A 144,179-nucleotide genomic window follows, 5' to 3' on the forward strand; every position below is an offset into this window, starting at 1 on the left:
TTTTATTAAACAATTCAAGAATTTGTTGAACAGGAAGACAATGGTTTACTCAACAAGGCTGAAGCACAAGTGGAGACAAAATACAAGATAGTGGATAAGAAAGTCAAACATGTGGCAGTCCCACTGCCTCCTGAAAGTGAAGGGCTCATTGATAGGGCAGCAAATCAGCCAAGTCTTCGTGATCCTTCCAACATTGGTCACAAGTTCACATCTGAAAGTATAAAAGAGCTCAAAATAGGTGAAAATTCTTTTCTTTCGCTGGCTGAAAAACACTCTTTTATGCAAATGCTAATGAAACATGGAAAAGCTTTTGCATTTCAACCAATTGAAATAGGCTGTGTGGATCCTATGGTCATTTTTACGGTCCCACATGTGCCTTGGAACCTCAAGCCCATTCCCGTTCCAAGGGCGCATCTGCCCAAATTATTAGAACTTATAAATGAGAAGATTAGAATGAAGATTTTAGAACCTTCTTCAACACCTTACTCAAACTGATGATTTACTATGCCTAAGAAAAATGGGTCTTTACGATTCATTCAAGATCTACAGCCTGTCAATCGTGTCACAATCCGAAATGTTGGTTCGGGTCCAATTGTTTATGAGTTTGCTGAAGCTTTTGTAGGTAGAGCAATTTATCCTATGGACAACCTATATTCAGGATATGACCAATTTCAGCTTTCATTAGAAAGCCGAGACATTACCACAATAAAGACACCTCTTGGATTGGTCCACGTGTGCACTCTACCACAAGGTGCAACAAACTCCGTAGCCCATATGATGAATGCCATGCACAAACTCTTAAGGGACTTAATTCCACAACTTACTCTTCCATTTCTTGATGATGTACCTATCAAGGGATGTGAAGTCAATGAAAAGAATGAGGAGCTTGACAAAGATGGTTGCAGGACATTTGTAGTTAACCATATTCATGATTGTGATTGGATTTTGACAAGGCTAGAAGAGGTACATCTTACCCTTTCTGGAGCTAAGTCAATTTTTAGAGTAGAAGAGGTCCTAGTGGTCGGTCATCTATGTGGCCCCTATGGACACAAACATTCTCCAATCAAGATAGATGCCATCAGTAGAATGCAAGAAAAATGCACAAATGTTTCAGAGGTGAGAAGATTTCTTGGCGCATGTGTATTCTATCTTATATGGATACCGATGTGGCCGAAAATATTTATCAATTATTAAGAAAAGACCAAAGATTCTCTTGGAATAAAGAGCATACTTTCACTATGCGTAAATTAAAGAAGCTATTAATTTCAGCCCCCACTCTCAAAAGGGTTGACTATTCAAATGGTCAACCCATCATCCTTAATGTGGATACAAGTCCCATTGGGATAGGATGGGATGTTGGCCAAGAGGATCTTAAAGGTAACAGGTGTGCAATTCGTTTTGGAGCAAAAGTTCTCAATGAACGTCAAAGAAGTATGCATAAGTAAAAAGGGAACTGTGGGGATTTGTAACAGCATTAAAGAGTGATCTTGAATACTTTATAGGTGCTTCCGTAGTGGTAGAAATTGATTGTCTTCCACTCTTGGGCATGATTGCCAACTGCTCTACACCTGACATTGCTATGCTAAGATGGATTGCATATATTAAGTCTCTCAACCCTGAATTAAAGCATATTGCAGGAAAGGCGAATCCAGTTGCTCGCATGCTATCATGTGCAAGATATGACAATGAAGAAGAGCTGATGGAAGAAGATGGAGCTGAAGAATCTATACTTGCTGAATTTCATTCCATGGCTGCTGAAAATACCTTTTTAGTTACTGCATATACTGGTCCAAAGCTGAAAATAACAGGATGGTCAACTAGAAGCCAGCATACTCATTGCATTGCTCAAGTTTTAGTTCATTTCCTTGAAGAAGATTATGAAGAAGATTGGCTAAAGATCGGCCAATATTTGAGCACAATGAATAAGAAGGAGACCTGGATTGATGAGAAGTTCAAGCATATCAAGAGGAAAGATTATGGCTTTTTTCTTAAAGAAGGACATCTATGGGAGCACGCAAAGAAGAGGAAAGGAGCACCTGTTCGAGTTTTAGGTAACAAAAGATTGCAACAACAAGTAATGAAGGAATTTCATGAAAGCCTGTGGGCTGGCCATAGAGGCATATGGGGAACCTTTAGTAAAGTCAAAGAAAAATATTGGTAGCAAAACATGTATTGGGACATAGCACATTTTGTTGAAACCTGTTATGTGTGCTAAATGTATTCTATGGTCAAGCATCGAGATGGGTTACAACCAACTTATCCTTTGTCTATACATTATAGATGGGTTATTGATCTTGTAACCATGCCTACAGGAATATGGAATATGCGGTATTTAGTGCTTACAAGAGAGGATCTAACCAATCAAGTTGAAGACAAAGCCTTAACAACCAAATCCACTTAAGTCGTTTGTCATTTTTTTCTTAAAGAAGTGTTTTGTAGATATGGTTGTGTGGGTAAAGTAACTACAGATAGAGGAGAGTTGAATGCTGATGAGGCACGCAACTTCTTTGCTCAATTGGGTATTAAGTTGGCTTTAACATCATCCTACAACCCTGAAGGCAATGCAAAAAGTGAGAGAGGTTATCAACCTATTCTCAAAGCTCTAGCAAAGTCTTGTAGAGGAAAGATCAAAGAATGGCCTAAAATGCTACCTTTTGCATTATGGGCTGACCGGACTACTCATAATTTAGTGACTGGCTATATGCCAGCTGAACTTATACATGGACAACCAATTATGCCAATTGAAGAATCTATTCTCACATGGAGTCTTCTACCTTGGGAAGAAGGCATCAGTAGAGAAGAGTTACTGACTTTGCTCATATGGTAGCTAGAAAGAAGGCCTGAAGATGTTCAAGTAGCTATTGAGAAGCTAAAGACAACAAGACTAAAGAAAAAAAGAAGATTTGATAAGCGACATCGACTTCGGCCAAGAGCAATTCAAGAAAATGACTGGGTGCTTGTCTATGACAGTAGCCTAGACAGTAAATACTGTACTTCTAGGAAGATGGTAAAGCATTGGTTTGGCCCATATTTTGTAAAGGTCGTTCATGACAATGCCACATATTCATTAGCTGAATTGGATGGAACAAGCATGAAGATACCCATAGCTGGAAAAAGAATCAAGCTCTTCAAACGAAGAGAAAGTTCAACATATGAGCTAGAAGACTTGAATATAATTCAAGAGCATGAAGATATAGAGGAAGAAGAAGAGGCAGAAGATGAAGACATTGACATGGCAGAAGTAGAAGATACTTCTTCTAACACTGCAAATCCATAAGACTTTGGCACATGCCAGAGGATGTGCACGTTAGAAGGGGGTGGATGCCGTGCCACTATGCACACACTGTGTAAAAAAATCTAGAGTGTGGCTTCCTTTTAGATTTAGAGAGCCAATGCCACTCTAGGCATTAGTATTAGTGTCCATGGTTTAAAATATTAGATTTTTTGGACAAGGTTTTAGTCAATTTTTTATATTCTAGATATTATCTCTTGTAAAAATCCATAAATCTATAGATAACTTCTAGATTAGGAGGACATGTAAAAGAAAGCATGTAGCTTTCAGCCAATTTGAGAGGATTTTAGGTAAAAAAAGAGATTAGCGAAATCGCACAATGCACGATCATTGTTTTCAGGCACTGAATAGCACTCCGAAAGTGGGAGATGAAGAAAGAGTGATCTGGCAGGATTCTGGCAAGGTGTCTTGGTAGTTAACCCCCCTTTCGGAGCCATTGGAAGTATCAGATTAGCGATCTGAGCAGCATAGAGGAAGGTATTATTTTGTACACATTTTTGTCTATTAGAGTTATATTTTCTCATAATGTTGAAAGAAATTGACAGGCTTCATCTCTGTTAGTATTCTATTTTTTCTAATTCTTTTTGGGAGTATTCTTCTACATCTTCAATCTCTTCGAACCCCTTCTCTTCTGTGTACTCCTCTCCTTGAATCTATCTACACCCTGTTGTCTCTTATCTTCAAGAACTTGGCTTGAAACCTTCAACCCTTCTCTTATCTCTACCATCTCCGAAGGCTAAGCTCTTGAACCCCCATACATTCTTCTCTTGCCACACCCCTGTGGTGACCTTCAACCCTACGCGCTGCAACACCGTGTGGTAGGCCCACAAGGCCGCCATCAATTTGTTATCCCAATCACTGCATGAAGCAGAGACGACCTTATTTAGGACGTTTATTAGGATTTTATTTATCGATTCAGCTTGACCATTTGCCTATGGATAATAGGGTGAGGATTTTTTATGGATGATTAGGAAGGAGGATAGGAGGTGAGCTATTACTTCGTTGATGAAGTGTGTATCCTGGTCAATGATAGTTCTATGGGGCAGCCAAATCATGAGATTCCTTGCTTCCATAGGAACTTAGCAGTGGTCCTAGCATCAATTTTTCTCGTAGCTCATGCTTCTACCCATCTGGCTAGATAGTCGATGGCCACAATGATGTATTTAGCCTGTGAATATTGTGTCGTTGTAGGACTAATGGGTCTGATGAAGTCAATCCCCCATTTCTCGAAAGGTTGTTGTGTGATAATTGGGGTCAGCTCCATGTGATCTTTACAGATTGGGACTTTAGTTCATTTGGCACTCATCACAATGCTTTACGAATAACATCACATCTCGGAGGAGGGTAGGCCACCACAGCTGGGAGTGTAGCACCTTGCGGGCTATCACATCTCCACTGAAATGTCCTCCTACGATTCCACCATGTGCCTCTGTTATTATGTCATGCATCTTATGCTCACACACGCATCTATGCATCAACCTGTCCTATCCCAACCTGTAAAGTTGGCCAGCTATTAACTGATAGGGTTGGATTTTAGGATAAGTCACCTAAGGCGGGCCTTTTCTATTGGTTGTTTCGGTAGTCCATGCTGAAGCACCTGAACTATGTCATCTACCCAATACGGCGTCAAGTTAACTTTAAACAAATCTTTTTTGATGGATAAGCAGAATAGGTGTGCGACTGGCAGCTCATCCACAATGCCTTGTCCAGCCACTTCTCCCGTGGGGATACAAGACATATGGTCAGCCATGTAATGCTGCTTCCCTTTACGCACCGCCACACGAAGAAGTCAAATTCCAAAAGAAGAAGCAACCATCTAGTAATGCATCCTGTAGCGCATGGTTTATTAACCAGATACATCAAGGCTTGATGGTCAACAAAGAAAGTGAAAGGCGTAGCCAAAAGATAATACCAGAATTTCTTCACGGAAAATAACATGGCCAAGCCCTCTCTCTTTGTTGCCGCGTAATTCATTTCAGTCTCAGTGAGTTGTTTGCTAGCAAAGTTCACTGGATAATCTACGTTATGTTCACCAAGTTGGCACAACACAGCTTCTACAATGAATTTTGAAGCATCAACGTGCACATGGAATGTGAGTGTCCAATCTGGGGCTTGTATTATCAGAGCAGTGGTTAGAGCCTTTTTTAGTTCCTCATACGCGCATTGGCACTCCGATTCGAATACAATCAACAGCTTATATAGATGTCTAGCAATCAATGCGTAGTTTAACATAAACCGTTGATAGTACTCAGTATGTCCTAAGAAGCACTGAACACCCTTGTAATTAGCTGGGGGTGGAAGATTGACAATGACCTTGATCTTTCAAAAATTTGTGGCAATGCCATTCCTTGACACCATGTGTCCTAGGATACATCCATGCTTCACCAAGAACTAGCATTTCAAGGGGTTCAATGAGAGACGGTATAGCTGACATCGTTCAAAGACCGCTCGGAGCCCCTGGTTAAGTGTTCTCACCAAGCAGAGTGAATGCACAAGTCGTCCATGAAGACTTCTAACTCCTTCCTTAGCATGTCCTTGAATATTGTACACATGAGTCATTGGAAAGTAGCTGGTGTGTTAGTCAATCCAAATGTAGGTAAAGATTCTCCATTCAGTGGTGAACACCATCTTATGCTTATCATCAGGATGCACTTGCAATTGATTGTATCTAGAGAACCCGTCTAGAAAACCGTAGGCTTCTTTGCCATCCACTCTCTCTAGCATATGCTTGGTGTACAACATTGGGTAATTATCTCCCATTTTAGATGTGTTTACCTTTTTGTAATTGACACATACTCTAATCTTTCCATTCTTCTTTAATACGATGACTATGGGGGAAACCCAGTCCATGTGTTCAATTTCGTAGATGAATCCTACTCTCATTAGCTTGCGATTTCTTCCTTGATTGCATGGGCATGCTTTGGATTCATGGGATATGGCCGCGGTTTGATCGGTGTTGCATCAGGTGTCATGGGTATGTTGTGAGTCACTACACTCAGGTCTACCCCTTTGAGCTCTTCTAGGGACCAAGCAAAGATGTCTACATACTCTCGTAAAGAGAGTAATGAGACTTGCCTCCTCTTGCTCAGCCAAGTCATGAACTATAAAGACAAGTCATGGGGTCTTCCCCTCCCTAGCTAAATTGACCTCCTTGACCTTGGCGGATCCCTTGATGGGCTCACTTGCTTGCCCTTGTCGTTTGGCTCCCTGCAAGATCACCATCCTATCTACCTTTTTGAACTTTGTGAATCGGTTTGGCAGGTCTTGCAGTTTTCATTGTTTGTGTGTCCGTGTTTCTTTGCTCAATGCATGTCATTCCTCCTTTAACCGTCAATGTCGTAGGTGGAAATATAGGTCCCCCTTAGTGCGTCGAGTCTTGGAAGGTTGAGGTATTTCCGTATCACTATCTAAGCTGACTTCTGACTCTGAATTGAACTCTCCATCTTTTCTAGAAGAGGGGCTCTCTCCTGGTGGTCGTAGCTCAAAAGGTGAGTCCATTTACAACAGTGGTGCGTCACTTGGTTGGACTAGGCCTGCTCGCTCGTAGCCGATTATGCCCGTGAGCTCCGATCACGTTCGATCACATTCCTTGTGTCTGAATCCTTTCCCTACTCTAAGTGTACTCTGCTTACGTGGTCTGGGGTCTACTTGTATTTGTTCGATCATATGCCCCCCTAGTATTGTACTCTAGGGTATCAACTTCCTTTTCGCTCTCATCACTAAAGGAACATCAGTCATCATATTCGTCATCAGAGCTGTTGTCTTTGTCCGGTTGCTTGTCATTCTCTTGATTCTGAGAATTCTCTTCTTGTTGGTCAAGAAGTAACGCCCAATTGTACTTTAAGTTCAAATTGTGCACCTTGGACCATCGCCATTCAGGCTCATCCAAGAGATCTTAGAGTGGCTTAAGGTTCGCTGGATTGCCAGCCAACTTATTGGTTAAGTATCCTAGGATCTCCTGGAGCTTGCATCTATTGCTTGGGACTCGGAATGCAACATGAGTGAGTCTTCCACATAGACTCCTGGTCATCATGCAGACCAATACTGAAGGTGTGTCGTTGAACTTATCAGTTGCCTTGATGGCTTGTTCGTACTCCTCAGTACCTAAGAATGGTAGATCGATGGTAGCAAGAACGTGCATCCAATCTCATTCATCCTTAGGGCACAAGATATACTTGGTAAGAGCTCCATAGGATCCCCTAGTTTGTCCATCGGCCTTCAGCATGGTGGAGATGGGGTTTAGGTCGATTGGCATGGTCTTCCAAGTGTCCATCTCCACTCTCACAACTTTTGTTCGATTACCTAAGAAGATAATACTGTTGTCCCAGTCTTCTATGACTCTCACGTTGCACATCCAGGGTCGGCCTAGTAGGATGTCGTAATCCACTCCCTTCATGACTATGAAGTCAACAGAGAACTGGATCCCTGCGATCTTTACTGGCCAAATTTTTAACACTCCGAGCAGCTTCACCTTCATTCCATTTTCCAATGTGACGTTAAACCTATTAGTCTTTATTGGTGGGATACCCCAAGCTTGGAGTACTGCATGGCTTAGTACACTCACTCCTCCCCCTATGTCCATGATCCCCTTTCTGGTGACATCTCCCAGTGCTAAGACTGCATGCTTTTCCGTGCCTTCCCAAAAGGCATTGAAGTGCAGGGAATTAGGCATGGAGTGCAAGGTCAAGCTTGGTATTTGAGTTTTTGCATCATGCTCATGCAAGTCTGCGGTAAGTGGGTCATTTGGTTCTTCAACCCATTGTTTTTGCTCTAGCCATAGCGTTGGGTGTTGCCTAAGCAAGTCACCCAAGCTTAGAGTTATAGGGGGTGGCCATCAGTGTATTGAGAAGGTTGTTAGTCACTTGCCTCTCTTCTAAGTCTGTAGTTCTTGGCTAATGGCCTTGACTAGTTTGCTTGCCCGGAGCTTTTAGGCTTAGTCTAGGCTACCCAATTTGGGATGCCATCGCCTCCCTTGATATTGGTTGTGGGTGGGAGATTAGCGTGCTTATGCTTGGGAGATCATTGATCTCATTCTCTGGTATGGGTTCAGTGTCCTTTAGGTGCTCCTAGGCCTCCCTTACCCATTCTTTCACCTTCTTGATGGCTTTGAGTTGGCGCTTCGGATTGGGGTACTCCCTGACCTTAGCACTTTCCTTTTCAGTTATCAATGGAGCAGCATATGTTTCTTCCTCAGCATCAACGACTCTCCTTCCAGCTGGCAGTGTTGTGGCACTTTCGATTTTGAGGGTGACTTTAGCGTCCGATTTTTTCTTCCTTCGTCTCTAACTCTTCTTTCCAACTGAGGATACGTCAAGGTTGCTAGGCCCTGGCAATGATATGCCAGCCTGCTTTGTATGCGCATGGGTCATGACATGCAACAGGATAGATGTGGCCTCCCCGTCGAGTGTTTTGACATCGAACAACCCCAATGGAACCTATGACTCATTTGCTGAACTAGAGGATGTTCTCTGCCTACTAGGGCAGTTGACAAAGAGATGAGTGATTCCACACTCAATGCATCTTAAATCAGGCTTATCCTATTCACTTGCTCTCTCTCGGGACAACACAAAGAAATATGTCCTGGGTGACCATAAGTCCGGCACACAATTGGCTCCTGGGCTTGCTGTCCTAGGCCTCTGCCTCTCCCTCTCCCCAATTCCATCATTGGTATTGGTCAATAGTCCATGAGGATAGCATTGCCTTCCTCATTGTATGACATGTATGGGTTTACATATGGCTCATCGTTGCTAGGCTCGTCCACATAGTGGACTGGCGTATCACTCAGTGGATGGGTCACGTAGGGTCTAGGCAGTCTAGGGATACCTGTAGGATTGATTTCCATCCTAAGGATGGTAGGTTTAGCGTCATTTGGTGCCGAGAGAGCCAACAGGGCTCCCCTTCCAAAGAAGTTCGGTGGCATGTTCACAAGGTGGGATTGATCGTAAAACTGCAGGTATGGGAGCCTCTGAGGTGATCCATAATGCATGGTGTCATGGCCATACCTACCACAATTAGCACAAGGTCGTGACCTAGGACCCTGACACTCCACTGGTAAGTGGCTTCTGCCATAATGCACACATTGGACGTGTGGGTGCATTGGTCATCTCATCATCTCCTATAGTTTGGCTATGTCCATCCTAATCTCTGCTAGCTCTTGTCCCAACTCAGTGTCGTTCCCTTTTTCCTGAGTGCTTGAGTCTAATCTCACTCGGTGTTGAGGCTCTCTCGGAACTCCTGGCACTGGACTCTTCCTTATTTGAGCCTTTGGAGGCTCTTTCCTTGAGCTAGTCGTCCACTCCAATAGCTTCTTCAAAGACTCTTGCCAATGCATCTTGCTGCAAGCTTGAGTTACCAGCCAAGGCTTTGTAGAGCTCCTCGCCCCATATTTCGTTGATGAATACCTTCAATACTACCCTTTCAGTTGGTCTCTCACCCAGGGGAATTCTCTTGAAGAGGCTCCTTATGTGGGTCACATAATCTTGAATGTCCTCTCTCTCTTTCTACTTGACATTCATAAGCCACACTAATAGGTTATCGAAGCATCCCGGTTTCAAAAATCTCTTAATGAAGAGATATTTCAGGCCATTGAAATCGGCACGCTCTGCAACATCTAGACTTGTGTACCAATTTCGACCCTTATCGCCTAAGCATAGTTTGAAGGCACTTGGGAGCATTGAGTAGGATCAGTAAGGATGTTGGCTTCACAAACCTGCTCAAACTGCTCCACAAAGCTATATGGGTTGTCGGTTGGTTGGTATTTATCTATTTATCCAACTGCGTTGCTACCATAGGGATTTTCGATTGGCTCCTACGGCCTTGGTTGACTCCCAACCCTGTCAGTAGTGATGTTGCCAATACTGCGACGTGTTCTGCAGCCGTGTTATCTAGCAGCCGCTTCGTCAAAATCTCTCTCGGCATGAGGTCTCCTTCCAGAGCTCTCTTGGTCTCTAACCACCGCTAGGGCTAGCACTCTTTGGATCTCTCCCATTTCTAAGCTCTGGCAAAGCTTGGTTGTATGTCCCTAGGCCTTGCAGAGCTCTGCGGGTCAATTTTCTTTGCTTCTCTAGGTCTACCATGATGTCCTCGACTGGTCTACCATGGTGTTCTAGCCAGGTTTGAGCGTCGTATTTGTACACTAATTGTTGGATAACCTCAGGAAATTCTCCTAGGTTAAGCTCCTCGCCACTTCTACAGGCTGAGCTGCCTTCTTCCATGTCTAGGATTTCCTATTCTGCCTAGTTGTCGATGAGACCGGGCAGATCCACTTTTGCAGTATTGTCTATCCTTATCGTTCAGGTTTTTGGCCGTGTTCTTCCCTTTGTCGTACCTTTGAGGATTCAACATCCCTTCTATGTCTTTGGGTCTTCTCTCTTACTGGTGGGTTCCTTCCACTTCTTAAGTCTAGGTGCATTCCTTGTTACTTGCAATCAGTCCCTCAACTTACCCTCACTCTGTGCGTGGGTGCATGTATGTGCTCTTTTTTGTGCACTTTACAAAATTAGGCTTTTAGCTTTCCTTAATTAAGCTCCGAATTATAGAAATCAGATTGAGTGCAAAAACAAAGTGCACATAGCTCCGGTGCTCTTGCCTACAGGTTGGCTTGATAGGGTCGTGCATTTAGTTCCTGCGCTATCTCATTCGCTCGATAGTTGGGGTCTTGCACTCAGCCCACAACACCAAACACCCTTTTAGACTATTCGACGATAATCTCTAGGTTTGTAACTACATGTGAGGTGTTCGGTGGGTTTTTCCAGTGTGGGTCACGCTTCTTGTTAGCCAGGGTTCATCAAATTCCCAGGTTTTCCTTCTCATGCTATGTCTGATTTTGAAAATCGGACATCTAATTTACCAGTGTCCTATTCTGGGAATCGGACAGCCAATTGTAACAATTGGACAGCTAGAGTTGGTCTGATTCTTGTGGTCTGATTTCCGCACATCCAATTCTAGGAATCCGATCCTAGGAATCAGATATCCGATGAGACAATGTCTTAGAGTGTCCGATTCTAAATGGTCCAATTGGGATATGTCTGATCGAACAAAGCTATTGGTCCAATTCTGTGGTCTGATTGTCACAGTCAGACTGGTCGAGTGTCTGATTGGACGGGTAGCTTGTTCGATTGGAGTTGGTCGGATTGGTCAATCGGACGGTCGGAGTCCGAGTGGTCTGATTGTCCGATTTTCAAAATCAGATGACAAGGCATCTGATCAGACGAGGTGGGCTTCTCTAAGTGGTCTGATTCGGGGAATCGAACACTGTGGTGGGTGTCCAATTCTGCCGACTAAATGCATGTCGATCACTTATTTGCCCAAAAAAGCAGACACTGTGGTGGGTGTCCAATTCCATTGGCCGAACGTGTGTCGATCACTTATTTGCCCAAAAATTGAAAGATAGATGTTGCTAGTAACTACCAAAACTTCCAAGAATCAAGGAGGAGTGTAGGCCAAGGGCATTCCATACCTGAATCTCAATGAAAGTCATGATATGCTCCGATCGATCTGATGTATACCTAGACCTGCAAGCTCTCTTTCTCTCTCTCTCTCTCTCTCTCTCTCTCACAAAGCTAGACTGTAATTGAGATTTTCCCTGGTTACCCAGGACCTTAAGCCCTCACTGGCCTGCATCATAACCTTCCCAATCACTCGACCTTTGACTCCAAGACATTTGAGCACTCTTTTGTTTTCATTTTTCCCTGTTATTGCCCTGTTCAAGATTGTTTTACAACAGTGAGCTTCAAGCTTCCCTCTCTGATTTCCTATGATTTCTCCTACCTATCCTACTCTAAATGCGACAAAAGTCAAAACCAAGGTACTGAATGGATTTCTCCTACTCAACAAATCATCAAAAAACCAAAAATACTTACTTGTAGCACAGATTAAAACCCAAAACCTTCTATCTATCTCAAGCTCTGGTTCGGGGATGAAACCCTTACTTCGATGCTCGATTTGAAGCGCGCAAGTGCTCAAGCTTGAATCCGTTGGCCCCGATAATGGAACCAAAATATACAGGCGAGCACAAGCTCAACCGCCAAGACCCACGGACCGCTTATTGTTCAAGTGTTTCAAGCGAGCACTAATGGCTACCTCTCATATAGCCGACGTGCTATCTCTCTCTACTAGCATAGTGAGCTTACCTTGATGCCCGATTGAGTTGCTTTCTCTCTCAAGCACTTCGATAGCTCCATGATTTGTGATGCGAGCTCAAGCATCCTCAAATATGCAACTCCAAGCTCCATCCTCCATAGCTACACGCAAGACAAGAGAAGAGAAGAGAAGAGGAGAGGAGAGAAGAAAAATAGAGGAGATGGTGGAGAGTTTCACCTCCTTGATCCCTCACTCTCACACACTCACTCCCTCACACTCTCACACTCCCTCCCTCAAGCACACACAAGCAAGCAAAGAGAAGAGAAGGAGAGAAGAAGAAGAGTCCACTTTGCCACACACCAACAAAGAATGAGCTCTCATTCATCTTTTGAACTTTATATACAAAGCCTTAAATCCCATTTGGGCAGTCATCCCCTTTTTACATGGCCGGCCCTTTTTTTCCATTGTTCTCCTATCTTCCTAGCTTCCTTCCTCTTACCCCTCTACATTTACAATTTGCACAGGTCAGAGGAGCCCAACGTTCTTAAAATAAATCATGGTTTTCCTTGCACTCTTTTAACAAAATATTGACTTGCACTTTTTCTTGAGCGCCTCTCCTTGATTTAGGACTCTTTCACACTTCTCGTGTTTCTCGATTTTTCTTGGCATGCCTTCATTCTTCATTCCGCTTTTGACTTGGCCCTCTCTTTTGCTCTAAGTTTTCTGAATTTTTCGCCTTCTTCATTTGAGGGTTAATAGAGGGTGAAACCCTTGATGGGTTGTTCATCCTAAGACTAGATGCTCTTGATTAGCAATGAAGAGGTTTTATTTAAAGTCACGGTAGTTAGGAAATCACATGTTGACCAATTTGGAAAGCTAGTAGAATCCTGACTTCATGTTGTTTTTAGGGACCCAAGTGAGACTATGCTCTACAAGAAGAGGGGTTCACGTGTTGCACTTCCCCTCATTTCTCACTCTCCTTGAACCAAGTGTAACACGGGTCCGCTTCGATTCAAGTAGAGTTTTGTAAAGTAGACGTCAGAGACTGACAGTAGGAGACCTTCAGGTGACCTTAGTTTATGTAGAAAGCTGGATTCAAGTTGATCCTTGTGGGAAAAACCAAAACCTTCCTTTGCAAGGTGGACTCAAGCAAGTCTAGGTAATAAGCTCCATGCAATTTTGAGGAGTCTTTAACTGCATCACTTAGAAATATTTCTTGATGGACCACCAAAAAGTGCATCATTGAAGGCTCTTTAGTTGAGGATGTTACACCCAGTATTAGAGTACAAAGAAAAATATGCATGCTTGAAAATTTTGTTAAAATTTGTTAATATGAACCTTTGGCAAAATAACCAAGCTTGGTATTAATTTTTAGTATTTGATACCAAGAAAGACAATGGGTTCAAGATGGAAATTCTACTATATTGATACCAATTGTCTTCCCTACACCTACACCAACTTAAAGAGGATACAATGGATGGAAGACTTAAAGGTTGTGAATTGTACCGAGGAAGATAATGGGTTTAGGATTAATAATTATGCTATATTGACAATGATTGTTTTCTCTACATCTACAGCAACTTAAAGAGAATACAGTGGATGGAAAAGTTGAAGGTTGTGAAGGCTTTTATATTTTGCAAGTTTAGAAGAAATCCCACCTTATTCACAAGCAGCCACAGCAGATCTATCTAGATTGTTATATTTACGATGAGGTGATGAAGCTAACAAAGTAGTTGTGCAGAGCCACTCTAGCCATCTCGACTATCATGTAGAAGGTCTCCTTGATATTCCCTTATATTATAGACTTATGGATGTCCATGGGGAATCGCCATTCTATTACACTATTGATATATCTGATTATCATCCCTGTATGAGAAATGTAATGCCTTAGGCTATGGAAACCTAAATAAAGAAAGGGTCTACTTTCCTACATGATATAGAAATAATTTCCATTACTTAATGTAATAAACCTAGCTAGCATTATCACAACTACAAATAATGAAAAGAATCTTTATATTTTTTTCAAAAATTGTGTACTCATTATACTAGTGAGTGTTTTTAAGCAATAATTTGTGGCAATCTTGTATCAAAAATGTTAAATGAGAGAAGAAATTTAGCATGTTGTACATCAATTTGATCATGTAAATTTTTGTCAATCCCAAGGTATTATGCTTGCTTGTAGCCATGTCGAACCACAAGAGAAGAATTTCCTTCTTAAGTAAGAGTTAGTCATCACCTAGGATAAGATGAATGAGACCGTACATGGGAGATATCTTCTATTGGCTTATCAAACCATGAAGATGAACGAATTCTTCACCTTGTGTGAGTTGAACCTAAGCTTGGAAGCTTGCTACTCAAAGTTTATGTCACTTCTAAAATTTGCACCACCCATGGATATCTCTCAATAGGTATCAAAGTTTTGCCACGGGTTTCTCCATTGGTGGATACCTACCTTGAAGTGATATGTTCATCTAACCTTCAAGATGCATTAATTCATGCAAGATCAATTATTTAAGAGCTTCAATCAAAGCTTAGAAATGGTAGATTGTGGAGACACGATTCTCCAAACAAAGGATTGCACAGCTTTGTCAAAAGAGCCCAAGGCCAATACCAAAGTAACCAAAGAAAGAAGGCTAAGACAAATGTAGTCGGGAATTTTGTGCCAATAGGTGGCAACAATGATGTCCAAAGATGCTACCATTGCAATGAACCCGAATACTTCAAGATACAATTCCTGAAGCCTAATCAAACTTTTTTCCAAGGGAAATTTCATGGTAAAAACTAATCTGCCATGGCTAGAGGCAAAGGGAAAGTTACTAGTGTTACACATAAGGAATTGGAGGAAGATGAGGACCCTACATTGGAGACAGAGATGAAAAGAAATAATGTCCATGTTGCCCTTAACAAAAAGGACCCAAATCGCCAATTCTTGGTGGTTCAAATAATTGTGACTTACCAAGATAAAGCTTTCAAAATTCAGATTGACTATAGAAGCACTCATTCTTTCATTTCACCAGAGTGTGTAAGAAAATTAGGATAGACACTGCACTTACATCCAAAATTCTAGTAGAATTAGCCGATGGAAAAGAAGTTATTTCAGCATAGCAATCTAATGAGGTGGAACTTCATGCAAGAGACTACCAATATGAAGTTTAAGACTATGAACTTGGGGGCCTATGAGTGCCTATTAGGAATGGATTGGACAATTCCCAATGACACCCACGTTTATTTTTGAAAGGGCTAGATTACATTCTCAAACCAAAAAGGAGAGCAAGTGACTACGTGAGGTGAGGCTGAAAATCCTAGAATATAATTGAAAAAAGCTTCCCATATTGTTAAAGAATTAAGGAAAGGCCTATTTATCTACTTAATTAAGCTTAATATGATTGAGAAGGGTAATGAAGACAAAGAAGAACCAACTTGGCTAAAGGAATATGCATATGTATTTCCAAAGAAACTAGTAGAACTCCCATCCTTAAAGGAAGGTTGATCATGAGATTAAGCTAGTACCAAGAGCCACTCCTGCAGCGGCTAAGAGACCATATTGAATGTTCATTCTAGAAGCTACCAAGTTGAAGGAGTAACTCAAACAACTTTTGGATGATTATGCCTTAATTGTTACACCTCTCACTAATTTTCTCAAGAAACAAGTTGGTATTGTGTGGACTCTCATTGAGCAGTCCAGCTTTGAGACATGCAAGCATAGGCATCTATGTTGAAGTTACTTGATTTAAGCCAAGAGTTCAAAGTTGTAGTATAGGTAAACCCTCTTGCATTGGGTTGCGTGCTTATATAGAAAGGTCATCCAATGGCTTACTCTCGAGAAAATTGAAGACTAATGAGAAAAATTATGCTACTCTTAAGCTAGAGCTACTAGTAGGGATCCATGCACTCAAGCAATGGAGACACTATTTGCAAGGGAACAAGTTTTCTCTAGTCATTGACCATAAAAGTCTTACGTGGACCTTTACGCAAGCAAATCTAAATATGAGGTAGTGTGGGTGGATTGAGGTCTTGCAAGAATATGATTTTGAAATTAAGTACAAGCCAGAAAAACAGAGTGCAATAGAGGATGTCCTAAGTACCAAAGCATTTCTCAATACTCTCATCTTAAAAGAACCCTCTAAAGCAAAATCTCTAGTTGCTATGGTATCAATGCCTAGCAATCATATTATAGAGATGGCTAGAGAAGAAGCTGTAAGAGACCCATGGTATCAGTAAATGCTAAGGGAGATCTAAGCCAAAGAATAAGACCCTAAGCTCAAATTCAAGTATTAGAACTTCTCTATTGACAAAGGACTTGTCTACTTTAAGATGAGGTTGTGCACTCCTTCAAATTGAAAACCCACCAACAAGTACTTTGAGAAGCTCAAACTCCCCATTCTCAGGACACCTTGGTTATGCAAAAAATCTCAATGCCATAAGGAAAAGCTATCATTGGGAGAAACTCAAAGGTGATGTACTTAAGTATGTTATTGAGTGCTTAAGTTACCAACGAGTAAAAGGTTAAGTGTTAAGACACTAGGCAAGCTCTAGTCACTTGACATCCCTCAAATAAAATGGAAACTTATCAATATGGATTTTGTAGATGGGTTATCCTCACTTCAAGGAGGATACAACTCAATCTTGGTGATTATGAATATATTGACAAAATTTACGCACCTTATGTTAGTCAAAACCAACGACGAAGATTCAAATTTTGCAAGACTCTTTGTTAAGGAGATCTTTAGGCTTAATGGATTGCCAAAAAGGATTGTTAGTGAATAGATTCTCTTTTTACTTCTCACTTTTGGAAGAGCTTGTTAGAGGCTATTGGAATGTAACTTTGTTTAGAATAGCTTAACATTCCCGAATTGATAGCAAAACAGAGCAAGTAAATCAAGTCATTGAAGACATATTTAGAGCGTATTGTTGTAGCAAACCTAAGCAATGGATACAACATCTACCCTTGGTTGAAAATGCTTGCAATGCATCCTATCATCAAAGCACTTAGATGACTCCATTTCAAAGCATTATATGGGCAAGATTGTCTTGCATTGCTCAACTTTTCTGATCCTATCCTAAAGGTAGAAGCTCCTAAGAAAATGTTAGAGGAAATGGATGAGTAAGTTAAAGCCATTAGATAAGATATCCAAGCTTCCAAAGATCGGTAGAAACCATATGTTGATTTAGGAAGACAAGAGGGGATCTTCAAGGAAGGGGACATGGTCTTTGTCCATGTCCACCCTAAGAAGATTTCATTGTCCTTGGGAAAATTCAAGAAGTTGAGCCCAAGATATTGTGGGCTATACAAGATTATCAAATGTCTCGAACTCAATGCATACAAGTTGCAACTCCTTGAAAACCTAAATCCCGGTCGTGTTCTTGATTATAAACAAGTTATAATGCCAAGCCAATGAGTCCTTGAGCTTAAGCTTGATAGGGCCCTTGACGTAAAAGAGAGAACCCTAAGAAGTATGACCATGAGAGAGTATCTCATCTTGTGGAAGGATAATTTCAAAGAGAATGCCACTTGGATTGATAAGGAAGCATTGTGTAAGCAACAGTACTTGAGTTTCTTTTGAGATGAGAACATCTAGATTCCTCTAAGGGGGAGAGAATGTGATATTTTGTGTTCCCTCTCCTCATCCTTTGTGAATGGGGGACTTGGGGGGGATTGATCTTAAGATTAAAACTTTAAAATGATTAAATCTTACTTTTCTATGGTTGTTGTCAACCCTACCACAACTCAAATCATCCCACCGTCATGCCATTGCTACCACTCCCATCAACCACTATCGATCAATACGTCAAATGGATACAACTTCACCATCACTCACATCGACACCCCCAAATCACTACAACACTCCAGCCTTGTGAAAAAGATATGCTGCCCTAGCTTCAAAAATAGCAAAGAGAGAGAGCATTGGATCGTAACAAGAGAGGGAGGGGTATGCTTCCCCCCAAAGGCTATCAAAGCCTCAGTACTCTACCTATTAGCATTGGAACTTTTGCTTATTGCCTTATGCTACAAAGAGAGAGAGAGAGAGAGGGGGGAGGCACAGAGATAGAATGAAGAAAATAAAAACATGAAGGGTGTCCAAGCTCCCATCAAAGGATCTCTCTCTCTCTCTCTCTCTCTCTCTCTCTCTCTCTCTCTCTCTCTCTCTCTCTCTCTCTCTCTCTCTCTCTCTCTCTCTCTCTCTCTCTCTCTCTCTCTCTCTCTCTCTCTCTCTCTCTCTCTCTCTCATATTCAAAACCCAAGTGTCTTTCCCACTCTTCCCACACTTGATGGAGAAGCTCCTAAAGTTTCATCACATCCACTATCTCAACTCTTTCATCAATGATTCTCTTTCAAGGCCATTGAAGCTAAGGAGCATTGCATGAGGGCACCCAAGAGAAGAAGCTCAGGAACTACAAGTGCAAGAGCAAGAAACATAGTAGCAAACATCAACAATATGCTAACTCCACCAATTTAACCAAATTTAAGTTCTTCTATTGTATACAATCCCTTATAATGGAAAGGAATGTTATATTAGATTAATCAAGGCTCAATTTAGATTAATCAAGAAAATCAATCAAGATGTTGTAACTCTAGTTAGACATTACCTTCAAGGTATAAATCTCCCATAGAAAATAGTTGGGATTGTGTTTATCTCATACACATATTGAATAACTATCCTCTTAGGATCTCATAAGGATTAGAAGGCCAATGATTAATGGGTTGATTAATGGGTAAACCTCTTTCTTGCATAAATCATATTATATGATATCGGACCACTAGAGTAACAAGATTAAATGTCATCCCCCTAAATGAGAGTCACACAAGGTTCTAAAGGAAGCCTTGGTGAAGCATCTTACTCAAGGGATAACTTTAGAAGAGTAAAAAGATTCTTGAGATCCCAAGAGGGAGTAAATCATGCACAATTATCTATTGTAGTTTTCTTATAGGAAAAAGGACTAACTATTGTAGTTTTTTTAAAGGAAAAAGAGAAAGAGGAGGCCTTAATCCCGTGACTTGACATCCTATCATTAGAGTTCCAAGAGATTGCTATCATCATGTCAAATCTAAGGAAACTCCTTCGAGCCTTACTCAATATGTAGGAAAAATTTGAAAGGTTAAGCTACACGAGTGCTTGAGACTCATCAACCAAGAGATTTAAGCTTTGGAAGCTAACAATTTATGTAGGAAACGGGATTCAAGTTGATCCTTGTGGGAATGGCTAGAATCTTCCCATGTGAAGTAGACTCAATCGAGTCTAGGTGGAAAAATTTGTGGTATTCTAAGGAGTACTAGACAATGTTGCTTAGAAATATCTCTTCATGGACTACCAAAAATCATGTCATTGAAGGCTTTTCAATCGAGCACATCACATAGTCAGTACAATGTGCTTAAGAGGGATTTTCAAAACCCTAGATCCAATCCTCGTACATTTTAGGGTTTGAGTGGATAGAAGAAAGAATAAATTTCTTCATGCAAATTTTTATATTGAGGATTTTGATTATTCTAAGGTTGTAGGTATGCTCAGAAATCCTATTCTGATTGTTTTGGGTACAAATGACCCATTCTAAGCTATGGAGTGAAAGTTACAACCTTTTTTATCGTACAATCTACCTAGATTCTATGGTGCACATAGGAGAAATTTGAGAATGCTATGGAGCCAAAGTTATGGCATTTTTTTCCATGTAGTCTACCCAGACCCTGCATAACTTACACTTCGCAACTCAGAGTGGGGTTGCATTTGCACTCAAAACAATTGAAATAGGCCCTCTGAGCATACTATAACCTTAGAATGATCAAAATCCCAAATTTTGGCTCACAAAACTATCTCTTTTTCAATGTACTTACTATCACCATAGTTTTAGAAGTTACTATGTCAGCTCAAACGGCTATCTTTTTTTCCAAAGTAATTGATATTAGAGGTGTCTACAAATATATCATTGCTACACTTGGACACTTGAGGAAATGCTAATCATAATGAGTTTTCACTTAAGATATATCCATGTTCAAGACCACTTCATAAAAGTAAGATAATCATCCATAATTTTCAAGCCTTTATGGACTCTTTGCCATTGTTAATTAGGTTTTTGGGTCAAGATCAAACCCTACAATGCATTGGAAGGTAATTTGGAAGCATGAGATTACCTCCTAGTGCACCATAGGGTCTAATCCATTTGTTGTTAGTGTTTTCTATTATCCTTGCATGAAATATCATTCTAGAGTCTATCTTTCCTTCTTTTTCCATCCTTGCCTCCTATTGAAGAAGATTTAGGGCTTGTCCAAATAAAATTTGACTATACTTCTAGTACCTATAAACATAAAGAAGATTTGCCAAATAGTTTATTATGTCATAATACCCTATCATGAGGAGTAAGTGTTTTCAATAAGTACATGCTAAATAATATTTGTTGTTAAATTATTTAAATTCTTTTGGTAGCCTAATATTGGTTGTCTATTGATTGCAATGCTTTATCTCTAATTTAGATAGATTCGGTTAATGATTTTCCTCTGAGTATTTTATAGAGATGTCAAAACGTTAGTGCATATTCTTTTTGGAATAGTACAATATCTCCACTATTCTGTTGATTTATGAAAGTAATGCTTATAAAGAAGAGGATGATTGCAAGTAGTTTATCTAGTATTTGGAATTTTCTTCTCGTTATTTTTAGCATTCATGTATCATCTATATGTTTTACATTAGGTTACTACAAGGAGACAATGTATAGTCTATAAGAGCCAAAGCAATGAATAATCTCATTGTAAAGTATGTGGGGATTATTGAAGATTTAGATTCTTCATTACTTGGCCTTGATAAGAGAAAGTGTACTTCAAATACAAGGAAGGCCCCAAGGATAAGAAAAAGATCTAGAGGAGAAGCCAAGGCAACTGCAAAGGGAAAAACAAAAAAGAACCAACCATCCCCAAGAAGGACCCTAGAAGAACATCGTGCAAGGAGGCACAAGATGGGATATCCCCTAAGAGGACCCTAAAAAGACCCCAACAAAGAATCTTTCATTGAATTGTTAGAAAGTCATGTCTTATTTTTATGCTATTTTTTGAGTATTTTGAATATCTAATTGGATATTCTGAGTTGGATAGTCTTTAAATCTTCATGGCTTGAAGGTATGAATGTGTTCGTCATTAGGTATATCCCAATCTTTAGGTAATTATAATTTAAAAAATCAATTATTTTTTACAAAAGAAGAATGAATGATGGCCAGGTTAAATAAGGTAACTAGATTTTACATGCATGATGCTTAATATACTTGTCAATGACTTTAATGTTTGCCACTCTCACATTTGTTCATAAGACTACATCTACACAAAGTTCTCATAATTAGCCCTAAATTTTACTTAAGGTAAAAACAATGAAAGTAACTAACACAATCATCACATTATAATATGAAGAAAATAACTATTGAATAAAAGAATATGAATATATTTTGTAAAATATAGAAGCTAAATGTTTACATGTATTTTTCATCCATAATTTGAAGCTCAGAATCCATTATTTCTTGTGAAAGTTAATATGGTCACTTTTCTGTTTGTTGACCTTGTGAGGATCTTTGTAAGAGGGGATCAATGTTGTCCAGTCATAGATATTGTAGATTGTTGGAAGACATACATCATCCTCTCTTGTCTCGGCTCTCATATTATGATGTGGGTAATATCCATAAAGGCTCTATAATTTCCTTAAAGAAACCATGGAAGAAGTTTGAGGTATTGAAAAGCAATAAGATACATTGAAGCTCAAAGTAAGTCCACAAGCTCAATGAAACAATAAAAGCTTAAATAAAAAGGCACACTAAATGTCAAACTTCCTTGAAAGGTAAATTTCATTACCTTATAGTGAGGTTGAAAGTGTTGCTACATAGAAGGCACTAAGTGAAGATCCTTTGTAGAATGCGCATGTTGAATATTTACATGCAGCTTTTAACATGTAGCTTGAACACAAGAATTCATCATTTCCAATGAAAGCTCAAATTTTTTATTTTTTGTTTGTTACTCTTCTTAGAACCTTTACAAGAGGGGAGCATTGTTATCCAATTGTGGAGCTTGTAAGTTGTTGGATACCACATATTTTGGTTTTTTTTTAATTTTGAGGCAATCTAAAAGAACCCCACTTTTCAAAAAGTCACATCAAGGTGTTGAAAGCAAGAAAAAGGAAGTGAAAAATGTAATTATCAAGGATAAGTCCCTTGGTTGGAATAATCTCATGAAGATAAGTTAGAGACCCTTTTTCACCTTGTTGCTAGAGGTAGATGAAGTTTGGCCAAACTAGTAGAGAGTTAAATATTACATTGGATCACACATGGTAGTGTACCATTGGCCTATTCACTAATCTCATCATTAGTAGATACTAATTAAAAGGCTCATTTTCCCTCAAAATTGGTCCTAATGACAAATGCTAAAAGTCTATTAAATTGGTAACTTGTTAATTCGGGTAGACTGTCCTAGCCTTAGTTTACATACATAAATTGAGTTACATCTATAATACTTGACAATATACAAATGCTCTCTACCACACCCAGCACTTGCAACCTCTTTGTATCTTGAAAAAGGCTTGTACAGCTCTCAAATCCTAGTAGATTTTCATGGGAATACCTTCACACTCTCGAACAAAGATCAAAACACACCAGAAACATGAATTTGATTGCATAAGCCTAGACAAATCAGCTTTAACACTTCCTTGGTTGCTTTAGGCTTGCAAAGATGGCTCGTCAATCAAAGATAGTATGAGAGAAATCTCCACAAGTATGCTCAAAAGCAAGGCTTCCTTGTTAATGCTTGTGCTTGTGTCTCAAAGCTCCTCACTTGTGATAAGGCTCTAATGCTATGAAACAATTGGAGAGAGACTTAGAGAGAGAGAGAGAGAGAGAGAGAGAGAGAGAGAGAGAGAGAGAGAGAGAGAGAGAGAGAGAGAGAGAGAGAGAGAGAGAGAGAGAGAGCTCTTGGAAGACACACATATAGCATATAGAAAGAATTCATACAAGATAGGAAGCTGAAAACCCTATTCATCGTGTTCCTTCTCTTCTCCTACTTCTTTGTCTACAATATTAATCTTCTAAAGATAAGGGGGAAATACAATCTACATAATAATATACAAGCAATTCATAATGTGAACATGCTAACTAGTGAGCTTACTAAATAGATATACCATAACTCAGTAGGTAGATTAATTGGTGTCTGCAAAATATCACTAGAAGCATATATTGATGTAAGTACCAACCATGTCAATGATGTGGAATGCGAAAACGGTCATCCAAGTATGTGAGTATCAACTTGTGTTGAGCTTGACATCTTAATAAGAGTAATGCACAAACACTATAGATGGTATTTGAAGTACAATGACTAATCACCACATTTGATCCAAATATATTGGACATTGTTTAATGCACACTAGGGGTGCTTCTATTGATTAGTACAATTACATCTAAGTTTTATCAAGACTACTTTCCTAGTAAGTCCAAAATATTATCTTTGATTTTCTTTTGAATGACTATATCACTAAGTGGCTCATGGTGAACCTAATATCTCAAAATCTAAATACATATAACCACATAAAAAGAGAAAAGAGATTAGAGAAAATATTAACAAATGAATAGAGAGAAAACACATTATGGGGACCAACTTGCCTCACAACAATGGTCACAATTTGCCATTCTCCATTATGAAAATATTGAGTCATACACATATGTATATATTCACATCTAATGCCTACATACAAAGAGGAAACAAATAACAATTAAAAATAAGGTTCATTATATAAGGAAATCTTCTAGAGGCTAACTCAAGAGCTAAAGAGCTTTCTATGTGCCAAACCTTAATGTTTTGACATCACCATTACCTTAAAAATGTTCAAAGTCTCCAAAACAACTCTCAAGTGTATAAATCTTGATTTTAGAAGAATGAGATATAACAAATCTATATTTTATGTCCATCTATAATTTTGCACATTATATGTTACTTTTTTGCTCAAAATAGTAATATGCATTCATTTTTGTCTTGTTGCTTTTCTTGCATGAACAACTTGTTTTTGTCTAATAATTTCAAAGGCCTAAATTTAATCCTAAAAAAATTTTTGTATTTCCCTAAGGCCATAACAAAAAGTTTACAATGATAAGTAATTTTTAGATAAGTACATAACTAAATCTAGGTATTAGTAACACTACCCAAAACAATAATAATCTCATTCACCAAATGTACTCCATTGATAAGTATGAAAATTGTTACACTTGTATAAGGTCATCAAATAATCTAAATGTAAAAGACATTAATTCCTTGCCACATATCGCTAGGCACAATGTGACGCAACATGCAATGAAACACCATTATATGATAGACAAAATAAATACATAAATAAAATCTTATTTTCATAGTAATAAAATACATTATCATAACATTCTTGGGGGATTAAAATAACATTATCCTTAGTTTGATAAAAAACAAACAACACAAGTGATTAGCCACATGTAATCGATGTTACATTCAACACCACTTGCAACATCATTACTATGTAACAAATAGACAAACAAAAATCCATCTAAAAATAAGCTAATGACATCTTATTTGCATAGAAAGGAAATACATTATCATAATAGCTTAAAGATTACAAGTATCTCCTAAAGAGTAAGGCTTTGCCACTACTTGAAAATGGAAACATTGGGAGCTTGTTTGGCATCACCATGATCAAGTTCCTATATCAGCAAGACTATAGGCCATGACCACCACAATTACATGATTAGAGGAAAAACCCACCATCTTTTCTTGCATTTGAACTGCTTAGACATAATGTGTATCATCTAGAGCATAAGGCCTAATCATCCCTTGCATACAAGATCATTAAAAGTACATTTGTCGTCATTTGTGAGTGGTTCCCATATCTTTATTATTGGAAGCCATGATGACCATAATGACATCAATAGAGGGCAAAAGTTATCATGTTGCCATCAATGTTTTGACATAAACATATTGTGCATTATCTTAAGGACTGGACCTAACCATTTATGAGTGATTTTTCCATGACCATGACTACTTCTATAGGTACTAAATGTTAACATTCATGTACTTTCCATGATTGTCGTCTCCTAGCTATCAGCTCCATCAAAGTTTGATGGAGATAGAGGAGCTCTAACATGGCCATGACTACTTCTATAGGTACTACATGTTAGCATTCTTGTATTTTCCATGCTTCATCTCCTAGGTGTTAGATCCATTAGAATCTAAAAGAGACAAAGAAGCTCTAAGTATTTCCAACCCTTGCATTATATTGCGTTTACTTTTTAATGAGTTCTAGCATGTTCAAACTACTTGTTTAGTGAACCAACAAGTGCATTTCAATTTTAGAGCCACCATTTAGGGTTCAAGTAGAAAAATGAAGTTTGGCTCTGTGCTATGTGGGAGGATCTCAATTCCATCTAGAAAAATGAAACTTGGGAGTTGATTCAACATCTAGGCAAGTAGAAAGTGATCGATGTAAAGTGTGTCTATAAGATCAGATACATTATTAGATGGCACCTTAAACGAGCAGAAAGCTAAGACTTTTGCCGACAATTTTTCCTTGAAGCTAGGATTGGACTACTTTGAGACTTTTGCTTCAATAGCCCACATGTATAGCATTCAAGATACCTTGGCTCCTACCACCCACAAGACCCATGTATCAAATGAATGTAAAGTCTCTCTTCTTGAATGGCATCTTACAGGAGGAGATTTATGTTGATTAGTCTCTAGGCTTCCATGTTCTTGGAAGGGAGGACCATGTCTATTGCTTGTGGAAGGCTCTTCATGGCTTGAAGCAAGTTCCTAGGGGTTGATATTCCGGTGTATTGATTTGTTCTTTTTTTAGAGTGGCTTTTGATTATCAAATCATGGCCCTAAACTTCTTTATGTGGCTAATTCTACTGTAATAGCTAGCTACTCACAAGAGATGGATCATACATAGAACATCTTGCATCAAGGCTTTGATATGGCTAATTTTGGCATCCCCTCCATTTCTTCCCTTGGATTGGAGATCTATTAGGTGGCATAGGGTATCTTTATCTCTCAACATAAGTATATATCCAATATTCTCTCAAATTTTGGTATGGATACATGTAAGCCCATTTCATGCTCCATGGACCTAGAGTCCAAGTTAACTTTTGTGCATGATCCTCTTCTAGATGCCACCCATTATTACAAATGCCTTTTTGGCTCTCTTTGATCTAGCTCAATCATACAAGGCTCGATATCTTGTATGTGGTGACACTCATCTCATTTCATGAAGACATCTTTATAAGCTCACTAGAGGGCCATTTTACATGCCTTATGGGGACAATATCTTATGGGACCATGTATAAAGAGGTAGCCTCTCTAGTAGGATGGAATGACTCAGAATGACTGGAGGTGTCAACAATCAATGATCCACTATAGATTTTGTTTTTTCTCCTATATCAAGAGCTATCTCATGGAGCAAAAAGAAGCAGCCTACAGTGGCCTTATCTTCTATATAGGGGTTGAGTATCATGCCCTCTGCTCTACTGCACAGGAGGTGGTATGGCTTTGCTAGATGTTGCCACAAATTTTCTTTCAACATATCTAAACAAGACCCATAGAGCTATGTGTGGATAACCAAAGTAACCTAGCTTTGGCAAACAAACCTGTGTTTCATGCCCATATGAGACACATATAGGTTAAGTAACATTGTGTTTGAGAGCAGATTGTGCTTTCAAGTTGGGTCTCTTCACGAAGCCTTTGTCTTAGGCTTCTATGCTTCACCACATGAGGATGTTGGGCCATCACATAGCCTTTGTCTAAGGCATCTATGCTTCATCACATGAGAATGTTGGCTCTACCCACATGTCATAGCTAATAAGATTAATATTCAAATAGAGCCCCTTAGTATGAAGAGCCTTTAAATCCTATAGGAAAGGATCCACTAAACCTATTCCTATAGAGCTAGTTTTCCAAGAACTTAACATGAGTGCATATGTTCCAAGCACTATGCCCAACAAAATCCTAGGACCTCTAGGACTCAACATATTTTGGGAAGTTCCTAAAAGGCATGTTTTCCTTCCAACTATTTCCTTAGGTGGCATAACTAGAAGGGGAATCATTGGTATGTGTGCTAGAGTGTGCATCAAGAACTCATTATTGGTCTAAGATTGGAATAGCCCTCCTATTGAGAATGTGCATTTCAACATGAAAATGGCTAACTAAACTTGTTGGAGGCGTTAATAAGGACTGGCCAATCAAGATCAAAGGCCAACAACATTTAGTTAACTTTGTGGTTTTGAAGAGTGTAAACTTGGAGACCAATGCGATGGATTTATATTTGTCAAAAAGCTACACCTATATATCCCATAGGGATGGGAACATGGAGTATTCCCAAACTTAACCTTGGCATTATCTTTGCCATGCTTAAAGGTGACATATTATGCTCCACATGCCTTAGGCTGATTAACAAAGTACATCCAATACATAGAGAATGAGAGATATTGGATGCATGTACTTGTAACCATCGATCTTCCCTTTTTAGAGTTAGATAAACACATGTAGGATGTCAAGAGAATGAGTTTCAAAGAGGATATATTAATGGCTAATCAACCTAAGATTTGCACCCTACCTTCTATCCCCATCTACATGATGCTTAGTTCATCATATAAACATAGACTACTAGGAATGCCATATGAGACACCAAATAATAAATTCGAGCTAATCGGAGTACTTGAGTTCCTAAGGGGGGAAGACTTAGGCACAACCTTCTCGCAAACTTAAAACCACAAGAAGAGCTCTAAAAATCTACATGGAGTTGGACTAAAGATGCATGAATTGAACTTCATGTAGAATTGCACACTTAGCCACTCAAGATCCAAAGAGGCTATAAAGACTATGAAATTATGACAACTCTTGAAAGATGAGTGTGAAGAAGAGGAGTTTGATGATGAATCCAAGGGGAAAGCCTCAAAGAATGAATTGGAAACAATAGATTAAGTTAGCAATGGACATAGCCGATCCTACTCTAAAAAATGTTGCTCAAATGTTAGTTCACATTGGAGTGGTTAAACTTAACATTGAATGTGGATGGTTGGGTTATCTAAATGCATTGGACTATCCAAAAGCTAGACTTGAACTCTCAAAACTAGCTAACCTATCCAATATCAAAGCATATAATGTGCATGCCATTTCTAAAAGAGGAAGAATCAAATGGAGCCTGCATAAAGTCAAAAATTAGCAAGGATAGCATTCTTGAAGTCTCTCAATTTGCTGAGATAAAGCGCACTAAAAGAGATGTACCTTATCACTTGAGACAAAGAAAGCCATGGTAATAAAGAAATACCAAATACTCTAAAATAGAACTCTAAAAGAAGGCCCAACCCCTTAAAATGTTAGCTATGGGTAAAGGATGGTTGTATCCTACAACATATTGTGGCCAATGCAAATGTTTCACCCCAAATATGTCACTAAGCATGAACGTGCTGAGGTGAAAATGTAAATGTGATTTCCTTGACTTTTGAATAAGTGCCCATAACAAAGGACACACTAGCTAGTGGGGTTTAGAAGTAGGTAATGACATGCTTGCCACTTGTCTATTGTAAGGGAGAGAAGGAGAACCCAAGAGGGGGAAAATGTTGAAGGAAGGGGTTGGCCTAATAGGAGAACACAATTAGGTATATGTTTCTTGTCTACCTTTAAGGGGTATTGGTTTCATAATGATACTTCACAATAGATTTAGGTTGAAGGGTACCATTCATTATTTGTTAGGATTACATTAACATCACTTGAAGAGCCATTATTATGTATATGAGTAGGCCCTTGCTACATATTCAAAAAGAGATCTCTAAGATGGCAACTACATTAGTCTACTAGATAGGGAGTTCAAGCACAAGGGACTTACTCCAAGAGAGCAACCAATGTATGCTCCATTGATGCTCATTAATACATAGTTGTACTACAATAAGAACTTGCATTTCTAGTGGGAAGCAAATTATACTTAAAGGAGTGATTTTTTGAGGAGAGAGGCCTCTCAAAATCCATATCTATGGTATGTTTTATTAAAGGGTGCTATTGTTTCTCAAGATGGATTGTTGTGCATTAAGGGAAGCTTTAGGGGAGAGGTTGCTTTACCAAGTTGCATGGAGAGATTCATGGAGGACAGGGCATGCCTATGTGAGATGTTGATGGATAATGAAGGATATTATTGAGAGCACAAAGGCTACTATATGCAAAGATGAGGGTTACATACAAGTCAAGGTCTAGTAGTGAAGAAGGAAAAGGCCAGCAGTTTGTTCAAGTAAGCCCATATGAAGTTGTTGGCAAATAATTTCCTCTCAAGTTGCTACTATGTGTTAAGGAGCTAAAATTTATAGAGAGATGGCCTATTTTGAGTTGGGAAAAACCCATCTCTATATGTTGTATATCAAGGTATCGTAAATTCATGTTTGATCAATTAATGGCTAGATTGTTGTCATAAATGTTTTTGGCTCTATTGTGTAAAATATGAGGCATGCCTTGCTATAGATGTAAATGTATTGGTGATAAATTAAAGAAGGCTACCATGTAAAGGTCGTAGGGATAACGTAAAGGTTATCATGTGTGAGTAGTGGATATGGGAAGCACATGAGAGGTGATGTATAATTTTAGAAGATTTGTATTAGGTGATTGTAGTTGTAATTTAGTTAAGAGGGTGTTGCACTGCTGCAGGATATGCTCTACAAAAGATTGAAGAACTTCTTTTGTGAATCTCTAACAAGGGGAATTTCTATGTTTGAAAAGCTTTGAGCGATTGGACATGTATTGTAGTTTTGTAGAAATCTTGGAGAAAGTAAGTGGTATCAGTATTAGGGATATCTATGCATGCATCAAGAGAATATAGTAGTTGCAAATGACTTTGTCCAAAGTAGATGCTTGCAAATATGCTATTGTTTTTGCTCCATTTTTTATGCATCAATGTAGAGGTGATATGTTGTACAAGAGTTGGAGATAAAAAATAAGCAAAATGAATGCATTAAGAGGCAACAAACTAGTCGAGTGTATTTGAATCAAAATTGGATGGGAAATTAAATGAATCATATCTTGGTTTGTTATACATAGATCTATGCAGTATAAAACAGTGCAAATCTTCTAACTTGAGTAGGAATCTTTGAGTTTTACTATTATGTGTCTCTATTTATATATAAACTTTATAGCTACAATAGAAGATATAATTGCATTGAGATGTACTTTTATTTCTAAGTATGTAGTGAAGCTCAATTGTACTTACTTCTTTTAACTTTATTTAGATTCAAACAATCTTGGCAAAGGTTTGAGTTCTATCAAGGTTATTGTTGAATGTGTTCACCTTGTTTGTTATGCTTAGTACTTCAAATACATAATAAAATGGTGCAAAAAATTGTATAGGAAAATATATTTAAAATAAAAACATCCTACTTGGTGATTCTATCTACCTTACATATCTTTAATATTACAAAAATTTATTGCCATGACTTTCAATGCATGTTGAACTTCAAGTAGCTTATTTTCTCTCTAGATCATTTTGTCTTTATCAATCGGCATCCATTGACACCTTTGGCCTTGCTTTGAATACTTTGGGTAGCCCCTTGATGCTTAGTTTTTGTAGTCCATTTGCAACCTTCCCTATGTGGGATTATTCAAGTTCCAGGAAAGGCTAGAGTACAACGTGAGCTATCATTTAGTTAAGGAAGAAGGCCATGGTTGATGCTAGTTGATGTCAAAGTCTACACATCCCCAAGCCATAACAGTAGCACTTTGGTTTATGAACTTTTGAAGGATCAAAATATGTTTTATGGGCATTTCAGACACTAAAGCAATGTTAGCAAATGCACACTTTTGTTATATATTCTAAACATTAATGATACCCTTAAAAGAAGGTTTCCTAAACATGCATGGGATGCAATCTTCTTTTGCAATATGGCTTCATTAAGTACTAAGAAGGTATTGTCTATCATATTATTTCCTTCCTTGGTTGTTCGACAAAAATTACCTCCATTGATTTGATTTGCTTGTTTTCCTCCTCTTGCACTCTTATCATTTTCTTGGCTTCATCTTCAATCCTCAAATTAGATGTTGTTACCTTATTTGCCAATTTTTTCTCTAGCTCAATCAAGTCCAAGTGCACTTGGACTAGTGAATCCCTCAAATCCATATTCTCTACTTCCTAGTTGCAAACTTGGTGGTGTAGATATTCCTCCCATGGGATTGGCTCTTAAGTTGATTTGGAAGTTGCTACCATAACTATAAAAGGTCTCACCTTGCGATCATGCAATAACTTAAGTCTAAACCTCCACCCTAGGTGTTATCCTTGCACTATAGGGGAAGCTTATGAAAGTTGGAAGAGAGTGCTTGTGTAGGACATGACAATGCACATAAATTAGGTTTTAGATATGAGAGAGATATATATATCAAATTCTAGTAGGTATGAGGACAAAGAATTCCAAGTACAAGGATTGTGAGAGGACTATGAAATGGATTGAGAGAGAAACTATGGACTAAGTGAGAAGACACATATACTAATTGAGTGTTGAAGCTAGAGACAAGAGATTAATGCAAATTGTTGATTGTGAGTATAAGAAAAAGCAAGTGGTTGTGATTGTACTAGTCCTTGTTGTGACACTTAGTTATGGTGTTTGACAGAGAAAGAGAGGGGGGGAGGGTGGGTGTGTGTGTGTGTGTGTTACAACAAGGCAATAGTTTCATGTGCTAAGATCAAAAGAGAATCAAATTCTTACAAGATATCACAAGTTTAACTCGGGATTAATGATTACTATACACTTAGTGTACAGCAATAGAGTAAAGAGTAAGTAACCATGAAGTATAATGATTAATTAGCAATGGTTGATGCTAATTAGCAATGGTTGATGAAGGTTGATGCAAAAACATGATACATAAAATGGCATGGAGATGTTGCACCTATTACCTACATCCATACAAAAGAAGGTTAGAATCTTGCTACTAATGCATATTGCAAGTGTCAGGGGCACAACCTAGTTGTCATCCTTTTTACCACATACATTTAAGTACCTTGTTCTTGATTGATTTCACGAAATCAACCTTTTATGTTGTTTGCATTCATAGAGGGATAGAGAGGGTTGCCTTCAAGTTTGTAGGATAGAAGGGTTTTTAGGATCACTCAAAAATTGTGGCATAAAATTATCATTGCAAGATGATTTCAAACCAGGTTGGGAGTACTTTTCCCAACACATTGTCGAGGCCATGGGATTGTCAATAACTAGGATTAAGTTCAAGCCTTAGCAATGTGCTGAATCGAGACCATTAACAAAAGATGCATTTCAACTTTTCAAAAAGAGAGGTAATTACAAGAGGATCATGGGTTGCATCCTTACCGTAATTACATTATGATGGGGGGGAACTCCGGTTCTATAACAAATGCAACATTTATGTAGAATCACCCGTAGAGGTTAAAAAGGGAGGGAGTGGTTTTGCCTTTAGTGCCACCACTTTTATAAAAAGTGGGCAACAGCATGGGAGTCGTCATCACATACGAACGAAGGCAGCCCAAAGACGGAGGTGGATCAATTTGCGCTTATTGAGGTAGCGGATTAGCAGGGGAGACACCATGAGCCATCCAGATACCAAGCTCAGTAGAACAGCGTGGATATCACCCGTTTAGACGCCGTGAGCTGCTCATCAGCAAACGCATCCAGTTATGTGACTCGGGCGGTAGAATTCTTTGTCCTCGTGGTCAGCAAGGAGGTGGAAGACGAGCTGCATTAACGTGAGCTGGAATCGTTTCAGGCTATCAAGAAAGATGGGAGCTTGAGATGGTAGCTATGCTGCCAGGTTGATCATAAAACAATACATATCCGTGCTCAGTGGTAAGCGGAGAAGAGCCCAGCTGAGTATGCGTGAACACGGAGAACGCCTGTTTGGTGGGATTATCAAATGTCCTTAGGTAATTGTAATAATAGAGCTGCAGGCAGCGACAAAAGAGGGGTAACCAGGCAAGCCCATTTACAAACAGACCCAGTATCCGATTTGCTATTAGGTAGTGGTGGGATTAATAACATAATTGGCGTATCACCAATAGCTAGCGAGTGGAAGCTACCATCATTGGAGGTATTGCATAACATAATATGTTCATTGCAACAACGATTTACTGGTCCGTAGCATCCAGATATACCTTATTTCGAGCTTTTCCTGAGAAGAGTGCAATACTGAGATAATGGTCCTAAGCATCTGTTTGTGGTATACAGACTTGTATGCAAGTTGGGATTTCACAAATAACGTTGCTTACGTAGAGCCTTAAGGTTGATCCTTTCGCGATTACAAAACACAATCACACGGTTGATGGGATGTGGATTGGCGGAACTTTAAAAACAACGCTACGATGTGTTCTAAAATCTTAGGGAATGGTTGGGAGTTGAGTCCATCAATATAGATTTGAAACCTCCCTCCTGCAGCACCTTAACATTTTCCAACTTGCTTATGCGCTGCTTCAAGGCTCCAGAAGCCCGAGGAGTTGGTACACCTCGCGCATGATGGTTATGGTCAAACCCTTGAGTTGCTGTCGTCTATCGCCTACCCTATTCTGCACACATGATAGTATGATTGAGCAACAAAGAGCAAGTTATTCTTTGGATATAATCCTACAACCCAATTTTGCTGCCACGTCGAATAAGTTGTAGGTGTACCATACTAAGGGGGGTTAATAGAAGTCTTCCCCATAGTTTTCGGAGAAAGTCTGGTTAACTGCAAGTTTGTGAATTTTTTCTCCCACCTCAATTTAAGGTCTACGATGATGAAGCCCTTGCAACAAGTAGGAAAAAGGTATGCTTAAAATTTACATATTCTCATACTGTTGTACACCTGCATGCCATTCCATTGCTATTTTACAGACGACGTCAGGGATGAACGCACACCATGCCATACCATACCATTTTACGTATCAAATCATTTCATCCAACTTACAGATCACTTTTCGGATCAACTACGCCATTCCTCACCATTTTGTCGAATGAATGTAGACCATTCCTACGCGGGAATGCACATCATTCCATACCAGTTTGCAGATCATCTTATGTGTATCGAAACCACAATCACAGACACGACAGAATGAACCTAGAGCCTAGCACAGTTCACCTCTCTGTGCAATGACATCTCATTAGCCAGTGTTCCGCATGCCAGCAGATATTCCGTTGATGGTGATGAGCAAGGCGTCCCTCAACTTGGGGTTGTTTACATCTTTTCGCAGTCGGCGCAAGATCTCAACTTGGAGCATGTTGATGGGGTTCAGGTAAGGCAGGCGGCTCTCAATCAGGCGTCTCAAGGTCTTGTTGTTCTCGGATAGCTTTTGATGCCCACTGACAAGAAGGACCAGCTTTTCGGTTATGTGGAAGGCCTCACGCAGCTCAGCACCCAGGCGTTGTCTCTCGGTAGAGACAAGGACTTCCTCATAATGCTTTGTTATGGGGAGGTCGGCCTTGGCGAGAACCATTTCGATGAGGTCGATGATGGACTGGAAAAGGGGCCACTCCCGGTACATGGCTTGCAGTTCCTGCAGGTGACCCTTTGCACATGCGGCCTCAAGACCTGCACCAACACCAAGCCAGGAAGGGAGAACGAACCTGGTCTGTGTCCACGCGAATATCCATGGAATCGCACGCAATGAGTTGATACCTCCTGTTGTCCGCCTGCGTGTGGGCCGGCTACCTATGTTCAGGTTGCCCAGCTCGGCTTCCGGTGTGGCCTCATGGTAATACTGCAGAAACTGCTCGTTCTCATACACAAAGCTCCTGTATTGCCTGCAGCTGATCTCCGATATCTCTTCCATCACATTGCGCCAACTTGCACACCGTGGCGGGTCTGGAGGATGCAGTGTTGCCAAGAGCACAGCTGTTGTGTAGATCTCAAGCTGCCTTACTGCTGTCTGTGGAAGACCAAATTTGGCTTGAACCATCTCACCTTGCTCAGTCGAGCGCAGGGTTCCCTTGCACATTTGCAAATATAATGGATGAGATCCTGTGAATTTGATAAACTATTTTTGTGAACACTGACAGTTTCTCTTCAATCTTTCATCCTACCATAAACACCGGGTGCAGCTACGCCCTCTTCATTTATGATAATGAGCTTAATTAGGACAGAGGGAACACATTGTGATCATTCTTTTTCCATCAGAAATGTTGTCATTGCTAACAAATAGCACAAACTCTTACCATTACTGAGCCTGGTGGCTGGGATTGGATGGCAAGATACGTCGGACCACCTCCACGGCCAACACTCCCTCCGCGCCCATGGAACAAGGTAACCTTAATGTCAAATGCCTTGCAAGCAGCAACCACGTCTTCCTGGGACTTGTAAAGTTCCCAAGCGGCAGTGAACCGGCCAGCATCTTTCCCAGAGTCGGAATAACCAAGCATGACCTGCAAAGTCGTTTCGAAGGGTAAACACCACATCACAGCAACGGCCAGATTATTCACATTTCAATGTCCAAATCAGAAGCCGACCTCTTGGTGCCCCTGATGGTTCGTAATCAGATGATGTCTATACCAGTCAATGGACAAAAGTTTACGAATAACTGTACCAGCAGCTCGCAAATCCTTCACAGTCTCAAAGAGAGGAACAACACGCAAACTGCATTTCCATGGTACAAGATTTTGGAATCACAATGTAACTGCAGAGAAGAACAAATTGCCAGAAATGAGGAGGCCTGTCTTACGTTATTCCAGGACATGGTTTTCCACGCTCCCCACTTAAAAGCAATCGAGCTTCTTTTTGTAGCAATTCCACTGCCAGGACATCACTGGCCTGGTAAGACATGCCAAATAGAAAATATAATTACTAGGCAAAGCACATCCATCTTCAGCTGTAAAAACTGTCACAGATAGTTCTCACATTGAACAATTTCACACTAGACGTGGCTTATCTGCACTGATAAAACCAAGTGTTCAAAGATCCAGTGTTGCACAATGTTTAATAAATTTGCTATGAGATATAATGTATTTAACTTTTCGTTGAAACGGCTTTATTCTGGATAGGTCAAAGATGGTAGAAATCAAAACCTCTGAAGCCATGGATATTACATAAGCTCCTAAAGAGTCACTTCCCAGCTCTGCTGCAACACGGAAGGTATCTAGTACCTCTTTAATATCTGCAGGTACCTGCCAAAGCTTAAAACAATGAACTTTTGAAATGAAATATTTGCAGGTTGATTCATAGGCTCCCCAAATGAAAAATTTTGTGGCCTTGAAACAAAAAACCCAGTATTAAGAAATGCACCTGAGATTTTCAAAGTAAGTACTAAAAGAAACTGCAGTAAAATAGGCCACTCATAATTCCCAAATAATAGCGCAAGAAGGGTAAAGACTCGAGATCTCAGATATGTGTCTGTACATTCATGCGAGTGAAAGTGTAAAGCAAGAAACTACTGGCAGATAATGTGGCAATCTGAAATAGCAGCTTTGACAGCAGGAATGTCAGTGTGAACCTCTAGGACAGTGTTAAAAGTTGTCATATCATAGGTTCATGCGTGCCCACGGCCTAATTTATGGGCACTCTCTTTATTCTTTACTTGCTAATTGGCCACCCAAACAACTCCTTTATTTTTGTCTATAAAAGGAGGGAGTCTGCTCACAATCCATCATACTTGTACTTGCAGATTCTTTGTGTGGAGAGAGGGAGATTGTAGATTGTGTGAGATGGCACTCAACCATTGTACTCCTGATTCTCATAGCGGATTCCTTTTCCCAATTACATCTTGTGCATCATCTCTTTCATCGATGTTGTCTTTCATTATTCCACTGCTTGTTTTGCTCTTCTAATATGGTATCAGCGCTTTAAGGTTTGTTGGAGATATGCTCATGATTGTTCCTTCTTCGGGGGGGGGGGGGGGGGGGTGAGGGATTTGTGACTGGAGTCAATTGCATGTGAACAGGTCTGTTCAAGGTGTATGCTTTGCATTGACATTGGACACCATCTTGCGTAGGATCATCTGTTTGTGTTGACCTGCTGATGTTGCTTCCATTGGCTTAGTCAAACTACCATGCTGGCTGTGTTGATGCTTGGCCGTCATTTCTTTGTTGACTACAGCCAATTGCACTTGTCCCTGCAACCCTGCTGTTCTACACAGTCAGCCTAGCATTGATTTGGTACTTCAAATGCACCACCGATCATGTGGGGCTGCTGTAGCATGTGACCAGCCTGTGGGTGCTGCCATTGATTGATGGCCACCTTTCACCTATAACTGGCAATGTGTGCCATGCTGCCCGCTGTCATGTTCCAGGCTATGCTGTGAGGCATGTGTAGTGACATTGAGTCCACTTGATGTCCTCTACTTTGATAACAGGTACTAAGAAGCTTAGAGTCGTGCTACCGACTAGTGTGGGTGTGATCATGGCTCATTGACGTTGATGTCGTGCAGCACTGTGTTTTCATCTCATATGGTGTTCTTCACTTTGGTCATTCATTAGATACTGTGGTCAATTTTTACCAGCCCTGCATCCTGCATTTTGTGATGCTTTAACTTTCTCTTGCTCTACTAATGTATGCTCATGACATAGTCCATTTTGGTCATGATCACATAACTAGAGAGTGACCCATTCATGTGGCATGGTTCGTTAAGCTTGATTGATATACTTATGTGAAGTTCCCTTTGAGATGGTTGATATAGGTCTTGTTTGTAGGTTGTGTTTTGCTTGATTCGTTTGAGCTCAAGTATTTCCAAGCTATCACACTCGTACTGCTACTCTCTCCATACCAAGGTAATGTGCGAGTACTTCTCCATTCTCATTTCACTTCATTATGATCATGTTGGTACCCTTGTGATTGAGAGATTCTTTGTTCTAACATCTTTCATGAAGCTTTGGTTACGTGCTATATTGCTCACCAGTGCTTTTTAGAAAGGGTTTCGGATTGCTTTAGTGTTTGGAGAAGTTTTTGTTTCCATCACAATATGGCAAAGTTGCAGTCATGAACGTGAAGGTGAAGAGAAAGAAGGGTATGGTGTGGTGTTACATCTGAAGAGAAGAAAGATGCAAAAGACATATCACTATTGTGCATTAAATATCATGGTCATGCTTGGCATAGCACAAGATCATACATATGTCTGCATCCTATTGGTTCATTTGGGGCCTAACAATGGCTCGAGTAAACAGTTCTTCTCAACTTTATTGATACTACATGCCCTCACATGCTCCTAACCAAAAGGGGCAATTGTGAGGGTGGAAAGATGCAATATTGATGCTCTTTTGTTGTTGGTGATTTGATGTGTGTCATCAAGTTCACATGTTTTGGTGATCCAAATCTTGGACTGATGTATCCAACACCAAGTTCATGATGGAAAGTGTGACATTGTGTGTTCATGTGTCTCACATGAGAAGACCCCATAGGCATGCATATGCTATAATGAAGGAATCTTGGTGTCACGAAGAGCTATCCATTGAGGTTGTGTGGCTACACGATGTGCAAGGTGGCTAACTTGACTACTTTGCCTTCAAAGAGGTATTATGGCATTTGGACTTTTTCTTTAGGGTGCTTTCTTATCAAGGCACCTCTAGTGAAGTGCACACTACTGGAATATCTATGGTGCATCTTGGGTGTTTTTGTTCGTTGCCTGTTCACCTATGCTCTGAGAGAGGGTGTCAAAAAGTGGTCATATTACACGTTCATAAGCACCCATGGCCTAATAATGAAGGAATCTTGGTGTCACGGAGAGCTATCCATTGAGCTTGTGTGGCTACACGATGTGCAAGGTGGCTAACTTGACTACTTTGCCTTCAAAGAGGTATTATGGCATTTGGACTTTTTCTTTAGGGTGCTTTCTTATCAAGGCACATTTAGTGAAGTGCACTGGAATATCTATGGTGCATCTTGGGTGTTTTTGTTTTTTGCTTGTTCACCTATGCTTTGAGAGAGGGTGTCAAAAAGTGGTCATATTACACGTTCACAAGCACCCATGACCTAATAATGAAGGAATCTTGGTGCACAGAGAGCTATCCATTGAGGTTGTGTGGCTACACAATGTGCAAGGTGGCTAACTTGACTACTTTGCCTTCAAAGAGGTATTATGGCATTTGGACTTTTTCTTTAGGGTGCTTTCTTATCAAGGCACATCTATTGAAGTGCACACTACTGGAATATCTATGGTGCATCTTGGGTGTTTTTGTTCTTTACCTGTTCACCTATGCTCTGAGAGAGGGTGTCAAAAAGTGGTCATATTACACGTTCACAAGCACCCATGTCCTAATTTATGGGCTCTCTTTTTATTCTTTATTTTGTAACTAACTGGCTAACCTATTTTGTGGTAGAACAACTTCTTTAGTTTTTTCAATAAAAGGAGGGAGTGTGGTCACAATCCATCATACTTGTACTTGCAAATTCTCGGTGTGGATAGAGTGAGCTTGTTGATTGTGTGAGTTAGTACTCAGCCATTGTATTCTTGATTCTCATAGTGAATTTCTTTCCCCGGTTACATATTGTGCATCATCTCTTTCATTATTCCCCTACTTGTTTTGCTCTTCTAACAGAAGCAAATGCAGCAGTCTTGAGCAATCGTCTAGGCTGGATCGGGTGCATTTCTCAGCAGGGTGGCGGGTCCAACAATGGCATTTTGATGACATAGCAGCAGCATGACTGTCGTGTCATGTGGAGCAGTTCAGCAGCAGCCTACTGCATTTGGGTGCTGGGCAACACCATGAACAGTTGGAGACATTCACTGGGCAGCAAGAACAATCATCAGGACAGAGCACCATTTCAGGTCATGGAAGGATGAAGGCAGTCATAAGCAATACCCTAGGATAAAGTTGGACAGAAAGTAGGATGATGGGCTGAGAGTGTGGCTGGTGCAGGATGAAGAGAGAGTGGCACCCCTTGCTCCATTTAAATAGAGTTGGGCAAGCAGTATGAGCACCCAACATAACTGCTTGAATCTTGCCTTGTTGGGTTGTACAAGAGCCTAATAAATTGGCCTATAATTTGTAATTGTAGCATACTTTTTTGTAGCTTTACAACAATTATACAAAGAGCCTAATAAATTGGCAGATAATTTGTAATTACAGCCTACCTTTTTGTAGCTTTACAACGATTATACAAAGAACAAAACTAGGATAATATGTTTGTCATTGCCGGCTGTTCATATGGAAAGGTTGGACTAGAGGCTCCCAGCACCGTGGAAGTGTTACATTTATTAGACTCTTACTTGCAAGTGTACAAGGTGTGAGTAAGCCCACTAGTTGGCACATCTGGGATTTCACTATCACTTGGACTTGGCATGCAAGCCCACACACAACACACAGTCGGTTAGAGAGCTTTCAGATCTCTGATTCCTTCTCTTCATTCTCAATGAGAGTATCATCTACTTTGGGTCTCTTGGCATCATAGAAGCTCCACTGTAACTTGATTGATAGATGAAGGTGACAAGCTTTTCTTCACTTTTAAAAATGGGAGAATTTGGTGGACGCATACTCCATGGTTTCTTGCTCCAATCCTGCCTCAACTTCCCTGAAGGGTGCATGATGAGTATATTGTGGTAGTAGCACTTTCCTTCATCAGTAGATAGAGGCACCATTGTCTATTCTTTATTTGCAGAATAGGCAGACTGGGTGGATGTATACTCCTTGACCTCTTGCTCTAGGCCGACCCCAAACCCAGAGTGCTGCCATGTTGTATAGTTTCAGGGCACGCTTTGTATTCTCCTTTTTGTTTTCTGACTACTAGCAGTGTGCTATTTTTCTCCCAAAAGGAAAAAGGACTAGCACATCATACAGCTACTTAACATCAAGATGAGTTATTTGTGTAACTGTCAAGCTTTTCAGTCCATGCTCAATGCCCAGGAAGCACCTAGAAAAAGTTCTACAGATCATGCTTCTTTGGTCCTCATTCAATAGAAACCCTGAGGTATATCTGAAATATTAACTGAGCATTGATGGAAACTTGTTAAGTGACTTCTTCGCCACTCCCATTGGAAGGCACACCTGCATTCCTGGTCTGTTCTTGGTCCACCAGGAAGTGACTAGTCAATTCACCAGCAACCCATATAGAAGGAAACACTATCTGCCCAAAGCTTCACTGGAATAAAGCAGTGCATCAACTGGGTACAAAAATCTCAGAGAAAAAGGGATCTGCTTACAGTGCCTGAACATTTGTGCCAGCATTTTAAATATTGCAGCTATTGTCCACCTGATCTGTTGTGTATTGCCTATGCTACTTAACCCTTTCATGTCACATATTTTTGTGGTCAAAGTAAGCACTCTATGCAGACTGTTCTTGAACTAAAAATTAAGTGTGGTAAAGCAACAACGACTGGCACCAGAGTTTGGAATGCAGTCACCTCTATAGATGAGGGAAGAAGAGGCCGCTTCCCTTTCAGTTCTGTTATGAGAAAGTTCAATTTTTTCTCTTCATCCCATTGACTATATGTTCCTATCTCAAGGAATTCTGTAATGGCATCCAATGTCTCTGTATGTTTACTAGATTCCTGTAGCTCAACAAAACCACAGATATTTAAGCATCAAATGTCTGGCAACCAACAATTGCACCACTAAAATAATTCTATTGATCATCACCTGTCGCAAGTCAAGCTTCATCAATGTCATCCCAAATGTTGCTACACGTCTTATAAGATCAGCAAGTCGACCATCTGCCAATACTTCTGAAAAGCATGATTGCTTGTTCCACATTCAAAGCATGTTTAGTTTCGTATAATCCAAAGCCATCACATAAATCTACAAAGCAGATGGTCCAGAAATAAGATATTACCATGGAATCGTAGCAAAGAATAAGAGGTTCCAAAAGCTCTTCTGGCTTTTCATAATATTCTGAACTATCATAATCAGAAATAACCCCCTCCAACAGCTCCTCCATACGTCTACGTGAATTCACAAGCTAATGCAGACAAATAAAGTGGTCAGAGGTTGACAGCTTGTCCAGCACATCCTGCACTAAAAAGAGCAAACATGACCTGTCACACCAAAGCGTCGGACTGCTTCAAAAGCTAAGAGTACCTTCTCTCTCACATGTCCAAGCACAATTCTGTACGGAGCAATATCAGGGCGTCCAGTCATTTTTGGGTAAAGAAGTTTGTCGACACTGGACTTCGTAATGTTTGATTCTGAGACAGTTTTCTTTTTGGATCCAGGAAAGCCAGCCCCTGATGGACCTCCAGTCGTTGTGACTGATGGTGCCATATTTGTGCGAATGTTAGGTTGTTGCTCCAAATCGTTCACCAAACTTGTAGAAAATGAGCCACCTGCATTTTCAGCCTTAGCTGCGGTTGGTGAGGACTCCATTGATTGTATGGCAGATGTAGAAATACTACCAGAGTAATTAGCCTGCACTTTCAAGCTTAGGTGAGTGAAGATTCTCATAACAATACAAGTTTCTGTTAACTTTTAAAACCATGTGTAATAACACCACCTGGAATGTTGACAGCATATCTATGTCGTCTTTCACGGGAAGCTCCACAAAGGGCCGCTGAGCCTTTCCATCAGTGCCTGCTTCAACAGAAGACATAGATTACTCGAAGCAGAAACTAAATGCCAACACAAGTTGCATTTGAGGTCACTGTCACTACATCATGGAGAAATTACTTGTGAAGTGGGAGAGATATCCATCAGATCTCATAGTCCCTTAATACTATGATGAGTTTTTGCTTATTCTGTGTGATCTGATAATTACCAGCAAAAATCTTGTAGTTTAATGGCCGTATTCATATCCCTAGTACAGTTCAGATCTTGACCAAGCCAGATGAACCAAGGTAAAATAATACCAGTATGATCAGAACCAAGGCAAAATAATTGTAGTGTTCAGAATCAAGGCCACATATTGAATAAGTCATTCGCGGCCATATATGATAAGGGGGGATATTATTAACTATATTACAGCGGTGCATCATTTAAGACAATTTAAGGCATTGGATCTCATTTGAGGATGGTGATGACACAAGTATAGATATCCCTAGCATGCCACAACAACACCATTCAAAAATTCTTGTTTTTAAGCTGCAAATTTTACTTTCTTCATGCTTGTTCCTTACTTGCCAAAATGTGCCTCAGGTAAGGAAATGCAAGAATTAGATTCACATGCCCATTTCTCCACCTATTGACAAGATCTCCAAATGTATTGGACAACGGTAGGTAGAAGAAAGTTGAGTGTCATTTCAAATCACTGTTATTGCCAGAATACCCCTTACTTTCTGGAAATTGGGAACCAGTGCCCACTTTAATAAATGAGAGTAGCAGATTGATCAGATGTGTTTTGTGTTGGAAAGTGGGGATTTTACAAGCATGCCAGTAACCAGATCATCAGACAGAAAGTGCTACATTTTGGAAAGATGTCCAAAACATACTTTCTCCATAGTACTTACTCTTTCATTGGATTGAGTATACCTTTGATTAGTGTCTTTACCCCACACACATAAGCATATGAAGTCAGACATGCACAGAAACACTCCCTTATGAACTTCAGTGCATTGATCAGAAAAACAACTGACTTGCAGATTACCATTTCCACTCCTGCTCCCACACCCCTCCCAATAAACATGATAAGAAATGAATCATGCATCTGGCAGCATACCAGTATGAAAGTAAACTGCAGGGATTTCCTACCTGCACAAGCAGGCATGTCGGCACCAACTGGAAGCTGAGTAGGAAGGGCTGATACATGGTGCTCTGAATGCTTCCCATGGGTTCTATGGGCTCGTTGGTGCAGCCGGCCATCATGGTGAAGTTCTTCATTTTCCCGCTCTGTTACAAGTAAGCCACAATTTTCTATATGGTAATCTTTGAATTTACCATAACTGATCTAATTAGATAATGCTGGAACTTCATACTAGACAACAGTGCTTAATTTACAAATAGTATTTCAAGAAAAGAGTCCCACACGCTTTTTTCAAAAGAAAAATACAAGTCGTACCTTCCTCTAGAATCATGGAAGCATACTCTGCAAGCTTATCATTGCAGCTATTCATTGAAAACTCAAAGCGCAAGCTGTCAATTTCTCTTATGTATAAATCAGCAGCAATCCACCTTGCCAATAAGCACACATCCCTTGTCACCTGTAATCAGAACTCCTCAATTAAAGAGAGGGCACTCAGTTTCCGAAATTAATCAGATAAATGAACTACAATAGGTTTTGATAAACCATAAATGCAACGCCAATGTGAAGTATGTCTCTTTCAATGTTCCTACACAAGTAGCAGCCCCCACAGAGGGGAAGAGAGAGAGAGAGAGAGAGAGAGAGAGAGAGAGAGAGAGAGAAACTCCGCTTCCATTCAGTTAGAAGGATTTTTCATGTGTCTAGAGGGTACCATGATTTATTGGCAACAATCTCAGAATCTTAGCTTCTTTGGCAATCCTTTCCACATTTCGCCTTGGAAATCTTAAGGCAGGATTGGAAAATCAGCGTTAAGCTGATCTTAGACTGAGCATTTGCAAACAAGGTGTATCATTTACTTATCAAGGATCATGCATGGTTCATGGATACAGGTAATTCCCTGTGAGGTCTATGCAAGGACAGAGCTTGGTGAAATCCATGGTAATAGTGGTTTGGCTTCATACAGCCCCTTTTAAATGGACAGTGTGTAAAGAAATGCTAGGGCAAACACATAGAAACACAAAATTACAACACGTGACAATAAACACAATCTGATGAATGAGCATGAAATTGAGGCCATGTAAGGATGAAGATGATATAGGGGGCCTCAAACCTCCGTGTCTCAAGTATTGGGTGAGCTGAGAGTGGTGTTGGAGATGTTGAGAACAGCTCTGAGAGTTGTGTTGGACTCATGGCAGATCCCAAAATGCAGCAGCAATAGTACCCCGTGCAGATTGATTGTGCAGGCAGCACTGGAGGGTAAGTCCTCCAAACAGCATGATGCTGGTATAGACTCTGGGCAACAAAAACTCAAGGTCAACTGTCTGGAAAACAGCTCCACAAATAGCAAATGAGGGAGACAATGATGACACCAGCTGTCAAGGCTCTACCCAGCACAATCCAGGCTGCAGGATGAAAATGCAGGAATATTCCAAAGATGATAGCAACAAGGCAGATTAGTACAGTGGCACCATAGGACAGCAACAAGTGATGACCTCGCAGCTCCTTCAGGTAGACATCAGCTCCATAAGAGGGCATGGCAGGCTGAAGGAAGGTGAGAGGACTGATGGCTGAAAAAGCAAGAATGAGGGATGATAGGCAGATGCCCACATGTCCTTCTATAGGGGATTTTGGGCATTCGCCCTACTAGAATAGAATAATGTTTTTTTCATGAAAAAAAAAATTTGGGGCTCGTTTTTTGTTTTTTTTTTTAAGGGCATCATGATGGACTGCCCAAGACCTCGCCAAGATCGTAAAGGTAACGGGTATCTTCTTTTGGCCAGCCCAAGAGATGTTAGAGGTCACCTTCTAGATGGACAATGGGTAGGACGATGCATCAGGTGTGAAGAAATGCCCTAACACAAAAACACAAATAACACCGTACGACAAAGCACAGACTAATAAAAGAACACAGTTACGGTTAGGGTAACTCAAAGACAGTGAACACAGAAAATAAATGAAGTGATATGATTATTGAATATACAATGCTCATGCAGCAAACACACTATGCAGTGAATGACAACTATACCTTGAACTCATGTATCTCAAGGATCAGGGCAAGGGTAATGAGCTGGGGAGTGTGTCCTACTCCGAACAGATCCCAAATCGCAGCAAGGCAGCCTCCGGATGTCGAACACCAACAAACATAGCCGAAGAAGGCTGAATCTGATGTAGACGGCAATGCAAGAGAGAGAAAGACTAAAAACGCTGGCTGCAAGAGAGAGAAAACAGCAAATGCAAAACACATTAGAACAAAACTCACCGTCGTGGTCTCCTCTTACACCATAAACCTTGAAAGATGTTTGCATCTCCGCAAACACCTTCCACTCACACAGGTGGAAGTGCACCTCGCTCTTGTACTCCAAGAAATAGAACCGCACATAATGGCTGAAGTCATCAACAATCAGCAAAAGATACTTGGCCCTCCCAAGGAAGGGCTTGTTTCAATCAATGAGACAAAGAACCACCTGCAATAGAAGAACCATCAACCAAATTCTTCGCAGGTTGTAGCCTCATTGAAAATCACATCCTCGCTTACCTGGATCTTTCTTTTCTTCTGATCGTAGAGCTGATAGACCTTCGTGGTCATACTATAGCCCACGAAGATAAGCTTCTTCAACTTGGGATCAAGTTTGTTCTCTCTTTTCTTCTTGTCCACATGGGCATATGCATCGCACCCAAAGATGAGAAAGTGGGATACGAAAGGCTTATTCCCAAAGAAAGTCTCGTAGGGAGTCATGTCCTTCAATGCTGAAGTAGGGAACCTGTTGCAGATATGGACCATTGTAGCCACTGCCTCACCCCAAAGGGAATGAGGTAAACTCCTATGCTCCAACATCAATCGGGCCATTTTGAGCATGGTCCAATTGACACGCTCTACCACACCATTCTCAAATGGTGTATTTGACTAGAGTACTCCACCCAAATATTGTGATACCTACAAAACTAAGAAAACACATTAGAACAAAACTCACCGCCGTGATCTCCTCGTACACCATAAACCTTGAAAGACGTTTACATCTCCGCAAACACCTTCCACTCACACAAGTGAAAGTTCGCCTCACTCTTGTACTCGAAGAAATAGAGACGCGCATAATGGCTGAAGTCATCAACAATCAACAAAAGATACTTGGCCCTCCCAAGGGAGGGTTTGTTTCAATCAATGAGACAAAGAACCACCTGGAATAGAAGAACCATCAACCAAATTCTTCGCAAGTTATAGCCTCATCGAAGATCACATCCTTGCTTACCTCGATCTTTCTTTACTTTTTATCGTAGAGATGATAGACCTTCATGGTCATACTGTAGCTAATGCCAAGAGGCATATTCCACGATGGATTCCATGAGACCACAGTGGATTTCGTGAGTTTTTTTTATTTCAGGGTGGATTCCGTGAAGTTTTGCGATGGATTTCGTAAAACTATATTTATTTGCCGAGACTCGTACACAAGGTGGATTCCTTGTGCAAGAAGTTGACGGGGACGCCTATCATTTTCGAGCGTCATATTAATTTAATGTGCACGTGGGTGATTCCGCAAAATACATATTTAAATTAATGGATGTTTATGAGTTTAGAGTGAACTCTTATTAAATTAAGGTTAGAATAGAGTTCCAACCTATTTATTTATTTTGTAACTGAAGACTGCTAAGTATTCACTTTTGTCGGTTTAATTTTATTATTTTTTAACAATTGTGAATGCTACAATTGATGTGTAGAGCAGGTAGCGGTGGCGTTGGGAAGCACTGGGCAATTACATGTATTCAAATTACTTTTAAAAAATTATCATTTTTTTTGGGCGTGCGCCTTATCATTAAAGACGTAGCACTAATATTTATTTAGGCGCACTTGTTTATTAAAGTATTTGACACGCATTCATTATTTTGTATACGCATAGGCGCTAGGTTTAAATATTTCATTATTGGACATTGTATTTGGGCCCCAACCACTTTATTCTTTATTTTGACAAAAGCAAACACAAAAGCTAAAAGCATACTAATTGTAAATTGGGCTATTTTTTAGCTTTGAGATGAATAAATTTATAAATACATGCCTTGTGGAGCGCTCACACAAGGCATGGGGGAAGATTGTACCTAATTTGTCTCTTTTCTTCATGTCATGCAAATCTTCTTTCTTGCTTTATGAGCTTTAGTAGAGTTCTTTTGTTCTTGGGGACCTTCCAACGCTCACTACCTATGCGTCTAGCATCCGATTTGCGCACCAGTAACCCACAAAGATAAGCTTCTTCAACTTGGGATCGAGTTTGCTCCCTCTTTTCTTCTTGCCCACATGGACATATACATTGCACCCAAAGATGAGAAAGTGGGATACGAAAGGCTTATTCCGAAAGAAAATCTCGTAGAGAGTCATGTCCTTCAATGCTTAAGTAGGAAACCTATTGCAAATATAAACCATTGTAGCCACTGCCTCACCCCAAAGGGAATGAGGTAAACTCCTATGCTCCACATCAATCGGGCCATTTTGAGCATGGTCCAATTGGCACGCTCCACCACACCATTCTCAAATGGTGTGTTTGGATGGAAGTACTCCACCCGAATATTGTGATCCCTGCAAAACTAAGAAAACACATTAGAACAAAACTTGTCACCATGGTCTCCTCGTACACCATAAACCTTGAAAGATATTTGCATTACCGCAAATACCTTCCACTCACACAAGTGGAAGTACGTCTCGCTCTCGTACTCCAAGAAATAGAGCCACACATAATGGCTAAAGTCGTCAACAATCAGCATAAGATACTTGGCTCTCCCAAGGGAGATTGTGCCCATAGGTTCACAAAGGTCTTGGTGTTAAGCAACTCGAGCAATGTAGTAGCCCTCCTAAAAGTAACCTATGGATGGGGCTACCTATGCTACTTGCCCCTCAAGCAACTAAAACAAAGAGTGTGAACAGGAGGAAAATCTAGAATTCCCTCCGCCGTCATCTTTCGTAAAGCCCGCTAAATAGCATCAAAGTTGACATGCCCATAGCAAACATGCAAAATCAATCCTAGCTCGTGGAAAGTCCTTACGACAAGGGTTGTGAGCATATAAAGCCCACGCTCCTATATACCTATCCAGAGAACCATGCCTGAAGAAGCATCCCCCACAGTCACTACATCCTGTGTGAATACAACGCAGGTACCTAGTTGTTTAAGACCATGAACCGACAATAGGTTAAAGCTCGAATCAAGGACACAAAGAACTTTGACGAAATGAAGATTGTTGATCTATCAATAAGGGAATGGTCTCCACTCCACGAACAGGGACAAACAAGTTGTCACCAATGGTGGCAGATCTCCCTCTAGAACACATGTCTTGAAGCCAATCTTAGTACAAAGTTATGTGGAAAGAAGCCCTATTGTCCACGAGCCCAGGCTTCTCCTTAGAAGAAGCAAGAGCAATATCCTCCTCGAACAAATGTATGAAGACGAATTTAGTGGTAGTTGGGATAGCCTTCGAATCCATAGACCCCTCCTTAGGCTTGAAACGGAGATACTTTTGTCAAACACTTCTCTAGATGAGTGACCTTCCCATAGTGTGGAAACGTAGGCTTTTTCTTCGTATCCTTGATGACCTCTTTTTTGTTCTCCTATTTCTTTGCCTTTGGCTTTGTCTTCTACTTCCCTCCTCTAGAACCTACCATGAAAGCCTTCATAGAGTCCGATCCACTAGCACCAACCTCCTTGAGCCACTCATCATGCTCCAAAACTAAAGACGCAAGCTCTTCCCAAAGGAGAGTTCTCAAGTCCTCGAAGTTAAAGGGCTTGTGTAGAACACATCAAACTTTGGAGATGGCAATTGATTCAAGAGAATCATTGCCGTATCCTCTGAAGAGATTATCCTTCTAAGGGATACAAGCTCATCCCTCATGTCCTCAAGTTTATTAATATGATCCTTTACGGGAAAGTTATCAACATGAAGCATCCGAAGTTTCTTCTTAAGAGAAATCTTATGGGCAAACGTCTTTTTGTGATATAAAGACGCAAGCTTTGGCCATATTTCCACCGCTATCTTCAACCTGCAAACATGCAATAGGACAGAATCCTACAAGCTTATAAAAAGGAAGGATCAAGCTTGAGAATTAAGCCGATCCCAAACGGCCACAATATCCATCGTTGTTCCCACAAGGGGATTCTCCACAGGACGGGAAATAGGTAGGGTAACAAGCTTCCAAAGCTCAAAGGTATCAAGTATGCATTCCACCTTACACAAACCAAAGCGAATAGTTCGAACGATCTAGCCAATCCTCTTTGGGTTGCGAAGGGAGAATATTCACCTGAATTGTTGGTGCCATGTGAGGCAATTTAAAGCCAATAGAATGGCTCTAAGGGAAACATGGAGAGAGAGAGAGAGAGGAGAAGAAGGAGAATGGTGCTCCAAATGATGAGACTACACAAGAGGGCTTGGAGACCTTCGTTCTTCTTGATGATCCCCCTATCCTTCACAGGAGTGATAAGAGATCTCATCAAAGTCATCAAAGCCATGGAACTGGTGATAAGACACCTTCAACACCTACAAACACCTAGAAAAATCTACCTTTTTTAGATGGTCTCAAACTATGGAAATCAACTACACCTCTGCAAAGAGCCTGTAGATAGTCCATTTGAATCGTATGAACCAATAGATGTACTCACTTCAACGATACACACACACACACACAGCAAGAGATGAAAGAAATAAATCTACATTGATTGAAGAAGAATGTCGAATACAAAGGAGAGGACTGATTGGTCCCTGCATGCAGCCCAAAGCATCAATGAGGGCACCAAACCAGGCTGAAATGATGACAACAGCACCGACAGTGACAAAGATAATGACGGTGACAAAGACAATGACAAAGATGAAGAGTATCCAACTTGTTGTCCACACTAGAGACGAAAGAGACTGTAGCCACCAATGGAGCACCTAAAAAGTAGAAAAAAGTGGCCTACCCAACCAAAAGCTCAGCTATAAATAGCTGAAAAACTCAAAAACAATCTGGTTGACTAGCCTTGACTGGGTCGACTCAATAAATGTAGTTCGACTACTGCAGCAAACTGCACAAATGATTATGTGGCAATCATGAGGCAGTCGACAAGTGGCACAAGCTAAAAAGTGACATACGAAGGTTGGACAAACTCAAAACCACCTGACAATCCTAAGAAAAACATAGTCAAAGCTCCTATGTTTTTGTCACACTCTGACGAAGATCACAACCAAGAGATGACAAAATAACAGACTAAAATAGGCACGCTAACAAGAACTGCTTGAGGGCTTCCCACAATCACAAAGGTAATGAATGAAGATTTTTAGCTCTATAGCACCTTTGCCCTAATACCATGTAAAGAAACAATAGCATTTGTAGTCGAGATGACAAAGTGTGTGACAAACACTAGCAGTGACTCAACTCCTCTGTGTTCTCAAGTCTCCATTGATTGTGTATGTGTATGTGTGCGTGCTCTTGAGTGCTTCACCTCCCTTCCCTCTTGTTTTGTTTTCATGGTATTAAAGCCATCCCATGGCTACACAGAGCTCAATTGAAAGATGAGGTGAAGCCATAGGAGCACGGAAGCAAGCAAACAAGCAACGGGTAAAAAGCTCTTCCTTTGCCTTAGGTTATGACCGTAGGAGGCTCCTATGAATAGGGGTGCAATCTCCAATTGCAATGAAACTTTGTGAGCAAAAAGAACGGTGTATATACTGCAAATTTTCCCTTTAGGGCTTTCACGCTATGATTTTTGGCATCTAAGGTCATTTCATCCTCCATTCTAAACCTACAAGTGGTCCCAACAACAATTTCTAGGTATATTGCAAATTCAGCTGTGTCTGCCATTTACACGTACACATGTTATAAATTTCGAATTTATAAGGTCTCAAGTGTTTGCTAGGTTGCAGACACAAAAGGCATTTGCATACAGATTACAGATTGCAATCACTATTGTGCAGTCACTGAAAAACCTATGAATTTATTGTGGTGCATCTAGTATCAGCTTGCTTGCAAATTGCAAGTTTTGGCAAGGTTCTCTATTTTGTCAAGATGTCTGATAACTTCAACCAGAGCTGACACAAAGTAAAGCCATATATTGGACGTCTATCAATGTTACAGATAGCATGATGGGCTATAGCATGATGGGCTATTTGCAAGATTCTGCAACCCCCGCTATTACATGGAAGATTTTGGCAAGGTTGTTTGAAGTAAATACAAATGCCAAAAAACCACAACTCAAGTCAAAGCTAAACCAAGTGAAAAGAGGAAACTTGCCCATTAATGATTATATCTTGAAGATCAAAAGTATTGTGGAAGCTCTTGGATCTATCAATGTGGTAGTTGTTGATGATGATCTTATGCATACATGCTTAGATAGACTTGGAGATAAATACAAAAGCTTTAGGTCATCTATGAATAAAAGGGATAGCATCCCTAATTTTGCAAACATAATTTCTATGCTGATCCATGAGGAGAAGAACCTTGGCTTGGATTCCTTTTCTTCCCAAAGCAAAAACAATTCTGAACAGGTGTTTTACTCTGCTAGCAGAGGTAGAGGTCATGGCAAAGGCCAAGGTGGTCATCGTAGTCAAGATTATGATGCACAGCAAAATAGAGAATGACAATCCCGAGGAAAAGGGAGTCAAAGAGGATAAGTTAAAATTCTAATAAACTGCAAAATTTTGGTGATAACAGATAATGTTGGCATTGTGGTAAAAAAGGCCAACTTTCTAAAGATTACTTCAAAAATAAGACTGAAATTAGAAATGAAAAAAGACAGCAAGGTAACTATGCATCCAGTAGCAAAACCAATGATGACAGAAGTGAACAATTGTTTGTTATGCAATACTTTATGGATACTATGACTGCTGATGGTTCATCAAAGAATGATGTATGGTATATAGATTCAGGTGTCTCTAACCACATGACTTCTCATGGAGAGTGGTTTAGAGAGATGCGAAGTCCAGAGTCTCCAAGCTATGTGAAGACAAGGGATTATACAACTCACTCCATTACTCATATTGGAAATATTCCTTTGAGTATGCAAGATGGCAAAACTACGTATTTCGTTGATATGCTACATGTACCAAATATTACAAAAAATTTGATTTCTGTAGGTCAGATGATAGAACAAGATTGCAAATTTGGTTTACATATAATGGTTATTATGTAGAAGATCTAAAAAATGATTGCATGTTGATTGCAAAAGGAAAAGATACTGGCTGATTGTTTACTCTTGATATAAATATGCCTGCAATGGATGATGCCATGTTTACACAAGGTTCAAGTGTTATGGCTGATATTGAAATTTGGCATAAGAGAATTGGTCATATGAATGTGCAGCAGTTGAAAGACATGCAGTCAAAACAGACTATGGATGGCTTGTCTAAGTTTAGAGTTGGTGGGATGCACAAAGTATGTGAAGCATGTTAACTTGGAAAGCAAGCAAGACACACATTTCGACATGAAAAACATGTATGCAAAAAGTCACTTGAATTGATACATTCTGATGTATGGAATCCTACAAAGATTACAATTTTCAGTGGTTGCATATATTATGTTTCCTTCATTGATAATCATACTCGTAAAGTATGGGTTTACTTCAAGTGTTTACTCAATTTAAAAGCTTTAAGACTTTAGTTGAGAATGAAATAGGGTTGCATGTTAAAATACCTAAGGTCAAATGGAGGGGGAGAGTATCTCTCCAAACAATTTTTTTATTTTTTGCAAAGAAATTGTATACAGAGGCAATATACATGTAGATATATTCCGCAACAAAATGAAGTTGCTGAGCGAAAAAATAGACATATTGCAAAGGTGGCTCATGCATTGATTTCAAAAAGAAACTTATCCCATTACTATTGAGCTAAAGCAATTGCTACTATTGTATATATTATGAGCAGCACACCCACTACTGTTGTACATGATATGATACCTAAAGAGAAGTTTACATGCAAAAAGCCAAATCTGTTCCATCTGAAGGTATTTGGATGTATTGCTTATGTGCATATTTCTGATGAGTTGTGTAGTAAATTGAATCCCAAAGCAGAAAAATGTGTATTTGTTGGATATTCCCTTGAGCAGAAGGGATATAGGTATTTATAACCATGTTGCACCTGAGTAGAGAGTTAGTAGGGATGTTTTTGATTAAATGAGTAGCTCATATAGTAATGTGCAAAATGCAATTGGGGTTGATAAGGATGAGAGTATGGTTGTGCAAAAAACAAGTCAACACTCACAAAGATTGAGTAGACCACAAAAGCCTCCTAGTCATGGTTCTATTGATAGACCTTGGAGTGGTAGATTGAGATCATAGGTTACTCCACCAAGAACATTCAAGACTCACCCATCATGACAAATGTATCATCAAGTTTCTCTCATGTTGATGTTAATTCAGATGGCTCTAAGCAGAGCTTGGATGAGCAATTTGGAATTCCATCTATTAAAACACCTAGTGTGCGAAAGACACAAGAGGATGCTAAGGCACCTGATAGTGGTCCAAGTCTATACATGTCAAGAAGAGTAAAAAAGCCAACGCATCGATTGGCATATAATAGCTATATAGCTCACTGCTATGCGTACATGGCTAACATTGTGCAAGATGTGGAACCTACTTGTTTTGAGATACGGTGGATAATGAGCATTGGAATCATGCTTGGATAAAGAAATGGTTGCACTTATGGATAATGATACGTGGGAGTTAGTACCCTTACTTGAAGGCGACACTCTATGTATATGAGAGATGCAAGTATTGTGGGTCTTACTATATATGTAGATGATTTGATCATTGTGAGTGATACCAAGACAGAGATTGACAATGTAAAGAGTCTTCTCAAGGCTGAATTTGATATGAAGGATTTAGAAGAGTTGCGCTATTTTCTTGATATAGAGATTATCAGGACTCCAGAGGGTATATGGTTGTCATAGAGACAGTATGTATTGGATATGTTAACGAAGTATGGTATGGCTGATTGCAAGTATATCTCTATACCTTTGGATGTTAATGCCAAGCTTAGTGCACATGAGGGTGACTTGATTGAGGATGTCACTATGTATTGGAAGATTGTGGACAATCTTATCTATTTGACAATTACTAGGCCAAACCTAAACTATACACTTGGTTTAGAGAGTCAGTTTATGCAACTTCCACGAAAGCCACATTTGGATGCAATGCAGCGCACATTGTACTATGTCAAGTCCACATTGGACTGTGTCTTATTCTATGGTGCAAGTGCACTATTAGACTTGCATGATTACATAGATGCAGATTGGGTTAGTAGTATTTCAGATAGGAGACCTACCAATGGTTTTATATTTTCCTTTGGTAGTGATATTGATAATTGGAGCAGCAAGAAATAGCTGACAATTGCCTTGTCTAGTACAAAGGCAAAGTATAGAGGTGCTGCAATTGCAGCATATGAGGTAGCTTGGTTGCACAAGCTACTTAGTGATTTGGGGATGCATGTGGATAAGAAGGTTATCATCTATTGTGATAACCATAACAACATTCAATTAGCTAGGAACCCAATCTATCAGGCATAGACCAAACACATAGAGGTCCATTACCATTTCCTTCAGAAGCGAGTTCTCGCAAGTGATATTGACTTAGTTTACCTCAACATAGAGGAACAAACTGCTGATATTTTTACCAAGGCCTTGGGAGCTAAAAAGCTTCGATGCTTCAAAACTATGCTTGGAGTTCATGAGCTCATGCTGAGCTCGAGGGGAAATATTGAGATGTCGAGCTCTACATGAGCTGGCATCCACTACATGACTTGGTAATGTGGCATGATATTATTCGCTAGCGTGTTAGGTGACCGACATGAGGTACGCCAGTGATTCTACAACTAGACTACACCCACGTAATCCATCCCTAGTTATGGCACATTTATTGTGCCACCTCTTACTTCCTAGAGTATTCACACTTAGTGACTACGTGTACATATGCTGTGGCACTTTCATGTTAGTATTTAATCATGTTGTAGACGTAGTTCTTTTGTGTGAAAGAAAAAGAAAAAAGAAGAAGGTTTCAGCCTTCTCTGTCTATGTTCTCAAGTCTCCAATGATTTTATATGTATGTGTGTGTGTGTGTGCTCTTGAGTGCTTCACCTCCCTCCCCTCTCGATTTGTTTTCATCCTTTGTGAAGAAAATTGTGGAGTAGCTACTAGGGTCTGCACTAAGGAAACACAAAGTATACGACCACAACAGAAACACAACAATACAAACACAGATGTGCAAGACTCAAACACAGAAACAAACACAAAAAGGAGGGAGAAAGAGAACAACTCTAAAGTGAATGAAAACTATAAACGAATGAAGAGTGTACATAGTGCCCAAGGACAAAGCAGTAATGTCGGAGAGTGACGTCCACCAAAGATGGTCCCAAGTACTATGAGCACTAATCGGAGTATCAGAGTGAAGAAACTATCAAACACATATCCCAGTGAAGGCTAGAGGACCTAGCAACAGTAGAGAAGCTGTTGGAGGAGGTAGGCGGCAGCCAAAAGCTTCAAACGCAAGAAGTAGAGGGGGTAATAATAACAAACAACCAAAAGCTGCAAGTGGAGTGTCAAAAAATGCAATCATGAAGAGAGACAGTAGGGTTTGTGGGGAGAAACACAAAGTGTGTACGGCAAACACTCAAAGAGAAGAGAAACTCAGAAACACTAGAGAACAAGATGATGAAGCACTAAATCATGCTATATGAAGGAAATCTGATACAGTGGAGCCGAAGCTCAAAAGATGATTGCACTGTTCAATCAGAATCAAGTGGCAACACCTATGGGGAATCTGTATTCCTAAGGGAGCGAAATACAATTCTCCAGACAGTGGGCTATCAAAGATGTATGCCGATGGTGGAGAGTTGTGGAGGGAGCGTAACGCAATCCTTTGATGCCGTCAAAGATCAGGAAGATTATCACCAATTGTTGCAAGAGCACAGTGCAATCCTCAAATATTGGAAGATAGGCCAAGTTGCGAAATACAAATGGTTGGATGTGTGGGAGCTGTCGAGCACAAGGAGAGCAGCCCAAATTTTGACGCCATGGAATGGATTATGACACCAAATGAATAGTGTCCCCATGCTACAAATGCAAATACGAAGGGCTGAAAAGACTGGCACCAAGGATGAGGGAGCTAACACCAACATGCAAGAAGTTGATGCCAAACAAGAGATGATGACGATAAGCTAGCAAAACCCCTTCCAACTGCCAAACGCACATGCCAAGGTGATGCTAGATGTGGAAGAGGTGATGCTATTGGTGGAGATAATCCTAGAATGCAAAATGCAAGCCTAGAACTTGTCACGACTCACGAGATGGAAGAGATGCCTCCAAGCTAAAGATGGTGAAAGATGGCCATGAATAACGATGTCCTCCAATAGGGTTATTAGCAGCAATAATGTGGAGAGGGAAGAGCGTCGAAGTGACGAAAGAAAAGTGGTGACGAATGACTAAAGAGGTGAGGAATGAATGGAGAGGCGGCCTATTTATAGGCCTCAACTATCTAGGGTGATGCACCACTTTGTAGGCGCCCGCTGATAAAATGCCCAAAATGAAGCCAACCCTTTTTTGGGCTATCATGTGTGAAACCCTAACTAAAGTGAAAATTTTGAAAAAGTGATTTCTCAACACCCTCTCTTGAGCCCAAAAAGGGGATAAAGAAAGAGGAGTGAAGATAGGTAAGGAGAAGATGGAGAGAATCCTTGATATCTAAGATTTTCACCTAAAAGGTAACCTGTAGTAAGAAACAATGTATTGAACAAGCTGAACCTAACTCCACCTTAGGACGAAAGCCACTAGCTCCGTAGCTCCATGCGAGAAGGATTTCGAAGGCCTCATCACCAAGTCACGATTGAACCTCCGAGGCCCCAATCTAGGTGGTACCTAAAGATCCTGAGTATCAAGACTAGAAATGACTGCTCAAAGACAACCATCCCCCAACAATAAATGGTGGGTGGAGAACTTCATGATGAGGAGAGACCCCCTCTAAGGGTGAAGGGAAAAGGGCCCCCTATAATGCCAAAGAAAAAGTAGATGCCCTCGTGGACGGCGAAGAAAAAACATCCCCCTCAAAGTCCCCCTCTGTGAAAGATAGGGAATCTAAAAGCTCGTAGATCATAGACTCCAAATCATCTAATGACAAAGGAAGTGTCACCGGTTGTGCCAAAGAAGGTATTTGGGATGCCAAAGATATTGAAGAACTCTCAAAGGATGACGAAGGAAGTGTCGCCAGTCGTGCCAAAGAAGGTATTTGGGATGCCAAAGATATTGAAGAACTCCCAAAGGTGGCCTCTCAAACCTGAGTAGCCAAGGGTGGATAAGGGTAGACTCGTGGTGAGCTGAGAATAGACAATAGATGTTCTCTCTTAATGGAGTAGACTGCAAAGCCGAAGTAATGGAAGGAGTCAAACAACCACTGTCTCTTGAAGGAGTGGATTGCCAAGGGAACGATATCTAGTAATCACTCTCTCTCGGTAGAGCGAACTATAAAATCGTGGGTTGTCAAGATGGCATTTCTAAAACCCTAAACAAAGTAGAAGCAACCTCCATTGCGCATTGCGGTGGTCGCAATGAGGTTGAGATAATACCAAGTGATTCTCCTTTGGCTTGAAAGGTCTAGTGTGCATCGAATGTGCCTTACTGCCTTGAGCATAAAAATTGAAAAGCCCGTGCAATATAAACTCTGAGACCTAGAAGGGAAGAGGTGGCATAAGGAGTGCTTGGAAAAAGTTGTCAGTCAGCGGGAGGGGTAGACGGAGTGATGGCAGCAGTCACGAAGGCTAGACCGCCACGTGGTGAAAGGTAGATGGACCCTCCCAAAGTAGGGTTTCAAAGAAACTCTCTCGAACCACACATTGCCATGCAAACCAATTGAATATAAAACTTGCCTCATCTTAGTTATAACATCATGTCTAGCTGACAAGGGCTTCAGCTTCCATGCAAACCCTATGTAAAGATGAATAAGCTTTTTAATTATTTTATAAAGTGCATGAAGTGTACACATGTGAGCATTGGCCAAAGGAATATCTAAAGTTAGCTTGAAGTGTAGATTTTTTATATGCCTAGGAGAGCTCTATTACAATTTCTTAGATTTAACTTTGCAAGCTGGAGACATACAGTAGGGGTAGAGATATCTAAAGTTCACTCCATTTGACGCATTATACATACATTTGATAGTCTTCAAATCCTAAGCTATGTGTCATTCCACATTATAGTTTCCAAATCCCTTGACAAATAGCTCTTCTTTTGCTCGTTGGCTCTTAATCACATGGTGTATAAAGGTAGGGTTTTTCATTAAATAAGCATACTTTGGGACTATTTAAGAGACTAATTACCATGTAATACATTTTTTAGCTACACCCCTTCTCAGACCCATATTACGGGGGAGTTTTAAAAATAAGGAAAACAGAAATGGAAAAAACCGGAGTTTTGGCCAAATTTTGAAAACAGGGAAACGGCATTTCGGATTGTATACTAAAAAAAATACAGTATTATGTGGATATGTAAATATATCAATGCCTATAACAACATGAACCCAAATTTTATACAAAACTTTGAGTCTTTATGTCATATGATTGAAATCATAATTCATTACACATTTCACGAGTCACGACTCACGACTCACAAGTGAAGATTGAGTTAAGACTGAGGACTCAATGGTTGAAACCTAAAACAGCTTAACACAATTAAGACTCAATTTTCAAAACTTAAGGCAACAAAATGAATTAGAATTTATGACTCATAAATAATCTATGATCTAAAGAGCAGTGAAGACTAACATCAAAACCAATGGAACAAAAATCAAGATGTATAATAAATGGCATCAAGATACAATGATACATGTAACTATGTCATGTGAATAATCTGTCAAAACTCCAAATTCTAGTGAGGCAATAAGTATCAACATCAATGAACAACTGGCAACTCTATTCTGGACTTTGCACTGCTAAACTGACTCCTGTATATCATGAGTCATGACTCATGACTCATCCAGACTCTTGAGAATCTGAGCATCATCTCCTCATCCGACTCCGAGGACCTTGATCAAGAAGTTGATGAAGCAGCCTCAACCTCATCCTCAGAGTCTAGCTCTGACTCTGTCTGTGATGCACGACCACATGTGGCTCTCACTCTAACCCTCCTCTGTGCATGAGTCTCGTGCACTGGTGCTGATAGCTCCTCATAGAGCATGAAGTAGATATCCCACTCCTCCTGTGGTATCTGTAGAATGACACACACCTTTTCTATATCAATCTTGTCAACATTCACCTGTAAAGGTGAACGAGACAAAGATATATCATATAAGAGGAGATTCAATATATTCAATGTTCATACATATCACAATTTACAATCCAACTTCCAAGCAAATTAGCAATGTCAAGTGTCAAGGACTCAAGGTTAACAAGTTAATTATACATAATACTCATCATTACCAATTTACCTGTGAAGGCTCAGGGGACAGAGCAGTCCTCTCAAAAAGCTAGAGATTACAATGGCAAAACACTAAACCCTCTAGCTGGGCCATTGTGAGCTTGTTTCTCTTTTTTGTGTGGAAGACAGCTCATGTGCTCTAGTTCCTCTCAACAGACCCTGAACTACAATCTTACGAGAGGACCCGAATGAGAATGCGTTTCTATTCAAATTTAAGAGATTGAGGTTAAGTAATTAGCAATTGCTAATATGCATGCCGCAAAATTAACATTTGAGTGGACAATAGATTATAGAACTTGTTACCTAGGTCGCATAATACATTAGATAATCAAGATTCAAAATATAAAAGTCACCAGTCACATACCAAAGTAGAAGCACAATTATCGTATTTCTCCCACAAGAGACAAGTTAAAGCTATGTCCCTCGAAGCCTAGCTGTGGGTTAGCCAAAATGAAAAGAAAGATTGCGAAATGCCAGCAAATCATCCTCTACTCTTCTCATCATATCTAAATCATCCCCTGTGAGGCGCCTCATATACTCCATGAAGCCCTCCTCTAACTCCTTGCTAGTGTACTGCTTCTTGCTACGCCAAAGGAAATGCAAGATATGTGCAACAACATGGATTGGTTTATGAAACCAATTCCATCATGCATTTGACACTGCATGAATCTCATCAATCCTATAGATAAATAAGTTAAAAACTTAAAAAGTTAGAATACTAATCAATCATCAAGGAGTCGTTAATACCAAATAATTACATGTATAAAAGTTAAACAAAAACTTACTTGTCTTGGAGCAAAAAGCTATTGCGAGACAAAGCCTCGTCAATTTTATCCATATACTCGTATAGAAGCCCCAAAGTACTCCCCTCCATATCAGTGATGCGCAATATAGCGTAAATAGAAGTGAGACTTTTCACCAATGTCTCTGCCTCAACCCACCAACTCTCATTTAAAATATTGCGTCTAAAAGCAAGAGCCTTTGGAGACTCTCTCACTCAATGTGAACCACTTCTAGCATGCAATGGTCTGTATCAAATTTAGACAGACCCGTATCAACCTCTCCAATACAATAAACATATGAGCAAATCTAGTGGTAGAGGGCTTCAATAGCTCAAGTGTGCTATTGGCTCGAAACATGCTTGTGACAGATGACCTCTTCTTCACAAATCTTACCATGCTTGTTGCTGTCTTGAAAATGCCATCCACCCAAGATATTTGCCTCACATCTTCAATAAGCAAGTCAAGGCAACGGCATGCACATGGAGTCTATACTATGCTAGGAAACTCCTCCTCAAGCATACATCCCATAGACACATGATTGCTTCCATTGTCTGTCATCACTTGCACCACATTTTGGACTCTTACGTCCATGATGACCTGTCGCATGTGCTCCCAAATGAAAGCTCTTGTGATAGTAAAACCTGAGTCAAAGGCATCGATGGCCTTAATAAAATTGTGCATTATCATGAAGACACCAAAACATTGTAAACATTCCTTCGGCGCATATCTGGCCATTCATCACATAATATTATGCATCCATATTTCACCCATGTTTCCTTCAAGGGCTCCTATTGAGCCTCTATGAAAACTTTTTCTTTTCGAAGCTCCAATATGCGTAATACATCTGCAGATGGGCCTTCCCACTCACACCCTATGCGGCTTACTGCCTTGATTATCTTCTTCCATTAATGTGCAGTGGCCACATTAAAAGGGATAGCATACCGAATAAATAAGCGTGTGAGTTCTCTAGTTGCCTCCACAATTGTCTGCCTCTAAAGTCCTGCATAGACACTTGCACCATACAAGAAGCCCTTTTACCTAACATCACTAGAAGATGGCAACAGGATTCTTTTTGCACTCAAACCCGATATCGATATGGATACACTTCTTTTTTATGGGCCACTGGCACCGCCAATTTGACTAGCGCCACTAGGCTCACTAGCCTCTCTTTGCCTCACTTGTGCTTCATTAGCCCGATGTGGTGTTGGATGAGAGGATTCATCCTCTTCTAGCTCAATACCCATACGCTTCCAGCACCAAAGATGGAGACTTACTATTACTTCTGTCGGCACATTTGCGCAAGGTCCGATGTCTTTGTTGGAAACAAATGCCAAGTGGTCTTTCACGCGCGTTACACTCCCCAATTTCTCCAATCCACAATAGTTGCACCGCCACTTCTTTGATCCACCGGAGCCCTCGTATCCTTTGATTACAATGACGTACCTCCAATATGGGTCCGACGCCATGATATGATTAGCCTTTAAGACCTAGGCAATGGATTAAAGGAGGAGAAGAAGAAGAAAATTTATTTTTATTTTTTTTTAAGAAAAAGAAGAAGAAGAAGAAGAAAGACAAAAGAAGAAAGAAGAAGGACAAGGAGAAGAAGAGAGAGCAGCGTATCCCTTGATTGCAATGGCGTACCTCCAATATGGATCCGACACCATGATATGATTAGCCTTTAAAACCTAGACAATGGATTAAAGAAGGAGAAGAAGAAAAAAAAAAAAAAAGATAAAAAAAGAAAGAAAAAGGAGAAGGAGAAGAAGGAGAGGAAAAAGAGGAAGAGAAATAGGAAGAGCAAGGGGAAAAAAAAGAAGAGCAAGAGGAGGCGGGATATGAAGGTCCAAGAAGGAGGAGGCCAGAGCTACTAGAGTGTGCCGCGCATACGAGTCGGGAAGGAGAACGACTGGAATCGCAATCTGGCGCTGGATAACCAACTCCGAAACGGGCCATAGAATCACGAAACGACAATCTACCATTTGTGTTCTGGTCCGTTTTGGTGCTGCCGAAACAACGTTTCGAGATACTATGCTCAGGTCCAAAACATGGCTAGAAAGGAAGGCCAATCCAAGTTTACCCTAAGCATCCCATCCTAAAGCAACCAAGGCATGTACATTGACTACCTAATGGCCTACCAAGACTATAAAGACATTGGTTATCCTACCAACAAAGAAGTCTAAGTAGCCGCCCTAGAGAGCACAAGGCATCGGACAAAGTGTGCTCATCAATTGCCCCATGACCTACCAAGTCCTGCAAAGGCGGATGGAACCACAATGAACTTTTTTTTTTTGTGGTTTTATTTTTTTTAAAGGTGACTTGAGAGATGATCTACGATCAATTAAGTAGTTATACCATATAAGAGAATAAGAAGGCATGGTTAGATCCAACCCATCACAAAATAAATAAGCAACCCAATCACTCGAGGGTGTTGATGATGAGGGAAGGGTGATGAAGTAATTGTGGTGTGGTGTACAAACCACCCGTGGAAATAGCTTAGAATCCATCTAGTGGTGCTTTGCACAATGAGTATGCTACATGCTGTAAAATGCTTATATAGCAAGTGCCACTTGGACATTCTCCCTAGTGGAAAAATTGTTCACTTACTGAAGAGCCCTTTATAAAGATGATAAAATCATGCAATGCAAAAGAATGAGATAAATAGAAAGGAAAAGGCCAACGTCGAAGACAAATATCAAAACCTCTAGAATACCAAGAAGGGTAGCAACCTCCTCTCAACCTTGGATGTCGATGCTGAAGGAGAAAGAGGAGTCTTTGAGAGGTGCCGAGAACCATGATGTGAGGAAGCATCCCAACTCGAAGAACAAGATAGAAGTCACTGCCATGATAGCATCAAGAGAGATAATACACGATCACCTCAAGAGGGGAAACCACCATGCTGGTAGAAGAGCAAAACTCCTTGAATGATGAAACCATGAATGGAACAGCACACATCCCACCTTCAGCCCAGGTAGGACAGATCCAAACTTGCATATTAGCCCTACACAAAAAACAAAACCTTCCAAAAGAGATGAAGTTTGCAAGCAAAAGGTCAATAGCGAGATCCTCCAAAAACAAAACCAAAGCTAACTAAATGAACAATGCAATGATACAAATGTATATGTGTGTGTAAGTAAATGCAATAGAAGACTTGCAAAGGAAAATCTAAAAACAAAATCCTAAGGGCCCAACTCAATGCATCAAAATGTAGGCAACTACCTCAGAAGATGATAGAGGCAGAAAGTACAAGTAGGAGCACACCGAGAGAAATGGGCGATTGAGTGCAAACGTGGGTGATAGCCTACAAAATGAGAAAATGAAGGTGTTGACAATGTGGCTAATGCAGCAGCTGATGGATGAGCCTCTACAAGGTGGACAATTGCAGCAGCAGATGGGCAACAGCCTCTAGATATTGAAATCCCACAAAATGCAAATGGGAAAGCTACCAACAAGTTTCTGACTGGGTGGCAATTCCAGGGACTCCAAGGTACGCAGGAGCAGCTCTAGTAGGAGAATATTCACCAAGAGCCAAAGAGAAGGAGAGGTGTCCAAGAAAGTGTGACAATGAGAGACAATGGGACGGCCACAATATGCCCTTTTATAAGGGATTCTTGACATTTGTCCTACTGTGCACAAATAAAGCCTTTTAACCTAGATAAAGCTTTTTGGGTCTTTAAGGAGCAAAATTAGGCATTAATGCATACCAAGTAAATGTTAAGGCAAGCCTTGATTTTGGTGGCTCCACAATTTGTCCAGCCAAGCCTAGCATCAGTCAACCCCAACATTTTGGAGGTGTCCAACTATTTTTTGTGTGTACCATAGTGTAGTTGCTGCAATCAGCCAGTTTTTACTGGTTTTACTGGACTGGAACTGCATTTATACTCAGATCAGTACGGCATTTCCTCCCATTTCAGTCTATTGCCAGACACTTCCATCACACACTCCAGTCACTCTTGTCACCGTTTTTTCGTCTCCCTTCATTCATCATCATTCCTCTTCATCCTGCTGTCCTGTCCAATGCCCTTACTGCCTTGTCCTTCAAATACACGTGCAGGGGCTTGGTCTATTGTATATTCTGGTTTTGTTCTCTTCTTTCTCTGCCCTCTCTCTCTTTCATTTGAATTCTGCTTCTCCAAGTGCACTCACACCATACCTAGTTGCCTAGGCCCTCTTTCAGTTTCTGCAGCATATTCTGGTTTTGTTCTCTTCTTTCTCTGCCCTCTTTCTCTCTTTCATTTGCACTCTGCAGCATATTCTGGTTTTATTCTCTTCTTTCTTTGCCCTCTTTCTCTCTTTCATTTGCATTCTGCTTCTGCATGTGCATTCACACCATACCTAGTTGCCTAGGCCAACTTTCCAATGAGCACCTACGCACCAGTCTATGACCCACTTGAATCATCCTACTCACTCAATCTCCCCAAAACCCAAACGCTGTCTCATTGAAATCTCATATGTAGTAAAATGGCATATTCATACACATTTAAAAAGGGGCAATCATACTTTTGGGACTCCAACAATTTTTCTTTATATTGCACACTTTGAGAAAGTGATCAGGTTTCCGGCTTGTGAGAATGGCAGGGAGCCTGGAGGATGCATCCTTGTTTGATAAGAATATTATAATGACTAGTTTTAACAACATATCTTTTGATTCTATTAGACAAAAGTTAGGCCATGCATGATTCAGACCTAAGGCGTGAAGTTCCTGTTAGACAGATCATAGCCTGCACAGTCAGTCGGACTGTGCAGTCGGACTGCCACGTGGCAGTCCGACTGTCAGCAGCCCAGTCGGCTGCATTTAATGCAGCCGACTTATTCAGGCTGCGCCCTATTTTCTGGCGCCCCATTTCAGGCAGTTTTTCGACTATTTATAGTCGATGTTTCCAGCAGTCTGGTCACTATTCTCTGTCACAGATTACAGACCGGTGCCGTGCAGATCTCTGTCTCTGTTCGCAGATTTCAGACAGCAGACAGTGCAGACTGCAGCAGACTTCGAGGTGGACAGCAGGTCGCATCGTCGAGGTGGAGACACGCAGTCCAGCGCACTGCGCCCGTGTATATCTTTGTATTCAGCATTCTTTATACAGCAGATCTTCAGTGTACACTGTCTCTTTCTCTCCCTTTTCTCTCTGCGTTCTCTCACTCTCAGTCCTACGCTTCCGCACCGCTGCACTCTGACATGGTATCAGAGCAGTGTTTGAGGGCTGACTGAGCGCAGAATCAACCTGAAGAGGAGTTTCCATCGCGACACAAATTTGCGTTTTTTGCGTTTAAGGGCAGACAGGAGGGCTGCGCCTTGGAACAAGGCTGAAACGAGTGTGGGCGCACAGGAAAGGAGTACAGGTGGTGGATTTGCTGCTGTTTACTGCTGTTTGTCGCGGAGAAAGTTTGAGTTTTCAACCTAAAAGTGCAGGTTTTGCTTTTTCATCGCCTCCGGCGGGTGAAGAAGCTTCGGGACGCTGAAGAGCCTTAGCAGGCTGAGTCTACTCAGTCAGAGGGGGCTGCTTTTGCGTTTGAGAAGGCATTGCAGGTGAATATGTCTACAGAGATGGACTTGGAGTTCCAGGCGATTATGGACCGGAAGGTGCCTGTCCTACCGGCTCTTCCTACAGATCAGAAGCTCGACGGCGACAACTACCGCATCTGGCGCGTTATGATGTTGGCCATTCTGGAGTCCTATGATTTGGCGGAGTTGGTACAGGAAGATATTGACCGGCCCTCGGTAAGAGATGAGTCCAAACTCTCTTCCGATGCTCGTGCGGAGTTGGCCAGGGCCCAGTCTCATTGGGACAAACTGAATGCCAGGATTCGATCCTTTCTCTTTCTATCATGCACTACAGCCGTGATCGCTCACATCGAGCACTTGACGGTGGCTCGTGAGATATGGCTGGAGCTTGATCAAATGTACAATCGGATGACCCTGATGAAGAGGGTTTCTTTGGAGGTTCAGATGCGGACCTTGTCCGTCAATAAGTCTTCTTCGCTAAGGGAACACATTAACAAGCTCAGGCAGCTACAGATGCAGGTTCAGAATGCGGGGAAGCCGATCTCCTCCGAAGACATGGCGATTACACTCTTGTCCCAGTTGCCGCCACGATTCGGTACATTTTACTCTGCCCTTATTGCTTCAGGGCGAGAGTCTACTCTTCGGTGGGAAGAGTTGGTTCCTATGGTCTTGGACCAAGAGGAACAGCTAAAGGGACAGAATGCTTCTAAGACGGAGGCATTGACAGGTCAAGCCTCTCAGAAGAAGGGGAAGGACCAAAAGAAGAAGAAGGGGGATAACAAGTCCAAGAAGGACAAGGAGAAGGACAAGGACAAAGACTCCACATGCCATATTTGTGGAAAGACTGGCCATTGGAAGAAGGATTGCCCTGATAAAGACTCGAAGGACACCAAGAAGAAGGACACCAAGGATTCTGGAGCGGTGGCTGCACCCTCATCAGCTGCATTTCTACATTTAGTTGTCATTGAGGACGCTTCACCGAATGCTTCTGATGCTGCGATGGCGGCTTCCCAATCTCGAGAGTGGATTATTGATAGTGGTGCCTCACGGCACATGACTCCTTCATCAGATGGTGTTGCCCAGCTGCGCCCGTCGCGTGGGCAGGTTCTCATTGGAGACAGCTCTTCAGTTTCTATTGCAGGTCGAGGTAAGATGCAGCTTATTCCGGATGGACGAGGTGGCACCCATACTTCAGAGGTTTTGCATGTACCAGGATTGGGGTACCATCTCCTTTCAGTCCATAAGATTTGTTCCCTTGGTCTTCTGGTGGAGTTTGACAGTTCTACAGTGCGAGTCCTTGATCGTGAATCGAGGAAGGTTCTATCATCTGGATATGAGGAGAACGGCATTTACAAACTGAAGTCTTCCACTGCCCTCTCTACTCTTCTTCTTACCTCACAGTCACAGTCTGAATTATGGCATGCTAGGTATGGTCACCTGAACTATGACTATCTTCGGAAGGCGTCACGGGGACAGCTTGTTTGAGGGTTGCCGGATATAGTGGTGAGCCAGCAGCCATGTGTCTCCTGCATAAGGGGGAAGCAGCATAGGGATGCTATTCCCCACACCGCTTCGCGGCGGTCTACTTCACCGATGGAGTTAGTATCTACGGATCTATGTGGCCCTATGAGGAATGAGTCCCTGCGTGGAAGCTTGTACTTCATGCTGATCGTGGATGACTATAGCAGGATGACATGGGCCTACTTTTTGGCACTAAAATCAGAAGCTTTCTCGCACTTCAAGGATTGGCTTCTCTTTGAGGAGAACCGATCAGGCCGGAAGTTGAAGACCTTGCGATCCGACAAGGGAGGTGAATTTGTCTCTAATGAATTTGCTCGGTTTTGTGCAGATAGAGGAATTCACCAGGAGTTTGCCAATACGAATACTCCACAAGAAAATGGTATTCTCGAACGGAAGAACCGTAGTGTGATCGAGATGGCGCGCACCATGATGGAGCACCGACAGACCCCCCAGGTTCTGTGGGCCGAGGCTGTGGCTACTGCAGTCCACATTCTTAACCGATCTCCTACTTCGGCCGTGGAAGGGATGACTCCATTTGAGGCGTATTTTGGAACGAAGCCAGATGTTTCTTACTTTCGGGTCTTTGGGTGTGATGCCTATGTTCACATTTCCAAAGCTCACCGTGACAAATTCGAAGCGGCTTCCCGCAAACAGGTATTTGTTGGCTACAGCTCCCAGTCCCAAGGCTACCGACTCTATGATCCCGTCAAGCGGGATGTATATACTAGCCGTGATGTGCGGTTTGTGGAGGTTCCGGCTTCTTCAACGGGTGAGGAGCATCCCGTTCTTGGAGATCCAGGGGAGAGTTTGGCTCCTTCTACAGTTCCACTGGAGCCTGTGCCGTTTGATTATGATTCTATTTCTGACACAGAGTCTACTGTTCCACCGGATCCTTCTGAGGAGTTACCACTGGTGGACATTCCAGAGTCTTCTACTGATGGAGAACGACGAGGGGAGGTTCGGCCTCCTCCTCGCTGGGCCCGTGACACACTCCGTGATTCAGGGATTGAGGGGGTTCCTGAGGAGTGGGGACCGCAGGATGGTCCGCGGCGGTCACGGAGGCACCAGGCGCATTCTTCGGAGCTTGTGTGCTCCAATTATTGTTTGATGTCCCGAGTTATGCAGGATCGAGAGCCCACCTCCGTGAAGGAGGCTTTACAGTCCGCCCCATGGAAGAAAGCTATGGAAGCTGAGTTGGAGGCTATTGAGAGGAATGGCACTTGGTCACTTATGCCACGCCCCCCGAAGAAGAAGGTGATTGGAGTCAAGTGGGTCTTTAAGACCAAATATCTCAGTGATGGTACTTTGGATAAGCACAAGGCTCGCCTTGTTGCTAAGGGTTTTGCCCAGCGCCCAGGGATTGACTGTCATGACACCTTTGCCCCTACAGCTCGTATGGCAACCATTAGAGCTGTTCTTGCTTTGGCTGGCCATAGGAGATGGCCTGTTTATCAGCTGGATGTGAAGTCGGCCTTCCTGAATGGTGATTTGAAGGAGGAGATCTACGTTGAGCAGCCTCCTGGCTTTGGTTCTTCAGATGGGAAAGTCTACAGGTTGAAGAAGGCCCTGTATGGTCTCAAGCAGGCCCCGCGAGCTTGGAACGAGAAGATTGATTCGTTCCTCCAATCTCAGTTGGGATATCGGCGGTCCAAGGCCGATCCGCAGCTGTATGTTCACACTTCCGAGGATGGTTGTGTGCTGTTTGTATTATATGTTGATGATTTGATTGTCACAGGTGATGATGCACAGCAGGTCCAGGAGACAAAGTCAGCTTTACATCGGACGTTCGAGATGACGGATTTGGGGCTACTCCATTTCTTTTTAGGACATGAGATTTTTCAGTCTCAGAGGGGGATCTTTCTCTCTCAACAGAGATATGTACAGGAACTCTTGGTGTCTTTTGAGATGGAAGATTGTCGGGCCCTCTCTACTCCTATGGATCCGAACTGGAAGGCCACTTCCCATTCAGCTTCTCCTTTGGCGGATGCTTCCCGCTATCGACAGTTGATAGGGTCTTTGATTTGGCTTCTCAACACCAGGGTTGATCTATGTTTTGCTGTTGGGCTCTTGGCAGGGTTCATGAGTGAACCTAAGACGGTGCATTGGCAGGCTACTCAGAGGATACTTCGGTATCTGAGGGGGACGTCTGATTTAGGGATTCATTACCCCGCAGGGACAGATGGGTCAGATCTTGTACTTGCAGGTTGGAGCCACTCGGATTGGGCCGGTGACGTGGACCACAGGCGGTCTACAACAGGTTACTGCTTTACTTTGGGTGCAGGAGTTATTTCATGGAGTAGCAAGAAGCAGCCCACGGTAGCCCTTTCGTCTACTAAGGCGGAGTATCGGGCCGCGTCTTCCACCACATGCGAGGTTGTGTGGCTTCGGAGACTGTTGGAGGAGCTTGGGTGCCCCCAGACTCGTCCTACATTGCTGCGATGTGACAATGAGAGTTGCATTGCCTTGGCGAGGAATCCTGTTTTTCATGCCCGGACGAAGCACATTGAGATCCAGTACCACTTCATCCAAGAAAAGCTTTTGGATGAGACCATCACTGTGGAGTATTGCAAGACGGAGGATAATCTTGCGGATTTGTTTACGAAGGCGCTTTCTCAGGCTCTACTTCGGCAACATTCCAGATCCCTCAGGCTTCTGCCCTGTCCAGGCTCTGAGAGGGGGTGTTAGACAGATCATAGCCTGCACAGTCAGTCGGACTGTGCAGTCGGACTGCCATGTGGCAGTCCGACTGTCAGCAGCCCAGTCGGCTGCATTTAATGCAGCCGACTTATTCAGGCTGCGCCCTATTTTCTGGCGCCCCATTTCAGGCAGTTTTTCGACTATTTATAGTCGATGTTTCCAGCAGTCTGGTCACTATTCTCTGTCACAGATTACAGACCGGTGCCGTGCAGATCTCTGTCTCTGTTCGCAGATTTCAGACAGCAGACAGTGCAGACTGCAGCAGACTTCGAGGTGGACAGCAGGTCGCATCGTCGAGGTGGAGACACGCAGTCCAGCGCACTGCGCCCGTGTATATCTTTGTATTCAGCATTCTTTATACAGCAGATCTTCAGTGTACACTGTCTCTTTCTCTCCCTTTTCTCTCTGCGTTCTCTCACTCTCAGTCCTACGCTTCCGCACCGCTGCACTCTGACAGTTCCATAGTAGTTTGCAATGTGCACTTGCCATTTAAGGGGCCTAACATGCACTGGTTTCATGTATTTTACTTGTGCTATGTGTGGGCCTAGGTCTTGGAAGGCCACTGGTTGAGTTCCCTAGGTTCCATGTTTCAATACACAAAGTGATCATACCAAAAGCAATAGAAATTCCACAAATGAGTTCTGTGATACCCCATTTCTCCAACTCTAGTAGTAAAGTCTTCCTATTTGTGAGGTTTTTTTTTCACCAGCTGGCATCTAGGCTCTAGACCTGGACCAACTAGCCATTCTGAATTACCTCAATAGCCTGGCCTGCTTTAATCATTGGGGCAGTATTAGTCACTGTTTTCCTTCAGTACTGTTCCACGCTCCTCAGCTTCTATTACGCCTTCAAAACAATATTCTTTTCTAGTTTCTTTTCCATCACTTACTTCTCTAGTTCCCTTTTCAGAGAAAAATGTATCTATTTTTGAAGGATGACCAAGGTTGGATAGTTTTCATTTTCCATGACATTTTAATTCTCTTCTTTTTCCTTTTCATCACTTACTTCTCTGCTTCCCTCTTCAGAGAAAAATGTAGTTTTAGTTTGAAAAAGATGACTAGAATTGGGTAATTTCCCTTAACTTCCATGCATTTTTGGGTAGGTATGCTAACATCAATCGCCTATTATTTCAAGCTAACCTGAAATACACCACTTATTGTGTTCTCCAATTATAAAGACCCTTTATGACTGTTGAAGAGCAACTTGTCACCACCAAAAGTTTCACCAATGAGATTTAGGCCTAGGCACATTTTAGCATATTTCTCTTCAATCTGTGGCCTGAAGTTGTTTGTAATTGCTACTCATCCAGCTACTACAGCTATGGTTGGTGCTCAAAATGATGGTGGTTGTCTATGATTGCCTCCCTGTCATCAGACCTACAGGGTAGCTATTATCCATGTGTGAGGAGAACGTGAGAAAGAAAAACTATTGCATCACTAGTGACACAGTACATAAGCCAAATGATATACCCAAAGTAGCACTTATATAAAAGGGTACAGTGGCAAGATCCAAAGCCCACACCGTATTTGCAAAACCTTGAAAGCACAATCCTAGTCATAGTGGATCCTCTTGTGGCTTAGAAAAAACTCCATGAGTTATGTTAGTTGAATGCCCTTTCATTGAAGCCTCACCAAGTTTCATTAGTAGCCATGCTAACAGCACCACAAACTTTATTCTCAATCTCAGCTTGAAATGCTCTCAGAATGGAGCAAAGACATGTAAAATAGTATTGGGTTCATGTGTGATATGGTAAATGGAAGAACATTTTAGACAAAACCACTTGTTTTGGTAGCACGCATACTAAAACAATTTTGTGCCCACTCTTCAAAATAGTAAATACCTTAGGGAACTACATGAAACTATATCTTTTGTACCTCGACCCTTATATTTGAAAAACTTACAGGCTTTGTTTTGAAAAATTGTATGTGTTTTTCTGAGTGTGCTGATTATAATTCTTATAGAGAGATTATAATACTTGGAGGCTCCCAAAAACTACTCTCAATTTGTATAATGACTGATGATTGATGATTGATGATTGATGAAGTCATATCAGAACACACCTTGGCTGTAACATTTGGGTTGCCATCTCTATCTCCGCCCATCCAAGACCCAAACTTGATTGGAGTACAAGTCAAGGGAAGAGTCTTTCCAGTGTGCTGTGTAGAAACATGTAGCAGCTTACCTTTTGTGATACAACTAAAACTGTTGACTGAACATAATAAATAGATGTACCCTTACTTTCTTCAGTGCAGTGCTAACTCGTCGAAGGTACTGTGGCACGGCTTTCCACAATGATTGTTCAACAATATGTAGACCTGAACCACTTGTTACAGTCAGCTTATTGGATGAGCAGAGATAGCGATCAAGGTTAGATCGATCATCTTTTCTTTACAGCAACAAACCTCCTCTAGCTTCATCTACAGGTGTTGGTTGCCTCCGTCTCAATTCATCGGTGTGCCACAGTGAAATTATTTCTCTAACCTGCATTTGAATCCTCAATTACAAGCCAAAGATGACAAAACGTAGGAAAGAAGAAAACAAAGAGAGCCAATAAGGGAACATGTTAAGTTCACCAGATCCTCAATCAGCAGTTCCCTGTCTTCATGAGTTAAATCAGCCCGATCATTATACTCCAGCAAATGCTGATATAAAGAATAAAGCAGTGACTTTGCATAGTGAAAGGAGATACAACCAACTAATCAAAGTTAACCATTTATGCATAGGTTCAGGACCAGATCCAGTCCAATCTGAATTCCATTCTCTTGAAAGGATGCTTTTTTGGGAAAAGATGCAAAAGACCAAACAATACCGCAATCCGCAAATGTTTGTACTGCAAGGTTCGCCTATTGATCTGAGTAGGATGTGCTGTGAGAACTATCTCTACTTCCTGTCAGGACCAGTTTACATTAACAAATTATAATATTGAACAGTTCATTGTTATTTTTGTTTTAAAATCAAAAGTCCATCATGATTTCTCATGTATCAGAAGTACTACACAAGTCACCTGGCTGCAGACAGCCTTGTAAACATCGTCAGCACTACATCCACTTTGGATAAGCTTCCCAAATACATCATCACAAGATTTTGAAACATGGGAGTTTGTCCTTGTTCTTCGCACGCTGAGATATTAGAACAATGGGCATTCAGATTGCTTGTCGAGAGAACACCTTTCTAAGCACATCCGTTAAACATTCAATGTTTCATAAACAGAAGGCTATTTAATTACAGCTGCAAGCTTAAGGCAGATGAATCTGGTGCATTTGTACCGGTGATGAGTTTCAGCAATTCCCATCAAGTTTAGGTAATGACTGAAAGCCCTAGCCAAAGGCCCAGCTTCTTCTAGTGTCATGTTGGAAATCTCTTTTTCAAGTTGCTTGGAAAGCCATTCTGCCGCATTTTCAATACCAGCCATACGCATGTTGCAAGCACTCTGCCCAAATGACAAAAATATTTGAGAAAACCTAGCATCAATAGGATTACTGGTCAGTGGTGGTGTTCGTAGATCAGATCAATAGCCAGCATCAAGACCAGTGAAGGATAAGATAAAAGAGTACGGGCACCATTACCTGCGCTAACAGACGCACTCGATCAACTTTTTCTGTGAAATCGTGCCCAACCTCACGCTGCAGGCAGTCATTCAGGAGATTTCCAAGCAGGTGACAGTCATCATCAAATGCCTGGAACGAGATCTCCTCAGCAATGTCATCTGTCGTGTCTGTCATGGTGATGAAACAGATTAACGGAAGGATCTCTGCAACAACGGAAAATGAGGAGAAGCGTGTTATTGGATTTCCATTCGTCGCTTATTTGTAAATAATACTTTCGTGTAATCGAAAAGAAAATTGTATAATAAGCACTTCCTTCACTTGCTAATATGTAGAGGATAATGCAAGCGAAAGAAAACAGAACCTTCTGAAGGCTACAAAGCCACTTATCGAATGCAGTTTATTTGCTATTACGAGAGCAAACTGTCAAGCTTCTGAGAGCAATAATAAACTTTCGAAGGCTATGGTGACCTGACTAATCATCTTCAGAGCTCCATACGTAGAGAGCTTGTAAGCTGAAAAGGAATACCAGACGGTTATGGAGTAGAAGAAGCTGGCCTTTAACTTACAAGCGGAGAGGACTAGAATTCCAGGCGTCTGCTTCCGCGAGCTTAAAGATGCCTGTCCACTTGCGCCGTTATTTCTAATGGAGACAGACAACCAGATGGTCCGCAAGAAACGGGAGATGAGATGAAACGACGATGTTTGCCTGTTTTGAGCAAACTGGAGATGAAAGGATACGACAATGTTTGTAAGACAACCTCCTTTAAAGTGGCATCGACAGGCCTCACGAGAAAGAAGCGGTCCACAAAAGGAGGCAAGCGACAGCAGCAACCTTTGAGACGCCTGTCCTGTACACTTTGAAGATCGGAGGCGGAGAGGATGACCAAAGTAGCAGAAGCTCCGCGACAAGTGCAGAGGTGATTCGGGAATCGGTATGCATATTTTGAAACGAAGAGGGCCACTGAACACTGTGGGACACTTGGCTTCGGAATATTCTCCGGCATCCCGTAAGCGTGCATTCCTACCAGAAAACGACATAGCATTAGCCCCGCGCCCAATCCCCCCCTTCCCCCCCCCCCGCCCCCCAAAAAAAAATGCTTACACTTTTGCAATATTTAAATATCATACAAAATACTGCATTTCAAATTTTGAATATTTACATGCTCTTGAGCAATGAGCCAACCATATTGATGAAAACCTAACCAAACTTGAATGCTACAAGAACTCCCAAAATTAATAATCAACTCATCTCCGTCATATGCCTTTTCTAGGTCCATGCTGACCATTGTGAAATCAACCTGCAATGACCATGGATGATCTATGGAAAATATAAGGTTAATTACCATATCACAAATATGCCGACCAAAGATAAATCCATACTGCCTAGGATGGACAATCCTAGCAAGAAGATGCTTAACTCTAAGTGTCAAACACATTGCAAGAACTTTGTATGAGAAGTTTAACACTATTAAAGGATGCCAACTAGAAACTTTGATGCAGACATGCAAATGCATATCAACCAACTTAGTGGAACACACTTCCCATAACTTCTAGAAGACCTCCACCAGAAGTCAATCAGGAACTAGAGACTTCCCAACTTTCATTTCGAAGACTACGTTTATAATCTCCTCAGTAGTGAAGGGTCTACTTAGTAGTAGGGCTTCATTGCTAGGTATAGAGGCCACCACATTTCCTAGGAATATATGCCAACCACACCAATCATAATGCTATATTTCATGGGGCTCAAAGCCTACATTTTTAGTCAGATGACTTCAAAGATCAAGACAATAGATTGCTCATCATGCATCAATTCCCCTGAAGGGCCCTCAATGGTTTCTATTTTGTATTTAGTCTTCAAAGTGTTGAAGAAGAGGTCCAAGGGGCCATTGCCCAAGAGCTCCCATTGCCTTTTAAGTTGCACCTTCATGGCCTGAATACTAGCCAATTCTTGGACCCTTGAAGAATCTTCAACATTGTCCAATAAGCACTACATTGCTAGATCATTAGGTGAATTCACCAAACTATCAATAACCCTTATTCTATTATCATATAAAGGATAATGAATAAAGTGATATTGAGGAGCAACCACCACCTACAGTGTATAGATGTGCATGCATAAAGTAATATAGGTGACTAAGCATAGACGGCCTTTAACCCCTAGCACGCTCCTATTAGGGATAAAGGCCCTAGTCACCCATGTATTAGTTACACTCACAGTACCCACACCATGTATTAGTTACCTATACACTTGTACATTGCAAGTGACTAGCACACATCATTATCACTTTATTCTTTATTCTTTTAGTGGCATTTGAATAAAGGAAAGGTTGGTCACACATTGTGACTATTGGAGTTTCCACATCTTCTCTCTCTCTCTCTCTCTCTCTCTCTCTCTCTCTCTCTCTCTCTCTCTCTCTTGCTCCTTTCACCATAGCTTTTGCTTCCACTCCGTGCTTCCACTTCAAGGCTCACTCTCTTCATTTGGTATCAAAGCCATTGCATTGGCATTGAGGAGCTTTTCCCCTTCAGTTTACTTTAGCCCATAGCTTGAAGGTCAATTGACCATATTTTGGCAATAGATATAGTTCCACATGTATCTCTTTCGCATCATCGCCTTAGACACATGTCCTTGAAAGGAATGAAAATGTTTTCTCATTTATAGCATCTTTTGCCCCTTGATTGTAAGTGCTTTAAGTCTTGTAATCATTGTTTATATGGCAGTTAGATATGTAATACGCATAAAAAGTCTAGTATGAAATGCATAGGTGAGCCTTTGGCTCTTGTTCATTCAGATGTATGTGGTCCCATAACTTGCAAGTCATTAGGTGGCATGAAGTATTTCGTTACTTTCATTGATGACTATACGCATAAAGTTTGAGCATATCTTATTAAGTAAAATCGAAAGTATTGGCTACATTTTGGTATTTGCTTGCCTTGGTTAAGAACCAGTCTGGCAATAGGTTAAAATGTCTTAGATTAGATAATGGGGGTGAGTATGTCTCTAAAGCCTTTGAACAATTTTGTGATGAAATGGGCATTAAGCGTCAGTTGACTACCCTGTACACCCACCCTAGAATGGTATGATTGAGTGTATATATAGGACAATTCAGGAATGAGTCCGCAGTATGCTTAGCCAGATAGGCTTACGACAACATTTTTGGGTTGAGGCAATTACTACTACCATACACTTGATAAATCAGTCCCCATATAGTGCTCTTAACTATCAGGTTGTAGTGGAGGTATAGTCTAGAAAACCTCCCTCATAGACTCATTTGTGTATCTTTGGTGGTAAGACTTTCTGCCATGTTTCCAAGGACAAGTGCAATAAGTTGGATCCTAAGTTTAGGAACTGTATCTTTCTTGGTTATGGAGATGCATGTGAGATGGGTTATCACCTATAGTATCCATAGGCTCAAAGGGTTGTCCATAGCCAAGTACACATGGCGATATTTCAAGAGGAGTCTATTGCTACTATATAGCCAACTAGATAACTTGCTCCAATGGCCTAGGTCCCTGATGCTCCATAGGATGTACAAGTCCCACATCCTATTTTGAGATGATCTACTAGAGATCGACAATAACATGCATGGTTTGAGTCCTTTATGGATTATGTTATGGTGACAAATGTTGGTGAACCTCTTACTTATGATGAGGCCATGCGCAAAGGTGATAGTTCCTCTTAGGAGAGGGCCATGTAGTCAAAGTATAACTCATTGTAAAAAAATAATATATGGAATTTGGTTCATTTGCCTAGTGGAAAGCATGCTTTGCCATGCAAGTGGGTATACAAGTTGAAAAGTATCCCTGAACACTCCAAGCTGCATACAAGGCCAGATTGATTGCTAAGGGTTTCAAGCAGAGTATCAGATGGATGCCAAGACAACTTGTTTTCATGGTGACTTGCATGATGAGATTTACATAGAGTAGCCTAAGGACTTTACAAAACCTGGCACAAAACACCTAGTATGTAGATTGAAAAAGAGCCCTATATGGGCTTAAGCATGCACCTAGGGAATGGTACCACAAGCTTGATACTTTTATGCATTCATAAGGATATTCTCATAGTGATATGGTTTCATGTTTATACAAGAAGAAGACTTGTGATGGTAGCCTTATAATTTTGATACTCTACGAGAATGATATGTTGATTGCTGGGAGTGCTCATGATGAGTTAGATGCCTTGAAAGGTCAACTCAAGAAGAGCTTTGAGATAAAGGACATGGAACAAGCCTCACAATTCTCGGGACATGCATTATGTGCAATCGCTCTAAGGGCCTTCTTTATTTGTTATAGAAGAAGTACATCTAGAAGGTCGTTAGAGAAGTTTCATCTACAAGATGTTAAGCCTATTGGTTGTACTTTACCTTCTCATGTGAAGGTTAGTCATGCCAATTGTCTGTAGTCTGATAACGAGTAGAAGGCCAAGATGGCCAAGATCCCTTATGCATCTGCAATAGGCAGTTTGATGTATGCCATGATAGCCACTCGCCTTGACATAGCTTTTGTAGAGAAAGTTGTCGTACACTATATGGCTGAGGTACCTGAAGGTCACAACAGCTTTTGTAGAGAATGTTGTCGTATCATGAGGTACCTGAAGGGCACAACAGCTATGTGCATTTGTTATAGTGGCTAGGATATAGGAGTTGTGGGGTACACTAATTCTGATTATGCAGGATATGTAGGCACTAGGAAGTTCACCTTTGCCTATGTCTTCATCTTTGTTGGAGGTGTTGTTTCTTGAATGTCTAGGGTGCAAAAATGCACAGCCCTATCTACTACAGAGGCAGAGTATATTACAACCATTAATGTTTGCAAGGAGGCTCTTTGGTTAGGTCGCTTGGTAGCATATCTTAGCATTACTGATGCGGTCCTTATACTACATTTGAACTTTTTGAGTGCTATTCAGTTAATCAAGAATCTGGTCTTCCATGCGAAGGTGAAGCACATTGAGATGAATTACCACTTTATTAGAGAGGTTGTTGAGGATAAGTCCATTGAGCTTGTCAAGATCTTAGTTGACCAAAATCTTACAGATCTGTTCACTAAAAATCTCTCAGTTGAGCATTTTGCCTTGCTTAAGAAGTTGATGGGCATTGGATGAGATGATGTCTTTCCTCATCTTGTTGTACTTATGTACATTTGTACTTTGTCACCCTTTTCTTATTTTCTCCTCACTAGAGACACATTCGCCTTTAAGTTATGGGAGATTATTGGGGATAAAGGCACCTATGCTTAACTGCCCGTATATTAGTTTCATTGATAGTACCCTCACTGCATTGTCAAAGGGGTTTTAGTCAAAAGATCGTATCCACCGGGGATCAGAGAGAGAATAAAGTACAGAATATGAGATAGAGTAGAAGAAAAAGAAAAGACAAGAGGTACACAATATAAAGATAAATCTCAATGAATCAAAGCACTATGTATTGATAGAATCCGAGGAGATAAATAAAATCCTTATCTTGGACTACTCAAAAGCAATCTCTAAGCATTAAATCTCCTAGAGCTCCCTAGTAGACCAAAAACATGCACCAAAAACTAGCTTTTTCAATGCTTCTCAAATGGCAAATTTGATGGTTCCATTGGCTCCGAGAAAGGAGGGTAAAACCCCAGGATGCCTGCTTAGAATTCTTTCAGATCACTCCTTCTTCTTCTCCCCATTTGGAATGTTGTTTTTGTTACCCTACTCCACCATGCATATTGCTACAAGACAATGCATTTTTAGTCACTTTCTTCTCTTTTGTACATGCTATCCCACTGATTAGTAGCATCCTCTATCGATAAACTAGCACTTACATCATGCTCATATTCAGCTCGAATGCCCAACAAACCTGTTTCCTCTTTAAATTGTAGCAATGCACTAGTGGCATCACCAAGAAACTGACGCTTCCTCTTAATTATGTTAATGATTTTATCATGAAATTCCTACTTGGCAATGCCAAGCACCTCTCCCAAGGTGAATTCCACCCAATTATTTAAAATCCATTCTTCAAGAATCTTCTTAAGATCCGTGGTTGTCTCAATATCAAACTATCGCTTATATCCCTGTTGCTTGCCCTTCCTTTTTCCCTCTTGTTTGCTATCTTGTTTTTCCTCCTTCCCAATCTCTTCCATAAGATGCTTGGGAGGTGGCTGATTTGCAGCTTTAGGCTCATCCACACTTCTTCTTGTCACTCTCTTAGATGTTCCTGCATTATCTTCATTTCTCTTCTATTTCTCTTCCATAAGTACATCCGTGTTTTGCACCTTTGCTAAATATGCATCTACTGGTGATTCCCATCCAGTTATGTCACGAATGTCTTGCCTTACATGAGACATTCCACTATCATTAACTCTCCTCTTTTCAACTGCATGCAAACCATGTGTCCATATTGTCATTCAAACCCAACCATCACTTGGCCAAGCATTTTATCCAACTGTAGACCAAAAGTAGAAGCACGTATAACCACATAAGCATTTCGAACAACCAAGTCTTACAATAACTATTGCATACATCTCTTTCCAAAATTCAAAGCAAGAGGCAATCCCATTTCTTGTGCATGGATCTTGCTATCTTTCCCAAAGATGAGCTATCGTGCCAAGGCTTCCTAAAAAGTAGCACAATCCTTCCTTTCATGCTGCAAACTATCACATCACATACATCTTTTTCCTAGTTTAGAGGCTATTGCCCGTCCCCTTTTCTCTTGTCATTTTTCATCCAAATTTGTAACCTTCAACTAAAGATCTCACATGCCTTTAATAACCAATTCATTTAACACATCTTCCCTAACTGTGGGAACAGTAGTGCAGTCATAGAAGTGGATGGCTTATTAGATACATCAACTATTTTGCCCATAATAGTGGGCAAGCTAGATACATGCTATCTTTCTCTCCTTCTATGCTTTTTCATCAATGTAGTAGCAACTTTCTTAACATGCCTCCACTCTATTTTAAGCCAGGTCTATGTAGTCTGATTCTCTAACAAATCATTAAGCTTCTCTTGAAGCTCAGGATTTGCTACTTGTAGAAACAATTCAATTTTTTGACTTGCAAGAGCTCATCATTCTATAAGATCTAATTGCTCAAACCAACTTTCAAATTCTCTTAACAACTCTATAGCCACAAGACCCTTATTGGGTTTTAGAACCTACTCCTGAAAAGTCTTGCAGGTAATCAAACTTGTGTCTTCAATGTAGAATTCTTCCCTGAGTGTCTTCTTGAAAGCTACCTAGTTAGCATATTGCATGCATAATTCAGTAACTCAGGCTTTCAATTCATGTACAGTGATTCGTACAAAATGCTGGCTCCATGCAAGTTGAGCCACCCCAAAGAACTCCATCTTTTGAGCATAGATATCCAAATATGCAGATACATTCTTGCCATTAAACAACTTTATCTCACGGTCTACTACTTGTAGAGCATTCGTTACAACAGTTTCAGTTTGAGCAGAAGCCTACATCACCTATTATTATTGTTGTACCTCCATAGGCATGTTCATATTCTAACTGCTGCAAAACATTACTAGAAATTGTGCTTGAAGGTTCTAACTACGCTGACTGCTGCAAAACATTACTAGAAATTGTGCTTGAAGGTTCTCCCATCCTATCTTTCCTTATGGCGACCTTTCACATCAGGTTCACTAATGTCGGAGGGGTTTTAGCCGAAAGGTGGTATCCATTGGGGATCGGAGAGAGAAGGAAGTAGAGAATAGGAGATAGAATAGAAGAAAAAGAATAGACAAGAGGTACACAAGATTAAGATGAATCTCAATGAATCAAAGCACTATGTATTGATAAAACCTGAGAAGATAAACAAAATCCTTATCTAGGACTACTTGGAAGCAATCTCTAAGCATTAGATCTCCTAGAGCTCCTTGGTAGATAAAAAATGTGCACCAAAAACTAGCTTCTTGTCTACTACTTAGACAGAAAATCTGATAGTTCGATTGGCTCTGAAAGGGGGGTAAAACTCTAGGACACCAAAATTATTTCAGATTACTCCTTCTTCTTCTCCCCATTTGAAGTGCTATTTGTGCTTCTTGAAAATTGCGATCGCGCACCGCACAAATTCACAAGTCCTTTTTGCATGAGATCGCCCAAAATTGGTTGAAAAGCCACTTGCTTTTTACATGTCACTCTATTCTAGAAGTTTTCTATACCTTTTTAGGATATTTACAAGAAATAATATCAAAGATATAAAAAATAAGCTAAACTTGTCCAAAAATCTTGTATTTTGGAACTAACCATACTATGGACACTAGCTTTAATGACTAAGATGACATTGACTCTCTGGATTCATAAGAAAGCTAGATGATGATGCACTCCAGGTTTTTTCACATTGTGTCTGCGTAGCGACACAACGACGTATTAGTTACCTGTACCATGTATTAGTTACTTGCACACCTATACACTACAAGTGGCAAGCGCCCATTACTATAATTTGATTATTTAATATTTCAGTGACATTTGAATAAAGAGAAAACCGATTACATATTGTGACTATTGAAGTTCCCACATCTTGTGTCTCTCTCACGCTTACTCCTTCCACCATGGCTTTTGCTTCCGCTCTCCATGCTTCCATTTCATGGCTCACTCCCTTTACCTCTCACTTAAAGGTGAATATACTTGAGTGTGGAGAAAATAAGAAAAAAGTGAGAAAGTGTAGAGTGTATATATATGTACAATATGATGAGGAATAGGCATCTCATTTGACACCCATCATCTTCTTGAGAAAGACATAATGTTCCACTAGAAGAATTTTAGTGAGGAAACCTGTAAGATTCTCATCAATCAAGATATTGATAAGCTCTATTTGCTTATCCTCAACCACCTCCCTAATAAAGTGATAACGGATCTCAATGTGCTTGGCCTTCATATGAAAGAGCAGATTACGTGCCAATTGAATAACACTCACAGAGTTTGAATGCACTATAGAAGTCATAGTCATACCAAGGGTCTACTACAAAATGGCGTAACCATAAGGCCTCTTTGCAAGCCTCAATGGCTGCAATGTACTCAGCCTTGGTAGTAGACAAAGGCCGTGCATTTTTATACCTTGGATATCCAAGAAACAACATCTTTAGCAAAGGTGAAGACATAACCGAATGTGGACTTCCTAGTATCTACATGTTCTGTATAATCAAAATTTTTCTAGCCCACAACTCCAATATTGTGGCCACTATAACAAATGCACATATCTCCAATGTTCTTAAGGTATTGCATGATACCCTTCATGGAATCCCAATGTCACATGCTAGATGTCACCATATAAGGATCCACAACTCCCATTGCAAATGCTATGTCAGGTCTAGTGGCTATCATGCTATACATCAAGCTTCCCAAAGTAGATGCATGTGGGATCTTGGCCATGTCGGCCTTCTTAGCATCTAATTAGGGACAATTTGCCTAATAGACCTTTACATGGAAAGGTAATGGATAGCAAATAGGCTTACCTCTTTGCGCGTGGAACCCTCAAGGACTTTATGAATGTAGTCTTTCTGTGATAAGTAGAGGAGTTTGTTAGAGCGATTGTGCATAATGCCCATTTCAAATATGTGAGAGGCATGCCCTATGTCTTTCATCTCAAAACTCTTCTTTAGTTGAGTTTTCAAAGCATCCAGCTCATCACAAGTACTTTGAGCAATTAGTATGTCATCAACATATAGCATCAAAATGATAAAGCTACCATCATGAGCCTTCTTTGTGTAAAGACACAAATCCATATCATTATGGAGAAACCCAATGAATGCATATAAGGCATTAAACTTATGATACCATTCCCTAGGTATCTACTTAAGTCCATAAAGACTCTCCCTCAGCTTACACACTAGATTTTTCCTACTATTTTCCTCAAATCTTTCATATCCATCTAGTACAAGTCCATATCCATCTACGCAACCAAGGCCTACCAAACATAGTGTAGTCATCTTGACCACACGAGAGAATATCTCATCAAAGTTAACTCCTTTCTCTTGCTTAAAACCCTTAGCAACTAATCTACACATATATGTTGGCTTAGGGCGATCATGGGTACTCTTAAACTTATATATCCACTTCATGGCAATGCATGTTTTCCATTGGGCAAACAAACCAAATCCCATGTATGGTTTTCCCATAGTGAATCATACTCAGATTGCATGGCCCTCTTCCAAGAGCAACTATCATCTTTAGTAAAGGGCTCACCAGCATATATCACCGTGACAGGATACATGAAAGGTAGAGTCCGAGTGGAAATACCCGAGTAGAAGCAAGATCAAAGCAAGAGCTATGGTAGATGGAGCAAGAGAGTAGAAGAGAGAGAAAAACTATATGCGGAAACTCCAACAATCATAATGTGTGACTAGCCTTCCCTAATGCAATAACCATTGAAAGAATAAAGAATAAAGTGATAGTGCTGGGCACCCACCTATAGTGTATAGGTGTATGGTCATAGTGTGTGAAGTAGATGTAGGGTAGTGTACTAGCACAAGCACATTTACACCCAGCAACCTCCCACTTATAGGTGAATGTGTCTTTAGTGAGGAGGGAATAAGAAAAAGTGACAAAGTACAAATATACACAAAGTACAATAGGATGAGAAATAGACATCATCTCAGACTACACCCATCATCTTCTTAAGGAAGGCAAAACATTTTGCTAAGAGACTTTTAGTGAGAAAATATACAAGATTCTCATTAATCATCGAGATTTTGACAAGCTCAATAAACTTGTTCTTTACCACCTCTCATATGAAGTAATAGTGCATCTCAATGTACTTTGTCTTTGCATGTAGACTGGATTCTTGATCAACTGAATAGCATTCATAGAACTTGAATGCAATGTAGGAGCAATAGTTATATCATCAAAGTCTACAAACAACCTAACTATAGGATATCCTTGCAAGCCTTAGTGGGGCTACAATATACTCTGCCTCGCTAGTAGATAAGGCCATGGATTTCTATACTCTAGAAATCCAAGAAATAGCACCTCTAGTAAAAGTGAAGACATACCCAAAGATGGACTTTCTACTATCTCCATGTCTTGCATAGTCGAAGGCAATGTAACCTGTGACTGTAGTATCTTAAGCACGATAGCAAATGCTCATATATGCAATGCCTTTCAAGTACCTCATGATATCCTTCATGGAATCCCAATGTTTATCACAAATCGCATGGTGGGGACACTTGCTTGATGTTGCTACACCAAACACATAACATACATACAAGATGAAGCTCATTCAAGAACACAAGAAGAGAGATGGAAGTCAAAATATTTTCTTGTTGGTTTCTTCTTCCTCTTTCACACACAATACAATGTATATAAAAAAGTATAGATAAGATACAATATAAATGAAAGTGGTCTACCAAGTGAAATTGTGCGTAACTGACTATACTAATAGACTATTGCTATAACTATACCAATTGTAAGTAGGTGCAACAAACTAAATATAATAAGTGATAAGTCAATGGCCATGTGAGGATCATAATGACCACCAACGTGCTAAGTGTAGATGTGCAGACCCATATAGCCATGTGGTCCATCATCAATATTCACAAATGTTGAGCTTGCCATCTCAACACTCCCCCTCAAACTCAAATATATCTCTGAAACTCCAAGTAAGTTTCAAAAATTTTGAGACTTTTTGTTAAAGCTAATGCATCAACAATCGGGACTTTGGACGGACTTCTATTGTTTCAAAAGCTGCAACTCACTTCGGTGACAATCTCTCACCTTGTCTCTCAACACTCCACTCTAACTAACAAAGCATCCTCCTCTTCAACCCAAGAAAGCAAGAACACAAGACTAGCTTGAGTTGTAGTGAACTCACATAACTTACCTTCTTATATTTGATGACTAGAAGGCTCGAAGATGGTTGCACGACTACGATCAACATGATCCAATGCCATCGCTCCTTCGCATCCACAACCAAGCACACCAACAAGTCGAAGAGCTAGTAGAGAAGATGAGAAAAGCAAGATGATGGCAAAGAGCTTCACCTTCTCTCAATCCCTTGCTCAACATACCTCTCACTCTCTCCCTCTCAGTCACTCTCAACATAATGGAAGCAAGATGATAGAATGGAAAGATAGAATAGAAAGCTTGAGTAGATATAGTAATAGAGTTTTTGTAGCATGGATGTGTCAAAAGGTTAATATAGCTGAGACCTCCCACCCTCATATAGACCAAGAATTAGGGTTAGGGTTAGGGTTTACATCCCTTTTGCATTTAGGGTTTCCACAATTGTAAATTAGGGTTTGCACCCTCTTTTGGGCATCCTACCCATTTAGTGGGCTCTAGGCCAGTCAATCATCATTGCATATGCTTCAACTTTAGCCTAATTAGACCAAGCCTAAGATATTCTAATTGCAAATATATTAGTGCAACCCACGCAACACGTGGATGTGCGACAAATACAATTGCGAGTGGTGAATACAAAGTGCACGAGAGTGAGCCCAGCTCTCACAAAGTAATACATCCATGATAATGTGGTGATGTCCATAAAGTACAATTACAATCCAAATGCCTAATAAATATGGCACTGAAGCTCCACAAAAATAATATCCACAAAAAAATAGTAGCCAGAACTTCCGCTTTTGTAGTCTTCCCAAAACACCATTAACATTATTCCCCCCTTGACAAGTGCCAATCTCATGGCACTCACATCATGAGTGGCATGTTGGAGCTTGCACTGAAGACATGGAATGTTGGGAACAGTCTTGATGAAGAAGTAGGAGTCTTGTGCTAATGTTGTAGACGATGACTAGAAGATGTAGCTCAATTGAGGAAAAGGAGGGTAGCATGAACAATCAAGGGTGGCTTTGTTGACGAAGAAATCATGGAATGGTCTCAGGGAGGTCACTCATGAATATATATGTGCATCACATGGGTTCAAAATAATTTATTTTTAAAATACTATTTTTATACATTTTTTAACATATAGAATGATGTAATATAAAGGGATTATTTACAAATTGAATAGAAAAGGGTAATGTTTTATTCAAGAAAATTTTACAGATAATGATATTTATAAATAGGCATTGAATGCACGTGATGTAGAGGATGTATATATAGTGATCTCCTTGAGGGAATGGTGAGGATTTAGAGGCCACTGATGTGGATGGTTCTTGAGTTCTTCAAGTAGTCCTTCACAAAACTCTTACAAGAGCCAACTTGTGCTCTTCTTAAAGGGTGTGTCAAGCTTCCATGTGTAGTGATTTGTGTGCATGCAAGTGCAACTAGGAGATGATTCGAACTCCAAGCAAGCTTGAAGCGTTGTTCCACACTTGAGGACCCAATTTGTGAACTGTTATCGTGCAATGAATTAGGTCATTTGAAGAAGCCCACAATGTCCTTCCCTTGAGGTGCGCTGAGGTTGTGTAGGAGGGAAGGGCTAGGGGGTTAGAGACAGAGCCAGTCGACCAAAGTCACTGGACGCATCAAACTTGGGGACCCCTAGGTGCAGTGAAAGGTGGGTGCACCTAACTAATCATGGAGCTTTCGTTCTATTTTCTTTTCTTTTTTTCTTTTTCTTTTTTTGTGTTTTTTTGTTTTTTAAAACTTAAAATTCCTTTCTTCATGAGAATGTACAAGCAATTCACTTTGCAAGGAGTGGCAATAAGGTAAGTGAAAGACACCCTTTGCTCAAAAGACATGGCTTAAGAAAGGTGCATAGATCAAGGGGTGATTTTGGGTAGAAAGGGTGTGTACAACACTGGGAAAGTTTGTTGTCCATCATATCCTCGAATAAGGCTATATAGTAAGGCAGGAAGAGTACAGCTCAAAGAAGAAGTCTTGCCATAGCAATACAGTCAATCCCTATGTTGGAGTCAGTGGTTATAAAAGCTTAACTATGAGATGGAGATAATCGCAAGTAACTATGAATGCTGGATTTTGGAAATTTGAGAATAGTTTAAGAAAACTGTTGAAATAGGGTAGTAGATCACACAACTAGAAGTGATAGATTTCACTCCCATGCCGAGCATTGATATTGGGGATTTTGGGAAAGTTATGCTTGCTATGCTTCTTAGCATCATAATCTCTTCCATACCTTCTTGGGTAAGGGCAATGGAGCACATCTGTCTTTCGATTTGAGTAGAAAAAGGCAAAATGGGCCATTTCATCTACTTGGAGGATAGGATATCTCCATTCTAGTTGAAGCTTCCATACCTCTTGTGGCTTCTTTGAGAGATGCTCCCTCTTGTTCTTCTCATTGGGAATCTTATAAGCTGCTTTCAAAGCTAATCTATCCTGGTTCTTCAACCACTTTGTGGCAATTTTCTCTCCTACTTGGATGAGCCTTTGCATTGTACTAATTGGCAAGGGTGTTCTGAATTTGGTATCTTCATAAACATTGGAATAAAAATGATGGTCTCCTCCTTCTTCTACTTCTCATGATATGTTTTAATGGGTGCATCTAGATCCTCTCTATGTGCCTCAATACCTTGCATGGCAATGGGATACTTTGGCCATCATGAGAGGTAGCCCAGAGGACTTGAACCTGTTGAGATATCAAGCTCCACTCGTGATATGCCAGGGTGACCGTTGTGCATTTATGTCACCGACTTGTCAGTTGTAGATGCGGTTGGTACACCGCCCATGAATAATAGCTACATGATAGCTATCCTTATCTACTCTAGTTCACGGCTCAGTTAGTATGCCACCTTAGTTAGTTGAGTTTGGTTTGAGACCCATATATAGGGTTCTTCTATTTCTGTGTACTAGAGTTCTTTTGGCTTACACAACTAAGAAGAGGAAAATTGTTTTCAGCCTCCACCTCTATGTGTATTCCCCCATTGTGCAAGCAAGAAAGCTACAAGTGAGACTCCTTCCTTCTCTCCCACAATCTTGACAGAACCATCCTATCAAAGCACTTGTGGACCTTAGATGCCATGGCAGGTACTAGTGGTGGAATCTTGGGGGTCCATGTAATCAAAAGAAGGAACCATATCCTCAATATGCTCTTTAGCAATGGGGTCTTCAACAAATGACTCATATTTTGTGTCACATGGCTCACTGGAGGTTAGTTGCACCATTTCCAAATCTCTCAACTTTTGATCATTATAGCCCATATCATGTAGGTCATCAATCATCTGGCTTCTAGTTGGGTCCAAGGATAATAATGTGAGCTCCTTCCCTTGGTTAGAAATGGCAAAGGCACCTATAGTAATTCCCAACTAAGCTTCGAGTTTCTCCACGCCATTTGTGCTACTGGATGACATAGTACAGACGGCTTGCTAATAGAGCCCTTGTTGTAATCACACTGCATGTTTATAGGCAGCTACCTGAAGCTTAGATTGGTGCTCCTTATGAAGGGAAGTTGCCAAGTCTATGAGCAATTGTTGTAGCGTCTCCTCATAAGCTTTGTTAGCCCTCTCTTCAACCTGTTTGACAGCAATAGTTAGACTCATTCCAATTGTATCTTGCAGCCTTGTGAAGGCTGTCTTCATTTGTGCATGAGTTTGATATGCTTATGCTAACTCCTTGGTGAGAGCTTATGACCTTACCTTTTCCTCCTCTAGTTGGACCATAAGATCTACATTTTGAGCACGTGTAAGTTCTTCCCTTTTTCTCATAATCTCAGCTTCTTGCAACTATTCTCTTAGCCCCTCTATCTCCCTACTGTTCTTTGCAATCCAAGCTTGTAAATCATGTAACTATTTGGATGAGTATTGCAAAAAATCATGATGTGCCGTTCTCTCTTCCTCATACTTCTTTTGCATCTCCAACCTCTCTTGGATTGGACGCTCTTTATCCTATGTTAGCTCCTCACATAAGATCTCTAATGTGCCAAGACCACCCAAATTCACTAAGGTCCTTCTTATGCCTTCTTTTGAACTAGCTGAAGTCTCTATAGTTTGTTGCTATTTTGAACCAGAAGTGAATGCCACATCCTCCCTGTGTGTACTCATTTCCAATTGATCGAGTTTTGCTTGCATGGTGTAGAGAGTGGTTAAGAGTATCTACAAATCTCTTAGATCAATCATTGATTGTTCTTCCAAAGCCTTCTCCACTCCTTTGTCAAAGTCTCTTGTGCTCCTATCAATTTCTTCATCAATTCTATGTGAGGTCAAGCCATCATTTCCGTTGCTTTCATAGGTCTTGTGCATGGCTACAATCTCTATTTTTTGGAGTGCTTCCTTCCTATGTGGCACTTCCTCTGATGACTCCTTGATGGCGAGGTGGTGATGTTTTGGATGACCAAGAGAGGAATAGGAGGCTACAATCTCTATTTTTTGGAGTGCTTCCTTCCTATGTGGCACTTCCTCTGATGACTCCTTGATGGCACTTCCTTCCTATCCCTGCTCAAATTGGAGCAAATTGTAATGACTCTCAGAGTCCTAGAGCTATAGTAATAACCTTAGTGAGAGCACTGCCAAAGGTGAGCATGCACAACTTAGCCTTAGCAGAGGTGAGCTTCTCATTAGGGGTTTTGGAAAGAACTTTCTCAAATCCTCCTCAAGTATCTTATCAGATAAAATATCCTTCATAAAGCCCTCGGGGATCCTTCTCATTTGAGTGCTGGTCTTGTTGGAAGTGAACAAATGGTGGAAGACCTGTGTTGTGGCCCTAAGATCCTCCTTCTCAATGGCCAAAAATAGCAATCCATATGAGTTGACACTAGGCTTATCATTCCACCTTTGATCCACTAGAGGAGTTTTATGGAGTTTACCTTGTTTCCCATTCCCTTGGTAGAGACCTAGGGCTTGTTCTATCAATTCTAGAGTGAGTGCCACTTTCTTGCTTTGTTGTTCCGTGCCTTTCCTATACCCTATCACACTTGTTCTAGTTTTAGAATTATAGGTTTGCACAAAGTTGTAGCAAGTGGAAAAATGAAAAAGCCCATTGGTTGCCTGCATATTGTCATTTAGCCCACATTTAGCCATTGACTCCCTTACTTTAGGACACCCATTGACAATGTTTTCTAAGTTGGAGAGTTGGTGAAACTTTAAAGCTCCAAAGCTCCATAAATTAGTCTCTAGATCAAACTCCTTACATTGCTCTGTGGTGAATACTCCCTTGTCCTCATAGTGAGACTCCTCAATAGCCACCAATGTAGACATCTCAGATTGTGAACCTACCATCTGCATAATCAAAATAAGACCATATCTTGAGAAATTGTCAGGTAATCAACAAAAATTACAATAAATAAGAGCCATACCTTTACCTTTTTTTATCAAAAATGCCAAAATTGAGCGGCCCAATTTCCCCTTGCAAACAAAAGGACTAGCAAGCTTCCTAGCTTTTGTAGGTGCAACAAGCAAAGGATAGGGAAGGTGTCAGTGCAACACCAACAAAAAGAAAAAGAAAATCCAAATTGATTATGTACAAAGAAACTCTAAAGACAACTAAATGGTAGGTAAAGATGTGGAAAGGGGGGACAGCCACCAAGTATAAAAGGTGGGGTTATACTCCAATTCTGCGAATGCATCTAGGTCAAATGGTCACATTGCCAAACTGCACATATACGTGGTAATATCTGTGAGGAAGCACAAACCAACAAAATAGCTAGCCACATGGAGTTCTTCCTCTATAAGAATCTTATTAAATAAGGGACGGTGTTGCAAATTAGAGGGCACCTCCATATCACAAGCTAAAATGATACCATGGAGTGAAACATTAGAATGATATATAGGATCATCCCGAAGGGTGCTAATGGCATGCCGGTGCTCATCAATGGTCATAAGGCAACTCCCAGCATGAGCAATCTCTAGCCGATGGCCATACCATCAGTGTAAGAAAGGACTAGAAATGGTTTGTTTGGTTGTAAGGTCTGCAATCTCAGTGTCATCATCACATTTGGTCACAGGGGCATAAGTCAAGATGATGCAGGAATGTTGGAGATGCTACTGAGAAAGAGTCTTGGCATAGTTAGCTTGCACTAAGAGACTTTTGTAGAAGAGATGTTCATTCTCCTCCCATGTGGGATTCCAATGAGTAGCAAGTTCAAGTGCCTCATCATTGGCAAGGCCGAGGTCAATCATAGCAAATAATTTTGCAAAAGTGGTAAACATGGAGTCAAATTGGAGTAACCAACTAACTTCTGAGGAGTTGTCCTTCGTGGCCAAGTCTACTGCCATGCTGTTGAGAGAGTGATAGATCAACAAAGGTTTGAGACTAGGAGGTGGATCAGGAGCAATGGAACTAATTTGAAGACGAGGTGAAATTGGGTCCTCGTGTTCATGTTGGATTGCAGCTGGGGCTACTTGATCCAATTGAAGGACTGGCCATGAGAGCGTGGTTGAGGCGTATGCCGCAAATGAGTTAGAGGGTTGTGGGGGGGGGGTGGCAAAATAGGATCGGGAGGGGAATTTGAAAGCAAAAGGTGGAGATGGGGAGTCAGAGGGAGGCAGGATTAGGGAGTGGTTGAACAAGTGGGGCAAAGGGGTGGGATGAGGAGGTCTTATGTGCCCTACAGAAATATCCCTTTACTGAAAGCCAAAATAACTTGGGCACCAAAAAATTGCAATGTAATGCATTGATCAATATAGTTTACTGTGCAGGGAACCTAATACTTAAAAGGTCGACCCAAGAGAAGTTCCTTTCCCACATCTTCCTAGTTCAAAAGAAGGTAAAAAAGAAGAGGAATGTTCTCAGTTGCAATAGCAAGCAAGAGCTTACATTTGCCCAATATCATGTAGGGTTTGGTCACCATAGGGGTGAAGCTTAGTGTGAGTGGGCGTCAAAGTGGGTTGGCCCAAAGACCAAAGGTTATAGGGAAGGGTGTTGAAATCAAAACCTTCATCAATGAGGGCATTAGTAGTAACTTGCTGGCAACAATCAATTGGATTTGAAGAAAGGCGGGAGGAATGATAGGGTCATCTTTGGGGTCAAATAAAGAAATGGGAACTGCCCGTACATTGGAAAATGAATAGGGGTTCAACATGGAACTAGGTGAAGTCAACTTATGAGTGTTAGCTCGACTACTCAAATTGCTCATACCATGTTTGTTTAGGCACCATGACCATGCTAATAGGCACATTAGGAGGATGCATGGGGAGTTCATGCAAGTAATGGCCTGAGGGGAAATACTTCTTAATGAGGCTATCATTAAAGTGTCCAATGGCTTCCCCTTTGAGGTTTCAAGTTCAACATTGCCTATCTTGCTAATTTGACGAACACGATACAGTCCTAGGCCTTGAAGTTTCAATTTCTGCTTATGGCCTTTAAGAGAACACAAGAGCACCAAGTCACCTTTATCAAAGGAATGTTGTTGCACATGTTTATCAAACCAAGCCTTACGGCGGACCTTTTCAACAAAGGAGGGCATGTGTGGACAAAAGGCGAGTTTCAGTGAGGTGTTCCAACTCCATAAGGTGGTTAGTCCAAGCATTAGAGCCGTCTCAACGCTCTTGAATTGCAATGCAAATATTGGGGATTAGAAATTCAACTAGCATAAAAACATTAATACCATAGGTGAGTTGAAGTGGAATCTGGCCAATTGTAGTCTTGAAAGCAGTACGGTAGGCCCAAAGGGCAACCATAAGCTTGTTATCCCAATCAGAGCGCGAAGAAAAAACAGCCTTGGTCAAAACATTCAACAAAACCTTGTTGGTGGACTCAACCTGGCCATTGGCTTGAGGATAGTACAGAGATGACTTGTGGTGGATAATTAGAAAGGTAGAGAGCAAATGCTCAATGATCTAATTGAGACCATAGGTGAGTTGAAATGGAATCTGGCCAGTTGTAGTCTTGAAAGCAGTACGGTAGGGCCAAAGGGCAGCCACAAGCTTGTTATCCCAATCAGAGCATAAATAAAAAATAGTCTTGGTCAAAACATTAAGCAAAACCTTGTTGGTGGACTCAGCCTGGCCATTGGCTTGAGGATAGTACAGAGATGACTTGTGGTGGATAATTAGAAAGGTAGAGAGCAAATGCTCAATGATCTAATTGAGAAATGAGTCCCCTGATCACTAACCAACTTGATCAGACAACCAAAGTGAGAAATCACTTGTTCCCACAGGAACTTAGCCATTATACAAGTGTCATTCTTGTGGTTGGATTAGGCCTTGGCCCATTTAGTTAGATAGTCAGTTGCCACTATGATATAGTGTGCTTGGGAATACTAGGCAAATGGAGTGATTGGTCCTACAAAGTAAACCCCCCATTTTTCAAAAGGTTGTCTAGCAATGATGGGTGAGAGCTTCATCTTGTCCTTGTGAATCAGCAGTTTGGTGCACTGGCACTCATCGCAATGCTTGACAAAACATGTGGCATCTTGAACAAGTTGAGGCACCACAATTAGTTCTATAAAACTTTACATATTGTAGCTTGACCATCAAAATGTCCACCAGTAATGCCTCCATGGGCTTCTTGGAGTACCAGCTCCTCCATGTCATATTCACACATGCATTATCAAAGGAGATTGTCTTGCCCTAGTTGATAAAGTTGACCAGCAATCATCTAGTAGGGTCAAAAATTAATTAACAAGTGAGTGAGACAAGCCTTCTCAATGGGGTGTTCAGGAATTCCATTCTTCAAAATAGCAATGATATCATCAGCCCAATGGGGTGTGAGATCAGCCTTGAAGAGTTGGGCCTCTTGTTGAAGTCAGAACAAATGGGCATTGGGTAAATTATCATCAATGCTTATTGCCTTTTCTCCATTGGTCAATCGAGACATGTGATCCACCATGTAATGCTGCTTTCCTTTCTACACAACCATAGAGAAATCAAACTCGAGCAAAAGCAAAACAACCATTTGGCAATTCTACCTGTAGCACAAGACTTGTTCACAACATAAAGTAGAGCTTGATGATTAAAAAAAAACGTGAAGGGGGGTGGCAAGTAAATATTGTCGAAACTTCTTAACTACATAAACCATTACTAAACCTTCCCATTCAGTGGTGGAATAATTCATCTAAGTTTTAGTGAGTTGCTTACTTGCAAAGCTCAGTGGAAAGTCCATGTTATGTTCACCGAGTTGGCACAAAACAGCTCCAATGGCAATTTTGGATGTATCAATATGAACATGGAACATGATTATCCAATCAGGGGCTCGTAAAATGGGTGCATAGACAAGTGCCTTCTTCAGGGCCTCATAGGCTGCCTAGCATTCAACAGTCCATTCTCACACAACCAAAAGCTTATAAAGTGGCATGTCAATAGCAACATAATTTAGAACAAAGAAGCGATAATAGCCAGTATGCCCAAGAAACATTGAATACCCTTTGGATTGGTGGGGGGTGAAAGCTCCATAATAACCTTGATCTTGGCTATATCCATGGCAATGCCATTCTTGGACACAATATGTCCTAGAATAATGCCATGCTTTACCCAGAATTGACATTTCAGTGGATTTAGGGAAGGGTGATACTGTCAACATCTTTCAAAGACAAGGCGAAGCTTGGCTAAGTGCTCTTCCCACAACTAGTATGGACACAGAGATCGTCAACAAAGACTTCAAGCCACTTACGCAACATGTCTTTAAAGATAGTACACATCAATTGTTGAAAGGTGACGGGTGCATTGGTCAACCCAAATGGAATGACAATGTAAGTAAAGACGCCCCATTTAGTGGCAAAAGTAGTCTTATGTTGGTAATCTGGGTGAACTTGAACTTAATTGTACCTAGAGAATCCATCAAGAAAGTTATAAGCCTTCTTCCTAGCCACTCTCTCAATCATGTAATCTGTGTAGGATAGCAGATAGTGATCCCATTTGGCCATTGCATTGATCTTCTTATAGTTGACATATATGTGAATTTTGCCACTCTTTTTTAGTACCACGACAATGGGTGATACCCAATCGGTATGTTCAATCTCATAAATGAATCTTGCCTTCCAATTCCTCCTTTACATGCTGAGCATAGTGAGGATTCATGGGGTAGGGCCACTGTTTGACATGTTTAGTACCTGGCCGCATGGGAATAGTGTGAGTAAGTACTTGAGGTGGCACTCCTTTGAGATTTGTGTACTTCTACGTAAGCACATCACGAAACTACTTGAGTAATCAAATGAGTGCCTCCTCATTGTCCATTCACTAGTTGCACCTTTGCAAGTGAATGGACATTACAAGCCTCTTCATCGTACATTGCAAGCCTACAGCAAAGTCAGGGTTCTTCTGAGCTTGCTTAAGATGCTTCCTTTGCAAGTGAACCGACAAGTTCATCTTAGAGCGTGAAGCTGGGGTAGACTGCGGATTTCAGGATCTGAATCAGTGCTAGCATCAAACTCAGAATCAGACCCCTCAAACGTTGGTGGAGCTTCAAAAGGTAGGTCTTCTGAGGGCTCAGTGGTAAATAGATTAGGGTTGCAGGTGGGGTCAAAAGTGTGGGGTTCCAACCGAGTGTAATCCATGGCCTTCAAGTACTCCACCAACCATTCTAAGTCATGGACCAGGTCAATGTGCAAAATGAGGTGTTTGGGGGGCTTGTGGACAATTGTGATTTGCTCAATTGTTCATCCATCAAAGTCATAGTCTACATCAAAATCTCTAGCGCTTTCATACTCAGTCGAGTCATCTTCATAGTCATTATCCTCCTCTGTGTCCGAGTCATCAAGGGGCATTATGAAGACTGGAGCCCCAAAAGGAACACCAAGGAAACATGGTTTCTACTGCAAGAAAATATATATTGTATCATCAACAACCATCTCTTTCATCTTTTATATGTCCACAACAAGGAAAACAACACCAAGAACAAGAAATCTTCACACAGCTTCATAGAAACAATTCTCCCACAGCTTTAACTTTAACAAAACCCATCATTCTCTTCATATTCTTCATATTATTCTTTGATAAACATTGAAAACACAAAAGAATACTCCAATTTTAATGAAAATATATCACATATGATTCATCTTCAAATTTTTCATACCTTTCTCTCACAATCTCTCATAGGTAGATACATTGTTTGGCATAGAATTGGCTATCTCTGACTCTCTCTCTCTCTCTCTCTCTCTCAATAGTATATCATATTCTCACTAAAATACTCAATAATCACTCATAATAATCCTTCTTTAGTCATGGATGACTCTCCTAAGAGGTGTGTCTGATATGAAAGGTCACTAGAGCCACTATAGTGACTCTTTATATCTCATTATTGTCACTTCACTCCAGTCTTCTCTTGAGTCTTCAACAGCTACTTCTTCCACTTTCTTGAGCTCTTTTGAACTTACATTCACCTCTTTCCAAGGCTAGAAAACTTTCCCAAAGTCTCACATATATTCCACAGAACACTTACATAGGCATACAGAACAAAATAGAATAGAAACAGAGGCTCTACAAAAGCTCAGCAAAGGGTTACAGAAGGTCAATGGCGGGCATCAGAACCACATAACTCATACTAAAATCATTTAAAACTATAAAAAACCATTCAATAAGCTTTCAAAAAACCTTAAATTTCATAAATCACTACTCCATGCTTCATACAAAAGGAAAATATAATAAAACATAAGCTAAACTTAAGCTATTAGAACCAATCAGAACACATCAGAATATCACAAAGCCTCATATCTCTACTATAAAACATCATGAGCTTCCAAAACATAACCAACCTCATCCAAAAAAATATCAAACACTTCTAAAACAACTAGACATCATTCAAAATCCATCCAAAATCAACCATTTAGGCCTCAAAAATAACAAAAATCAACCAAAAAATCAAGTCATTTTAGCATTCAACATATCCCCACACTTAATAAGGGAGCATCCTCGCAACTTAAGAAAAAGGGAATACAAGTTCATCGAAAGGAAAACCCTTTATCCATTAACATATCTTATAAACAACATCAAATCATGACAAATTCATAAAGGATATAAGAGGTTCTGGATCTTTGCATCTTGAGTTGTCCATCCACGATCACTATCACTTGCAAATCTCCAAAAATATAGCTCTCGAACAAATCCAATATTCAACCACCACGAACTCATCACATAGAAATTAACATAACACAAATGTAAAATACCCATCTGAATAACACTTCCAAAAGAGAGATATATCATTATGAATCATGAGAGATACATCCAAAGGTATTAGTGAAGATGATCCCTCTTGAAGGCTTGGTGATTACAAAAACGATCCATGGGTAAGGTTTTATCTACAAAAGTTTTTGGAGGATTCTGAAAAAATTGAAGGCACATAACTTTGGAATGGACTTCGGATCATTATATGAATGCCTATGCATATATGCTAGGTACCAAGCAAAGTGAGCCGTCAATCTCATTGAAGGATTTGTAGACTATGAATATTGTTGAGCAAAATGGAGATAATTTTGATACGCTTGACTGGCACTCATCCACTCCCCTCTGGAATTAATGGCCAATTAATCTAAGGTCCAGTAAGAGAATTAGCTGAGCTCCATTCTCATCTTCTAGGAATCTTTTGATCAAACCTTGCATATCTACTAACCAACCGAGGAGGCTGGAAAATAGAAGTGGTAGGAGATAGAAGATGAATTGGTAAAAGAGGATGAAGAGATGGGTAGATAAAATCATAAAATGAGCAATGAGCTAAAGAGAGATTAGTTGAAAATTTAGGCAAATCTATTAAAAAAGGTGTTAATTGATAGGCATGAAAAGTGGAGGAAATATGTATAGATGGGGAAGGACAAGACGGAGAAGGGGAAAAGACACGATCTTCAATGAAAGAACAATAGGAATTTGAGGGACACCTTGAGGTTAAAAAAGGACAGATAAAATAACTGTTGAGTTGGATTTATAAAGGGAAAAATAAGCATCATATCTATGGGTCATTAATAAGATAAGCTAGGAATTGATGGACCTAAGGTTGGCCGATCATTGATGGTAAGTATCAAAGAAAGAGGAATCAAATGGATATTGTTTGGAAAGATAAGCTAAAAGATCCACCCTCAGTTGGTTAATGTTCTGCACATGAATAGAGGCTTTATTTTGTCTTTGATTCATGATCACAAAATCAATCATTGTATGCCACAAAGTTTCAGGGAAATCAACCACTTTGGAGAAATAACACTGAAATATCTCATCTATCTACAACTCCAAATGTCTGACATACAAGGCAACTTGTAGGACCACATCCCCAACATAGCAAGCTAGATCTTCATCATCTGGAATCAGCAGATCACCTCTCAAATATATATAAGACATCAACATTGTATTCGAAATCACAGAACCTTCGAAAACCATTTGGACTACTTTAGTCAACAAGTCAGAAGACCAGGCCCCACTCCATCGATCCTCTAGAAGAGATAGATCCATCGTTGAGAGCTTAATATGGAAGGCCAACTTCTGTAGTTGATAGTGCACAAAAAATGAGGTATCTGGAGGAAAATACTCCTAGAATTGCTCAAATGAAGACCATAATAAGTCCATCCTGGACTAAAGCCTTTCCACTTTAGCCTAGAACAAAGGGCATAATGTGGCTTGTCTTTGAAGAACTGCCAAGTCTGCAAGGGACAAAGAAGGAACTGGGCTGCACAGTAAGACTCTGTGAAGAAGAACGTGACTGAACCAATTGATCGTTAAGTTGCTAAATTTGAATGTTTCTCTATTCTAGGGTGGTGTTCTCTAATTTAAGTTCCTTCGTCTGAGCAGCTATCAAAGCTTGAAGCTCTTGAGATTCCTTCAACAATCTATCCCTCTCCTCATTCACATTAACCACTTGGGATTTAGTGTCAGCCAACTAAGTTTGCAAACTAGAAATTTCCACTTTCTGAGCATCAATAATCTTAGTTTGCTACTCCATCTGGGTATGAAGATTAGAAAATCTTTCTTGGGCAGAAGCTAACTCATCATTTGCTTTATTTAGCTCTTATTTGGTCTATTGAAATTTGTCATAGCAAGAAGAATAGAGTTGTTGGATGCAAGCAGTCACATCAAGAGCTCAATAGAACTCTCGATGTCTTTACATAAGAAGAAAATTGCATCTCCTGCTACCAAGCATTGTACAAAAGGAATGGAAATCTCTAGAGTACCATCATGATGTGCTCTGAAAAGATTCGGCATTGCGAGGAAAGTTGACAGTTGACTGCTAGATTGAACATGAATGGAGACTCGAGGAGGAACTGGGGCTGATTCAGCCACTCATTTAAGGTGTTTCCTCTGAGTTACCACATGAGAGATAGGTTCAAGATCCTCAATGACAACATTAGTGTGTTCAGTAGGAGGAGAAGCTTCTGATGGATCAACTAGTAAGGTAGGAACTTTCTTCAGAGGGGTAGCATATGCCAAGAAGACAAAATGGTAAGAATCAAATGTAACATTAGTTACATTACCCCTTGTGGCTTTGACAAAGTATTGATCCATCTTTGACAAAAGATAGGAACTCTAATCAATAGTTATGCCTTTCAACACTATTTTGGAAGTTGTAAACAACTCCTTGGAAAGGTAGTTAGATGGTGTTTTGGCAAAGATAAATCTATCCTGAAGAAATTGGCATAGCTGCTTTCACAAGGGATTAGAGATGGAGACACTAATGCTTGAGGTAGTAATAACCTTCTTAGGGTCCAACACATCTTGTGTCTACTTCTGCAAGAGCTTAAGGATATCCTCATTCAAGAACAATTGTCGAGTAGTAGGGAAAGAGTCTTCTCGATAGGGTAAAGACAGAGCCTTGCCCAAGCTTTTAGGCATCAGTTAGATAACTGTTTCTCTTATAGGGCCAGACCTCTTACTATAAGAGGCTAGAAATTGATCACAAATATCAGTATCCTTCGGGATAAGTGGCAATGAAAGTGCTACGAACTTGGCTAAGCTTGCCTTGCTGATAAGATTTGAATCTAGTAATATAAAGAGTAGTCATGAGACACCAACGGAATGTACTAAACAGGGTGAGGAGTACGAGGTGCCATTTAGATGGATTACACACACACCACACATACATACAATCACAATGAATGCTTGCAAAAGAACAGGATAGGAATAAGATATCAATTTGAATAAACTGACATAGACTTGACTGACTAACGAAGCACCCCAAGCAGTTCACATCCTAGAAAAAATCTAGTATGACCTCTACACATGTGCGACCAAAAGCTTCATGCGATGCAATATAATCAGACACACTGAATCCCCGTATCAAGCAAAAAATAAAAATAAAAATACATACCCTATCCTTGACTCGTCCATATGACTAAGATAAAAAGAAAAAATCTCAAAGGAACTAATCACGTTGACATGATACTAGAATTGTTAACCACCATCAATGACAAAAGACACTAGACAAGACTCCTCCGTTACCTATCCCCACGAATCACGTTTATTAAAAAGGAAATGTGTAGTGTAGAAAAATTAAATATAATGAAGGATTCATTTTAATAAAGTTATTAATAATGTGTAAATTTTATAAGGTTTTAAACCTTTAAAAGAAAATAGTGGTTGTTTCTTATTCTTTATTTACAAATTATTAAGTTTGAAATGATGCTTTTTAATGTAACCCGGACTTCGGACCTTGATTGAGGGTCTCTTAATGCAAATTCATTTATTAAAAATTAATTGTGTGTTTAGCATTTTTTGTTTAGTGCGTGCATTTGTGACGATGGGTTCATTTTTAAATAAAATTAAATGTTTACGTAATGTATGAAGCATGTGCTAAGTAAATGGTGGGCTTATTTTAATTTAAAAATATATGTGTTTAGCGCGGACGCGCATGAAAACATGTGTGGATTAAAGTTCTTGTTAATAATTAATTGTGATTTTAGGGGAATCAAATGTAAAAGAAATAGAAAAAGAAATACTTAACAAGGGTGTGTATGCAACTAACAACTTGGCGCACTCGTCCACTAATGTGATGCAAGCATTGATGATGATTGAATGCAACCACATTGAAAGCCAACAAGTAGGCCGATGACTGGCTGAAAAATTGAGGACATAAGCTAAAAATGAAACACTATATAAAAATTTCAAACATGTGTTTAACGTGGTGATTAGATTTTCAACGACAAATCCATGGATGTGATATAGAATATGTAGGCTTAGATTTGGGTTTTTTAAAAATATTACTAGTTTGTTTGTTTGTTTGGTTTACTTTTTTTAAATTTTATTAAGGTTTGAAAATTTTAATTAATTTTTTAAAAATAAGTTTTAGTTAATATGGTTGATGTAGGCATATTTGTGTGGAAGTTGGAAGTTTGTCATTTGTTTGAATCAACAAAAGTGTGGTTAAAATGAAAAAGAAGGATCCACTTGATTCTCCATAAATTTTGACAAAATTTTAACTATTTTTTTGGATTATTAAAAGATTTTTGTAAAAAATAGACTTATTTAGGAGTTAATTTCTTATGAAAATAATAAATTTTCAATGTGTTTTGAAGGTTTCAATGTAAGAAGACGAGAATAAGGAATTAGTGTAAATAACATTGATATTATGCCATGTCACACTGATATTGGTATAAAAGGAGAGGACATGTAATTTTACATATCTTTTTGACACATTAATACAATTACAGACTTTCTCTCCCTTCTTGCTCACACCTTCTATGGCTTCCCCTTCTTTCTTGTCTTTCTCTCTCCTCGTCACTCTTATTCTCTCTCTTCCTGCAGTCTTTCTCTCTCCTTTGCAGTCTTCTCTCTCCTCTTTCTCTCTCCCTGGTTCTCTCTCTAACAAGTGGTATCAAAGCATGGGTTCTTGGTCCTAGTTAGTCCCTCATTTTTACCTAGTTACAACTTTCTAGTTACATGGAATTTTGAGTCACAGGTACACAAGTACGGGAGCAGTAGGGGAGTTTCCAAAGCATCTCTGGACCACAAGGAGTGCATGCAGGAGCATTAATGGCAGCTTTCATGAAAACCACATAGACCATGGCAGCCTTTTTTGGAGTCTTAAATGGAGTTTGGACCAAAAATGGAGGCAGACAGACAAAGATGGTAGCTCGTTTTGCAAGCTCATGCCAATTTTGAAGGTATTCTCTTAAGAGACAGTGGTAAATGGAGTAGAAGGGGGGAAAGTTCTGGTTACTTTTTAGAAGCAGTCTTTCTCTCTCTTTCTTTTAGTATTTCTTTCAAGATTTCATGGAGGAGATCAGTCCATTCTCTCCGTGTGCCACCATCTGCAACAACAGCTAGAAGAAGGATCATCCTTCATCTTTGTCATCATCAACAAAAGAAGAACACAAGGAGCTGCTGACAGAAAGTGCGTGGAGTTCAACTTCTAGTTGAATCCTTTTGCGCTCAAGGGTATCAATTTCCTTTGGTTGGCTATCAAGTTGAACCCTCACGTTAGCACAGGCTTCATCCACAATATCTATTGCTTTGTCTGGGAGGTGACGACCTGTAATATAACGGTTTGAAAGCTGTGGAGCTGCTGCCAGAAAGGCACATCCAGAAATCTGAAGCTCCATCAATCAAACCCTTGCCACTGTTTGATCGTCTCTTTCTCCTGCCACCTGTGGAAGGCACTACCAAAGAAGCACCGTGGAGCTCAAATGGGAAAGTTGAAGTATACAGAAGGACTCTAGAATTCAGAATGTTCACTGAGGCTGAGTTCGTTTGCCTCAGAAGAGATGGAAGTTTCCAAGCAAGCAACCAGATACTTTTGGACTGCAAAATCTACTGAAACTGCTTGGTGACGTTTTGACAAAAGCATTAGCCTTGACAGAAGGCAGAAGAACTGATGCGTACAATCATCTTAAAGTAATTGCAGAAATCTTGTCAGCACTCACATTGGTTGCTTTTACTGGAAAAGATTGTGGTCTGGTGAAGGTCGCATGGAAGTCCCCAAGGTAGGTGGGTTAGCAAGAGATGCAGGTTCACTGTCTTTGTTCTCCTCAGATTCCCATAGAAACGAGGCATAAGATCCCAAGACATAGTAGTCATCTGGGGAAGCTTGTACAGCTTGTTCAAAGTAGTCCTCTGCACGATCTTGATCTTTGTGCGCATCCCATTGTAATTTCACATACTGTGATAATACTTCACCATCGTTTCGACATGCTAAGATGGCCCTCTCATAGTATTCTTCAGCTTTCCGTACATTACCTTTAGCCTCATACAAGTATTGTGCATAATTCCTCAGAAGTAAAGGATTATCAGGATCTTCTTGCAGCAGGGACTGGTAATGACGCTCAGCATTATAAACATCGGGCACAGTAGCCTTGCCTTCACCCTTCCACCTAACGGTATCGTGTACATCAGTGGAGTTTGATGTACCTGAGAGTCCAACCATTCTACACTCAGCAGGTGTTAAGGGCCTGCAACCCTTATAATTGCATACAATGGGTGCTCCATCTGGAAGCATTCTTATGTTAGTGTACAAGGGAAAGTTACGATAGCTGTTTCTGGTGGCTCACAAAAAAATTATGTTGTGTGGCCTGTCGATTCCTGGCTTTAAAAGGACAACAGTTGATGGAGATGTTAGCTGGAGCCTATCGAACAACAGGATGATCTGGAGAGAGAGGAACCCCTGCAGAATTGTTTCGACCATCCTCTTCAGGTCAGGAGATTCATCTTCCACAGGAGCCAGGGACTTCTCAACATCAGGCTGGTCACTTGATGGAGTACAACCTTGACCCTCATCAGCATGTTCAATCTCATCTGAAACTACAGACGTTGCAGAACAAGCATGACAAAGCCACTTAGCTGAAGGGAGACTTTTTGAGCGAGAAGCTGTACAGTAAGTGTGAAACTGGGCATTACACTGCATGCAAACAATATGGTCTGTCCCAGCCTTCAGCCCACACACTTTACATGCACCTTCAGAAGGATCATCCTGTAGCCCTTCAGACTAAACAACAGCCTCCGGTTCACTTCCAAGCTTGTTACCCTTTTCAACTACCCTTTGCATGACATTCCTTGGTGTTCACTCTTTGAATGCCTATTGGAACGAGGCCATCTCTTCTCAAGAGTGTCTCCCTTATCTGGAGGCGCTTTTATGAGCCTGTCTAGCTTGTTGTAGCCGTATCCTCTTCAGGGTCATTGAAGTTCGCATGTCAAATATCCTCGAGCAAACATTGTACAGTGAATTCTCTGCTGAGAAAGCCTGTGCATTCATTGCTGCATCAGCTCTTGCTTCCCCAATCGTTACTGGAATCAATCCTGTAACATTTTCAGATGAAAAGGTTGTTTTGTGTCTAATGTTTGATCTTTCCATTGAAGTTGCAGAGAAGTTAGACTCGGGCATTGATAACAATCACATAAGTCGTTTCTTGAAGCAGCTTTGTCCTCAGTTCTGCTAGCTTTTCTTCTGAGGAACGACCAGCAAACTATAGTGGGTGAACATAGACGGGAAAGATGGTTGGATGCATTGTGGAGGCTAGAGTTGTACATGCCATCTGTGTCATCATCTGCACTAGTATCTTCTTCACTACTGAGATCAACTTCATCTTCATCTTCTTGGCTTGAAGAAGAGTCCTGGTTTGCTTGGGACTGGAGTGATTTGAGTTTCACTCCTCCCCAACGACTTGCAAAGATCGATCCCGTGGTTGGAATAGTATTTTTAGCAGATTGTGGCTTTGGAATCTGTATACACTGAAGAAGTCTCATTGTCCAGAGATTCAGCAATGTTTCAGCATAGGGGATAAGCATTTGGTTCTTCTTCAACAAGCTATGGTTCATGGAGAACCATTGGAGCATTATTGAGTAGAGTATGGTGTTGGGATATACTACTATTTTGGTTCAAGCGTTCTTACTACAAGATTGTCTTTGAGGAGTTCATCAAGCAAGCTCAAGTAATTGGATGAAAGGTAATGATTACGAGGCAAAATAGGGTCATTACAGTGCTAAACAGGGTGCAGTCCAAACAGGGACAGATTTGGAAAAGTTGCTACAGAAATTAGTAGCATCATTCTAACGACAAAGGAACAATTGGAAGTGATACTACACATCATAAGCTTCGAGTGGAGCCATCAAGTGTCTCTTTTGGACACATATTTCTCGAGCTAGAGCCTATTTAGTACCGACAGTTCACTAGCAGTTCACTGTGGACAGTTCTGGAAATTCTTAAACAGAGAGGGGTATTGCTACTCCTAAATTCAAACCAGGATTTCTACTTGATACTAGACATCCTAACCTTCGAGTCAAGCCATCATACACCTTATTTGGACTTATATTTTTCAAGGAACAACATATCTCTTCAACTTGACTGCAATGGCAGCTGAGATCAGTAGCTCCAGCTGTAGTGAACAAGGTTGGCTTCAAACACAGGCTAGAATTGACAAACTTGGAGTTTTGACTGATCAATGTATTGCTGTTATAAAGGCGGTTATGGAAAAAACAGCAAGACCTGAATCAAATGCTTATGCTTATGGACAACATGTATGTGCTGATGGTACACACTATGATCTACATGCATCTTATGAATATGAACAGCAACAACATGTAAATGAATATGAGCAGTATGCAAGTACATATGGACATCATGTTAACGCTTATAAATATGACGTACCATATCATAATGCAGAGTATCATTCCATTGAACCTTGGCAGCAAAATGGCTATTATGGTCAACATGCTTATGCTTATGAGCATCCGTCTCTTCAGCAAAATAGTTATGATTATACTTGTGAAGCTCTCTTGGTTGATCAGCCCAGTTCTTATGGATGTGACAGAAATGGTTATGCTTATCAGTGCACTTCTAGCTTTGATCAACAACAAGCAAGTGATTATGACCAATGCTGTGGGACTAATGATCAAAGGTAGCATGCTTATGTATGTGAGCAGCATACATCAGTAGAAGCAAATGCATATGCTCAACCAAACTGTTCGTCTGATGTGCAGCAGGGCTATTATCACCATATGCAGTATGGACAGCATAAGCAATATGGTCATGAGTATGGACATCCATTTGTTGTACATGATGAGCATGGACAGCCATCTGTTATACATGAGTAGCAAGATGACCATGAGCAGCATGTCAAAACTATTATAGAGCTGACCAATGGTGATGAACAGGTGTGTAAATTGCTATCTAAGGCTAAACGTGTTGGACACCTTATTAGTGATACGATAGGGAATTGCATGCTGCGGGCTTATGCTATCGATGTGCTAAGCCACTATCTTGTAATTACCAAGCCACATGCAGGGCAAAGTCTGCCAAAATATTCTTAGTATTTGAATATTATGATGCAAATGATGGAGAACATCTTGTTGAAGACCATTTTGGTACGAGTCCACAACAAGAAGTTCAGTTCAAGAAGGCAGATCATGGACAGCATGTGGATTTGGATGATCATCATGCAATGGTAACTTCGTTAGTGAGTACCATCATGATGATCATGCTTCCAGCAGTATTTGATTTCGATATTATGAAAGTTGATCCAATGCATGGCAATGATACAACTTTTCCTTTTGATCCGGGTGGCTATAGGTTGATTTTGACCTTCTGTATAGATTAGTACTACTATTGAGTATTAGGTAATCTTTTCCTTTACCACTTGTAATGCTGTCCGATATTTGTTTTTGAGGACAAAAACCTTCATTTTGAGTGGGGATGGATTGTAAGAAGATGAGAATAAGGAATTAGTGTAAATAACATTGATATTATGCCATGTCACACTGACATTGGTATAAAAGGAGAGGACATGTAATTTTACATATCTTTTTGATACATTAATATAATTACAGACTTTCTCTCCCTTCTTGCTCACAGCTTCTATGGCTTCCCCTTCTTTCTTGTCTTTCTCTCTCTAAATCTAGTCTTTCTCTCTCCTCTGCAGTATTCTCTCTCCTATTTCTCTCTCTGACATTCAACTCATGTCAATTGACCATAATGGAATATGATTTTTTAAAGAATTTATGGAAATTTCTTGGGATTTTCACTAATTTTTAAAGGATTTAATGGAATTTTATGATTTAATGAGATTTTCTATGTTTTTTAATGGTATTATCAGTTGCTAGAAATTATACAAAATTTTCAAAATATTTTCAAGTGTTTAAATTTTCTATATGTATAGAATGGTAAAAAACCTGAAGGAAGTTGTGTTTAAATTTTAGGAAATTTCTAGATTTTCTATTTTATTTTCATTTTCAACATTTGAATGAATTTTACACATTTTGCAAAAAAAATTAATGAAATTTATAGGTTTTCTAATTTATGGGATTAAAATAATCAAATTCGGGATAGTGAGGACCCGATAGCAGCTGCGTGCGAACAACAACTTCGTGGCATGAGCAAAACGAGATGCCTGTCCTCACGTGTGAATGAGCACTTTTCGCATGCAAAAAGTCCAAAACTCGCACCAACATGCAAACGGCCGCAAGGACGATGCCACGGGGTGTCAACATAGAGGCGGAAGGTAGAACTCAGAATCAAAAGGGTGCGGGGTGTGAAAGATGCATGTGGGGGGTAAGGGTGTTGTTTTGTTTGTCTTTGCATCTTCTTTGGTGTGATTCGGGTGGGAAGGGGGGACCTGCGGGGGGGGTTTCTGTGGGGGGTGGTTCGGGTGGGAAGGGGGGACCTGCATCTTCTTTTGTGTGGTTTGGGTGGGAAGGGGGGTTCTGTGGGGGGTGGTGGGAAGGGTGTGAACGGGTGGACGAGGAAGAAGGAGGTGGTGGAGGGGGAGGAGATGGAGGGGGGGTAGGGTGTTGTTTTGTTTGTCTTTGCATCTTCTTTGGTGTGGTTTGGGTGGGAAGGGGGAACCTACGGGGGGTTTCTGTGGGGGTGGTGGGAAGGGTGTGAATGGGTGGAGGAGGGGGAAGGAGGTGGTGGAGGGGGAGGGGGAGGAGATGGAGGAGGGGGAGGTAGAGGCTACGGTGGTAGGCGGGGAGGGAGGTGTGGTGGTCAAGGGTGGAGGTGGGTGGAGAGGCCTGGGGCAGCGGGTGGGCATGGCGCAGTGTGTTGCGGGTAGGGAGGGAGGCGGCCACAGGCAGTGGGGAGGGAGGGAGCGGACATTGCATGCGAGGAGGGAGGGGATGGAAGAGGAGGAGGAGGAGGAGGAGGAGGGAGAAATAGAAGGGGAGGGAGGAGCAGGAGAAAGAAGGGAGCAAGAGTAGGTGGAGGTGGGGAAGGAGGGGAGAGAGTGAGAGAGGGGTCGGGGAGAGAGAAAGAAAGAGAGAGAAAGAAAGAAAGAGAGAGAGGAGAGAGAAGAGAAAAATGGGAAGGTGAGGGGACTGGGAGGGGTAGTTAGGGGGGAAATGTTTTTTTAATAAATAAATGTAATTTAATAATAATAATAATAATAAAAGACAAACATCCCTCTTGTCCCGCGCATGTGCGCATGGGCAGGGGGTAAAAGAATTTACCTTACCGGGAATATTTAGCGGGTGCCGGCATGCGCAGGGATGGACGACGATAGGACAAACGTGACACATACGTTGAAAGATGGAAATGAGGGCGTTCATGCACAAAACCGCACGACGTCGGGATGCAAAATGAGACGAAAATTAGTTCTAGAAAATCCGTCCGTCGGAACGAAGTGCGGAAAGAAGGAAAAATATGCAGAACGATGTGTTGGATAGGCCTATTACATCAGAATGCCATTTCGACAAAGAGAGGACATGTTCACGTGGAAAAAAACCATAAAAATATACTCGAAATGGAAAATGAAAATTAATATGAAAAGATCCGACGGTCGAAACTCCATGAAGTGAACATGGAAAACGTCCTAGGAATAGGTAGATAGGATGGGTAATGTCAAACGAGGGTCCGAGGATAGTACAATGCGTTTGCATGAGAAAAATCGCAAAAATACAAATAAAAGCGGAGTAAAAAATTAATACAAAGAAATTTGTGTATTGGAACGGAGGGCTTCGAATATGAAAAATGTCAAGGGAAGTGAGTGGAATAGGTTTGTTTAGTCAAAATACAGTTATGAGGGCATTAGGGGGACATTCACATGAAAAAAAAGAGAATATAGAAACACACAAAAAAAGTAATAAAATAAAATCGATAGACTGGATTAGGAGGGGGGAAAAGGGAAAATCATGCAGGGGACCAATACAAACATGGGTACTCAATCAAAATTAAGTTCTGAGGTGATTAAGGTAGGTTCACATGGAAAAAAGTCAAAAACACATATAAAAATACTCAAAATTACAGAAAAAGTAATATTGGACAAATCGTACATCAGAATGATAGGCAATAAAAATAAAAAATATCCATGGAAAGGTGTAGGTTAGGGTTGTCATATTAGAGTGTAGTTCCATTATGAAAAAGGCACGTGTGCATGGAAAAACGTGAAATAGGTAAAAAATTCTTGAAAATTTAATAACACATGATCCATGACTCGGAATAGGGGGCTATAAAACAAAAAGTGGCCGATTTGAAGGGACAAATAGGGCTATATGGGTGGATGTGGGTTCTGGTGAATGTAGGATGTGTTCACATGGAAAAACATCAAAATAAGGGATAAAGGGAAACTGAGAAGGAACGTCCTCAGGAAGGGGGTGAAGAAGGACGGGTGGGTGGGGTAGGGACCCCATTAGAGTAAAAGCATGACATGGCATACATGCATGATAAGATCATGGTAGATGCATAAGAATATGCAACATAGATATACAGGGACGCATCCCCACACTTAAGACCTTAACATGAAGGGTAAATCGAGTAACAAGGACCTAGAACCATACATCAGAACAATTGATGATGTCCCCACACTTTAAAAAAACATGACCATCACACACTGAGAAACAGAAGGTATAGGGCTAGAAAACCTTGGCCCAATGTTGCCGAGAATTGAAGTTCATTGTCGAGTGTCACAGTTGGTTGCACAGGAGATACCAAAGTGTCTTCATATCACATGCCCAGCGTAGTAGGGACCACACAGTAGCACATAGGGGTAGCATTGGTGAGGGAATCATGGAAAATCGTCGATGGCGAAGGATATTGCACTCGGCTCATAGTCACTCAAATGGAATGAAATAACAATCACTCGCCTCACAAAGGACATCACTCTATTTGAATAATGATGGAAACCTAGTCTCATACTCGGTTTAGATATCGACAAAGAAGATGGTTCAGAGGGAGTATGCCGGTATGTATAGTTGATGGTACATTAGTGTGTCCAACCTCGTTTGGCATAGGTGCAAGCAAGAAGGCCAGGGAGCCTTGTAGTGCAGTGTACAAAATAGGATGATGTGTCCTGGGGTGATGGTAGAGACCCGTCTCATGTGTGCACATGGAAACAAGAATGTACCTGACGCAAGTGTCGTAATGTCCCTCAATCTGCATATCTCAATAAGTGTCTGAGGAAACATCAATCACATTGAGCCCTCCCTCTATCTTATGCTCTATTGATAGATACAGGAGGGCAGCGGGTTCCTTAAACCCATTGATGTTATCCTCACTGTCACTTGTGTAGAAGGTGTATGCCTTGTACACAATTGATGGTGCAATAGTGCATCCTGCCATGTGTTGGCATACGGTTCAAGAAGGAAGGCCAGGGAGCCTTATAGTGCCATGCACAAGAATAATTTTGTGCTTTGTGCATTGAGAGGCCCATCTCGTGCATGCAACTCTCCATTCACACATCTCACCTCTTTGTTGGATATAAAGGACAAGGACATGTTACTCACTCCACCCTCTGTCTCACATTCGGTTGATGAATACAAAGGGCAGCCCATACTCACATCCCCATTTGGTTAGGATGAAAACTCACATCGCTCTAGGTTGATGAAGATCAACTTCGTCTGGTTGATCATGTCAACATGGATTGGTTGATGAAGAGGCGTACCCAGGGAGGTAGCCAACACGTCCAGTACTACTTGGATTGCATATTAAAAATATCGTATGTTGGAGGAATTAGAAGCATTGATGGGGTTACAGGATTTAGCACACCAAGGGAGGTGGCTTGGGAACGTTTGCTACAGGAGTTCTACTAGAGATTCAGTTGTCCTAGACAGCAGGGTGTTACCACCTTTTCTGCAACCAACTTCCCATCCGAGGGTGTGTGCCACCTTTTCTTAGAACAAGGCTTGTCATGATAGGGAATTTTTTTCATTTTCTCTCATAATAGTTTTGTTTTTTTAAATTAATGTTTATTATTATTATTATTATTATTATTTCTTTTCTTTTGCCCTACTCCCAAGGATGTTTCCACCTTTTCTCGAAGAATAGGTCGGCATGACAGGGACCTAAGTCCTTTTCTCCCATGATCAATATACTTTTATTTTCTTTTTTTCTCTTATTGTTTTTGAAGAGTAGAATGGCAAGAATGCCATGTATCAAAACCATCCTTGCCACCTCTGATGCATTAGACAAAAAGGAAGCCAAGAAAGAGGAAAAGGTGGCTGTGAGGGGCTAATAGAGCAAAACCACATCATCAGGATTAGCAAGAGGATTATTAGGAGCATTAGGTAAAGCCGTATTGACCGTCGTGTAAGGAATGAGGAAGCTATCGATGGTGATTGTCAGGATTCCCAAGGAGAGTAAGACTTCTTGAGGTGATAGCAATTAATCAGGAAGGGATCATCCAAAGTGTCATTTGTTTGCTGGAGCCATTAGGGTTGACAGCAAGTACCTTATAAGGGTCCATCCAGCATTATTGAAGCTTGCCTGGAAACTTACCAAATCGGGAATCATAAGCTAAGACTAAGTCACCTTCCTTCAACTCCTTCCGTGCTTGTTGAAGATGTCATGATAGGCCTTTCTGTGAGCTTACGTGGCTTCCATGCACTGTAGCATTATCCTACGAGTCTCATCGAGACATTCCAAGTGCAAGAGACGCTGTTGCAATGACTTGCCATCTTCCAAGCGATCTTTGATAGCCATGCACAGAGAGGGTAGCTCGAGTTCAACAGGGAAGACAACTTCTGTACCATATACCAGTTGGAAACAAGTTTGTATTGTAGCAGCCTTATGGGAGGTTCAGTATGCCCATAGGGCTTATGTAGATCGATCATCCCAATCACGATGACGCGCGGCTATCGTTCTTGTGAGAATCGAGCAGAGGATGCGATTGGTAACTTCAACTTGGCCGTTGGCTCTGGGGTAATAGGGTGTGGACCTATCATGACGGATCTTGTATAGTTTTGTCAATTCTTTCATGATCTTGTTAAAAAAGTGAGTACCTTGGTCTTGACGAGCTCTAAGGGGTTGCCAAAACGGATGATGATGTTCTCGTACAGGAACAAGGCTAGGTTATTGCCAATCGTCTCATTTCAGAGCTTTAGCTTCACACCACTTGGTTATGGAGTATGTGACCAAGATGTATCTGTTCTGTTTCCTTTTGGTTGGTGGATCAATGAGACCAACAAAGTCAATTTTCCACATCTCAAATGGCTTTAGGAAAAGAATAGGTTGTAGGGGCATGGTGCTAGATTTGGTAGGCTTTAATTCTCTGACAGGTATCACAACGTTTGCAGTAGTCATAGGCATCCTTGTGAAGGGTCAACCATCCATATCCTACAAGTAAGGCCTTTCTGAATGTCGCTTCTCCCACGAAGTGTCTGCCACACGGCTCATCATGACATGCTTTCAATACTATTCCAATCTCATCTCTTGCAACACATCTTCGGAGGACCTTGTCTATTCCTTCCTTGTATAGAGCACCACCTAACAGGGTGTAGGGGACTGATTCCAATAGAAGCTTCTTCTTCTCACAGCTCAAGATGCTAGGGTGATATTTTTGGGTTGCCATAAGGTTGGCTATGTCTGCGTTCCATGGGGTAATTGTTTCAACTAGAAACAAGGAAGCATCAAGAAGGTCTAGATCATCTTGCTCTTCTTCATCATCTCTTTGAGGGATTCACAGAAGATGATTAGCTAGGACATGAGAGCGATCGGGTTTGGTAACCACTTCAAAATTGAACTCTTGAAATAGAAGGAGCCATCTCATCATTCTTCCCTTCACATCGGCCTTGTTCTCAGGAAGGAGATGGCTTCATGGTCCACATAGAATTTGAAGTGCGTCGATAGCAGATAGTATCAGAACTTCTCCAAAGCAAACACCATTGCTAGGCACTCAAGCTCTGTCTCATTGTGTAGTTTTGTTCTCTATCGGTTACTTTCTGACTTACATAATAAGTAGGTTGATCTAACTTTGAGGGGCCCTTTTAGCATAAGACTAGACCTGGGCCTTCAATTGATGCATCAGTGTACACATGGAACTCCTTTGCCTAATTAGGAGGTTGCAGGATGATGGGTGCTTCAATCAAACACTGCTTTAGGGTGTTGAATGCCTCGTCACAATCATTGGTCCATGTGAATTCTACATATTTTCTTAGGAGTTTATGGAAAGGGGCTGCCTTTGTCACAAAGTACACGGTGAATCTTCTGTAATAGTCCACATGGCCAAGAAATCCCCTCAATGGTTTAAGGTTGGTTGGGGTTGTTAAGGTAGCAATCTTCTCAATCTTGGTAGGATCTGTTGCTATCCCCTATGCAGAGACAATGTGGCCTAGAAGAACTCCTGATGAGATGCCAAAGACACTTTTGTCGGGATTGAGAGAAATCCCATACTAATGACATCTATCGAATCACTGCTCTAGGTATCCCCAATGCTCACGGATTGGCCATAGATATAGAATTCATCGAGGTACACCACAATGAAGTCATGCAGATGATTGTAGAAGGCAACCATCATCACTCGTTGGAAAGTAATAGGGACGTTACATAGCCTAAATGACATCACTCTGTAAGCATAGATTTCCCATTCTGTTGTGAAGGTTGTTTTGGATTGATCCTCTTCTGCAATTTGGACTTGATTGTATCTGCTGAATCCATCCAAGAGGGAATAGAGCTCATGGCATGCCACTGTCTCCAACAGTTGGGTTTGTGAAGAAAGGGATAGGGAAATGATCATTCTTTATCTTGGAATTTAGTTTTTAGAAGTTCACACATATTTGCAGCTTTCCATTATTCTTGGATACTGCCACAATGGGCGAAACCCATTCACAGTTAGCCATTGGATAAATAAACTTAGTTTCAAGGAGCTTCAATAATTTGGCTTTCACTAGGGCAAAATAATTTGGATTCATACGCCTCTGTCTTTGCCTCATCAGTTTTGGCATCAGGCTTGTTAACCTCAATTCGAGATGGCAAAAATGTGAAGCAAAGAGTGGAAAAAAGCCACTCAACTCATGTCCATGATGCAGTTCTTGGTCACGAAAGTACAAGAGATAGCACCAAGGGCAAGAGCTAAAAGGCCAACTGCAGCAGATGATGAGTCAAGGCAAGACCCAAAGAGGCAAAGGTTAGAAGCATCCACTACCATAGCACTGCCAACAATGCCCCCAGCTACGGACTATGATGCCTACGTAGCTGAACTCCTAGCCCAGCTAGAGAAGGCTAAGGAAGAGAAGAAGTCTGCAGCTATGGAACTAGAGGCCAAAAGAGAAGTTGCCACGGCTCTATGGCTAGAGATGACATCGAAAGCCACAGAGCATTAAAAAGAAATTTGAAACCTGAAAGAGTAACTCAGTGCCAAAGAAAAGGAGGCAGCACAAGAGAATGAAGATCGCTCTAAGGCAAAGGCTAGAGGATGAAGCAAGACTTAGTAGTAGAGCAATGGGGCCACAAGTTGCTCATGCAACAATACGCTAAGCTCCATCAATGAATGGCACGGGTGGAAGCTATGTATGCAGAACTACGGGAGAGCCAGCAAGAAGGAGACCGTGCATCAGAAGAACGATGCTAAGAACATGAGGATGCCCTAGTATTGAGACTATGGTTGGCAATGGAGGATCAAGGAAGGCTAGAGAGAGAGATAGAAGTCATGTCAAAGGAGAAAGAAGAGGCCATAAAAGAAACTACCAGGACTCTGCATGACAACCTGCGAAATGCCAAGTAGAAAGTGGAGGGACTAATGGCCATGGCCATGACTGAAAGAAAATTGCAGGTGGAGAAGGTAGAAAGCCACGTGCAAACTACTGAAGATCTACCAAAAAGGCTCGCAGAGGCCCACCAGCAGTTCTTCGTGGCTGATCAAGGTAGAAGAATAGCTGAAGAGCAGCTAAATTGCCGAGATAAAGAGAAGACCCAAATGCTAGAAGTGTGGGATGAGCAGCAGCAGGTGGTAATGATGCTATCTTAGGAGATAGAAAGGGGCAAGGAAGATCTGGAAGAGGGAGGCACAACAGTGGGAGAGGTGCAACTTTGAAAGAGTGTGAGGGTTGACAGAATGCCTAGTAGTGGCGGAGTAAAAGAGGGTGCTCACAGAATCCAAAGCTGAGGCCGTCGAAGCATGCTCCAACACGCAGAGATAAGCCTTTTTGAGCACTGTGCTTCATGTCACACAAGTTGAAGATGAGGATTCGGTGGAGAGAATGAAAAGGAAGTTGGAATTGACAACCAAAGCTTTAAGGTATGGCGTGCAAGAGTGCACACTTCCAATTGGCACATGCATAACCAAGGAGCAGCAACGAGCTACTTACGACAAGCCCACGTTTTCCCATCGATGAACTCAAGGAACTTGGATTAAAGAAACAAGAGCAGGCCCACCCACCCCCAATCCACCCATTGTGGAACAAGAAACCGAGGAAGGGCCGGGACTTCGATCAGATATTCAAAGAAGAACTGCAAATCAAAGAGCCTAGTCTTGATCTACCCTTAGAAGAAGAGCCTGAGGGTGCCCAGATTCCCGAGTGTATTATTACTGAAAGAAGAAGAATATGGGAACTTGTGGAGCAAGCCCAACAAAGAGCGCAAGCATGGCCACAACAGCTTCCTGACGAACCCATGCCACTACGTGAGGATCACCATCCTGTCAACTGGCCACAGGAGCTGACTATCTAGCAATAGCGGGAGCTCCAATCCCAACCCTTCAAGTTCTCCTTCCTCTATCCACGATCCTTGGACCAAATCTTACTCGTGGAGGTAGTGGAAAGGATCATTCGTTTGGGCAATACTCTAGCAAACCGATGGGTCGAGGAGCAAAGCATTATAATCACACAATGGAGGCGGGAACCCATAGACTACTGGGAGGATAAGGTCTATCAGGTTCCCAAATCTGTCTGAGGTTATGAGGTGAAACAAAAGTGGCAAAGGAGGATTTGGGACACCAATTTTAATGCATGGATGGCCTTCTACGGCACGCTACAAGAAGAATGGAATGATCCTATCTACATGCCTTACCCTCGTAGACATGGAGTGGATTACGATAGGGGGTGCATGGCAGGTATGACTTCCTGAGGATCTACAATGTCAATGCAGTAACTCCCGAGGAATGCATGACCTTTAAAACATGGGACTTGCGCCCATCCATCAACCGCTTTCTCGAGGATTTCTCTTCCTTCTCAGACCTAGCCTTCATAACTACTTGTAATTACTAATTACCTTAGGACCATTAGGTTTTTGCTTAAACAAAAGCCAGCAGCTAAGGAAGCCCACCTTCCCCCACTCTTTTTTGACATCAACCTAGGAATAGATAGCTGCACTATGGCTAGGCTCATGATGAGGGAAACCTTGCTTCCCTTGTTTTGTATGAGGATCCTTGAAGACATGAGCGATAGCCACTTTACAAGGTGTAATCATCATTTATTGTCAACCACACCTCTTAATGCAAAGGCTATCATCAAGGAATACCTGCAGAGTTGCACCTTTTTGACTAAGTCCCTAAGACCACCTGCGAATCGTCCGAGGAAGATCAGGGTAGAGCCTAAGAGCACCCCTTGCATCCAAATATTGGCTATAATCATCTACTAAAAAAAAAGAGGTGTGGAAACACTGAACCCCCCAAAAGCACCTTGAGCGCCACAATCACTGCACCTAGGGTTTCCATACCTAGCCCTGTCCCCAATGACACATGCTTAGGGTACATCAAGGGTAGGACATACTTAGCAAGGTAATTCTTGCCTATGGTTCGTCACCCTAAGTCCCTTGCACCGCACCTCTCTTATGCACAAAGTAGGTCCTCAAGTATGGGACACCACCGAGGGCTTTTAGATCCATATCCCAATTCCACAAGCATGGGCACCATGCACTCCACGGTAAGGCAGAAACACCCCTAGGTAGTGCACCTTCTTTTCTTTCTAGGTACAAACAAAGGCTCCAACCACTACCTCTAGAGACCCCATCATCCATGCAATGCACTCCCCATCTTATGCAACATGTCACTATGCATGCACAACAAGTAAGGGATGGACACAATAGCCCCAATCAAAAAGCGAATGAGGAATCTCATTTGGAACAATACAAGAGAAGGTAGTCACACGGAGGGCCAAACGACAAATCTGTCCAACTTTATCTTCAATTTCAAAGATGGATCCGCACATCCACCTCTCTGCACACAGGGATTTGTCCAACTTTATCTTCAATTTCAGATCCATAAATCCCTCCAACACCAGGGCTCATATGCAACTAAAGGGCCTTTCAGATCCATAAATCTGTCCAACACAAGGTCTCATATCCAACTCAAGGGCCTTCCAAAACCATAAATCCCTCCAACACACCTTCCAACATGGCTCATATACAAACTCAAAAAGCCACTTGGCTACCTTAGCAACACTGTCCAACTTACCACCTAGCAATGCCATGGGGCTGGCACTCAACTAGGAGGGGGGTAATGTTTACTGCAAAGCGAAGGAAGTGAAAAACGAGGCATCAAGAGGAAAAGCGCAAGGCAAAAAAAAGGAAAAGGTGCCCTACAAGAGAGTGGGCCTGGAAGAAATCTAAAAGCATGGGAACAACCACCAGGAGTACAAGACGCAACCACGAAAGCTGCAAGAAGCCAAAAGCAAGAAGGTGCACCTTTAAATATAAAGGCACAACCAAAACCTCTGTAAAAGAGTGCCAAGCTCCCTCCTGTGCAATTTGTAACCATGAATGGGCTGTAGGACTAAGCTAGGAAGAGAGGAGGACAATGGGAAAAAGGGCCTAGGCCACGGCCAGCCATGTAAAAAAGGGGGATAAGGGGATGACCGCCCAAAAGGGATTTAGGGTTTTGTATATAAAAATCAAAAAGTGAATGAAAGCTCATTCTTGGAGAGTGCAAAAAAGCTTCTTCTTCTTCTATTCTCTTGTCTTCTTGCTTGTGCTTGAGAGAGGGAGTGAGAGAGTGTGAGAGAGTGAGGGAGAGTGTGTGTGAGAGTGAGGGATCAAGGAGAAGAAACTCCCCATCTCCTCTCTTCATCTTCTTCTCTTCTCCTCTCTTCTCTTGTCTCTCATAGCTATGGAGGATGGAGCTTAATGGAGAGGGATTGAGGTTGCTTGAGCTTGCCTCAAGGATCATGGAGCTATCAGCGTGCAAGAGAGAGGAAGGTACTCAATTGAGCATCAAGATAAGCTCACTACACCCCATGGTTAGGGATAGCATGTCGGCTATGTGAGAGGTAGCCATGGCCGCTCGGCTTGAAACGCTAGACCAATAAGCGGTCCGTAGGTCTCGAGGGTTGAGCTAGAGAGCTCCCTTCATTCATATACAATAATATTGAATAATATGAAGCTTAGCCAATCCAATAGGCATGTTACATATGAGTTAAAGATGCATGCATTTTGGAGCATATGTTTTGTATATCATGCATGCTTTTCAAAAGATACAAAGGTTGAACAATTTTATCTTTAATGCAAAAGTAGTAAATCAAAGTGTGTATAGGCATTTTATGTATAGGCATTTATATGCTCAAAGATATTTATATGTATACATATATGTATGACTAAGAAAAACAAGCCTTTTTTACAAGAATCATGATGTTCAAGTCTACTTATATGTTTATACTAGGGTAAACATGCCAATAAAAACACTATCACCAATGAAGTCATAACTTCATGCATAGATGTTTTTGCAAGAATGTCAATTCCAAAATCCAAATGATGCATTAATTTTATTTTTTGTTACATAAATCCCTATGTACTTTTATTTTATGAAGGATCATTAAATACTACTAATCAAATCATTAGGTTTGTTTGGCTCATAGGATTCCTCTTAAGAAGTATATCTCATTATATTTATGAATCCATGGAAATTTGAATGTTTATAGTGAACCCAAGAAATGAAAGTAGTTTTTGGAGCCCTATAAAGGCTACCTTCAATATTCTTGTGCATGGTGGATCTCTTTGAGCTATTTTGTTAAAGTGCAAGATTTTGATTTCTCCTAATCTCCTTGGACTGTTAACTCAATTGGTATTGCCTTAGCTTCTTCATGTTTCTTCTAAAAGTCCCCTATGCCTAGCATCCTAGCCCTTACTTCTTCTATCCTTTTTCTCTTTCCTTCAATTTCTTCTGCAACAAGTAGTGCCTAAAGCTCTTGCCATTATCTAATTGCTTGGACCTTTTTCTACATGAGCTCCTCACATAAGTTTTTTAAAGTAGATAGGATTCCTAGGGGTCAATTGTCTTGCTCAAATGATCTCAAGTGCCAATGGTTGACTTAAAGGGTTTCTGACTTGAGATGTGATCATTACTTCTTCTATAAATTTTCTTTTCTTTACTTTAGTCATTTCATTTTACATCACTTGTATAGCTACTAGGAGCTACTACATGTCACTTTAGATTGTATCTATGGAAGGTTCTTCTACCATCTTCCCCTTTCTTTTACTAAAGCCCTTTGGTTGCTTACTTTTAGGTAATGTTAGGGATAGCTAGGCTAGACAATGCCTAAAACAACTTATACATTTAAATTCTAGAGAGAGTCTTACAAAATAGCTATTTTAATTCAATGTGGAAGTGAAAGCAATCAATGTGATTGAACATGGTCTCAATGTTATACTTGGTTATCGTCCTAGAGACAATTTCCTAAAATGGGTCTTTGAGAGTCTCATGAGTCCAAAAGGGTTTTATTCTATAACATGTAAGTAAATGGGTATTTGAGAGTCTTTGAGAGTCTCATGAGTCCAAAAAGATTTTATTCTATAAGATGTAGGAAAATGGGATTTTTAATACCCATTAATGGTTTCATATAGATGCATCCCTAGATGATGTGACTCTTTTCAAGATGTGGGGCAATGCAGATGCAAAGACAAGTATTGCTCATTAATTGTTTTACATAAAAGTGTTATTGTCCATGTTATTTCTTAGGTGAATCATGCCTAATGTGGATCATATGTGCAAAGTCGCAATGAAACTGAAGGTAGGTAGGAAACTGAAGGTAGGTAGTGGAAGTGGTGGAGAACTAAGGAGAAAACCTTATGGTTGGTAAAAGGATGCAACTACCTACACTTTCTTCTTCTTTGAATAACCATCTCCATCCAAGAATCCTAGAACCTAATCTTGCTCTCCCATTTATTGTATGTGTATCTTCAAATCATTCTTATCCATTAATTGCCTTTCATCTCACATGATCACATAGCCTTAATGTAAAACTTCTTTAAGACACATGGCCTCCATGATGTAATCTCTGTAATGCAAGGACAAATCAAAGCAATTTCATTTTATATTGTTTAATATCTCCCTTTTTCTTCTCTTTAATTCTTGTAATCTTAGCCTTTTAAACTTTTAATAAGATGGTGTTCGATAATATATTGAATTTGTAATGCATGATATGGAAACATGTATATGTTTTGTGTGGCAAAAGGTAGAGTTCTATGTGGAAATATAAGATGGAGTAGCAACACAATAGACAATATCAAAGGTTGTCTATAGAAATATGCAAATGTGGACATAGATGACAAAGGATGAGCTAATGTAACGGATGATTCTGTAATCAATGTTGAAAATGAGGGAGTTTAGTTGAAGGTTGTAAAGAAATGCAAGAATGTTTGAGCAAAGCCTATAGAGGGCGATTCAAATAAGACTCTAACACAATGAGATAATGTTGGTGCCCATAAACAAATAGCTACACAACTAGGGTGCAACTTTCTCTTAACACGTTGTCGAGGCACCGCATGTCTAAAGTCTGAAAAGAAATAGGTTCTTCAAGATGAAGAGGCAAGAAGATTTAGAGCTTATGAAAGACGATGAAGATCTAAAACTAGTAGAAGAATAAGTGGAACATACTAGAGGATGTGCAAGTTTAGAGGGGGTGGATGTTGAGACACTACATGTCTAAAGTGTGAAAACAAATAGGTTCTTCAATGTTAAAAATTTTCAATATGTGTCTATAGGATGAGTTATTTAGTGATTTATGACTTGTCAAAGTGAATGACACAATCTAAATGGACATGTAAGTGACCAAAATTAATTGTCAAAGACCATTACCATTGTGCGAGGACTTCTTTTGAGTAGTACAAGTCTTTCAATCTAAAAAATATAAAAAAGTGATGGATTTATAAAAAAGCAACATTTTTTACTATCTTAAGAGGATTTTTGCAATTCTGCCCACGCTACCTTGTTGATCACATTTATTCACTTCAATTTGAGCACCCTAATGGCCCTATGCTAAACTCATATGTAAAATTTATGGTTGAAACAATGCCCAAAGAAAAAAAATGAATACAAGAAAAGTAAACAATAAGAGTTTTGAATGCAAAAAGCATGAAAAGCAATTGTGAAAAGTAGGCCTAAACTACTATAAATGGTTATAAAATAGAGATTTGTACCATTGTTATAGGTTTGAACAAATAAACAAGTGATTTACTCTTGTGATTAACATGCCTGAAGTAAAAGACAAGTGATTCTACCTCTTTACAAGTGCCTTTAGTCCAAAAAGTCCTACCTATAAGAATTTTTTTAAAGGACGGATCTAAATATTTCTTTATCTATTGTTGTAGGTGATGACTAAAAGTTTTCCTTTATACTTGCTATTGTAATTTATTCTATGCAATAAGAGTGGTGCCAAGCTATCATCCTATATAGAGATTTCATAAGCTATCATCTTTAGTGTATTTAGCTTGAACAGATTTATTGCACTTGTACAAAAAAGTAACATAGCTTCTTGTTGGGTTTATCCTTTTTGTGTTCAATACTGGATTCAAGGTTGTTGTTCTAGTATTTCTTTCTTCCATCTATCTTCTCTTTTTCTTGATCCCTCTAGCAGATTTATGCCTAGACCTTTCCAACCCCTAATAATGCTAAGCTGTACCATAGATGAATGCATTAATGCTCAGGGGTGGACTATTTATATTGATTTTACTAAGAATGTAGCACACAAACATGTTATGATGATGCTCTAGTTCTAATGTGCAAGTGTTGTTTCCCTTACCCAAATGTACATGAGTGATTATACCCTATAAGTGCTTGAGCAATATGCTAACAAGTGCCCTAAGTGCATGTGAAGGTGTGCAATGTGCATAAGAGAAGTCCTAGATACACCCACTATAAGTGTGAATTCTCAATGTGGACCTGTAAGCAAGAGTCAATGTGGTTGTGTTAAAAGGAGCCCCCATGGAAGAGGGAATGTTGTGTGCTATTGTGCTAGAGTAGATGAGTGCCATGCTAGGTGTTTAAAAATGTCTATGAGCATGAATGTGTGTGGGGTGCAAGAGTAAATGCATGCATGTGTTTGAAATGCTTATGAGCATGAATGTGTGTGAGGTGCATGTACACTAGTTGGAGTGAGTGTGTGAAGGCATTGAATGTGCAAAAGACCAAGGAACCATGTGTATGATTGGATATGGAGTCACCACATAGCACAAATCAACACATACTGCACAACCAAGAAACCATGCACACAATGCCCAACTTCATGTGCATGAGGAGGTTTGGTGAAGAATAATCAATGATATCAATCCGATCACGACGATAGACTGGATGCCAAAAGATGGATAGAACTACCAATGATTGTCTCACTATATTGATAGCATATTCGATATAACCACAAGAAAAGTGCATGACTCAATGCGATTGTGCATGAAGGCGAGGTGCATAAGTGCAATTGCAAGATAGATGTGTGATGTGATCGGTGGCAACTTACAACACTGCTACCATGGTCAATGCATGAGGCTAACTAGCACATGAGCATGATTGATCACACTATACAAGGTAGGAAGGCGCAACACATGTGAGAAATACAAGGTAGGAAGGCGCAACATAAGTGCAATTGCAAGATAGATGTGTGATGTGATCAGTGGCAAGTTACAATGCTGCTACCATGGTCAATGCATGAGGCTGACTAGCACATGAGCATGACCACACTATACAAGGTAGGAAGGTGCAACACATGTGAGAAATACACCAATGAAATTTCAAGGTGGAGCAAAACAAAATGGTTTAGAGCATAGCTTGAAACAATAAAGTGTTGTTTAAGAATGAAGAGAGCCTATAAAAACTTGAGGCCAAGCTCAATTCAAGGCATCCCTTCTAGCCTAGCATAGTGGGTTGCACACATAAACATGTGATTACAATAGCATAGGCTAGGTCCAATTAGGTTAAGGTGCAAGAATATTTCAAGGAAGGACTAGCCAAGTGCCCACAAAATGGGTAGCAGGACACCCAAAAGAGGGTGCAAAATCTAATCACAGTTGTGGAAATCCTAAAATGCAAAGTAGGATGTAAAACCTAAATTTTAAAAGGGGCATAAACCCTAAAGCATAAAAGGGATGCTACCCTAGAGAAGGGACCTAACTCTAACCCTAATCTTGGTATATGTAAGGGTGGGAGGTCTCAATTGTATTTTTCCTTTTTGTGTATTCATGCTAAAAAAGCTTAGTCATAGCAACTATTGAAGATTTCTATTTACTTCTTCCATTCTATAATCTTGTCTCTACTATTGAGAGAGAGAGAGAGAGAGAGAGAGAGAGAGAGAGAGAGAGAGAGAGAGAGAGAGAGGAGTGAGTGATAGGTGTGTTTGGAAGAGGGATTGAGAGAAGGTAAAGCTCTATGTCATCTTCTTGCTTTTATTGGATCATGTTTCTTAGGTTATGGAACCATCTTTGAGCCTTCAAGCTTTCGGACTACAATGAGGAAAGGTAAGTTGGTGAGTTCCATACACCTAAAATCTAGTCTTGTGTTCTTGATTTCTTAGGTGGAGAGAAAGATGCATGATTAGTTAGAGTAGAGTGTCGAGAAGACAAGGTGAGACATTTTTGCCAAAGCAGTTTGTAGCTTATAAAATAATAGAAGTCCCCATCCAATGTCTTGAATATTGTGCATTTATCCCAACAACGAGAGAGAGAGAGAGAGAGAGAGAGAGAGAGAGAGAGAGAGAGAGAGAGGACCAAAATTTTTGTGGATACATAGCTATCCTTATTCTTCATTATCTTCATTTATATATGGCTATAAAATATGTATATATACAAGGGGTTCTCACTTGGCCTTTGTCCATTAGCCTTTACCCAACACTATTCATCCCTCAAACAATCAAGCAATGTTCTCAATGGATCTATTTTTTCCATGTCCTATAGATTTCCTATTTAGATGGCAAGCTCAACACTTGCGGACATTGATGATGGACCGCCTGGCTAGATGAGTCCGCAGGTCTACACTTAGCATGTCGGTGGTCATTATGATACTCACATAGCCACTGACTTATCACTTATTATATTTAGTTTGTTACACCTACTTACAACTGGCAAATATATAATGCCAGTTGATTAGTGTAGTCGGTTATGCACTGTTTGACTTAGAAGGCCACTTTTCTTTATGTTCTATCTTATCTATACTTTGTGTACATTGTATAGTGCATATGTAAGAAGAAGAAAAATCAGCAAGAAAACGTTTTGGCCTCCATCTCTCTTCTTGTGTTCTTGAGTGAGCTTCCTCTTGTGTATATAGAGTGTGTTTGGCGCAGCACCTCAAGCAAGCCCCCCCACCACGTGATTCTTGACATGGTATCAGAGCCACACCACTAAGAGAGGCTAATTTTGAAGGCTGAAGTGAAGGAGAAGAAGCAAGGTTTGAGCAAGCAAGCAACGTGTAAGAAGCTCTCCCATTCTTCCACTCTCTCTCTTGGATAGTGCCTGTGGAGGCACTGGAAGCAGGGTCGAGCAAAAATCTCAGATTGCTGTGAGATTTGGTGTGCGAGCAGATCACTGTATATTCTGCAGATAGGTCCTTTAGGGCTTTCTCGTAGTGATTTTGGGCGTCTGAGACCATTTCAGGCCCCGTTTTAAAGCCTAAGGTTGCAGACAGCAGTTTCAGGGTACACTGTGATTTCAATTGTATTGACCGAAAGCGGGTGCGCAGGTTACAGATTGCAAATCTATAATTTTTGAGGTGTTTGCAAGAAGAAAACACAAGGTTTATCTACAAATAGGTTGTAAATTACATGTATTATAGAGCAATCAGTGAAAAAGGTTGCTTGGTGTATTATTGTGCACGTGTTGTGAAAGATTGCAGAAGACTAGCTTGCTATGTTGTATCCTTGTTTGTGATAATGGCAGAGAACAATGGAAATCCCATTATCGAGAATCTCAATAAGAACAACTACCCTTCATGGAAGTTTCGTGCAATGAACTTCCTCATTGGAAAGGGCCTTTATGAGTTTGTTTCAGGTGAAGAAAAGGAGCCAGTGTTGGGTATCCCTCCGATTGCAGATGAGTTAAAAGAATGGAAAGAGTGGAATGCGAAAGGCAAAAAGGTGATGTACTAGCTACTGTAGTCATTGATAATACTATGCTCGAACATATCAGGAATGCAGAAACTTCACATGTAGCTTGGACAATTTTTGAGAGCATGTTTTCAGTAAATACAAAGGCACGAAAGATTCAACTCAAGCAAGAGTTGAATGCCTTGAAGAAAGTAAAATGTTTGTCAATGAGTATGTGTTGAAGGTGAGGAGCATTGCATATGCTTTAGTAGCAATTGATGCAATGCCGGATGATGATGATTTGGTTTCATCCACTCTAAGTGGCCTTAACAATGAGAAGGCATGGAAATCATTTGTTACTTCAGTATATGTACAGAAGCCATTTCTAGATTTTGATGAGCTGATCTGTCTCATGATTACTGAAGAGATCAATATGCAGTGTGATTCGTCTAAAAGAAATGGTGAACAGGTCCAAGCATTTTACTCGAGTTTAGGAAGGGGACGTGGTAGATCCTCTTTGAGAGGCCGTGGTATGGGACGTGCTGGCAATAACTAGCAAAACAAGTTCAATCAACAGTTTGGTGAAATGCAGGTTTCTGGAGGCAAAGGAAACTTTAGAGGCAGGGGGAGCTCTAGAGGAAGAGGTGGATGGCAGAACAGAGGCTTTGGAAATTCTGCTATTGTTTGTCATTATTGTGGCAAAATAGGACATATTGCAGCCAATTGTTATGCTAAGAAGGATGATATTTGCAGTGGTAAATTGTAGTAAGGAAACTATGCATTGTCTTCACGATAGAATGAAGATAAAAATGAGCATCTATTTGTTATGCAGCATATGATGAATGTAGTTACAGGAAAGGGGACACATGATGATGTATGGTATGTCGATTCAGGTGCATCTAATCATATGACTAGCCATGTTGAATGGTTTGGAGAGATACAGGACTTATAAAACCCAGGTTATGTGCAAATGGGTGATGGTTCATGATGCCACCCAATTTCACACATTGGAAAGGTTCCCTTGTCCTTGTATGATGGAGAGACAAAGAGTCTGACAAATGTATTACATGTGCCATCAATTACAAAGAATCTAGTATCTATTGGCCAAAGTCGTAAAAGGAAGTAGAGTTGGTTCACTTTAGATGCTGGAATTCCTACCATGGATGCTGCTATGTATGCTAAAGAAAAAGGAGTAGTTGCAGATATTGAAATATGGCATAAACGTATTGGACATGCAAATGTGCAAAGGCTGAAATTAATGCAATCCATAGGATTGGTTACAAGGTTGCATTCTTTTAGAGTTGTAAAATTGCATAAAGTTTGTGAAGCATGCCAGTTTGGTAAGTAGGCGAGACAACCCTTCTCACATGATATAGAAGTGAGCAAAAATATACTTGATGTGATACATACAGATGTTTGGGGGCCTACTCAAAATGTATCTCTTGGTGGCAACAAACACTTTGTCACGTTTATTAATGACTGTTCAAGGAAGCTATGGGTATACTTCATGAAGGAAAATAGTGATGTGTTTGAGCACTTCAAATCTTTTAAGGTAGATGTTGAAACATAAACATGCTTAAAAGTGAAGTGCTTGAGATCAAATGGAGGGGAAGAGTACCTCTCTAATGAGTTCAGTGGCTTCTTGAGGACTCATGGGATAAAGAGGTAATTTACTTGTAGGTATATCCCACAACAAAATGGTGTTGTAGAAAGAAAAAACAGGCATATTGCAAAAGTTGCATGGGCATTAATGGTTGAAAAGAATATGCCCAAATATTTTTGATATGAGGCTGTCATGGTTGAAAAGAATATGCCCAAAAATTTTTTGTCTGAGGCTGTCATGGTTGAAAAGAATATGCCCAAACATTTTTGGTTTGAGGCTGTCCATATTGATGTCTACATTATGAACATAACTCCCATAGCTAGTTCATGGGATGACTCCTAAAGAATGCTTTACTAGCAAGAAGCCTGATGTATCGCGCTTGAAGGTATTTGGTTGTATTGCATACGTTCATGTGCCAGATGAGCTACGGAAGAAGCTTGATCCAAAGGTAGAAAAATGTGTTTTTATTGGATACTCTTTAGTGCAGAAAGGGTATCGCTATTATAACCCTGTCACAGGTGAGTTCAGAGTGAGTAGGGATGTTATCTTTGATGAGATGGAAAGTTAGTATACACCTGTTGGTGATATTTTGGATGATGATAATGATCATGACAGCTATGTGCAGAAATATAAACAAGAATCACGGAGTCTTAGTGGACTAGAAACATCATCTGGTACTACACCTATAGTGAGCCCTTGGTATGGGAGACTAAGGAGTAGCCCCACATCTTCAGGTGGATCTATAAGTGTTGCAGGGAAGGACAAAGGAAAGAACAAAGTGCTGGATGGTAATGATGCATCTACTAGTCATTTGGGATTTGATGGAGATTCTAGTGGTTCGAAGAGTTTGGATGATGAGCTTGGCATTCCTTCAGTTAGGACACCAGGTGTACAGAGAGCTCATAGTAATGTAAAGTCTCCATTGAGTGATCCACTGGTACACAGATCTAGTAGGGTCAGATATCCTGTTAAAAGATTTGGTGTTGAAGGTTATGCAACTCACCATTATGCTTATATGGTGAAACTAGTTGAGGATGTTGAGCCCACTTGTTTTGAGGATGTTGTTGGTCATGCTCATTGGGATGCAGCAATGGATGAGGAGATGGCTGCATTAGAAGCCAATAAGACTTGGGATTTGGTACTCTTACCTAAGGGTAAGAAAGCTATTGGCTGTAAGTGGGTTTACAAAGTCAAGCATAATGCAGACGGTTAGTAGGTATAAGGCTAGGATGGTTGCAAGAGGCTATGCTCAAACATATGGCATTGATTATGAAGAGACATTCAGTCGAGTTGCTAGGATGGCAATTGTTAGTTGTGTGATTGCCTTAGCAATAGCCAAAGGTTGGAGTTTGCAACAAATGGATGTTAAGAATGCCTTATTGCATGGTGAATTGCAAGAAGAAGTGTATATAGAGCAGCCAGCAAGCTATGAGGATTTAGAGCATCCCACATATGTGTGCAGGATAAAGAAGGTGCTCTATGGGCTGAAGCAAGCACCTAGAGAATGGTCTGACAAGATTGGAGAGTATCTTTTCAATATTGGATTTTGTATTTTTGATGCTGATCACTCACTTTATGTGAGAAAGAGAGATGCAGGTTTGGTCATCATTGTCATCTATGTGGATGACTTGATTATTACAGGTGACAGTGACAATGGGGTTGCTGAAGTTAAGGACTTCTTGAAGAAGAAGTTTGAGATGAAAGATTTGGGTGAGTTGAGATACTTTCTTGGTATTGAGGTGATCAGATGTGATGATGGTATATGGCTATCCCAAAGGCAACATGGCTTGGATATGTTATCCAAGTATGGTATGACAGCATGTAAGCCTCTTTCAGTACCATTGGAGCAAAATGTGAAGTTGAGTGCCAACGTTGGGGATGAGATAGAAGACCCTACTATGTTTAGGAGGATAGTAGGGAGTTTGATTTACATGACTATCACAAGACCTGACTTGAGCTATGCTATTGGCCTTATTAGTTAGTTTATGCAAATGCCTAGAAAGCCTCATTTGGATGCAGTAGACATATATTGAGGTATATGAAGTCCACTTTACATTATGGACTTTTTTATGAGGCAGGTAAGGACATACAGATCTTTGGATACACAGATGCAGATTGGGATGGTAGCATGTCAGACAGAAGATCTATGAGTGGATTCATGTTTTCCCTTGGTAGTGCAACAGTTACATGGAGTAGCAAAAAGCAACCTACAGTTGCTTTATCGAGTACAAATGCTAAATATAGAGGTGTTGTTATGGTAGCATGTGAGGTGGTATGGCTACAAAAGTTATCAAGTGATTTGGATGTGCAAGGAGATGGTCCGATTTTCATTCATTGTGACAACATGAGCAGCATACAACTAGCTAGGAATCCAGTGTTCCATGCTAGGACAAAACACATTGAGGTGCACTACCACTTTGTGAGAGAGATGGTACTTGTAGGAGAGATTGACTTGGTATATGTGAACACACAGGATCAGATAGCTGACATTTTCACAAAGGCATTGGGTACAGAGAAGCTTCAAAAGTTTCGAAGCTTACTTGGAGTTGCAGAGATAGAATTGAGCTTGAGGGGGAGTGTTGAGATGGCAAGCTCAACACATGCGGACATTGATGATGAACCGACTGGCTAGATGAGTCAGCACGTCTACATTTAGCACGTTGGTGGTCATTATGATACTCACATGGCCACTGACTTATCACTTATTATATTTAGTTTGTTACATCTACCTACAGCTGGCAAAGATATAACGCCAGTCGATTAGTGTAGTCGGTTATGCACTGTTTGACTTAAAAGGCCACTTTCCTTTATGTTCTATCTTATCTATACTTTGTGTACATTGTATAGTGCCTGTAAGAAGAAGAAAAATCAACAAGAAAACGTTTTGGCCTCCATCTCTCTTCTTGTGTTCTTGAGTGAGCTTTCTCTTGTGTATACAAAGTGTGTTTGGCGCAGCACCTCAAGAAAGTCCCCCCACCACGCGATTCTTGACATTTCCCCCATGATTTTATCACCCACAATGGTATGCAATGCTAAGTTTAAGATCCTCAAAACTAGCACTCAAAGTGATCTTATATGCCAATAGAGGTGATGCTAAAGGTCTTTTGTTTGAGCTCAAGTAGTCAAGCAATGCTTTCGATAGATATATAGTGTGTAGAGCTTGTACCCTAGATATCCCTACATATACTCATTCCTAAAATTATGTATATTATTTTTAGAGCCAAAACATTGGCAATGGAGGGATGGCTAGTGTTAATCAAGGTGATTGTTTGAGGTAGCTAAAATGACAAGAAAAACAAGTTTAACACTTAGTGAATGCATAATGGTTAGGACTACTCCTCAAGATGTCAAGCAATGTATTACTCCCAAGTGAGTGTTATGCTAATAATTATGGCATCACAACCACCATTCATGGTGATGCCAACATACTATCAAGTTGATCATATTAGCACTCAAAATGAAAAATTAGACTATGTTCCACCACACCAATGATTATCTTATGTGTGGGCTTTATCTCCTAGATGTCATGGATTATGTTTTCAAGTCCAAATTCATGACATCATAAATTTTAGAGCACAAGAAGTAATAGTCAAGGTGATGTTGATATGGCAAGCTCAACATGTGTGGATATCGATGATGGACCACTTGGTTAGATGGGTCTGCACATCTAGACTTAGCACGTCGATGGTCATTATGATCCTGACATGGACATTGAACTATCACTTATTATATTTATTTTGTTACACCTAGCTACAATTGGTATAGTTATAGCGCTAGTTGATTAGTATAGTCAATTCTACACTGTTTGACTTAGTAGGCCACTTTCCTTTTTGTTGTATCTTATCTATACTTTGTGTACATTATGTTGTGTGTGAAAGAAGAAGAAGAAGAAACCAATGAGAATTGTTTTTGCCTCCATCTCTCTTTCTTGTGTTTTTGAGTGAGATTCCTCTTGTGTATATGGTGTGTGTTTGGCATAGTAGCTCAAGCAGGTCCCCTCACCATGCGATTCTTTCATGACATGGTATTAGAATGGTGCCACTGAGAGAGGCTAGTTTTGAAGATTGAAGTACGTAAGAAGCTATCCCATTCTTCTACTCTTCTCTTGGATAGAGCCTATGGAGGCATCGAAAGTAGGGCAGAGCAAAAATCTCATATTGCTATGAGATTTGGTGTGCAAGCAAAGTAGTATATATTCTGCAAGCGAGCCTTTTAAGGCTATCCCACAGCTTTTTTGGCCATTTGAGGCCGTTTTGGCCCCATTTAAGACCCGCAAGGTTGTGGACATCAATTTCAAGGTATACTATGATTTCAGATGTGTCGACCATAGATGGTTCTATTAGTAGGTGTAAGGCTAGGCTAGTTGCAAAAGGCTATGCTCAAACATGTGGCATAGATTATGAAGAGACATTCAGTCTTGTTGCTAGGATGAAAATTCTTAGATGTGTGATTGCTTTGGTATTAGCAAAAGGTTGGATTTTGCACCAAATGGATGTCAAGAATGCCTTCTTGCATGGTGAATTCCAAGAAGAGGTGTGTATGGAGCAGCCATTAGGTTATGAGGATTTAGAGCATCCCACATATGTATGCAGGGTAAAGAAGACACTTTATGGGCTAAAGCAAGCACCTAGAGCATGGTCTGACATGATTGGAGGGTATCTTGTCAACATTAGCTTTTATGGTTTTGATGCTAATCACTCACTTTATGTGAGAAAGGGAGATGCATGCTTGGTCATCATAGTCATCTATGTGGATGACTCAAGTATTACATGTGACAATTGACCACTTACTAATAATCACATTAAAGGCCTATATTGAAAGTAGTACTCTTAGCTTGTTTGAGATACTACTTGATTTGTTGTGTGTAGTACAATCTCATGAGAAGGCATGATAGTCTCAATTCTATAAGAGGTTGTAGGATTCTAGTGTTTTGAGTGCAAAGCTTGAATATTTTGTAGTGAGACCTATTGTCTAGTTGGTTGAATTAAAAGACTTAAAACCCTTCATTTGTTTCAAGTTACTAGTATATGGGAACTTTTGGATTTTATTGTCATTGTCGTTGTGTGTAACCACCATAGCAGAAGATCATTTGCATAAAGCTTAGAAATTTTTTTTAGACCACCTAATGTAGGAAGAAGTCTAGCATGTTTGGTGTTGGGCTAGCTTGGGTTGTTTTTTTATAAAGAGAGCCTTGGTTCTCATTCTATTCTATTGAGTTAGTGGTTGTTAGAGGCCAGCTATGTTGATTCAACTACCATATATTGGTGCCTCCCAAAGGATCTTAGTTGGTTTTGGGTAGTTGGAAGATTCTATTTGGATTAGAACCCATTTGAATATTGACTCAAGCCATGTGAACATTTGAATATAGACCATTTAAAGTGCAAAAGGAGATGTGGATAGGTTTCTCAAAATAATAAAATGAATGGTCTTCATAAAAAAAGAGATACATATGTTGATAGGCTAGCTAGGTTCTATTGGGATGACTAGTAAATTGAAATGAAAATCAACTAGACTACATCTAGGCAGAGTTTTTCCAGTTGATTTCATTCAACCACCCAAAGATGTACATGTTCCAAGTGGTCATCTAAGTGGGCATGTTGATGGATCTACTTTACCAAAAGTTTTAGAAGTAAATGATATTATTGGTAATGAGGTTATAAATGAAAGTGTGGCTTTAGTAATAGAGGATGTTCACGCAAAGCGAGAAAGTGAGTGTTGACCCAACGGGTCTATCTACTTTGCCTTGTAATTGTGATGGTTTGGATAGTGTGGAGTCTGCAATGGCAAGAGAGATTAAAGAGACTCTAGAAGTGAGAGAATAGTGTAGATAGAAAATCCTAACTCGTTTTAATATGTGTGATATCCTTGTTTGTCAAACAATGAAGATAATAGTTTGTTGGATGCAATAGAGCATTGTAGCTTCAATTTGTTGGATTTGTTCGGAGAGTCAAGTATGAAAGACACTTGGATTATTGGGTCTAGTTGGACTAGTACTAAAAATCAAACAAACTATAGGGTGAATGCTTTGGATGTTGAGCTAATTCAAATTGATCATGATTTTTTCAATGCAATTGAGAAGCACAAAGAATGTGTCAAGGATGTATCTGATGAAAACACCTAAATTAAGAGTTGAAGCACCCTGGTAGATGAGGATCTATAGATGGGCATATATCAAAATTTCTCTAAATGGACTTTACTTTAACTTTAGGGTATGGGAGAAAAATAGAGTTGCTTGTATAGAGGATATATCATTTTGTCCAAGAATATTACATGTCCATATGCTACTTGAAAACCACTTTTTATACCATTTGATCTAGTGGGACAACTTTGTAAATGATATCAAAGGCAAATTCTTCAAGTACCTACCTCAAAAATGCATTGTTCATCTTGTAGTACCATTTTCTTGCATATAGTTTGCTATTATCATCAAGCTTCTAAAGCATATATCTCCCATATACTTACTCAATTTGGTACCAAACTTGATAGGGTTGTTATGTAGGTCTAAAACATATTTGGATATGGTGCCCATTATTAGATGTTCTCTAATCAACACTAGAATTTGATGTACTAAAACTATCCAAAACTATTAATTCTAATTACCTACTTTGTAACCTTATATTTGAATGTGGGGTACATTTTTCTTTAAAAAACCTAGAAATTTAAGTTACAAATGAAAAGTTACAAATATGTTTTAGACAACTATCCTAATTGTACAATTTTGAAAGCAAGAAGAGACTTTGTTAAGTTCAATTTGGGTTTCCTAATAAAGGGTATGCTCACACTTTGTGCTCCAAGCCAACAAGGTGTGGCAAATCATGGCAAATGAGAATGTTTGATCCAATACATGTCACTGAGTGTGGACAAGCTAGAGAAAAAATGTAAATGTGAGTTCTTTAACTTTTGAATAAGTTCCCATAGCAAAAGACACACTAATCAGTGGGGTCTAGAAATAGGTAATAACATGCTTTCCACTGCTATCATAAGGGAGAAGGGTAAGGAAAAGAGGGAGAATCCAAGGGGGGTGAGGGTAAAGGAATGGGTTGTCTTCATATGCGAACATGTCAAATTTGCAAGTGAAGGTGATAGTAGAAGGTCACCATGAGTAGATCATGGGGCTAAAAACAATCATAGGGGTGGTTGGAGCAACAAAGTCATGTTTCTCCTATGTCTTTAAGGGGGTGCTAATATGTTGGAGAAATTCACATTCATCACTACTCCATAGCATCTTTAGGCTAAAGGTTGCCATGTAATTTGTTGGGATTATATCAACAACACTTGAAGGGCCACTATTATGTGTATTAGTAGGCCATTAGATTACATATTCACAAAGAGCTTAACATGAAGCTACATTTGTGTTTCAAAGGTTCGATAGATACGAAGCTCAAGTGCAAGGGAGTTACTCTAAGAAAATAGTCTATGTATGCAGCGTGTGATGACCATTGAAAGATAATTGTCGTATAAATACCATACTAGAGAATTTGGGAATCTCCCAAGTTCCACTTTTAAATGAGAGTAAAGATTCAACCAAGTGGGTAAATCTTAACCCCATATTTGAGAGTGGGACTTGGGGGTATTGCTTATATTAATATCTAGGAAAGATTTTGCCTTCAAGTAAGGGGATAATATTTGACCATGTGTCCAAATACTAATCACATTAGGAATTCCCAAACTTTATTATGAAAATTCCCAAATTCGTGATGAATATGTGGTTTATAAGAAGGATATGCATTTATAGGGAAGTTGACTACTTCAAGGAGTGAGGTGAGAGAATTCTCAACATCCATATCTATGGTTTGTTTTATTGAAGGATGCTTCTCTTTCTCAAGATGGATAGTTTTTCCTTGTGGGAATCTTTGTGAGAGAGGTTAATTTACTGGGATGCACAAAGAGATTCATGGAGGATAGGACATGCTTGAGTAAGATGTTGACAAACAAGGAAGGATGCTACTAAGAGCACAAAGCTACCATTTGTAGAGGTGAGGGTTACATACAAGCCAAGGTCTAGTAATAAAGAAGGAAAATGGCTACATTTTGTTCTAGCAAGCCCATGTGAAGCTGTTGCTAGTTTCCTCTCAAGTTGTTGGTATGTGTTAGGGAACAATATCTTATAGAGAGATGGTTGATTTTGAGTTATAGGCAAACCACATTTATATGCTACAAGTCAAGGTGTCATAAGCAGACATGTGATCAGTGGAGAACTAGGATGCTTTAATAAAACATTTTGGCTATATTTTGTAAAATATGAGGCATGCCTTGTTGTCAATCTAAGGGTTCTAGGGATAAAGTAAGGAAGGATACCCTGTGTGAACAACATATATGAGAAGAACATGAGTGATGATGTATAATTTCAAGACATTTATGTTCAATGATTTAGCTATAAATCAGTTAAGAGGGTGTTGCATTGTAGGATATGCTATACTAAAATCTAAAAGGCTACTTCTATGAATCATTGACAAGGGGAGTTGCTATGTTTGAAACTCGTTGAATAGTTGGACATGTATTTTGGTTTTGTAGAAATCTTGGAGAAAGTTGGTGTATCAAGGACATCTCTATGGGCATGAAAAGAATATGCCAACTATAAATGGATTTGTTCAAAACATATGCCTACACATATGTTATTGTTTTTGCTCCATGTCCTATGCATTAGTGAATACAGATGTGATATATTGTACAAGAGTTTGATATCAAGTATAAGAAGAAACTAAATGCATCAAGAGGTAGCAAGCTTGACAAGTGTTATCTAACTCAAGATTGGATGGGAAATTAAATTAATAGGCAAAGTTGAGAGCTATTCTTGCCAATTCATGAATGAGGAAAAAAAGATTACACCCTTTTATACAAAGCATATTTTATGATGCCTATGGTATAGAGCAACCATGTAATGTTTAACCACCTATGTATGCATAATAGTGAGACATAGCCCTCAAATTTTCAAACACTTTGTTTTTGTACCAAAGTGAATGCTATCTAGTTAGCCAAGAATTCAGTCTTCCATGCGAATGCAAAACACATTAAGGTGAGGTATCACTTCATTTGTGAGGTCATTGAGGATAGGTCTGTTGACCTTGTCAAGATCTCAACTGACCAGAATCCTACAAACTTGCTTACAAAAAACCTCTCTACAAAGCACTTTGCCTTTCTTAGGTTGATGAGCGTTGGATGAGATAACATCTTTCCTCATCTTGTTATATCTATGTATATATTGCACTGTCTTTTCTTTTTTCTTTTTACTCCTCATTGAGGCAAATTCACCTTTAAGTGGGAGGTTGTTGGGGGTAAAGGTGCCTCTGCCTAGTCACCCGTGTATTACGACACTGACAGTACCCGCACCTGCACACTGTAGGTGGTAGGCACCCATCACTATCACTTCATTCTTTATTTTTTCACAGTGATATTTGAATAAAGGGAAGGTTGGTCACACATTGTGACTGTTAGAGTTTCTACATTGTGTGTGTCTCTCTTGCTCTTACTCCTTCCACCATACCTCTTGCTCCCACTCATACTTCCACTTCAAGGTTCACCTCCCTTCAATAAGTGAGGTACATAATCATAGCCATAGAATATCCCACCAAGTGGGCTAAAGCTCAAGTAAGTCAAAAAACCGATGCTAGGACCACTACCAAATTTCTTTGGGAGCAAATGATTCCACGATTTGGATTTCCCATAGAATTAGTCAATGATGATCAAGGCACACACTTCATCAATGAAGCGATTTCCCACATGTTATTCACCTTCTTGATAATCCATAAAAAAACCTCAACATATTATCCTCAAGCCAATGCTCAAGCAAACCATAAATAAAATCCTAATGACTATCCTAACCAAGGTGGTCTCTGCCTCATGCATTGAATGGGACAATAAGCTAATGGCAACATTATGGGCTTACAGTATAGCCTACAAAACGGTTAGAGGACAAACACCATTCAAGCTAACGTATGGAATTGAAGCAATCTTACCAGTTGAGTTCTTTGTTTCAAGATTGAGAATAGCAATCCAAGAGGAATGAGATGGCAAGGAAGCATGGACAAATCACCTAGTAGAACTAGAATCTTCATCTAGAACCGAACTATTTGTAACCCATGCCCTAATCTGTGCGAAGGAACAATGCAAGAGTTGGTGTGACAAGCATGTCAAACAATGCGACTTTGAACAAGGAGACTTAGTGTTGTTGTACTCTGTAAAGGGTCATAAACAAAAGATGAAGTTCAGGGGGTTGGGACCTTTCAAAGTCCATAACATTTGTACAATAGGCAATGTGGAGTTTGAAACCTTAGAAGGAGAGGATATAGACTTTTTCAATGAGAGCCACATCAAGAACTACTACCCTCCATCACACCCACTACACAAGCCTCCGATGATAATACCACTTATGAATGTTAGAGTGGCAACTATCACAAGCATAGAGGATGAGGATGAAGAAACAATAGCACTAGTCTACTTGCATGCATAATGATAACCACCCAAAAGGCACACACCTTTGATGCATTAATCGACGAGGGAGCTGACAACAACATCCTCACATATGATCATTGGACCCTCATTGGTCAACCCCAAGTGTAACCATACTAGGAAAGTGCAAGATAATGGTTTCTATCAAGACTAAGAATCTCCGATCATCTTTTATGTATTATTTAACAAAAAAGGTGTTGGTAAAGAATCACTTTTTGGTCACGCTTTCAAGAAATAGAATCACTGCAACATTGACTATGACTCTTAGCACATCCACCTTGGCATACGGAATGTTAGGATAGTCACGGCTTTCAACAAGGGTACCATGGCTTTGCCAAAGCCCACAATGCCACTGATAGTTAAACCTAGTGTCAACCTTAAGGAGGGGGTTAGTGAACCCGCATAGGCATCCAATGTGAAATACTTGCAACACTTAGAAGCCCTAATCAAAGTTGCAATCCAAATAACCAGGTGGGTTCCCAAATGTAAATTGAAACATGCCAAGGGTACATCCACAAGATCTCATAGCTCTCATGTCCCATACATCAAACCTAAAAGAAAAAGATGGTGTTACATGAATAGACAAAAGACCAAACCGCGATGGGTGCTAAAATCCCTATTGTGTGCCCAAGGCTTCTATGATGGCAACACCATGGTGTGATTGCCTAAATCCATGAATGGCACACTTGCCCATCCACCATAATCTCCCAACTAGTATACACGTACCCATAAGCTAGTAGGAGGTAAAAAACAGATCGAGAAAAAAGATGCTCAACCCATGAACACTCAATGGGTTTATCGCCCAAAAGTCAAACCCACTACTGATAGGCCTTGCCCTAATACCTCCAGTGCACAACCCACTACACAAGCAGATAACCACACATCTCCTAAATCACAAGCTCAATCACAGGCAATAGATAACAAACACTCCAATGACCACCTCTCATAGTGGAGGCTACCATACCTAAGCAGTCCAGTTGATCTAGCCAAGTACCTCGAGAAGGTTGGCCAACAAATAGATTATGACAAGTGCACAAAAATTTTCAGGTTCTTTGATGTCAGAAAGAACAATGGTACAGTGACAGTCAAATAAGGGGATGTAACTAAGAGTGTGGAAGTTGTGCTTAGCCTGGAGTTGGTTGAAAAATCTCTAGGGTTAGTGGACAAGCTAGAAAAGGGGCCGAAGAGAGATCAACATGGTAGGGATGAATAAGCAACAAGTGTATATAAATGATGGAATCATCCTAGCACACATTTCTGAGCCCATTGTCAGATATTGCAAGCTAAGATGATGCATGCTCTCTTCTTGAGCCAGAGGTACAATGCACTCATGAACAGAATAGGGGTACAATGGTTTGAGAGTGTTGCAGCCAAGGCACTGGATGAAGTAAATCTTAACTCCTATATCCAAATGACAATCTAGGCATCAGCTAAGGTACTAGCATCAACTCCAAGAACCACGGATAGAGAATCCCCAACAAAGGCTAAGACAGAAAGAAAAACCCACATCCAAGGCATTGAATATAGGTTTTGGAGGCTATAGGGCAAATGAATAGAGAAGAGGAAGTGAAGGAAACACCAAAACAATCTCCAATCCATGAGCATCATTCACCCATTATAGTGAGCCCTCTCGTCTCTTTCTCTGTAGGGAACATTGGAGAAGAAGAATCTAACAAAGTTCAGTAGGAAGAAGTAGAGCAAGTAGCTAAGAAGAGGAAAGATGACTGCCAAACTCAACAATAAGAAACCTCAAGCAAGAGAATGGTCAATGAGATGATGATTAGAGAGAGCAAGGCTCAACACCATCTAGTCAAGGAGAGGGGTGAAGAATTATGCTGAGGATTCCCATCAGGAAGACCAAAACCACTAATGAAGAAAGTAGAGACTTAAAAAGCGTTGAAGAAGAGTCAAGGAAACTTGAAGAGGAACGTAAAAAGAAATAAGAGGAGGAGGAAGAAAGATTAAGATCAAAGGAGAAGGAGCAGGTGGCCATTGCCATCAGACTATCAGTAGAACAAACCTCTTGATCCCAAGAATGATGAGCTTGACATAGGAAAATGTGCCTAGAGTAAGTGTTGCCACACAACACAGAGGAGGCTGAAATGCAGGCCAATGGTAGTGGCTAAGGGAAAGGCCCCCATGCATGCACTACCATCAATCATGGCTACCACAACCACCTCAACACAAGAAGTGTTAAACCTTAGACGAACAAGGTGGAAATTCTAGAAAAGCTAAAGCAAAAGACAAAGGCCAAGGCAAAGTGAAATGGAAGACGAAGGTGCACCAAGAAAAATCTAGAAACACAAGAAGCGCAAAAAATTCCTAAATAAGGGAACAAGGCGTGCAAGGAAAAGTGCAAGTCAATACTTTTATAAAAGAGCACAAGCACATCATGGTTTAATTGCGTTGGGCTCTCACCCGTGCAATTTGTAAATGTAGACGGGCGATGAAAAGGAAGCTAGGAAGATAGAAGGACAATGGGGAAAAGGGCCTAGGCCACGACCGGCCATGTAAAAAAGGGTATAAGGGGATGACCGCCCAAAAGGGATTTAAGGTTATGTATATAAAGTTCAAAAGTGAATGAGAAGCTCATTCTTGTGTGTGGCCAAAAGTGGCTCTCCTCTTCTTCTTCTTCTTCTTGCTTGCTTGCTTGAGCTTGTGCTTGAGAGAGGGAGTGTGAGAGTGTGAGGGAGTGAGTGTGTGAGGGTGAGGGACCGAGGAGGAGAAGCTCTCCATCTTCTCCTCTCTTCTTCTCTTCTCTTCTCTTCTCTTCTCTTCTCTTGCTCGTGGCTATGGATCTTGGAGTGTGGAGCTTGAGGATGGAGCTTGCTTGAAGCTTGCACTTGGATCGTGGAGCTACCGGAGTGCGCAGGAGAGGAGGTAACTTGATCGTCATGGAGGTAAGCTCACTACACCCGTAAGGTAGGCATTGCGCGTCGGCTATGTGAGAGGTAGCCATTAGTGCTCGGCTTGGAACGCTTGAACAATAAGCAGTCCGTGGGTCTTGGCGGTTGAGCGAAAGCTCCCACATTTTGGTTCCGTTGCCGGGACCAACAGATTCAAGCCTTGAGCGCTCGCGCGCTTCGAATCGAGCATTGAAGTAGGGTTTTTCTCGAATCGGTGCTTGAGGTAGATAAGTAGGAAGCAAGGGAGTTTGAAGAGGTATTCGAAGTTGTTTTGAACTAGGGAAAGCATGATGGAGTAGTGTAGGTATTTTTCTTATAATTTTTTCTTGCATTTAGGAAGGATAGGAGCAAAACATTGGAGCAAATAGTGGGGTTTTCTGTTGCTGTATAACAAGCTGAAACAGTAGAATAGGGGCACAGACTCAGATTTCTAGCTGGAAGAGTATGAGGGACTAACTTCTGAGGTCACAGCAAGCTGGGATGGGGCAATAAGAGGCCCAGGGAATCAGGAAATACCACATTTGACACCCTGTCTTCTGAGAAGAGAGTGAGCTTGAGAGCCAGGGAGAGAGAGAGAGAGAGAGAGAGCTATGGGGAGATTGTTAACATGCTGATTGATTTGAGCGCCAAACCGTTTCCAGGTATGCCAGGCGTTTCCCTCTGTTTCTTTGCATCTAATTAGACGGCACGACACAATTCGGTGAAGTAGACATCGGCCTAGAGGCATCGCGTTCAACTCCCGGGCTGTCAGCCGTATAGTCGGACCAGTTCATCCGAGTCCCAGAATAGGATTGCCCTATCTCTGGAGTCGGACCGTCCGACTCTGAAAATCGGACCTTTCCAAAAACCCTCAGACTCCGAAAATCGAACCACCTTTCCAATCCAATTTTCAGAATTGGACCAGTCCCAGAATCGGACCACCTTTGCTTGTCTGATCACTCAACCGTCCAAATTTGAAAATCGGACACTCAGACCCTGAAAATAAGACACAAGGAATCGGAACACTCAGAATTGGACACCCGTCAAAATCGGACGTCCAATTCTAGAAATCGAACATGACCAAAATCGGATCACTGGATCGATCGAACCAACCCAAAATCGGACGTCCGATTCCAGAAATCGAACGCGACCAAAATCGAACATGACCAAATTTTGACGCATCTAATTCCCATAATTGACCCCAAAGACTACGTAGAGCTAAAGGCACATCGTAGATCCATCATTGGGCTGAAACTTGAAGCAAGTAGTTCAAAATTTGGCTATAAACGGCCCTCCAAATTGTGCATGGAGTTTACCGTAATGACCCTGTGGGCCGGGGGGGAGTGCCTCCCCAGGACCCCCGCACAGGGGGCTCTGCCCCCTCTGCACCTCCCCCAAATAGGTTGGAGGAAAAATACACGTCGTGACAGGTCCTCTGGATTAGGCCCTAGTGTAGCAATGGCTCTATTCAAGCATAGATCTTCACTTACAAAGTAGCAACCAGAAGCCCACACCAAAAAAAGACAAAAAGAGACCCTAGAACCTCAACAGGACAATCTAGCCATCAAAGGCAAAAGGGCCACACCACGAGAACACAAAGACATTGTGTTTAGACCGTGTCTAGTCAGAGCAAAATGCAACATCAAGCTACAATAGCAAGAATGACTAGATATGACAACCCTGACAATAGATGTTCCTTGAATAGCACTGCACTGGAAATCCAAGACATCAGTGGAGAATCCACATCTGGTCGTGCAGTTGGGGACTCAAGGGCATTTGTTAGAAGGCTTAAATTTACAAGCCAAGACCCAGAAGACGAAGACATAGTACCACCTACTTATCTTAGGGTCATACTCATCCCGAAAAGAGAACATACTATCGATGCTCTGATTGATGAAGGAGCAGATTTTAATATCTTGACCTATGAATCATGGACCCTACTAGGCCAACCAGAGCTCACACCGACTAAAGCAACTCTTAGCCCTTACGGGGGACACCCACAAGCACTAATAGGGAAGTGCAAAATCCTTGTGACAATCAAAACTGAAAGCTTGCCTATCCTATTTTATGTTCCTCCAAGTAGTGCTAATTACGGGAAGGAAACCCTCCTAGGAAGACCCTTTAAAAGGGAGACCAAGTGTGAGGCCGACTATGTAGCACAGAGAATACACCTGACACTACCGGGTGTGAGGATAGTCACAACCTTTAGCAAGGGTGATCTCATCAAAACCCGAGGGAAAGGCAAGGAGGGTGCTGACATAATAGTCAAGCCTGCTAACGAGAGCAAGGACTTGTTGGAAGAGTTGATACAAGCATAGATCGAACAACAAGAACTAGTGAGTGACACCATGCTTGAAACAAGAAGGTCAAGAGATAGGGCCAAGGATGGGCCTTGGACTTACAAATATCGTAGAAGACCCCAACAGAAGCCCAAGCCTTATAGACGCAGGCACTGATGGAGGCTCAGCACAATGCTGTGATGGATATCCAAAGCATTGCTACGTGCTCAAGGGTATTACACAGGTAACCGATGGATTTGGGTACCAAAACCCCCTGCTAAACCACCTCTATCAACTGAAGGCTAGGTTGCATCAGAAGCAATGAAGCACATGAGGAAATCTAAGAGAAACTCTAGGTCTCGAGGCAAGAAACCAGACATGAGTGTTCGAAAGAAAGAGCCTCAACCTAGCATGCTTAATAAGAAGATGTCATATGTAGCCATTGAGCGTGCACAAAAGCCATTAGTGCCCAAAGAGCCATTGATTTCCCAAGAGGATAATAGGCATCATAGGCACAACATTGCTCATGGCAAGGCTGATTGCTCAACAAAGCAAATGGCACAATCGTCTAATAGCCTCGGGCAAATCATTCAGCCAGTGCCAAGTCCACCT

At 40.7% G+C, this 144,179-nt stretch overlaps 2 protein-coding genes across 4 annotated transcripts; both read right to left on the bottom strand.

The window, feature by feature from the left end:
• Positions 1 to 33,970: 33,970 nt before the first annotated feature.
• PPC4 (phosphoenolpyruvate carboxylase 4) lies at positions 33,971 to 75,274 on the bottom strand. 3 transcript variants are annotated; one of them, XM_087666198.1, is made up of 22 exons: positions 75,098 to 75,274; positions 74,906 to 74,979; positions 74,358 to 74,542; positions 74,058 to 74,221; positions 73,796 to 73,910; positions 73,601 to 73,678; positions 73,365 to 73,433; positions 73,194 to 73,272; positions 73,030 to 73,106; positions 72,852 to 72,947; positions 44,214 to 44,355; positions 43,907 to 44,044; positions 42,717 to 42,793; positions 42,305 to 42,631; positions 42,060 to 42,185; positions 41,867 to 41,968; positions 41,632 to 41,778; positions 36,368 to 36,466; positions 36,025 to 36,113; positions 35,813 to 35,939; positions 35,522 to 35,728; positions 33,971 to 35,295 (listed from the first exon to the last, which is right to left on the bottom strand). In XM_087666198.1, exons 3-22 carry the CDS (start codon positions 74,511 to 74,513, stop codon positions 34,471 to 34,473), a joined length of 3,240 nt encoding a protein of 1,079 aa, XP_087522324.1. In that variant the 5' UTR covers positions 74,514 to 74,542; positions 74,906 to 74,979; positions 75,098 to 75,274; the 3' UTR covers positions 33,971 to 34,470. The 3 variants fall into 3 exon arrangements, with proteins under 3 accessions (XP_087522324.1, XP_087522325.1, XP_087522323.1); XM_087666199.1 differs by lacking the exons at positions 74,906 to 74,979; positions 75,098 to 75,274 and adding an exon at positions 74,701 to 74,851; XM_087666197.1 differs by having other exon boundaries at positions 33,972 to 35,295; positions 74,906 to 75,274.
• Positions 75,275 to 103,876: 28,602 nt separating this feature from the next.
• On the bottom strand, positions 103,877 to 104,448 carry LOC148014180 (uncharacterized). The gene has a single exon (XM_087666531.1). It carries the CDS (start codon positions 104,435 to 104,437, stop codon positions 103,877 to 103,879), a length of 561 nt encoding a protein of 186 aa, XP_087522657.1. The 5' UTR covers positions 104,438 to 104,448.
• Between the last annotated feature and the right edge of the window lie 39,731 nt (positions 104,449 to 144,179).

The sequence above is a fragment of the Lygodium microphyllum genome, chromosome 25, assembly GCF_053477565.2.
Source record: "Lygodium microphyllum isolate KBCC chromosome 25, Lygodium_microphyllum_v1.1.10, whole genome shotgun sequence".
In the NCBI taxonomy this organism is placed as follows: Eukaryota; Viridiplantae; Streptophyta; class Polypodiopsida; order Schizaeales; family Lygodiaceae; genus Lygodium; species Lygodium microphyllum.

Coding starts and splice junctions, on each gene's coding strand:
- PPC4 (XM_087666198.1), bottom strand. CDS start 74,513: ATGACAGACACGACAGATGACATTGCTGAGGAGATCTCGTTCCAGGCA. Junction 73,273..73,364: donor AACTGCTGATTGAGGATCTG/GTGAACTTAACA, acceptor ATTCAAATGCAG/GTTAGAGAAATAATTTCACT. Junction 36,114..36,367: donor TAATATCCATGGCTTCAGAG/GTTTTGATTTCT, acceptor ATGTCTTACCAG/GCCAGTGATGTCCTGGCAGT.
- LOC148014180 (XM_087666531.1), bottom strand. CDS start 104,437: ATGCTTCCAGATGGAGCACCCATTGTATGCAATTATAAGGGTTGCAGG.